Source organism: Hyla sarda, chromosome 1 (genome assembly GCF_029499605.1).
Source record: "Hyla sarda isolate aHylSar1 chromosome 1, aHylSar1.hap1, whole genome shotgun sequence".
NCBI classification, from domain to species: Eukaryota; Metazoa; Chordata; class Amphibia; order Anura; family Hylidae; genus Hyla; species Hyla sarda.
The window spans coordinates 384340350-384484528 of record NC_079189.1 but is presented as its reverse complement, the minus strand read 5'-3'; the positions used below and the strand labels follow the sequence as shown (position 1 = coordinate 384484528).

At 43.5% G+C, this 144179-nt stretch overlaps 1 protein-coding gene across 12 annotated transcripts; it reads left to right on the top strand.

The window, feature by feature from the left end:
- The first annotated feature begins 36372 nt into the window (after window positions 1–36372).
- Window positions 36373–123418, top strand: CDC14B (cell division cycle 14B). Of its 12 annotated transcripts, none has more exons than XR_008845031.1 (16): window positions 36374–36768; window positions 90029–90119; window positions 93127–93202; window positions 94092–94184; window positions 94349–94425; window positions 94701–94767; window positions 96989–97051; window positions 101972–102059; window positions 103167–103397; window positions 103519–103657; window positions 105673–105835; window positions 108197–108300; window positions 108689–108722; window positions 118371–118478; window positions 119675–119734; window positions 120080–123418. XR_008845031.1 is itself a non-coding variant. In XM_056525119.1 (16 exons), the coding sequence occupies exons 4-16, from the start codon at window positions 93161–93163 to the stop codon at window positions 120114–120116; spliced, it is 1272 nt and encodes a 423-aa protein (XP_056381094.1). In that variant the 5' UTR covers window positions 36696–36768; window positions 73335–73366; window positions 90029–90119; window positions 93127–93160; the 3' UTR covers window positions 120117–123418. The 12 variants fall into 12 exon arrangements, 10 of the variants coding, with proteins under 10 accessions (XP_056381035.1, XP_056381052.1, XP_056381026.1 ...); XM_056525119.1 differs by lacking the exon at window positions 108689–108722 and adding an exon at window positions 73335–73366 and having other exon boundaries at window positions 36696–36768; XM_056525060.1 differs by lacking the exons at window positions 119675–119734; window positions 120080–123418 and adding an exon at window positions 113068–113209 and having other exon boundaries at window positions 36373–36768.
- Window positions 123419–144179: the final 20761 nt, after the last annotated feature.

Genomic DNA, 144179 nt, shown 5'->3' with positions numbered 1-144179 from the left:
TTGGGGATGCGATTCGCACAGCGGGACGCGCCCGCTCGCGAGTCGCATCCCAGGTCACTTACCCGTCCCGGTCCCCTGCTGTCATGTGCTGGCGCGCGCGGCTCCGCTCTCTAGGACGCGCGCGCGCCAGCTCTCTGAGACTTAAAGGGCCAGTGCACCAATGATTGGTGCCTGGCCCAATTAGCTTAATTGGCTCCCACCTGCTCCCTGGCTATATCTAGTCTCCTCCCTTGCACTCCCTTGCCGGATCTTGTTGCCTTGTGCCAGTGAAAGCGTTTAGTGTTGTCCAAAGCCTGTGTACCTGAACTTCTGCTACCCTTCCTGACTACGAACCTTGCCGCCTGCCCCCGACCTTCTGCTACGTCTGACCTTGCCTCTGCCTAGTCCTTCTGTCCCACGCCTTCTCAGCAGTCAGCGAGGTAGAGCCGTTGCTAGTGGATACGACCTGGTTGCTACTGCCGCAGCAAGACCATCCCGCTTTGCGGCGGGCTCTGGTGAAAACCAGTAGCCTCTTAGAACCGGTCCACTAGCACGGTCCACGCCAATCCCTCGCTGACACAGAGGATCCACTACCTGGAAGCCGAATCGTGACAGTAGATCCGGCCATGGATCCCGCTGAGGTGCCGCTGCCAAGTCTCGCTGACCTTACCACGGTGGTCGCTCAGCAATCGCAGCAGATTGCCCAACAAGGACAGCAGCTGTCGCAGTTGACCGCCACGTTACAGCAACTTCTGCCTCTGCTACAGCAGCAACCATCTCCTCCGCCAGCTCCTGCACCTCCTCCGCAGCGAGTGGCCGCTCCTAGCCTCCGCTTGTCCCTGCCGGACAAATTTGATGGGGACTCCAGACTCTGCCGTGGATTTTTGTCTCAGTGTTCCCTGCATATGGAGATGATGTCGGACTTGTTTCCTTCAGAACGGTCTAAGGTGGCGTTCGTAGTAAGCCTTCTCTCAGGAAAGGCCTTGTCTTGGGCCACACCGCTCTGGGACCGCAATGATCCTGCCACAGCCACAGTCCAGGCCTTCTTCACTGAACTCCGGAGTGTCTTCGAGGAGCCAGCCCGAGCTTCTTCTGCCGAGACTGCCCTGTTGAACCTGGTCCAGGGTAATTCTTCCGTTGGCGAGTATGCCGTACAATTTCGTACTCTTGCTTCAGAATTATCCTGGAATAACGAGGCTCTCTGCGCGACCTTTAAAAAAGGCCTATCCAGTCGCATCAAGGATGTGCTGGCCGCACGAGAGATTCCTGCCAATCTGCAAGAACTCATCCATCTAGCTACCCGCATTGACATGCGTTTTTCTGAGCGACACCAAGAGCTCCGCCAGGAAAAAGACTTAGATCTCTGGGCACCTCTCCCACAGTATCCGTTGCAATCTACGCCTGGGCCTCCCGCCGAGGAGGCCATGCAAGTGGATAAGTCTCGCCTGACCCAGGAAGAGAGGAATCGCCGTAGGGAAGAAAATCTCTGTCTTTACTGTGCCAGTACCGAGCATTTCTTGGTGGATTGCCCTATCCGTCCTCCACGCCTGGGAAACGCACGCACGCACCCAGCTCACGTGGGTGTGGCGTCTCTTGGTTCCAAGTCTGCTCATCCACGTCTCACGGTACCCGTGCGGATTTCTTCTTCAGCCAACTCCTCCCTCTCAGCCGTGGCCTGCCTGGACTCTGGAGCTTCTGGGAATTTTATTCGGGAATCCTTAGTGAATAAATTCCGCATTCCGGTGACCCGTCTTGTCAAGCCACTCCACGTTTCCGCGGTCAACGGAGCCAGGTTGGATTGTACCATACGCTTCCGCACGGAGCCCCTTCTAATGAGCATCGGATCTCATCACGAGAGGATTGAACTTTTGGTCCTCCCCGACTGCACCTCGGAAATTCTCCTTGGACTTCCCTGGCTTCAACTTCATTCCCCAACCCTGGATTGGTCCACTGGGGAGATCAAGAGTTGGGGGCCCTCTTGTTCCAAGGACTGTCTAAGACCGGTTCCCAGTAACCCTTGCCGTGACTCTGTGGTTCCCTCAGTATCCGGTCCCCCTAAGGTCATTAAGGACTCTGCCTGCCACAGGAAATGCCCCTCCCCCCCTCCCAGTTCCATCAGGCAAGCTTCTGTGTCCCCTCATGGCCCTCGTCCTGGTGTCACACTGCCCCGTGCCAGGTCTCGCCCTCTGCCCTCTCTCCCCATTCCCACTCCTGCGGTTCTGCCTGCCGTTGAGGAATCCCTCCATCCTTTCCCGGTGTCCTCATCCCAGGGGAGGCAGTTACCCGATAAAGAGAAGGGGAGACCTAAGGGGGGGGGTACTGTTACGCCTAGCGCTCCGGGTCCCCGCTCCTCCCCGGAGCGCTCACGGCGTCTTTCTTCCTGCAGCGCCCCGGTCAGTCCCGCTGACCGGGAGCGCTGCACTGTCTTGGCCGTTGGGGATGCGATTCGCACAGCGGGACGCGCCCGCTCGCGAGTCGCATCCCAGGTCACTTACCCGTCCCGGTCCCCTGCTGTCATGTGCTGGCGCGCGCGGCTCCGCTCTCTAGGACGCGCGCGCGCCAGCTCTCTGAGACTTAAAGGGCCAGTGCACCAATGATTGGTGCCTGGCCCAATTAGCTTAATTGGCTCCCACCTGCTCCCTGGCTATATCTAGTCTCCTCCCTTGCACTCCCTTGCCGGATCTTGTTGCCTTGTGCCAGTGAAAGCGTTTAGTGTTGTCCAAAGCCTGTGTACCTGAACTTCTGCTACCCTTCCTGACTACGAACCTTGCCGCCTGCCCCCGACCTTCTGCTACGTCTGACCTTGCCTCTGCCTAGTCCTTCTGTCCCACGCCTTCTCAGCAGTCAGCGAGGTAGAGCCGTTGCTAGTGGATACGACCTGGTTGCTACTGCCGCAGCAAGACCATCCCGCTTTGCGGCGGGCTCTGGTGAAAACCAGTAGCCTCTTAGAACCGGTCCACTAGCACGGTCCACGCCAATCCCTCGCTGACACAGAGGATCCACTACCTGGAAGCCGAATCGTGACAGAAGTGAAACCAAATGGATATTTAACCTCAATTCTTTAGTACCTCACGGTTTAAATGCTGAACTGGAACTGTTCGCATATCTGTAACTACGAGCAACAACACACTGCTAATCCGGTCAGTAGGGGGTTAACATCGGAGACACGCCGCTATAAGAACTGGACCAGCAAGCCACTAGCTCTATCCAGACGAAGGAAGCCGACAGCCTTCCGAAACGCGTCGATAGGTTTGTGGACCATAGAGGATACCGTAGTGACGTCACTCAGATCCAAATCACCTCCACCTGATTCACCTAATAGCGAGCGTGCAGGTAGGTTGAGACGCCACCGGCCGGGGCGCACTCCCACTGCCGTCAAACGCTCCCTTGAACTAACCGGATTACAACTAACTATTTCCCGGACTGAACTTCAACTCCACACTTGCTTACCAATTCAGGAAAACCTTTACTGAGGGCCCGCAACAGTGCTGACCGCGCAACAGGTACCCGCGGGAGATTTACCAGGTACGCTACTAAGTGTCATAATAGTAATCATCTACTCGTATATATATTCCTATACCCTGTGGACATTCCATTAGCTTACCATACTCTGCGGTGACTATATTATTATTATCAATTATACAGAGCGGAACGGTGTAAAGGGGCTTCATTTGCATTTCTTTTAAACCTCTGGAGCACCCTTAGGGAGAGCCCACAGCATCAAGCATCCGCCTCTACAATACCCATATAGAATCAGAAATACAACTAATGAACAGGTATTAATTAGAACGACACTGCTGAAAGTATTCATTATACTTTTCACCACAACTAGATTGTTTCATTCGTAGGAATATCACTCCTTCAGCCTACCACATCTGCCATTCCAACCACCATCGCTCGCACCAGCATGACCGATCTTTTAAAGGTAGACCATGTTTTACAGATAGAAGTTCATTTAAACTAATATGCATATCCTTATGTAATTCAGTCATTGCATTCCCAATTTTTTCGATCACCAGGTGAGCACTTCCTCACACCATCAACAGTATTATCCATATCATCAGGATCCTTCCCTCCTCTTACAGCAGCATCAGGTTAGTCCCCACCACCTAGCCATAATAGCCATAATAGATTTGTGTCTGATACAGCGCTTGCCAATTCAATAATTTGTTTTAATATACAAATCTGTTTAACTTTCTGGCACCAGTTGATTAAAAAAAAAAGTTTTCCACCGGAGTACCCCTTTAAGGTGAAAATGGGCTTGGTACTGAAGTGGTTAAAGGGGTACTCTGCCCCTAGACATCTTATCCCCTATCCAAAGCATAGGGGATAAGATGTCAGATCGCCGCGGTCCCGCTGCTGGGGAGCCCTGGGATCCCCACTGTGGCACCGCGCTCTCATTACAGTACAGAGCGAGCTCGCTCTGCACGTAATGACTGGCAGTACAGGGGCCGGAGCATCGTTACGTCATGGCTCCACCCCTCGTGACATCACGGCCTTTGGATAGGGGATAAGATGTCTAGGGCGGAGTACCCCTTTAAGGATGGTAACTTTTGAGGACACCTGGTACTGACTGGAACAATCTAAAGTACATGTAGCTTTGGTGAAGGTAAAGCCCTGACTACTGTATATGGTGGGGCAAAAAAGTATTTAGTCAGCCACCAATTGTGCAAGTTCTCCCACTTAAAAAGATAAGAGAGGCCTGTAATTTTCATCATAGGTATACCTCAACTATGAGAGACATAATGAGAAAAAAAATCTATAAAACCCCACTGTCTAATTTTTAAAGAATGTATTTGCAAATTATGGTGGAAAATAAGTATTTGGTCAATTAAAGTTAATCTCAATACTTTGTTATATACCCTTTGTTGGCAATGACAGAGGTCTTCACAGGTTTTCTGTAAGTCTTCACAAGGTTTTCACACACTGTTGTTGGTATTTTGGCCCATTCCTCTATGCAGATCTCCTCTAGAGCAGTGATGTTTTGGGGCTGTCGCTGGGAAACACTGACTTTCAACTTCCTCCAAAGGTTTTCTATGGGGTTGAGATCTGGAGACTGGCTAGGCCATTACAGGACCTTCAAATGCTTTTTAAGAAGCCACTCCTTCTTTGCCCGGGCGGTGTGTTTGAGATCATTGTCATGCTGAAACACCCAGCCACGTTTAATCTTCAATGCTCTTGCTGATGGAAGGAGGTTTTCATTCAAAATCTCACAATGCATGGCCCCATTCATACATTCCTTTACACAGATCAGTCATCCTGGTTCTTAGCAGAAAAACTGCCGCAAAGCATGATGTTTCCACCCCCATGCTTCACAGTAGGTATGGTGTTCTTTGGATGCAACTCGGCATTCTTTCTCCTCTAACACGACGAGTTGAGTTTTTACCAAAAAGTTCTACTTTGGTTTCATCTGATCAGGGCCCGGACATGTACTGGCTTAAGCAGGAGGACACGTCTGGCACTGCATGATTTGAGTCCCTGGCAGCGTAGTGTGTTACTGATGGTGGCCTTTGTTATATTGGTCCCAGCTCTCTGCAGGTCATTCACTAGATTCCCCCATGTGGTTCTTGGATTTTTGCTCATGGTAGGTATACCTATGATGAAAATTACAGGCCTCTCTCATCTTTTTAAGTGGGAGAACTTGCACAATTGGGGGCTAACTAAATACTTTTTTGCCCCACTGTAACTAATTTAGGAGAGGTAAAGTGTAATGCAAAGATATACATTTTGTAATCTTCCCATGTGCCTGAAAAACAAAAAATTTACAGAAAACCTGTAGCAACTCAGCCACCCAACAACTCTAATGGGCAGCAGCTGGAATGGCTTTACTGGGATACTACATTTTCATGCTTTCCTTTTTTTCTGATGCAAACTGTATGGCCTTTTTTTTACGTTGCCTCACTTCTTGTGTAGTGTATATACTGTAACAGACTACTTGTTCCTGCTGTACACTCCAGCTGGGAATTCAGCCAGCTCTATTGCCCACCCATTATACCTTCTTGACTATAACCCTGCCCAGTACGTCCACAGAAGCTTCCCACATAATTGGAGGGAGATAGAGTTGGCTAAATTTCCAGCTAGAGCATATAGCGGTAACAGGAAGTCTGTCATAGGATGGACACTAGACAGGAAGTGGGACAATGAAACAAAAGAGCAGACAGTTTGCATGAGAAACAGAAGGAAAGAACTCAAATGTACATTTATGAAATAAACATTTTTAGCTCTACATTTGTTGGTTTGTTGTGTTTCTACTCTACGGGCACCTGCACCTCTTCGATAAGAAAAGAAGTTTGTGTGTATGTAAATTTATATACATTTAGATTTTTCATAGACTAGTGCTTTTCTATTACTTGCATCTATAATAGAACCTCTATGCATCTACCTCAAAAATTCACCCACAAAAGTTCTTATATAGGATGTCTCAAGAAAGCAAACCATTTGCTGGAAAAGAAAGCCAGAGCCATAATTATTTAATTGTCCTGGGTCTGGATTCCCCAAAGAAGCTGTGCTTGCAGAGGAATGGTCATCCATTCAATGTATGTATGCATTGTATATGCCAAAATGGCTTATTCTAAACAACCTGATATTACCAGATTTTACACTGAGATCAATGGGACTTTAAAAAAATTAAAAATAAATCTGTTTTACAATTGGCTCTGTTCATGTTTTTTTTTTTTTTCAGTTAAAAAGAAAAATATATATTACTACTGACAAATCCAAGATTAGCCTATGGGGTTTAGCTAAAGTCCCACAGACTAATATTAATAACATACAGCTCTCATGTCCTGATGATGTGAGATCTATGACTGCTAAGAGAAGTCACGAGAGGGCTGTATGTAAACTGTAAACATGTGCTCTATTGACAGAGCCCAGCGCTCACGTGACATGAAACTCACGTCACTAGGACATGGAGTCACAGAATATAAATATGCTAATTAAAGGGATGGCTGACTAAGGAGATGGAAAGAAGCATGCGCGCAATTAAGGAGATGGAAAGAAGCCTGCGCGCAATTACCTGAATTCAGAAGATTATAGTAAGTGACCCCTCTTTGGACTCCTGGTCACCCACACTATAACCCAGTGTATTGGGTTGAGTGTGGGGGATTAGGGTGACAGTTTTCCTTTAAAAGTGCCCATCAATATACAAAACCGTTGACATGTCACAGTGTACACAAGCAAAATAGAGGCAATCAGCAAAACTTTTCTACAGCATTGTGTTAGTAAATAAGTAGATTGGTCAAAGACAAAGATGGTTCATTTAGATTTTTTTCACTAACATTTAGAAATGTTTGACTTTCAGGAAACTGTTTGTATATTACAATTAGTTTATTATACAGCTGTCTCTGTGATCATAATATATCATATAAACCAGATTTTATTTTTTTTTTATCTCAAGCCAGGTACCCAATAGTGACAATAAGTTCAAGCTGCTGACTACCAAGGAAGCGATCAATTATATACATTAATAAAATAATAAATTCCCATGATAGTCAACTAGTTTTTTATTTATCCTGTGGATGGGGGATAACGTTTTATATACAATATGTAAATAAATAAATAAATAAATAAATTGCAAGCTACAGAAATCAATAGGGATGGTGGTATTATGCTGCCATCTTGTGGAGAAAAAGGGTTTGTACAAATAGAAAGGGAGTGTATGAAGGAAAGGAGAGATGCCAAACTAAGTCAGTTACAAGTAAAGTTGAGGTAATCTACAATAAGGCTGTGTGTTGATTAACTTAGCCTTGTAAACGTTGTTTTCAAGTGTTCTGATTCCCCAGTGAAGCCTGGCATGATAAAGTCTCAATTCAGACTTCTCAAGGGAATAGAAAGACTTCAAAACAACTTTTACAAGACTAAGTGAATCGACAATAGCTTATCAGATTTGGGTATGGCAAATTTTACTGTAGATACATTTAAAGAAACACACCGTGTTCTTCTCCCTATCATGCACACTTTATCACTAGTTGTACCTAGTTGTACAGTGCCATCTGTTTTATTCCTGCACAGCTACATCTATATGTTTCATTGTACTAACATGGTAATGTAATCACCAGTATGACTCTCTTAACCTTCCATTGCTTAAAAGGCTTGTACCACCAATTGTAATATAGTATATATAACTATATAGTGCATGCTTGGACAACAATATTACCCAATACTTTACATTGGTAGCCCATGTGCCTTCTTTGTTATGAATGTAGTTGTCCATGGTTACATTCTAGAGCATTCCTGAGAAGCATGGGTCCTGCATGCTCAGCTGTTTTTTCTGTATCCCATTCCAGTGCATCACCTCTCTCCTGTACATGTCTAGGCTCCCTTCCTTAGTCTATGCATAAGCACAGATTTGCAACCTTTCTCCCTGCTCTTCCACGCTGTTACTTTACTCTCCTGCATTTGCCTAACCCTCTGTCCAACAGCCTGTTAGTGTATACTGTGCTACACTTAGACAAGTTATTGCAGTTAAAGAATGGAAGGGGAGGGGTGGGAGGGTTATGGAAGCAGAATGTCATCACTCCTTTACTGCCGAGATTGGTATAAGATATTTTGCTGTCGGACAGAGGGTCAGGCAAACTGACAGAGCAGGAGAGTAAAGTGACAGTGTAGGAGAGAAGGGAGAAAGGTTGCTTTTCAGTGCTTGTGCAGAGACTAGGGATGGAAGCCTTGTCTCTCTAAAGGTGACGCACAGGGACTGTGAACAGGAAAACCGACTGAGTATGCGTGACTCAGGCATCTCAGGAATACTGTGGGATGTAACCAAGGACATTGAATTGATAACAAGACAGGCAAATGGGCTACAGGAAGGGAAACTACTTTTGAATTAAGCAATTTAAAGAAATGAAAGTGTTTGGTATTATTGTTGTCTCAGCAAGCATTTAATAATTACATATATTACAATTGGTGGGGCAACCCTTTAATGTGTCAAAGCAGGATTTCTGCTTTGAGTTCTGACTTTCTGTGAACTACAGGATGATATAATCGCCTAACAGATTCTACTCTAATTGTGCAAATGTGTAATTTTCACTGTGATTCTGAAAAATGTTAGCAAAAACACCCTAAGGCCTCTTTCACACTATGAAATAGTTCCGTTTAGGAACTTCCGTCACAAGTTCCGTCACTATATCGGGGAAAACCTGCCATTGCACCCGTATATGCCCTTAATTCATTACGGACGTGATACAGTGACGGGACATCGTGGCGGAAAAATTACTGCATGCAGATTTTCCACTGTGGAAAATGTGCCAAAGCTAAATCCCTGTCCTTGGCCCTGCAAATCAATGCAAATGTCATTTCAGTTTTTCTTTTGGTTTCAGCTACTGAAGATGTCATTTATATGGGTTATAATGGAGACAGTTTTGTAAAATATGCCATACTGTGTTTTTTTTTTTGCACATGTAGTTCACCACCAGTCAGTCTGGTTTTGCTTTGATTTTCAGTCTATTACATTGGTCAGTAATTAACCAATGATGTTACTTTAACACCTTAAGGACACAGGAATTTTTCATTTCTGCATGTTTTTTCCTACTCACCTTCTAATAATCATAATAGTTTCAATTTACCATCTACAGACCCATATGAGGTTTGTTGTTTGCCGCCAATTGTACTTTGTAATGACATCAATCATTTAACCACAAAATCTAAGGCAAAACCAAAAGAAAAAGAAAAAATGTCACACTGTCTTTATTCTGTAGGTCCATTTGATAACAATAATACCCAATTTGTATAAGTTTTATTTTATTTTACTGTTTAAAAAAAAATGATAACTTTTAGTACAAAAATTTGAATGCTTAAAGGGTACCTGTCGCCAAAAAAACTTTTAATATTTTGTTAATCAATGTATTAGTGTAACGGGTCACAGCAGGTGGTGGATCCTCAGGGCCTGTGTGGATGATGACATGAGCCGTGCCAAGGATCGGAGTCTAGGGTACCGCTGGTTTTCACCAGAGCCCCCCGCAAAGAGGGATGGTCTTGCTGCGGCAGGCGGCACCCAGGTCGCTACTCCCAGCACGACTCGTCCACACAGGTAGCTGGGAGGTGGCGTGGCACAGAAGGAGACTGGCAGGATGTGGCAAGATGGCAGTAGGTCAGGGCAGGTAACAAAGGTGCAGGGGAGGTAAGGTAGCAAGGAACAGGTACACGGTAACAGGGACACAGAGGTCTTTTACTATGGCACTAGGCAACTGAAGATCTGTCAGGGAACCAAGGGAGGAGCTGATATTTAAAGACAGGGTGCAGTTGTAGACACTTGATTAAATGAGCACTGGCAGTTTAAGAGTAACAGCTCCGGTGCGCAAGCACCATAGGAGTCGGGGGCACGCACGCCGGGGCTGCGAGGTCACTGAGAGGCGGAAGATGAGAGAGGTGAGTGACGGGCTGGGATTCGCATGCGGGCGCGTCCCACGATGCGAATCCCAACCCCACCAGCAGCGGGGACATGAGCAAAAAGCTCTCACGGCCGGCGTGTCTGGCCGGAGCGCAGGCGTTACAATTAGAAACAACTTTCTAATTACATGTGATTAACAAAAATGTATCCTGGCAGCATGAGTCAATCAAATCTCAGCGAAGCCGGACACTGAAGAGCACAGCGCAGCTCCCCGCCTGTCAATCAGACAGCCGGTAGCTAACGCTGTGCCTGCAGCATGGGTACTCCTGACATGGCCAGCAGCTTCATCTGGCTGGCCAAATGTCAGTGTAGCACAGGGCTGCACAGAAGAGCATGGGGTCTGCCTCTCCTGAGTCTGATCGAGGTCTTACAACAGACTCCAGCTGACTACTACTATTGGACACAGAGCACATCAGTCCCGACTTATGTTATTTCTTACACGTACGCCCTTGACTGTGCATTTTAATTAACCTTATATTTTACTAGTTTGGACATTTACACATGCAGTGATGCGACATATATTTGTGTTTATGTTTGTTTACATAATTTTATTTAAAAAATGGAAAAGGGGGGTGGTGATTCAAACTTTTATTAGGGAAGGGGTTAAAGGGGTATTCCAGAAAAAAAAACTTTTTTTTAATATATCAGCTAGCTCCAGAAAGTTAAACAGATTTGTAAATGACTTCTATTAAAAAATCTTAATCCTTTCAGTCCTTATGAGCTTCTGAAGTTAAGGTTGTTCTTTTCTGTCTAAATCCTCTCTGATGACACCTGTCTCGGGAAACGCCCAGTTTAGAAGCAAATCCCCATAGCAAACCTCTTCTAAACTGGGTGTTTCCCGAGACAGGTGTCATCAGAGAGCACTTAGACAGAAAAGAACAACCTTAACTTCAGAAGCTCATAAGTACTGAAAGGATTAAGATTTTTTAATAGAAGTAATTTACAAATCTGTTTAAAACTTTCTGGAGCCAGTTGAACTTTTTTTTTTTTTTTACACTATTTTTTTGTCCCCTTACTAATCCATGCAATTGTCATGTCTGTATTGGCCTGTGTTTACACACAGCTATTGGTTTGGTTGTGTGTGGACAGTTTTATGTTCCCTGGTCAGGGAATAGTTAATAGCCTTTTGCTGGCTAGCCAATTGCTCCTAGGGTGTGTCTAGATAAGGATCAGCTCAGCCTAGCCTCTATGCTGGTGATACTTCATTTGGACTTCTTTATGTCTAGCTGCTATCTGCTATCATGCTGGACATGCTGCTAATGAAGGCTTTGGTGAAACACTCCTTATTTAAGCTTTTAAATCTACTTCCTCTGTTTTTAGCATGCGCCTTGTATCTTTTGGTTTTAGCCATGGTTAGGTGGCATGCCCTTAGTGGATTTTAAGCTGTGTTTGTTTAGTCGGTTTTAGGATTTTTATATCCTTTCTGCTATGTGTCTGTTCACATTGTGTTTTCTCTTGTATCCGTTTATATGAAGTTCTGTGTTTTATATTTCTGTTTTCCTACTGGGCTGGCATTCCTGACCACACGGTGGAGTGTGCCGCTGGTCAGTAGTCTATCTGGATTTATTATTAATGTCTACTCCTATAGTGGGGAGTGTGTCCAGTGTGAACAGTGTCCTATGTCAGATTCCTGTTATCGCTCCATGGGGACATTCCATTGTCTACTGGAGGTTTTGATCAGGCATCCCTGTTACCTGTCCATGGGGACTCCTTGTCTACTGGAGTTGTTCAGAGGGATTGCTATTTCTGTCTTGTGTTCTGTGTGAACAGGGTTCTATATTTATATCCTGTTGTATCCGTTTTCTGTGTTTCTGTATCTAGATATCCCTGTTGTCGTTCTATGGGGAATTTGGGGAATTGTGTATTAGTTCAAGGGATCTCTGTGCTCCATGGTGGACTCTGGGTGAGTGCGTCCTAGTATCAAGACATTCCTGTTTCTACTGGAGGTTATCTGGGGGATTGTGATAATTCCTGTTTAGCATTAGATCTCGTTACCTGTCCGTGGGGACTCAGATTGTATTGTTATTCCTGTGTCTACCGGAGGGTTTTTTGGGGGATTAAGCTTATTCATGTTTTGTTCTGGAGTATGTTCAGACTAATTCGTTTTCCTGTCTGGTGTGTTGAACTCTATATGTTTATTGGTTCTTTATTCAGATCTTTGGAGTTCTGTTCATGACCGCTTATCTATAGTGTCCTCTGTTCACGACCACTGAGTCCTCTGTTCATGTCCACTCATATAGTGTCCTCTGTACTTAATCTCTGATCTGTGTCCTCTGAACTTTATACTATGGAGTTCTATGTTCCTGTATGTTGCTGGTTTGTGACCAACTATTTATTAGCATGTGTTTTCATTAGGCCCCTGCACTTTAGTTCAGGGAGGGACCGGCACCCAGTTGTTCATCCACCGTTTAGGGTGGATGGGCAAGTAGGCAGGGAGAGCGGTTTTAGGGTCAGTTTAGGGCTCACTCTCCCTGTCACCCTGGAGAGTCCCTGACAGCAATCCTTATTTTGCATACACTTTTCAATGCTGTGCCATTGCACAGCACTGATCAGTGTTATCGGAATTTGATTGCTCCAGGCTGCTGAGACTTCCTGGAGTATTGGAGTGCCGATCAGATGTCGGGGAGGCAGATAAGGGACCTCCCACTGTCCTTTCAGCTAATCAGGACCCCATGATTTCGCTGAGGGTGTCCTGATCAGCTCGACCATCTTGCTAATTAGAGATATGCTTTACAGCAGAATGTTAAATAAAATGGTCACAGCTCTCAGAATGCGATGATGGAAAAAAGAAAATAGTTTGTACACTAAGAACCAAAAAGCAGTGGCGTTGCTAGGGTTGGTGTCACCCGATGCGGTAGGAAATGGTGTCACCCCACCACCAACAACCACCCCAACCCTTCCACCCCTCTACATAATTATTTTTGCCATATAAACACTAAAGAAGATATGTATTGAAATAAATGACTACAGCTCTGATTAAACATATGGGCCAATAATAGAAGGGACTCACAGGTCTTGACACCTTCTCTATAGTCTTTACTAATATAATTCAGCTGGTACATACTGCCATGACTTTTTCCAGCTAAGTCTTCTTTCTACAGAACTTGATGCCCAGGTGGAATTGTGGATTCAGTTGGTACATATACAGGACTTAGTTAAAAAAGGATGGTCACTTTTTCTGTCAAGGAGGATACATGCATATGGCTGTATTATGGCTCTGTTTGTATAGAGCCATAATAGGGCTCCTATAGGGTTTAAGTGACTTCCACTGTACATGCCCTCTCACCTGGGGGACTCCCACGCTGAGACTTCTCATCAACCCCCCCATACTGTGTGATGTGTCTCCTCATCAAGCTTCACCATCCCACCCACTGCTGTGCCTCACCATTCATCACCCCCACCCCCAATGCTGTGCTTCCTCCCCTCATAATACATCCAACCACCTCTATACCCCAACCCCCCCCATCCCCTCTGCCAGCAGCAGTAGTAGTTAATCAAATTAGGATGCACCTCTCACTGCTGCTGGCTGATCAAGTGCTCCTTCTTCTGACCTGTCCTGACGTAGGGGACATCTGTGCAGCTCCGTCACAATCCGCCCTCGCCAAGCAGCCGACGTCATGTCGCGTTGATGAAGAGCAGGTTGCAGCCAGCGCCAGTAATTAACCCTGTCCCCTCCGGAGTCTGGGAATTAGATCCACAGCTAGGGGTACGGCATACGGACAGGTGAATGATTTTAACATTTCATCATTTACATTTATTTAACCCCTTAAGGACCAAGCCCATTTTGACCTTAAGTGCCAGGCCAATTTTATTATTGCGTTTTTTCCTATTCGCCTTCTAAAATCCATAACTCTACATACCCATATAGGGGCTTGTTTTTTGCGTGACCAATTGTAGTTTGTAATGATTTACCATAAAATGTACGCCGAACACAAAAAATTATTTTTTAGGGAGGAAATTTAAATGAAAACCACAATTTTGTCAATTTTGAAGGGTTTCGTTTTCACACTGAAAACTTTACGGTAGAAATGTCATGTTTTCTTTATTCTGTGGGTCAATACAATTAAAATGATACCCATGGCTACATACTTTTATTGTGCCACTTAAAAAAAATCTTAAATGTTTTGTACAAAATCACTATGTTTAAAATCGCCCTATTTTCACCACCTACAACTTTTTCATTTTTCCATATATGGGGTGGTATGAGGGCTCATCTGTACTTTTTATTGATACCACATTTGCATATATGAAACTTTTAAAGGGGCTATCCAGGAAAAAAATATTTTTTATATATATATCAACTGGTTCAGGAAAGTTAAACAGATTTGTAAATTACTTCTATTAAAAAATCTTAATCCTTTCAGTACTTCTGAGCTTCTGAAGATAAGGTTGTTGTTTTCTGTCTAAGTCCTCTCTGATGACACCTGTCTCGGGAAACGCCCAGTTTAGAAACAAATCCCCATAGCAAACCTCTTCTAAACTGGGCGTTTCCTGAGACAGGTGTCATCAGAGAGCACTTAGAAGCTCATAAGTACTGAAAGAATTAAGATTTTTTAATAGAAGTAATTTACAAATCTCTTAAACTTTCTGGAGCCAGTTGATATATATAAAAAAAAGTTTTTTTCCTGGAATACCCCTATAAATCACTTTTAATTAATATTTTTTAATGAAATGTGACAAAAAAGTTGCAATTTTTGCCTTCTTTTATTTTTTAGATTTACGCCGTTCCCCGTACGGGATCATTAACATTATATTTTGATAGTTCAGACATTTACGTGATTGCTGATGTCCGCCATAACGGGTGGGTTCCCGGCTGCTCATAGCAGCTGGGACCTGCATTGAATGACACGAGCATCGGAGAGGTCATGTAGAGGACGTAAAATGTACGTCCTGGTGCGCAAATTACCTCGGCATCAGGACGTACATTTACATCCATGGTCATTAAGGGGTTAATATAAGTCTCCGCCCCACCAGAGGGTGTCACCCGGTGTGGTCTGCACCCCCGCAACCCCTTAGCATTGCCACTGCCAAAAAGCATCCAGTAGGAAGGGCCATTTAATAGAAGAATGTGTTTCCTGGACAATTGCAGAAGAATTGGGACATATTCCAACTTGAGATGAGAGGAACGCTACTGAAAAGCTCATGGTATAACTGTGAATGCAGTAGTCCCTCAACATACAATATTAATTGGTTTCAGGAGAACCATTGTTAGCTGTGTCCATAACTCTGTGAAAAACTGGTAATTGGTTTTGGAGCCCCGAAACCAGGGCTCCAGTCCTGCAGAAACGTGTGGGAACTGAGTTCCTGCACTTTTTTTCACAGCAGGAACGAGATTTGCATTAGCTGGAGTTCTGCAGGACCAGCCCTTGAGTGGATATCTTGGGTGAGTTCCTGCACTTTTTTCCCCAGGACTTGATCCCTGACCGAAACCATTGTATGTTGAGTCCATAACTCTATGGAAAACTGGTAATTGGTTCCTGAGTCCCCCGAAATTTCAACCCAAAGTAAGAAAATATGAAGAATAAAGGTTAAAATAACCACAAAAAGAGTACAGATAAACCATGTACTTACTTTTATTAGTCAGAAGGAGCAACTTAACCTCACCCTCTTCCCCTATATACAGTACTGTACAGTACTATATTGAATAAAGGGAAATACTGAATAGGGGCAATGTTGTGAATGTGTGTGTGTGTACTGTTTTGTGCACATTACTGTACTGTACTTACTGCCTTGCTGATATCCCTGCAACTGCTCACACATTAGAGGTACATTTTGACCCCTAGTTTGTTGAGGGATGAGCAAGGCAGCTATGATTGGATGCTGCAGCAGACGCTGCAGGCTTTTTGGATGCAGGGGTGACGTGGTGACAGGGCGTAGTGAAGAGGGCAGCGGGGATTGGACACAAGGGCGGCGTGAGTGGTATAGTGACGAGGGTGTCACAGTTGATTGGATGCAGGGTCGGCACACTGACGGCCTGAGCAGCGGGGACAGGTGAGTGCCAGTGCAGCATAACAGAGCAGATAAAATGGCCCAGCACAGCTGCAGCAGTCAGCACTGCCAGAGAACCATTTTCCAGGATGACCCTGACATTCAGATGCATCGTAAGTAGATGCGGTGTTCAACATACAATGTGCTCTCAGAGTCAATTGTATGGTGAATCCATTGTATTTATGTATGTATGGGCCATCGTTTTTATCGAGGGACTACTGTACAGATTTTAACAGCAGTAACAGCAACAGTTAAACAGTACCTGTCACCAAATACAACTTTTCTTATAGTGTTCCTTGTGTAATTAGCAGACACTTTCCCATTCACTTGCTTTTAAAATTATCAACATAAATATGTTTAAAATGTAATAGAAAAAAAAGCGTCATTAGGTGGCTCTGTTCTGTTCCCTGACACAATTAATACAGTGAGTTCGGTCTCCTCTCAGCCTGGCAGGAGTCCGAACTCAGGAAGTGTTTCTCTGCATGGAGCTTGATTGTCAGCTGCACAGAAAGTGAAAGCTCCACAGATTCTCACAGAAAGCTGCACAGACTGAAACATGCACAGAGCTTGAGGTCTTCTATTCATCACAGCACTGCAAATATGTGAGGGCGGAAGTGATATCATGCCTGCTGAGAAACACCCACTTTCTCCTGCTGGGAAATTGCACTATGCGAGCAAGAAGAAAGGTAAGATACAGAGCTTTTTAACCCCTTCAGGACCAAGCCCATTTTGGCCTTAAGGACCAGAGCGTTTTTTGCACATCTGACCACTGTCACTTTAAACATTAATAACTCTGGAATGCTTTTAGTTATCATTCTGATTCCGAGATTGTTTTTTCGTGACATATTCTACTTTAACATGGTGGTAAATTTTTGTGGTAACTTGCATCCTTTCCTTGTGAAAAATCCTAAAATTTGATGAAAAATTTGAAAATTCAGCATTTTTCTAACTTTGAAGCTCTCTGCTTGTAAGGAAAATGTATATTACAAATAAAAAAAAATGTTATTCACATATACAATATGTCTACTTTATGTCTGCATCATAAAAGTAACACGTTTTTACTTTTGAAAGACACCAGAGGGCTTCAAAGTTCAGCAGCAATTTTCCAATTTTTCACAAAATTTTCAAACTCACTATTTTTCAGGGACCAGTTCAGGTTTGAAGTGGATTTGAAGGGTCTTCATATTAGAAATACCCCACAAAAGACCCCATTATAAAAACTGCACCCCCCAAAGTATTCAAAATGACATTCAGTCATCATTTTAACCCTTTAGGTGTTTCACAGGAATAGAAGCAAAGGGAAGGAGAAAATTCACAATCATTTTTTACACTCGCATGTTCTTGTAGACCCAATTTTTGAATTTTTACAAGGGGTAAAAGGATAAAATTTATACTTATATTTGTAGCCCGATTTCTCTCAAGTAAGCACATACTCTATGTCTATGTAACGTGTTCGGCGGGCACAGTAGATGGCTCAGAAGCGAAAGAGCGACAAGGGGATTTTGGAGAGTACGTTTTTCTGAAATGGTTTTTGGGGGGCATGTTGCATTTAGGAAGCCCCTATGGTGCCAGAAAACCAAAAAAAAAACACATGGCATACCATTTTGGAAACTTGACCCCTTGAGGAACATAACAAGGAATAAAGTGAGCCTTAATACCCCACAGGTGTTTCACGACTTTTGCATATGTAAAAAAAAATATTTTTTTTTTCACTAAAATGTGTGTTTCCCCCCAAATTTCACATTTTTCCAAGGGTTAATAGCAGGAAATACCCCCCAATATTTGTAACCCCTTCTCTTCTGAGTATGGAGGTACCCCATAAGTTGACCTGAAGTGCACTATGGGCGAACTACAATGCTCAGAAGAGAAGGAGTCATATTTGGCTTTTTGAGAGCAAATTTTGCTCGGGGGCATATCGCATTTAGGAAGCCCCTCTGGTGCCAGAACAGCAAAAAAAAAACACATGGCATACCATTTTGGAAACGAGACCCCTTGAGGAACGTAACAAGGGGTACAGTGAACATTTGCCCCCCACTGGTGTCTGACAGATCTTTGGAACAGTGGGCTGTACAAGTTTTCATTTTCACGGACCACTGTTCCAAAGATCCGTCAGACACCTGTGGGGGGTAAATTCTCACTGCACCCCTCATTACATTCCGTGAGGGGTGTCGTTTCCGAAATGGGGTCACATGTGGGATTTTGCTTTTTTGCGTTTGTCAAAACCGCTGTAACAATCAGCCACCCCTGTGCAAATCACCTCAAATGTACATGGTGCGCTCTCCCTTCTGGGCCTTGTTGTGCGCCCCCAGAGCACTTTGCGCTCACATATGGGGTATCTCTGTAGTCGGGAGAAATTGCGTTACAAATTTTGGGGGGCTTTTTTCCCTTTTACCTCTTGTGAAAATGTAAAGTATAGGGCAACATCAGCATGTTAGTGTAAAAAATTAAATTTTTTTACACTAACATTCTGGTGTAGACCCCAACATTTCCTGTTCATGAAGGGTTAAAGAAGAAAAAGCCCCCCAAACCTTGTAACACAATTTCTCCCGAGTACGGCGATACCCCATATGTGGCCCTAAACTGTTGCCTTGAAATATGACAGGGCTCCAAAGTGAGAGCGCCGTGCGCATTTGAGGCCTAAATTAGGGATTTGCATAGGGGTGGACATAGGGGTATTCTACGCCAGTGATTCCCAAACAGGGTGCCTCCAGCTGTTGCAAAACTCCCAGCATGCGTGGACAGTCAACGGCTGTCCGGCAATACTGGGAGTTGTTGTTTTTCAACAGCTGGAGGCTCTGGTTTGGAAACAGTGGTGTACCGGACGTTCTTATTGGGGGAGGGGGGCTGTGTAGGGGTATGTGTATATGTAGTGTTTTTAACTTTTTATTTTATTTTGTGTTAGTGTAGTGTAGTGTTTTTAGGGTACAGTCACATGGGCGGGGGATTACAGCGAGTTTCCCAGCGCAAAATTTGCTGCATCTCAAGATGCGAGAAACCCACTGTAAAAGCCTCGCCCATGTGAATGTACCCTGTACATTCACGGGGGGGGGGGGGGGGTGCACCAGCTGTTGCAAAACCACAACTCCCAGCATGCATGGTCTGTTAGTGCATGCTGGGAGTTATAGTTTTGCAACAGCTGGAGGCACACAGGTTAGGAAACACTGAGTTAGAAACAGACAATGTTTCCCAACCAGTGTGTCTCCAGTTGTTGCAAAACTACAACTCCCAGCATGCCCAGACAGCTGAAGGGCATGCTGGGAGTTGGAGTTCGGCAACATCTGAAGGGCCAGATGTTGCTGAACTAAAACTCCCAGCATGCCTGGACAGTCAGTGCATACTGGGAGTTGTAGTTTTGCAACAGCTGGAAGAGCACAGATTGGAGACCATTATACAATGGTCTCCAAACTGGGGCCCTCCAGATGTTGCAAAACTACAACTCCCAGCATGCATGGTCTGTTAGTGCATGCTGGGAGTTATAGTTTTGCAACAGCTGGAGGCACACAGGTTAGGAAACACTGAGTTAGAAACAATGTTTCCCAACCAGTGTGTCTCCAGTTGTTGCAAAACTACAACTCCCAGCATGCCCAGACAGCTGAAGGGCATGCTGGGAGTTGTAGTTCGGAAACATCTGAAGGGCCAGATGTTGCTGAACTAAAACTCCCAGCATGCCTGGACAGTCAGTGCATGCTGGGAGTTGTAGTTTTGTAACAGCTGGAAGAGCACAGATTGGAGACCATTATACAATGGTCTCCAAACTGGGGCCCTCCAGATGTTGCAAAACTACAACTCCCAGCATGCCCAGACAGCCAAAGGCTGTCTAGGCATGCTGGGAGTTGTAGTTTTCAGACTCCTAGAAGCAGCAGTGAAGATCTTCACTGCTGCTTCTGAGGACCATATACTTACCTGCCGGTCCAGTCGCTGCTCGCCCACGTGGCCGGTCCCGCCAGGTAAGTCCGCCGGTCCCCTGATGTTCCCCCCCCTATGCCGCAGGTCCCCGCAGCCATCGTCCCCCGTTCTGCCCGACTTCCAGGGGCGGGCAGTGCGGGGGATCTCAACTTTCACCCCAGATCACTGTGATTGGTCCACAGGGACCAATCACTGTGATTGTAGACCAGGACCATCAATGGATGGTCCTGGGGGGTGAAGCAGAAGTTGTCCCCTGCTGGAAACAGCGGGACTTCTGCCAGTTAACCCGTGCGATGCTGCGCATCGCCGGGTTAACTGAATGTCATTTATAAACGCCGGGATGCGCGAACGCACTGCACAACCCGGCGTTTATATATGACATTCTGCGGGAAGGGGTTAAAGCTCTGAAATTGTTTTTAAGGGTAGGAGGGGTGTTAGGAGTAGTTAGGAAACAGCCTGAGGTAGTTGAGAACAGTTTATTTGGTGACAGGTACTTTTTAATTGGTGAGTCACCCTTTCTTCAGTGGTATGTCTGTGTATAGGGAGTCTTCCTCCTAGGGTTACAGAATGCACAAAACGTCCAATGTACAGTTGTGTCATGGGGTCATTACGTAGGTATAAAAAGTGCTCGGGAATCGAGTGGCGTAGGGCAATGGTGGGCACTAATTATAGGGCTCCCCTTAAACAAACCCTAAAACCCTATTCTAGCACCAATGGGACTCACCAATGGGATTAATACTGACAGAAAGAAAGCCCTGACTAATACCTGACTCACCTCTGTGGTTTTAATCAGAGGAATTTCCTAATTGGTTCCCAGCTTAGTCTTCTGCTTCTTTTCTGTGAAATTAACCATTCTATTGAAGACTAGTGCTGGGAACACGTTTATCAGACTTTCTTGATTATCAGATGCAAAACTAAAGAAATTGCTCAGCAAACCCTTGAACTGTCATCTATAATCAAGTTGTGTAGTAATATCTTGTCATTTGTGTGTGGCAAAATCTGGGTGATATCTATAATGCAAGTAGGACAGAAAAACTGAGCTATTTTTTTCCAAAAACACCACCACCAACTGTGTTGTTTTTTCTTTTTCAACTTGGCTCCATTCACTTCAATTGAACTAAGCTGCAATACCGCACAAGACCTGAGGACAGGTATGGTGCTGTATTTTTCAAAAATCAGATGTTTCTCTAATCCTGGCTGATCCCTTTAACCCCTAGAGAATGCAAGGCATACAGGTATGCCCTGGGCACCTGGGACTTAGCACACCAGGATGTACCTGTATGCCCTGAGTCCCGACGTGGCTATGAAGAGAGTGCAGGAGCTTGGCTCGCATCATAGACCTTGGGTTTCGGCTGCTACCAGCAACAAGGGACCCACCAGTATTGTCAGACAACAGCGATCGTGCTGATGTCCATCATTAACCCATCAGATGCCATGATCAATAACGATCACGACATCTGCAGCAATCCGGCGGTTCGGGTAGCTGATCTGAATGCCCGCGGAACGGCCCACAGAATAAATAGAACATGTCAGTTTTACCATAAATTGCACTGTGCAAAAACAAGAACGCCCAACAAGTTTCTTATTAATTTCCCACCATAAATAATAATTCATTATGGGTCTTAGAAGGCGAGGAGGAAAAAAACGAAAACACAAAAATAAAAATTTCCTGTGCCATCAAGGCCAAAATCAGCTATGTCCTTAAGGGGTTAAAGAAGTGCTCCCATGTGGGACATTTATGGCATATCTACAGGACATGCCACATGCAATGTACTTCATTTACCAACCCTCCATTTTTTTCATTAAAACATTACCATATCATGGCCGCCATTAGAGGTCTTTCTTTTGCGCTGATTTTGCAGCAAAGGGTGTGCAGGTACCCAGTATAGGAAGGCTGTGCTGTGCTCGCTTGGCTCTAGTCGCGCTCATGACATGTAAATTATGTGTGTAGCCGCAAACAGGCCAGAGGAGGGCAGGAGCCAAGTTGGAAACACCCCTTTAATGCCTGACAAACACATATAAATGGGATGGGAATGGTTGAAAGAGTGTCCAACAATATTTAGTCAAGTATTTGTATTATTGTGTAAATAAATTGCATTGTGCAGGTCTATTTTTTATAACTGCTTTGGCAAAAGGATTTAGAAGAAAGGGTGAGGATTCACAGTGATGAACATGGACATACACACTGGCAGAGTACATTCATACATACAGTTTATTCATAATGAACTTTGACAACACACATATTTATCATTATATATACACAGTTTTCACTGTCTATATTGCACAATCTTTTTTGCGCAATTCCGTTTTTTGTGTGGTTTTTTGTGCAACTTTACAAGTGGAATTCTAAATCACGGTGAACGGTAGAGCTGATTATGTGGTGGACATCGATTTCTCAACTGCCTCTTTTCTCCTAATTATAATACGCAAATATACACCATCAAGGAGGAAACTTAAAATGTTATGAGAATAAGTCCAGTAAGTCCAGCAATATGTAATACACATTTAGATTAGACTCCAGTCTGTACAGACTGTAAAATTCAAACTCCTGCTGTTCTTGATGAGGGCAGGAGATTGCACCTGTGTAATGTAACCATGGTGACGGTACAGCTATACCACTGTATGTGCAGGGAGGGAGAAGGAGGTATGGATGTTAGGTCTATGTATATGTGTGATCATTAGTATGCAGCAGAGCTGACTGTGTGATTGTGTGTATGCAACAGAGCTGGGTGTGTGATTGTGTGTATGCAGCAGAGCTGAGTGTGACTGTGTATGCAGCAGAGCTGAGAGCATGATTGGGTGTATGCAGCAGAGCTGAGTGCGTGATCATGTGTATGCAGCAGAGCTGAGTGTGTGCGTTGTCATGCATGCACATAATCACACATTCAGCTCTGCTCCATACACATGCCGCACACTAATTTCTGCTACATGTACATGATCACACACTCAGCTCTGGTACATGTGCACAGTGTTTACCAACCAGGTTGCCTCCAGCTGTTGCAAAACTGAAACTCCCAGCATGCCAAGTTTTGCAACACTTGGAGGCATTCTGGTTGGTAAAACTGATATAGAGGTAAGGGGACAGATTGTTTAGCAAAATTACATATTTTTTTAAACCCAGACATTCTGTGCACTTTATAAAGATTTATGATTTTACTATTGTGAAGAGTTTTGTTCGGCACACACTCAGGGCCGGCGTTAGGGCGGGGCAAACCAGGCAATCACCTAGGGCCCCCATCCCCCAGGGGCCCCACTGCCGGCTGCTCAGTAGGGGGTCAACAGCCCACTGCAGCCCGGCCGTGGCCACTTTAAAACAGTGACCAGCGGCGGGCCCGGACACTTCTCCTGCTTTTTCTATTTTTTCATATTTCCTTACCTGGCCGCGCAGGCTCAGGTAATGCGGCGGGTCTTGTGGGCTGTGTGGATAATATGACGAGTGAAGTCTCCTCTGCGCGGCGTCAGGGACGTCACTCCTCATTCCCTGCAGCGTGGCTGCTTAAGTTTAGCAGTCCGTTCGCAGCTGCAGGAAATGATGAGTGACAACCCTGACTCCGCACAGAGGAGACTTCACTCGTCATATTATCCACACAGCCCACAAGACCCGCCGCATTACCTGAGCCTGCCGAGCTCGGCCAGGTAAGGAAATATGAAAAATAGAAAAAGCAGGGGGAGAGGGGGGACCTAATGTGGGGGAACATACTGCCTACCTAATGTGGGGGAACTACAACCTAATGTGGGGGGAACTATACTGCCAACCTAATGTGGGGGAACTACAACCTAATGTGGGGGGAACTATACTGCCAACCTAATGTGGGGGAACTATACTGCCAACCTAATCTTGGGAAGCTATACAGGCAACCTAATGTGGGGGGACCATACAGCCAGCCTAATGTGGGGGAACTATACTGCCTACCTAATGTGGGGGAACTACAACCTAATGTAGGGGAACTATACTGCCTACCTAATGTGGGGGAACACACTGCCTACCTAATGTGGGGGAACTATATTGCCTACCTAATGTGGGGAAACTATACTGCCAACCTAATGTGGGGGACCTATACTGTCAACCTAATGTGGGGGAACTACAACCTAATGTGGGGGAACTATACTGCAAACCTAATCTTTGGGAAGCTATACTGGCAACCTAATGTGGGGGAACTATACTGCCAACCTAATGTGGGGGAACTATACAAAAATATAAAATTATACTATTCTGATCCCTATAACTCTTTGATTTTTTGCGCTTTGATTTGTAGTTTTTATCTGTACCATTTTTGTTTTGATGGGACTTTTCTATTGCTTTTTAGATATTTTTTATGGTATTTGAAGTGACCAAAAATTTGCAAATCTGGTTAGTGCACTATTACGACTTTTGGGGCCCCTCTTTGATTTTGCCTAGGGTCACGCTAAGCCTAAAACCGGCCCTACACACACTGCTGCTCAGGCACTTTTAGCTATGTGAGCAGTGTACTGTGGGAAAATGCCACAGCTCTGTGAAATGTTGTCACGATGCCGGCTGGCAGGTAGTGGATCCTCTGTGCCAGAGAGGGATTGGCGTGGACCGTGCTAGTGGATCGGTTCTAAGTCACTACTGGTTTTCACCAGAGCCCGCCGCAAAGCGGGATGGTCTTGCTGCGGCGGTAGTGACCAGGTCGTATCCACTAGCAACGGCTCAACCTCTCTGACTGCTGAAGATAGGCGCGGTACAAGGGAGTAGACAGAAGCAAGGTCGGACGTAGCAGAAGGTCGGGGCAGGCAGCAAGAATCGTAGTCAGGGGCAACGGCAGGAGGTCTGGAACACAGGCTAGGAACACACTAGGAAACGCTTTCACTGGCACAATGGCAACAAGATCCGGCGAGGGAGTGAAGGGGAAGTGAGGTATAAATAGGGAGTGCACAGGTGAACACACTAATTGGAACCACTGCGCCAATCAGCGGCGCAGTGGCCCTTTAAATCGCAGAGACCCGGCGCGCGCGCGCCCTAGGGAGCGGGGCCGCGCGCGCCGGGACAGGACAGACGGAGAGCGAGTCAGGTACGGGAGCCGGGATGCGCATCGCGAGCGGGCGCTACCCGCATCGCGAATCGCATCCCGGCTGGAGACGGTATCGCAGCGCACCGGGTCAGTGGAGCTGCCCGGAGCGCTGCGGTAGCGAGAGAGAAGCGAGCGCTCCGGGGACCCGGAGCGCTCGGCGTAACAGTACCCCCCCCCTTGGGTCTCCCCCTCTTCTTAGAGCCTGAGAACCTGAGGAGCAGACTTTTGTCTAGGATGTTGTCCTCAGGTTCCCAGGATCTCTCTTCAGGTCCACAGCCCTCCCAATCCACCAAAAAGAACTTTTTTCCTCTGACTGTCTTGGAGGCCAGTATCTCTTTCACTGAGAAGACGTCAGAAGAACCGGAGACAGGAGTGGGAGAAACTAATTTGGGAGAGAAACGGTTGATGATGAGTGGTTTAAGAAGAGAGACATGAAAGGCATTAGGAATACGGAGAGAAGGAGGAAGAAGAAGTTTGTAAGAGACAGGATTAAATTGGCACAAGACTTTGAAGGGACCAAGATAGCGTGGACCCAGTTTGTAACTGGGGACACGAAAGCGGACATATTTAGCGGAGAGCCATACCTTGTCTCCGGGAGCAAAAATGGGGGGAGCTCTTCTTTTCTTATCGGCAAACTTTTTCATGCGAGATGAAGCCTGTAAAAGAGAATTTTGGGTGTCTTTCCATATGGTGGAAAGATCACGAGTCACTTCATCTACCGCGGGCAAACCAGAGGGCAAGGGAGTAGGGAGGGGGGGAAGAGGGTGACGGCCGTACACCACGAAAAATGGGGATTTGGAGGAAGATTCAGAGACTCTAAAGTTATACGAGAATTCGGCCCATGGTAGAAGATCTGCCCAATCATCCTGGCGGGAGGAAACAAAATGTCGTAAATAATCACCCAAGACCTGGTTAATTCTTTCTACTTGTCCATTGGATTGAGGATGATATGCAGAAGAAAAGTTTAATTTAATCTTGAGTTGTTTACAGAGAGCCCTCCAGAATTTTGACACGAATTGGACGCCTCTATCCGAGACTATTTGTGTGGGCAACCCGTGAAGACGAAAAATGTGTACAAAAAATTGTTTAGCCAACTGAGGCGCTGAAGGAAGACCAGGAAGAGGGATGAAATGTGCCATCTTGGAGAATCGATCAACGACCACCCAAACAACAGTGTTGCCACGGGATGGGGGTAGGTCTGTAATGAAATCCATACCAATCAGAGACCAAGGCTGTTCGGGGACAGGCAGAGGATGAAGAAAACCAGCGGGCTTCTGGCGAGGAGTCTTATCCCGAGCACAGACAGTGCAGGCTCGCACAAAGTCCACGACATCCGTCTCCAGAGTCGGCCACCAATAGAAGCGAGAGATGAGTTGCACAGATTTCTTGATGCCTGTATGACCTGCAAGATGGGAGGAGTGACCCCATTTGAGGATTCCGAGGCGTTGGCGTGGAGAGACGAAGGTCTTTCCTGGAGGAGTTTGCCTGATGGAGGCTGGAGAAGTGGAGATCAGGCAGTCAGGAGGAATGATGTGTTGCGGAGAGAGTTCGACTTCCGAGGCATCCGAGGAACGAGAGAGAGCATCGGCCCTAATGTTCTTATCGGCAGGCCGAAAGTGAATTTCAAAATTAAATCGGGCAAAGAACAGAGACCACCTGGCCTGGCGAGGATTCAGCCGTTGGGCAGACTGGAGATAGGAGAGGTTCTTGTGATCGGTGTAAATAATAACAGGAAATCTTGATCCCTCCAGCAGATGCCTCCATTCCTCAAGTGCTAATTTAATGGCTAGAAGCTCTCGATCCCCGATGGAGTAGTTCCTCTCCGCCGGAGAGAAGGTCCTAGAAAAAAAACCACAAGTAACAGCATGCCCGGAAGAATTTTTTTGTAGAAGGACCGCTCCAGCTCCTACAGAGGAGGCATCAACCTCCAATAGGAAGGGTTTAGATGGGTCAGGTCTGGAGAGCACGGGAGCCGAAGAAAAGGCAGACTTGAGCCGTTTAAAGGCGTCTTCCGCTTGAGGAGGCCAAGACTTGGGATTGGCATTTTTTTTGGTTAAAGCCACGATAGGGGCCACAACGGTAGAAAAATGTGGAATAAATTGCCTGTAATAATTGGCGAACCCCAAAAAACGTTGGATAGCACGGAGTCCGGAGGGGCGTGGCCAATCTAAGACGGCAGAGAGTTTGTCTGGATCCATTTGTAGTCCCTGGCCAGAGACCAAGTATCCTAGGAAAGGAAGAGATTGGCATTCAAACAGACATTTCTCTATCTTGGCATAAAGTTGATTGTCACGAAGTCTCTGAAGAACCATACGGACATGCTGGCGGTGTTCTTCTAGATTGGCAGAAAAAATCAGGATATCGTCCAGATATACAACAACACAGGAGTATAAGAGATCACGAAAAATTTCATTAACAAAGTCTTGGAAGACGGCAGGGGCGTTGCACAGGCCAAAGGGCATGACCAGATACTCAAAGTGTCCATCTCTAGTGTTAAATGCCGTTTTCCATTCATCCCCCTCTCTGATGCGGATGAGATTATAAGCACCTCTTAAGTCCAGTTTGGTAAAGATGTGGGCACCTTGGAGGCGATCAAAGAGTTCAGAGATGAGGGGTAGAGGGTAGCGGTTCTTTATCGTGATTTTATTAAGACCGCGGTAGTCAATGCAAGGGCGTAGAGAGCCATCTTTTTTGGACACAAAGAAAAATCCGGCTCCGGCAGGAGAGGAGGATTTACGGATAAAGCCTTTTTTTAAATTTTCCTGGATGTACTCCGACATAGCAAGAGTCTCTGGGGCGGACAGAGGATAGATTCTGCCCCGGGGTGGAGTAGTGCCCGGGAGGAGGTCAATAGGACAATCATAAGGCCTGTGAGGAGGTAGAGTCTCAGCTTGTTTTTTGCAAAAAACATCCGCAAAGTCCATATAGGCCTTAGGGAGACCGGTTACAGGGGGAACCACAGAGTCACGGCAAGGGATACTGGGAACCGGTTTTAGGCAGTCCTTGAAACAAGAGGGCCCCCAACTCTTGATCTCCCCAGTGGACCAATCCAGGGTTGGGGAATGGAGTTGAAGCCAGGGTAGTCCAAGGAGGATTTCGGAAGTGCAATTGGGGAGGACCAAAAATTCAATCTTCTCGTGATGAGGTCCGATGCACATTAGAAGGGGCTCCGTGCGGAAACGTATGGTACAATCCAATCTTTCATTGTTTACACAATTGATGTAGAGGGGTCTGGCGAGACTGGTCACTGGGATGTTGAACCTGTTGACGAGAGAGGCCAAAATAAAATTTCCTGCAGATCCGGAATCCAAGAAGGCCATAGTAGAGAAGGAGAAGGCAGAGGCAGATATCCGCACCGGCACAGTAAGACGTGGAGAAGCGGAGTAGACATCAAGGACTGTCTCACCCTTGTGCGGAGTCAGCGTACGTCTTTCCAGGCAGGGAGGACGGATAGGACAATCCTTCAGGAAGTGTTCGGTACTGGCACAGTACAGACAGAGATTCTCCATGCGGCGTCGTGTCCTCTCTTGAGGTGTCAGGCGAGACCGGTCGACCTGCATAGCCTCCACGGCGGGAGGCACAGAAACGGATTGCAGGGGACCAGAGGAGAGAGGAGCCGGGGAGAAAAAACGTCTTGTGCGAACAAAGTCCATATCCTGGCGGAGCTCCTGACGCCTTTCGGAAAAACGCATGTCAATGCGAGTGGCAAGATGGATGAGTTCATGTAGGTTAGCAGGGATTTCTCGTGCGGCCAGAACATCTTTAATGTTGCTGGATAGGCCTTTTTTAAAGGTCGCGCAGAGGGCCTCATTATTCCAGGATAATTCTGAAGCAAGAGTACGGAATTGTACGGCGTACTCGCCAACGGAAGAATTACCCTGGACCAGGTTCAACAGGGCAGTCTCAGCAGAAGAGGCTCGGGCAGGTTCCTCAAAGACACTTCGAATTTCTGAGAAGAAGGAGTGTACAGAGGCAGTGACGGGGTCATTGCGGTCCCAGAGCGGTGTGGCCCATGACAGAGCTTTTCCAGACAGAAGGCTGACTACGAAAGCCACCTTAGACCTTTCAGTAGGGAACTGGTCCGACATCATCTCCAAGTGCAGGGAACATTGGGAAAGAAAGCCACGGCAGAATTTAGAGTCCCCATCAAATTTATCCGGCAAGGATAGTCGTAGACCAGAAGCGGCCACTCGCTGCGGAGGAGGTGCAGGAGCTGGCGGAGGAGATGATTGCTGAAGCTGTGGTAGTAGCTGCTGTAGCATCACGGTCAGTTGAGACAGCTGTTGGCCTTGTTGCGCTATCTGTTGTGACTGCTGGGCGACCACCGTGGTGAGGTCGGCGACAACTGGCAGAGGAACTTCAGCGGGATCCATGGCCGGATCTACTGTCACGATGCCGGCTGGCAGGTAGTGGATCCTCTGTGCCAGAGAGGGATTGGCGTGGACCGTGCTAGTGGATCGGTTCTAAGTCACTACTGGTTTTCACCAGAGCCCGCCGCAAAGCGGGATGGTCTTGCTGCGGCGGTAGTGACCAGGTCGTATCCACTAGCAACGGCTCAACCTCTCTGACTGCTGAAGATAGGCGCGGTACAAGGGAGTAGACAGAAGCAAGGTCGGACGTAGCAGAAGGTCGGGGCAGGCAGCAAGAATCGTAGTCAGGGGCAACGGCAGGAGGTCTGGAACACAGGCTAGGAACACACTAGGAAACGCTTTCACTGGCACAATGGCAACAAGATCCGGCGAGGGAGTGAAGGGGAAGTGAGGTATAAATAGGGAGTGCACAGGTGAACACACTAATTGGAACCACTGCGCCAATCAGCGGCGCAGTGGCCCTTTAAATCGCAGAGACCCGGCGCGCGCGCGCCCTAGGGAGCGGGGCCGCGCGCGCCGGGACAGGACAGATGGAGAGCGAGTCAGGTACGGGAGCCGGGATGCGCATCGCGAGCGGGCGCTACCCGCATCGCGAATCGCATCCCGGCTGGAGACGGTATCGCAGCGCACCGGGTCAGTGGAGCTGCCCGGAGCGCTGCGGTAGCGAGAGAGAAGCGAGCGCTCCGGGGAGGAGCGGGGACCCGGAGCGCTCGGCGTAACAAATGTGAGGTAGAGAAGGAGTGCACGGTAGAGCAAGGGGGGGGGGGGGGGCGTTTCTATATTTGCGCAAAATTTATCAAAGGACGTGCCCAACTTTTGAAAATTTTGAGCAAGAGTGTAAATTAGACAAGCAGTGTAAACGGGTAGATCTGTGTCTAAAATAGTAACCTAACCTAATGATAAATGTCCCCCATTGAACACATACAGGCACACCTTCCCAGCTGAATTTCTTTTGGGTGGGGATGGGGCACAGCAGGACAGGATTGCTCCAGCCAGCAGTGATATGAAGAAACTGACGGAGAAAAGTTCTCCCTCTCCCCTTCAACTGGACTATTGTCTGTATATAATGCTGTAAGCCATTTGCTGGTGTAAGGGGACAATATATCATTTACCTGTCCCCATCAGAAGGCAGACAGCATTATGTAATCAGGAGAAGCAGGACAGCACTTTTGAGCCAGGAGTGAAGGCACAAGAAGGAGGTTTTGTTCCCATAACTCCGATTTGTGTAGGCACCTGGTGACTGATTTGACCACAGGAAGATTAAAGGGGTAATCCAGGAATAGAAAAACAGAGCTAATTTCTTTCAAAAACAGCTCCAGGTTGTGTGTGATATTACAACTTGGCTCCATTCACTTCAATGGAACTGAGCTGAAGAACCACACCCAACCTGCAGGTGAACGGTTGTTGAAAGAAATTAGCTCTGTTTTTTTAATTCCTGGATAACCCCTTTAAGAGTCTGGTGGATCCTCAGGCATTACAGGTCAATGACCCTTATATTGCTGCTCTGCAAAAATTATTTCAGAAATTGCTTTATAACAGCCATATGGACATTAAAAGACTCAATCAGGAAATGGCTTCATTTACTACTATAGGAGCATGTTCTTGGCATGAACTGTGACCTGTGCAGAAGGCAGAACAAGGAGGGGAAGTAGAGTTGTCTCAAGCACCTACAGTCTTTGGTACATTATCTGTATCTGACTAAAAAAAAAAGTGATCTCTTCAGGACAGAAGCAGAAAGTGTGAAAGATCAATGGCCAGTTAGAAAGCTACAATAATTCAATAATTATCTCGCTCTCTCTCTCTCTCTCTCTCTTTGTGTATATATATATATATATATGACATGAAAATATGTGCTAGTTGTATATATAATGTGGAAAAAAATTATACGTTACATGGTTTAACCCCTTAACCCCTTAAGGACTCAGCCCATTTTGGCCTTAAGGACTCAGACAATTAAATTTTTATGTTTTCATTTTTTCCTCCTCGCCTTCTAAAAATCATAACTCTTTTATATTTTCATCCACAGACTAGTATGAGGGCTTGTTTTTTGCGCGACCAGTTGTCCTTTGTAATGACATAACTCATTAAATCATAAAATGTATGGCGCAACCAAAAAACACTATTTTTGTGGGGAAATTAAAACGAAAAACGCAATTTTGCTAATTTTGGAAGGTTTCGTTTTCACGCCGTACAATTTATGGTAAAAATGAGGTGTGTTCTTTATTCTGAGGGTCAATACGATTAAAATGATACCCATTATTATATACTTTTATATCATTGTTGTGCTTAAACTTTTTAACCAAATTAGTACGTTTATAATCCCTTTATTTTGATGACCTCTAACTTTTTATTTTTCTGTATAAGCGGCGGTATGGGGGCTCATTTTTTGTGCCATGATCTGTACTTTTTTTTGATACCACATTTGCATATAAAAAACTTTTAATACATTTTTTATAATTTTTTTTTAATAAAATGTATTTAAAAAGTAGGAATTTTGGACTTTTTTTTTTTTTTCATTCACGCCGTTCACCGTACGGGATCATTAACATTTTATTTTAATAGTTCGGACGTTTACGCATGCGGCGATACCAAATATGTCTATAAAAACATTTTTACGCTTTTTGGGGGTAAAATAGGAAAAAACGGACGTTTTACTTTTTTATTGAGGGGATTTTTCACTTTCTTTTTACTTTTACATTTTTTTACATTTTTTTTTTACACTTGAATAGTCCCCATAGGGGACTATTCATAGCAATAACATGATTGCTTATACTGATCTGTTCTATGTATAGGACATAGAACAGATCAGTGTTTTTCGGTGATCTTCTGCTCTGGTCTGCTCGATCTCAGACCAGAGCAGGAGACGCCGGGAGCCGGACGGAGGAAGGAGAGGGGACCTCCGTGCGGCGTTCTGAATGATCGGATCCCCGCAGCAACGCTGCGGGCGATCCGATCATTCATTCAAATCGCGCACTGCCGCAGATGCCGGGATCTGTATTGATCCTGGCACCTGAGGGGTTAATGGCGGACGCCCGCGAGATCGTGGGCGTCGACCATTGCTGGCGGGTCCCTGGCTGTGATCAGCAGCCGGGATCAGCCGCGCATGACACGGGCATCGCTCCGATGCCCGCGGTTATGCACAGGACGTAAATGTACGTCCTGGTGCGTTAAGTACCACCGCACCAGGACGTACATTTACGTCCTGCGTCCTTAAGGGGTTAAAGGGGTACTCCGGTGGAGAACTTTTTTTTTTTTAAATGAACTGGTGCCAGAAAGTTAAACAGATTTGTAAATTACTTCTATTAAAAACATCTTAGTCCTTTTAGTACTTTTTCGCAGCAGGATTTTCTCCTTCTCTGGACAGTTCCTGATACGGGCATCAGGTGTCAGCAGAGAGCACTGTGGACAACACAAAAAAGAAATCCAAAAAGTTAAGATTTTCCTCTGTAGCATACAGCTTCTAAAAAGTACTGAAATTATTAAGATTTTTTAATAGAAGTAATTTACAAATCTGTTTAACTTTTTGGCACAGTTCATTTTAAAAATAAAGTTTTCCACCGGAGTACCCCTTTAAGGACGGACCCATTTTTTTACCTTAATGATCAGGCTCTTTTTCTTTTATTTTTTTTGACTGGGTCTCTTTAAATGGTAATAACTTTAGAACACTTTTTCTGAGCGGAGCGATTCTGAGATAGTTTTTTCGTGACATATTGTACTTTATATAAGTGGTGCATTTTTGTTGACACATGCAGCATTTTTTGTGAAAAACTCCAAAATATTGTGAAAAACTGGAAAATGTCTGGCCTTTTTTTTATGGTCTTTTTCCTTTTCTGAGCAAAATTATTTTTCTGCCATTAATTTTACAACAGCTGTAACTTTTTTATTCTTCGTCCGACACCATTGAGTGAGGGATCAATTTTTGCAGGATGAGCTGTCCTTTTTATTGGTATCATTTTTGCGATACGTTCTACCTTTCAATCTTTTTTTATGTCGCTATTTGTACCAAAATTGGCAGATTTTGTGCATTTTGTTATTTTTTTTTTTCTTACAGCGTTCACTGTACGGAATAATTTACATTATAGTTTTATAGTACACATCATTACGGACATGGCAATACCTATTATTATGTATGATTTTTTTTGTTTTTGTTTTTTTATGACAATACTGGGTTTTGTTGGGAAAGGGGATTTTTTTTTTTTACACTTCATACATGTATCAAACAACCTTTTATTATTTTATTTTTCACATTTTACAGGTTATACTATGCTGCAATACATTTGTACTGCAGCACAGTATGACCTGATTTGCTGCAGATACTACAGACTGTGCACTCCAGTCTGTGGCTGGATCTCACAGGCTTCTGTAGCAAGCAGACAGGAGGTCATCATCTGACCTCCTGCTGCCATTGCAACCAAGGGTGACCCAGGATGGTATCACAGAGCCGCCATTGGTGAACACCATAGATGCCGTGATCAGGATTGATCACGGCATCTATGGAGTTAATGCTGCCGGGACTGGCGCAATCGTGGCCCTGGCAGCTGCGGCGGGTCCCCAACTATGATTGACAGCCAGGTCCCGCTGCTGATGTCCTGCGCTGCCTGCAGCAGTGCAGGAGATCGCTAGGACATATGCATACGTCCCAGCATGCGAATATGTCGGGTGCTGGGACGTATGCATACGTCCTATAGCGGGAAGGGGTTAATAAAAAGTTCCCTATCCTTTTTTATCTGTCCTTGTTCAGATGTGACAGCCTCTTCCCTCTCTAGGCTATCTACAGGTGTACTGTATATTGCATAAGGAATGGGGGTGCTGTCACATCAGGTCTGCCGCAGTACACACAACATAAGTCAGTGCCTGAATGTCATCCCTGGGTAAGTCCGTCCCCCTTGTGATGTCACCAACAAGGCTCCATCTCTCCCTTTCTATATTCAGAGGCGGATCCTGGTCAGCGATGTCATATAGGGACGGGGTTTACCATGGAAAGACATCTGGCCACTGAGGAGAGTTGGAGCCAGGCTAGTGATATCAAGGGTGGGGTTTAACCAGAAGAAGGTGTTCTAAAATTTCCTTTGAGATGTGAAATTTCTTGAGATACGTCACTTACGGTTGATTTGTCACTTTGGGCCAGCTGTTTTATCGCATACAGTGCATGGGCCACAGGCTGGGCTTTACAGTAAACTGACATCATGTATCAGATGACTATACAAGCACTCAGACGATCAAAACCTCAAGGTCTCTAGGGACAAAAAAAAAATGAACATATATAAATAAAGTAAAAAGTTACACATCACGCCTTTCCATATAAAGCCATTTATTAATAAATTAAAAATAAAAACATACATAATTACTATAACCACATTAGCAACCCAAACCATAAAATGGATGCTATTCATCCCATGGAAATGTTGGCCTGCAAAAAAGTGGAAGAAAAATGATCAAAAGATGACAGGTACCACCAAAATGGTATCAATAAAAACTGCAACTTGTCCCGCAAGAAACAAGCCCTTGCACAACTCTGTGTTGTGTGGTGTTCAGAATATGGTGACACAAAAAATTTTTTGTTTATAAGATTTGATAAAATAGTAAAATAGTGGGGGGCTACTGTGAATTAGCCCCTATGTACTCCCAGGGTATAAGTAATGGGCCTAATACATACTGCTAATACAGCAAATAAACTACGCATACCAAAATAGAAAAAGGCTGTAGCAGAACATGTAATCAAAATATCACTTTTTTTTTTTAACAAATACACTAAAAAAATTACACACACGATAAAAGAGGAATGGCGACTGATAAATAGGACATCTCCTGGATAAAATAGCAAGCATGTGCTGCAAATACCTATTTAAGAAGTTTATATATATAAAGTGGCTAGTGCCATACGCTGTTATATTAATCATTGGAGCAATGTATAGATACAGATAGCACAAGGTAACACAAAAGGTGAAAAAAGCAACAAGGCTACACCAGCAATACAGGTAATAGAAGTATTCACATAAGGTGCATGAAATACAAGCTAGAATCACACCAAAACAAAAGTAAATAAGCAGGGGGTCCAGGAGACGTCCACCCCTACGACCCTTTTGGACCAAATGTCCTTCTTCTGGGAGTGCCATAAGAGAGCAGTACAATAATTGGCATATGGGGCCCTGTTGCAGATTTACCATTGGGGCCCCGGATCTACAAGCTCCACCTCTGGTTATAGGCTATGGCTTTAAAGCTAATCTATGGACTGTTAGTCCCGTAAACTAAGTAAATGCGAGATTTATCAAAAACTGTCCAGAGGAAAAGTTGCTGAGTTGCCCATAACAACCAATCAGATCGCTTCTTTCATTTTGCAGGGGCCTTTTCAAAAATGAAAGCAGCGATCTGATTGGTTGCTATGGGCAACTGGGCAACTTTTCCTCTGGACAGGTTTTGATAAATCTCCCCCCATGGTGCTCAGTGTTTTTGGGTTGTGCTCATATAAACAAGGTCTATTGTCTTTGGCTGTCTGGGCATGCTGGGAGTTGTAGTTTTACAACAGCAGGATGAACACTGTAAGCACATAAAGTGAGACAGATCGGAAAATAACCCTTTGTCCTGAAGGCCAATATTAGCCTGGTCCTTACGGGGTTAATAAAAACACCGGGCCGCTCACTCACAGACATGTCTGCAGATGACATGCACAACAAAGTGACCACGCTGCCTGTGACGTCACCGCGGAGCGTCCAATCCGCGCGCAGCGTGTCTACCGTCCGCCCTCCCGCCCCGGGTCCTTCCGCCCTCCCCTCACCGGCAGGGGCGTGTATGTGTACGGTGCACCCACGGCGGCTTCCATGTACAGCAACCTCAGCAGAATAACAGGCCGGCGGGAGGAGGGAGCGCGGCGGCTGCAGAGCACCAGGTAACCGGAGGAGGGGAGTAGTCCTCAAGTTCACTGCATATTCATAGCCATTGCTGGCTGCCCATTATGTGCCAGCTCTGCAGCCCGGTGCCATGAAGAGGAGAACTGACAAGAGCCCAGGGGGAGCCAGGAGGAGGAACTTGGGCTGGAGGAAGAAAGCCCGAGATGAGATGTGGGGAGAAGACCAAGCCATGGAGGATGACATGTACTCCGGGGTGACAGGTGAGTGTGGCCTGCAGGGGGCAGCACTGATGGAAGGACACAAGCGACCAATCAAGAGGCAACTTCTATCTGCCGCAGCTACTGGGGGTACTAAGAGCCTCAACCTGATTGGCTCATTTATTTTCCCCTGCACTGGTGATAACTCTCTATGGAGATGTGTTAAGAACCTATGTAAACAGGAGTAGACTCTGGTATGTGACAATGCCTGGTATAGAATACACCACTTCTGAAATATGTGTGTGTGTGTATATATATATATATATATATATATATATATATATAAATGTGTGTAATATATATGGCTTTACGGTGCAAGATTTACTATGTCCATTATCTTAAAGCAGTGTTTCCCAACCAGGGTGCCTCCAGATGTTGCAAAACTACAACTCCCAGCATGCCCGGACAGCCTTCGGCTGTCCAGGCATGCTGGGATTTGTAGTTTTGCAACATCTGCAGGCACCCTGGTTGGGAAACACTGTCTTAAAGGTTCCTACGTAATTCACTGACCTGTCCCTGCATAAACCTCTATAGGGGCATGGTCAAAAATAAACACCTGGCTTTTAATGCTGAAACCACGCCAATTTCTCCATCAAAACCGCACTCTTTTGCGAGAAAAAAGACAATCTATTGATTTGATTTGAGAGATGTGGTGCTACACGAAAAGAGACGTAACATGTCCCTCTTTTCTCACGTGGTTTATGCTTTCCAGACCATATTAAGGGTGTATTCATGTGCACAGGATCATATTCGATTCACAGATTTGTAGCTGGGATCCATCATTTAGATTACATTGAACTCTACATTAGAGATGAGTGAAGTTACAGTGATTCGATTCGTCACAAACTTCTCGGCTCGGCAGTTGCTGACTTTAGCCTGCATAAATTACTTCAGCTTTCAGGTGCTCCGGTGGGCTGGAAAAGGTGGATACAGACCTAGGAAAGTCTCCAGCCCACCGGAGCACCTGAAAGCTGAACTACTTTATGCAGGATAAAGTCAGCAACTGCCGAGTCGAGAAGTTCATGACGAATCAAATCACTGTAAGGCAGGGTTCACACCACTTTTGCAATACAGTTCCCGTCACAGGGTTTTGATGATAATAAAAAAAAAAAAAAAAAAAAAAACTGATTCCTCAAAACCTGACTAAACTGTATCAAAACTTGTGTACAAATGTTTATCTGTATACGGTTTGAGAAATGATGGCCGGTTGCATCTGTTTTTTATGAAAGAGAAAACTTATACGTTTTGAACTTTTTACTCCATTATGAATAAAGTCAAAGACCGTATGGTGAAAACTGGATGGAACCGTACGCACATACGGTTCTGTATGGTTCCCATTGACTCCCATGTTAAAAAAAAAATAATGTATACGTTTTTAATACGGTTTTTCACCCGGACCAAAAACCGTGGTAGGCCACGGTTTTCTGCCCAGAAAAAAAAAAGTGAAAAACGGAGACAACCGTATATACAGTTTTGAATGGGAAGTCTATGGGCACAGTTTTCTGTACGGTTGCATACTTAATTTTTTTATTTTTTATGAAACCGTATAGCAAAATCGTGGTGTGAACCCACCCTAACTTCGCTCCTCTACTCTACATCATAAAATCTGCAGCTTCAAATTCTGTTTATCAAAATGCATGATAGTGTACATGTGAATCCACCCTAAGATAGGTTCTTTATGTCGCATCCTGCCGCACAGTTGAGAGAATCGCTGCTTCTTTATCTCACTAACTCCCAGCTAACAGAACCCTACGTTTATTTAAGTGATTGTTATTTATTTATTTATCTTTGTTTGTAAAAATGCCTTTTGTCAACCCACCCTTAGAGTACGTACACTTTGGCAAAAAAAAACACATCCTTGTAAAATGCGGCAGGTCTCTTTGAGCCAGGGGCAGCGCAGAGAGGCCAGCACTAAAGCTCCTGTTGACTTCAGTGTTATAAATAATTAACATGCCATTTGTTTTTAGCGCGTTTTCCTCACTTCTATTGTGGGGGTTGGGTGGTAACACTCTCTTTAGTGTCAGCATCAATATACCTAATTTTTTTTTTTAAAGGGGGTTTTAGATGGTCTTACCTACAAAAGAAAGCTTAGCAATAGACACTTCTATGATGACCTTCAAGGGGGTTTCCTAATCCACAAACTTTTACCGATCCTAAGAACAGTACAGTGGTTGGTTGTTCATCAAAAGAATGGAGCAGCAGTTCACACACTTGGCCAGCGCTCTGTTCACTGTCTATGATACCTCTGAACAGAGCAGACGCTGAGGAAACGGGGACCAATGACCCTCAGGATTGGTGGATTGACCTCCACCAATCAGCTGGATATCCCCTATCCTGTGCCCTGTTTTGATTGCACTTCTTAAAGGGAACCAATCACTAGTTTTACCCTATATAATCAGTGGCAACACATAATAGAGGTTAATATCACGTGTTCTGCCATGTCTGGATGTCCGCTGGTACATCTATAAATGGTCACATGCTGTATGTAAATGAGGCTCAGTCGGGCGTGCGGCTGCTAAAGTAGTCATGGCTACCAGAGCAGTAATCGCGCCTATTCAGGCTCAAATAACACCTATCTAGGTATGATTCAGCAGCTTACTCAGGGTCTGATGTCATTTCTCAGAGGTAGGCTGTCAATCATGTCTAAATAGGAGTGATTAGAGCCTGAATGAGGGTGAGTACAGCGTGGGGAGCCGTGATTCCTTCAGCAGGCCGCATGCCTGGTGACTACTTAAGCATGCCTGGTGACTACTTAAGCCTCATTTACATACTGCATGTGACAATTATTAAAGTTGTCTTTGCCACATTTACAGACATGCCAGCAGACATCCAAACATGGTAGGACACGATATTAACCTCTATTACGTGTTGCCACTTGTTATATATGGTAAAACTTAATGACGGGTTCCCTTTAAGGTCCAGGGGGTTCCCATGTTTAAAGCATACCTGTCAAATCTCACAAAAAAAAAAAAAAGCTTATGTGACTCTGTACCTAATCCTGACCATTATGCCTCTATCACCTATATTTATTTAACAATTACCTGTTTTCATTAGCTCACAGTGTTAGAAATCCTCCTAGGGGAAGGGGGGGTGTCTCTCCTTGTGATGGTGGGAGGAGATTCATGTGTCTGCTCATGCTGCCTGGTCTATGAGTCATTTCTTGTCCATGACTCGTGGACAAGCCTGATGCCGCTGCAGGACTGGTTCATGTCCCAGTAGGTATGGGGACCCCTAGTGGTGGGATTTTCAGGAGTCATTATTTTAATTTTTTTAAATTAAATATTCAAAACCTTTTAAACAACCATATTACAAAAGGTCTTTAATTTTCATCAGTAACAACATATAAAAAGTTTTGGATCTGACAGTGCCTGTTTAATTTTTTTAGACGTAGTTGCAGAGAAGTCTCAATCATTCCTATAGTCATGTCCTCCTATTATAATCTGCTTCTTGCTTTGGCCTCAAAAACTGTATAAAAAAATCTGAAGGTGAGCACACCCTTACAACTCATAAACGACACAAAAAAGAATAGTGGCACCGGTACTTGTGTATACAGCTTCACGAGATGGACAAGTACGAACACTCGGGCAACTACCCAGATCCACTCAGCTGGCGGAGGTGCTAGGACAATGGGAAACCCAGTAAATACAAGTATGCAACAAAGAAAAAACAGGCGTCCTGCACTCACCGTCCAGATACTGAAATACCGGCTCCCATCTCGGGCTGCTCAATCTGGCAAGGAAGACATGAGTGGCGTGGGGCGCTCAGAGGCGACTGCCAGCGGTTTCACGCATACAGGTGCGCTTCTTCCGGCCTCTAGAGGGAGGACCCTCGTGATCAGACATCTTATCCCCTATCCTTTGGATAGGGGAAAAGATGTCTAGGGGCGGAGTGCGCCTTTAAGTGGATTTGTTACAGAAATGTCTGTTACGGAAAATCTGTTTCAGAGAACATTTACCGTATTTTTCGCCGTATAAGACGCACTTTTTCTTCAGCAAAACTGGGGGGAAAAAGTTGGTGCGTCTTATACGGCGAATACACACCTATCGCGGCGGTCCCTGCGGCCGGGACCCGCGGCTAATACAGGACATCACCGATCGTGGTGATGCCCTGTATTAACCCTTCAGACGCGGCGATCAAAGCTGACCACTGCGTTTGAAGGGAAAGTGACACTAACCCGGCTGTTCAGTCGGGCTGTTCGAGACCGCCGCGATTTCACCGCGGCGGTCCCGAACAGCCCGACTGAATAGCCGGGTTAGTGCTTACAGGACACCGGGAGGGACCTTACCTGTCTTCTCCATTCAGGGATCCCCTGTATGGCCGGCGCTCGCCTTCCTCGTCATCGCGACGGAGAGCGAGGATACCCATCCGGCAGCAGAGACGTTCCGGAGCGATGGGGACGCGGCGACAGCGATGGAGCGACATCCAGGGCAGCGGTGACGGGTCCGGAGCGGCGGGGACACGTGAGTATTACCTCCTATGCAGTGGGCTTCAATTTGCGGACCTCCAGATGTTGCAAAACTACAACTCCCAGCATGCCCGGACAGCCAACGGCTGTCCGGGCATGCTGGGAGTTGTAGTTTAGCAACATCTGGAGGTCCGCAGGTTGAAGATTACTATTGGGTTCAAAATCTAAATTGTTTTAGATTTTGCACCTATAAATTGGGTGCGTCTTATACGCCGGTGCGTCCTATAGGACGAAAAATACGGTACATGAAATTTGGTTCCTGCAGATTTCACGCATGAAAATCCTCACCTATTGTCATAGGATGTAATTGTCTAGATTTGTGTGTAACCTGCACTTTAGCTGGTGTGTCACACATGAAAACGCGCCAATGCTTTAGTGGTGAGGACCTGGATCATTTAGATGAAATTTTGTTACAAACATTCCACATGTAAACTTATAAATGTATTGTACCCAGAGTCCCCATATTGTGTGCTCCTACCGCAGAGATTTAGAAGGGCACATACTTGTAGCTGGCTGCATTACTCATGTGCTCCTCAGCTGAGATGTGGAAGGAATTTGCTATTTAGCTAAAATAAGATTACTGCAAGCAAGTCCCAGCTGCAAGCTGCCCTGGTACTGCTAAGTATGCGTGTGCCCGATATGCCACTCAGGTGCCAGAATATACAAAGAGATCATAAGTGTATAATTATTCATGATATGTGCCCATTATCTCCTGCCTGTACACAGCATGCTGGCACTACTGATACATGCCCATACCACAATGCAGTGTGTAGATTGTTAGCGGGCAGCTTTCCATCACTGCTCTCACAAGGATTCTCCTGGATATTCAGCATGCAGATTTCCATAGGTCTCTTTATTAGGCTATGTTTCCACGGGCGGAATGTTCGCGTGGAATATTCTGCTCAAACATTCTGCTGCAGCAGAGTCCCATTGATTTCAATGGGATTCTACTGCACTGTTCATACGGCAGAATTTCCATGCCAGATGTTTCTGATTCCGGCATCCGCAGAAGAATAGACAAGTCCTCAAGGAAATGCATTGTCGTCGTTGGTGCATTTTAGAGCGGTCCGAGCACCCACAGAGTTTTTTTTTTTTAAATGTGCACATTTTATGCCCGTGTGAGCATGGCCTTATAGTAATAATGAGATCAGTCAGTTGTACTTTTCTCCTTTTTGACTGTATAATATATTGTAGGGGGAAAAAATTGGGGTGTGTCTTTTGTCTTTTTTCCATTTTTGATCACCGCGTGCTTAAATGAGCACTGTCAGATACAAAACCTTTTGATATGCTGTAAAGCATGTATAACCAATAGGTTTTGCAATTGCTTTCAGTAGAAAACTTTCAGTATTTCATACTGAAAAAGCCAGTCAAACAACTTCCCCCCCCCCCCCCGCCTGCTTGGACACATACTAGTCATGCTGTGTCCATGCGTCATCACCTATGTCATGGACAAACTTCCTTGATTGACAGCTGTGAGTGCAGGGCTCACAACTGGAGGAAAAATCCTCCCACTGTCAGCTTGTGTCCGGCTACTGTCAGTGAGACAAGCTGGGAGTTGTAGTTTTGCTAATGCTAGGGGAGATATGAGCAGACAGCATACTGAGGAAGGGGGCGGAGACCTGCACAATGACCACGCCCCCTCCCTTTGAGAGGAATTCGGACTAGTGAGCTAAATTAAAAGGGTAATAAAAAAAAATGAAAGGTGCTAGACACATAAAAATGTACATGGTCAGGATTAGGTACTGAGTGATGTATAAAAAAATGTTTTGTTGGATCTGACAGGTACGCTTTATAATTAATGTAGAGCAGGGGTACTCAACTATCCTTAGTGAGGGTCCGCTTATCCAGGTCTGCCACTGGTAAAGGACCTGATTCACACCTAGTGGCCGCAGTGCCATGAAGGAAATAGGTAAAACGACTGAAGTCTGAAGGATGTAAATGTACTTTTGTATGTTCTGAATACTGCCACATGCTGTGTGCCCCTGAATATAATACTGTCACACGCTGTGTGCCCCTGAATATAATACTGCCACACGCTGTGTGCCCCTGAATATAATACTGTCACACGCTGTGTGCCCCTGAATATAATACTGTCACACGCTGTGTGCCCCTGAATATAATACTGCCACACGCTGTGTGCCCCTGAATATAATACTGTCACACGCTGTGTGCCCCTGAATATAATACTGCCACACGCTGTGTGCCCCTGAATATAATACTGTCACACGCTGTGTGCCCCTGAATATAATACTGCCACACGCTGTGTGCCCCTGAATATAATACTGCCACATGCTGTGTGCCCCTGAATATAATACTGCCACACTCTGTGTGCCCCTGAATATAATACTGCCACACGCTGTTTGCCCCTGAATATAATACTGCCACACGCTGTTTGCCCCTGAATATAATACTGCCACACGCTGTGTGCCCCTGAATATAATACTGCCACACGCTGTGTGCCCCTGAATATAATACTGCCACACGCTGTGTGCCCCTGAATATAATACTGCCACACGCTGTGTGCCCCTGAATATAATACTGCCACACGCTGTGTGCCCCTGAATATAATACTGCCACACGCTGTGTGCCCCCGAATATAATACTGCCACACGCTGTGTGCCCCCGAATATAATACTGCCACACGCTGTGCCCCCGTATATAAAACTGCCACACGCTATATCCCTGGTATAGTACTGCCACGCAATCTGCCCTCAAATATAATTTTAACAAACATTGTGCCATGTACCGACTAATTGTACCATAAAACAATGAATGATGCCACCGTGCCCCCAGAATAAATAATGCCACTGTGCCCCCCAGAATGATGTCACTGTGACTCTTCAGCTGCTGAAAACTAAAACTCCCATCATGCACACACAGACTGTCATGATGGAAGTTGTAGTTCTGTAACAACTGGAGAGTCACAGGTGGGAGAATGACTGCTCACCTGACAGCGTAGGCTCCCTGTCCCAGGTCGGCGCCACCTGCATCACAGGAAAAGCGCCGGGCAAAGAGCACAACGCTCCCTCGCTCCAGCCGTGGCTATTCATTTGTATCGGTGTCTTAAGACACCGATTCAAATGAATGAGGGGAGAGCTGCGGGTGGTCCGTATGACTGGCGGCCGCGGTCCACCAGTTTAGTGTCCTTGATGTAGAGCAATAACATGTTTCTTTATTTGTTTGTCTTTTTTGTTTGTTTGTGTTTTACTACTTTTTAAATATAATTTGTGTACAGTGCCATGGGGCTTTGTTTCCTGTTTTTTCTTTTTTTTCTAAGGTGAAATGACCGGAAAAAACAAATATGGTATTCAGAATTTTTTTTTTTTTTTTTTTTTTTTTTTTTTACTTCAGCAAAATGTCTTCAACCAATTGTTCAGATTCACACATGATGCCTGAATCGAAGTAAAATGGCATTAACATAAGTTCTAATACATTTAAAGGAGTTCTTTAATTTCAAGCTGGCACAACAAAAGATGCCAAAGAAGACAGCAAACCATCAAACATTAACCCTTTCCCCGTCAGCGATTATAACTCCTCATCTTCTAAGAGCCATATTTCTCTTATTTTTCCACATACAGAGCCACACAAGGGCTTGTTTTTTGCAGGACAAACTGTTCTTTGGTGAATGGGCACTGTTGTTAAAATTATTTTTTGGCATATGATACAGCAGGTAAAATAAATTTTAATTTGTAATTTATTCCCTAAATAAAAAAGTGTTTTCATGTCACTTTCATAGCCTTATAAATCTGCCCACTAGGAGTCTCCCTTCTGGTCCAGACTGCATTCTGTCTGGAAGTGCGCTCTGGCCATAGGCAGTGACTAGCACTCACTATTCAGCGGTCATTAAACCCTTAAGGACATAGCACATTTGGGCCTTAAAGGGAATCTGTCATCAGTGTCATCTGCGCTAACCTGTCGGTACAGGCTTGTAGTGCAGTTGACACTGATGATAGTGATTTTAATACAGATCCCTGATTCGTGGCCCCATTGACCTGTTATCCTCCTTATTCGGGTGGCAGGCTTGGTGCCCGGGTGGCGCTCCTGGAGCATGTTAATGTCACTGCTGCTGCTTCCTTTACTGTGCCCGTCTGGGAGCAGGCTTGCAGAAGCAGCAGCCATGATGCCATCAGGGGGGGCTGGAAGACTCCTCTAAATGGTATGCTGTATTTGACTTTGCTATTTTGTGCCTTACGCAAACGCAACATCTCACCTGTACATAGAGCTTGGCCTCTCACACCACTCCACTCCTCTTATGCTTAGTTCATAAGTCTCTTTGTTTTATGCCCTTTCGATCCTCCGTTGACCCAGGTGGTCACTTTGTATGTTTAGACTGTGAAGTGTCCCACTGATCTTTTATTCTAATAGGTATCTGTGTCCCACCTCCGTAGAATGTTGTGGTCCTGCAGCATGTCTTTACTGCTATTTCTACTTTTCCTGCCACCCAGTGCTGGTGTGTGGGGATTTTAATAATTTTCTTGACCCCTTGTTAGACTAGGGTACCAGGGCTCCGCTTGCTTCACGGCCTACAGGGCTTCCTAAATTTCTGCATGGGGTGGGGTATACTAATCTGTGGAGACATTGAAATCCAGCAAGGCAACAGTTCTCTTGTTACTCTAGCTCGCATAGGTCCCTCTCTCGTATTGACTTGGCAGTTGGCAATACCACTATGTTGGGGTGCGTGACAAGGGTTGAATATGTGGCAATGAGCATCTCTGATCATTCTCCTGTATAGTTTCAGCTTAAATCCGTGGTGGATGTACGGGCGATCTTCATGGCATCTTAATCCATTTTGGCTGCTGATATTAAAGGGGTACTCTGCCCCTAGACATGTTATCCTCTATCCAAAGGATAGGAGATAACATGTCCGATTGTAGGGGGTCCAGCTGCCCGGGACCCCCGCTATCTCCAGGCTGGTGCTGCAGCGTTTCGTACACTGAAGACTGGGGCCCCCTTCATTCATGTCTAAGGGAGGGGGCATGACGGCTGTGTACAATAGTCTTTGCTGAGCTCACGAAGTTCCTGACTGTCAATGTTAGTACAACCCCTCTATCTGGGGTTTGGGACCAGGGGTCAAGTCCTGAAGAAGGGAGGAAAAAAAAAGTGAGAGAAATCATCCAAGATTTCCACTCAAGGGCTGGTCCTGCAGGGCTCCTGCTAATGGGAACTGTGTTCCTGCTGTGAAAAAAGTGCAGGAACCCAGTTTCCATGCGTTCCTGCAGGACTTGAGCCCTGTTTGGGACACTAGAAAAGCCTTTCTATGGGACTAGTTAGGACACTAGCATCAAAAAGTTCTCTATGAGGGAAATTGGGCTAGGTTGTAACAGAAAGTGCTGGATACGGAATCTCATGAATGACTTCTAGGGAGGCATGGGAGGAAGTTCTGCAGGATTTGTTTCAATGTCAAACTATTAGCAAGGGTTCTTTCAAATAAATTGGAAAGGGTAATCCTCTTGTTGATCCATGGGGATCAAACTAGATTTATCCGGGCAAGTCCAAGGTGGATAACATCTATTCTACGGATTCTAAATATCCAAATGTCACAGAAAGGTGAAGGGGTACGGTAAATTTTTTTTCCACTCAACGCTGCCAAAGCCTTTTACGGTGTTGAGTGGAATTACTTGTTGAAAACTATGGACCGTATGAATTTTGGCCCATTTTATGTTGACAAAGTAAGAAAAGTGATTCCAGCTTCAATATTGGGGAAAATTAAGAAGCTAAATGTTATCATATTAAAACAAGATAAAAAGTTTATGTACTGGTACCCTCAGTGGATCCCACAATTTCCACTCATTTACAAAGCAGGGTTACATAGATGTGCATGAGGCTTCCAAAAAAGGAGTTTATCAGATGCCGTGTGTGACCCTCATAATGTGGTCTGATGGTTACTTCATGGTACCGAGAGAGGTGTCAGGCATTTACGTGGCTCACAACTCTGCTCTGCCATTGATAAAGGTCGGATAATTGAAACGTTCAGCTGTGTCCTGCTTTAATGTCTACTAGGGGTGTGAATTGCCAAGAATTTGGCCAGACGATTCGAAACGCGATACCAGTGTGGCGATTCGATATATCGCGATACCATCTAAGTGACGATACATTGCGATATATCCTGATTCTGTCTCAAAAACAATGTCTTTTACACTTTTATTAAAACTTTATTTTTTTTTATACACTTTATTAGACTTTTAGGAGGAATCATTAGATTCCTCAGACAGATGAATAGAGTTCTATTGAACTCCATTGATCTGCGATCCATTGATAGAGCCTGGCTTGACCAGCCTCTATCAATGACAGAGCCACGAGACAGCAGGAAGCAGAGGTAAGCCCTCCGGCTACCTGCACAGTGGATCGCCCGCCCGTGATCGTGCTGCGGGGGGGCAATCTAGCCCACCAGGGAGCGATCTAGCCCACCAGGGAGCATTCACAGATCCCTTTAGACTCCGCTGTCAGCTTTGCTCAGGTTAATAGCCAGCCGTGGCGATCGCCGCATGCTGGCTATTAGCGGCAGCCCCGGCTACTGAGACCATCCGGGGCTGCAGAGTATGGAGCGGGCACGAGTCCGGAGCCTGCTCCATACACCCCTCTGAGCGCCGCATGCTGGATATTAGGGGCGGTGTTCCATCAGCAGCTCCCGGCTACTGAAATCAGCCGGGGGGCGCAGAGTACGGAGCGAGCACGAGTCGGAGCCCGCTCTATACATGCCGCGTCAGATCCGGCCTGCCCGGCTCCACAAATGGGGAATTTGTATCTCCTGACGCCCGGGACATGCTGTTCCGAGCGTCAGGAGATACAAATTCCACATCCCTAAAAGGATCAATTCAAAATTATTTTGAATCGATTCAGTATCGCCAAATGAAAATTTGCGCAAATCGATTTTTTTTTTTTTTTTTCTTTTCTTACATCCCTAATGTCTACATGGTACAAATGTACATTTTGGGAGAGATTTATCAAAACCTGTGGAGAGTTAAAGTTGACCAGTTGTCCAGAGCAACCAATCGGATGGCTTCTTTCATTTTTAACAAGGCCTGTGAAAAATAAAAGAAGCAATATGGTTTGTTATGGGCAACCGGTCAACTTTTCCTCTCCACAGGTTTTGATAAATCTCCCCCTTTGTGACTGAAATCCTGAGTTTATGCCTCTATTATATAATTCATATCAATAAAACTCAAACCAGATCCCTTGCCTGTGCTGTAAAATCTCTGCTTGTCCAATCTGGATACTTCATGGAACATTTATAGTTACACCCTATGCTGCCACTAGCTGGAGCCATTCCCCTGAAGAGATTACAACATTGTGAACCCACAGTTGTGTATTTCCCATTCTTAGAGCTGTGACACAGGAAAATGAAGCTATACAACTTATCTGTAATTCTATTTTTACATCAATTTCCGAACTGAGAAGAAAAACAATACCACCTGATAAGAGAGCTAAATCCTGTAAACACACACATGACAAGCCCTCACGTACATGACTGTAGGAGAATTTGGATGCAACACAGTACTCTGCACTTGGGTGGGTTCACACAGTTTTTTTTGGCCCTGTTAGGCTGCATTCACACTACGTTTCATCCATACAGGGACCAGATCTGGCTGGGAGATTGGAAAACCAGGCACTCTCGTACCCAGCCGGCCCCGGTCCCCATCTCCTTCATTTCAATCAGTCTGACCAGAAAACCAGATATGGGGCAAAAATGAGCTGCCTGGAGTCATTATCTGACTCTGGTCGGCTCATTCAAATGAATGAGATAGGGGCCAGGTCCGTCTGGGATATGGGAGCACCAGGTCTGGTCCCCACATGGAAGAAACGTAGTGTAAATGCAGCCTTAGGCTGGATTTCCACTTGGCAGTTTTTAAAAAAAAATTATTTTAAATTTTTTGGGCCAAAACTAAAAATGGGAAATATTAAGAAAAAAAAAAAGCCAAGTGAAAAAAAAGCCTTAGGGTGCGTTCAGACGAGCGGATCCACAGCATATTTTACGCTGCGGATCTGCTGACCCTACACTTACTACAGTAAGTACTACAGTACATTTAATTTAGCTGTATGCAAAGGTATAGTCAACTATGCTATAGTGCAGGGGTGTGGAAATTTACTACTTGTCCACGGGACTACTTGTCCACGGGACTAAAATGGAGCAAAATCTACTTGTCCCTCATGACGATCCACTTGTCCGGGCCAATTTTCGCTTTTACACTCTCGTTTTTTCCTCCTCGCCCTATAATAGCCATAACTACCTACTATAATGATACTTTTTTCAATAACATATTCTCTGATCCAAAAATATATATTAGGTGAAGTGAAATTGAAATAGTAAAAGATAATTTTACAGATTTGGTGGTTTTCTTTTCTACGCCATTTACCTTGTGGTTGAGATAACAACATGTTTTGATATTTTAGGTCGCCTGATTACAGCAATACCAGATTTCTATAGTTTACTAGTTTACATCATGTTTTACAAATGTAAAAAAAACTCTGAACTTTTTTGAATTTTTTTAATCGCCATTTTTTTACCCCTGAAGTAGGGCTGGGCGGTATGACCAAATATGTGTATCACAGTATTTTTTTTAACTTACGGCGGTCTCACGGTATTTTCTTACACAAACCCCCCCCCCCCCCCCCCAATCATGTGACCCGCGCGCGGTGTTCGGCTTCCCCCCCCCCCCCAAAATCATGTTACCCGCCAGCATTGTTCTGCTCCCCCAATTAATGATCAGCCCAGTGGGGTACTACTCACAGATGTCAAGCACTGCCCTCCTCCTCTTTGTTGGGGGCCGCCGGCGATAGAACTCACTGTACGCCAGTAGTCTCCAACCTGCGGACCTCCAGGTGGCTGTCCGGGCATGCTGGGAGTTGTAGTTTTGCAACAGCTGGAGGTCTGCAGGTTTGAGACCAGTGCTGTATGCTGTATACCTATGCCCGGGCTGCAAAAGATACAGAAAATAAACTTTTAACTCACCCACCTCGGCCGCACGCAGGGGACTGGAACGTGGACAGCCGTCAGCCTATCCCCGGCCGGAGCAATGCCCCGCCCCGGCCAGTGATAGGCTGAGCCCACTGTCATATAAGAAGCCGGCTTCTTGCATACATGCCTATCACTGGCCGGGGCGGGGCATCGCTCCGGCCGGGGATAGGCTGACGGCTGTCCACGTTCCAGTCCTCTGCGTGCGGCCGAGGTGGGTGAGTTAAAAGTTTATTTTCTGTATCTTTTGCTGCCCGGGCACAGGTATACAGTAGTGGTCTCAAACCTGCGGACCTCTAGCTGTTGCAAAACTAAAACTCCCAGCATGCCCGGACAGCTGTTGGCTGTCCAGGCATGCTGGGAGTTGTAGTTTTGCAACATCTGGAGGTCCGCAGGTTGGACCACTGGCGTACATTATAGAGTTCCAGCGCCTGGCGGCCCCCAACAAAGAGGAGGGCAGTGCTTGACATCTGTCAGTAGTACCCCGCTGGGCTGATCCTTAATTGGGGGGAGCAGTGCTGGATTAGGATTAGTTCCCTGATGTGGGGACAGCGCTGTGCTGATAATACATTCCCGAGGGGGAGGGGCCCAACCGATATTGCGGTATGGGGGAAAATTCATACCGTGCAGCCCAAAAACTTAGGTATTCGGTATGAATCGGTATACCACCCAGCCCTACCCTGTAGCTTTATTTTTTTCCACATACCAGGCTGTATGAGGGCTCATTTTTTGCATCGGGACCATTTTGGTATTGATCTTTTTTTTAAATAGCTTTTTACCTTTTTTTTTCTGGGATATTATAAAAATTGCAATTCTGTGTTTTTTTTTTTTTTTTTACCGTACAGGATACATAATGTTATATTTTAATAGGTCGTACAATTACGCACGCAGCGATACCAAATATGTTTATTTTTATTATGTTTGCATGTTCTTATATAGAAAAAGGGGGTGATTTGAACTTTTAACATGAAAGGGTTAATGTTTTTTTTTATTTATTTATTTTTTACTTTTATTAAAACTTTTTTATTTATTTATTTTTTTACACTTTATTAGACTTATAGGAGGAATCATTAGATTCTCAGACAGATGAATAGATTCTATTGAACTCATTGATCTGTGTGCTCTGTGATCCATTGATAGAGGCTGGTCCAGCCAGGCTCTATCAATGACAGCCACGGGACGGCAGGGAACAGAGGTAAGCCCTCCGGCTACCTCTATAGTGGATCGCCCCCCTGCGATCACTCTGCGGGGGGGTGATCCACCCCACTAGCCCACCAGGGAGCATTCACATGTACCTTTTAAACGCTGCTGTCAGCTTTGACAGCGGCGATCTAAAGGGTTAATAGCCAGCCGCAGCGATAGCCGCATGCTGGCTATTAGCAGGGCCGCCCGCTACTGAGAACAGCCGGGGGCAGCAGAGTATGGAGTGGACAGGAGTCCGGAGCCCGCTCCATACATACTGCTGAGCGCCGCATGTTAGTTATTAGCGGCGGTGTGAAACTTGTGCCTCGTGCAGACGTGCGACCGCTCCTCCCCTCAGCTCTCCGAAGCTAGAGCTGGGTGGAGCCAAGGCAGAGGATGCAGGTCTGCACGGGGAGCAAGAAGGCAGAGCAGGGGAGAGACAGCTTCTCATCTCCCGGAGGACGCAAGTTTCCACAGCCGCAGCGCTTGTCAGGTCCGGTGTGTTATCTCCTGCAGACATGCGGTGAAAAAATCAAACCCATGGCTCTGCCCTCTGTCCGATTTTTTATTTATTTATTTTTTTCACAGGTTTCAATTTTTCACCTCACACCGGCCCTGCTTGCCCGAAGCTGGGCTAAGGGCCGGAAAAATTCACCTGCCTGGCGCCGAAAACTGCATGTCCCGGACGTCGGGCGATAGGAATTCCACATCCCTGTAGTGTATGCCGATAAAGTAGGTATTGCAATTCGCAGGTTTATTTACGGATTTGTTTATTTTCTTAAAGTACCTGTCACCAAATAAAACTTTTAATATATTATTCCTTGTGTAATTGGCAGACACTTTCCCATTCACTTGCTTTCAAAATTATCAACATAAATATGTTTAAAATGTTATAGAATAAACGACCACTATGTGGCTCTGTTCTATTCCCTGCCACAACTAATACAGTGAGTTTGGTCTCCTCCCGGCCTGGCAGGAGTCCAAACTCAAAATGCTTCTGGCTGCACTGAGCTTGATTGACAGCTGCACATAAAGTGAAAACTCCACAGATCTCACAGAAAGCTGCACAGACTGAAACCTGCAGGAGAGCCTCACTGATAGCAACACAGACTGAAACATGCACAGAGCCGGAGTTCTTCTATTCATCACAGCACTACAACCATGTGAGGGCGGAAGTGGTCCCCCAGCAGGCTTAAGTGATGTTATGCCTGCTGGGAAATGCCCACTTTCTCCTGCTGAGAGATTGCACTATGTGAGCAAAAAGAATGGGAAGATACACAGCTTTTTAAAGCTCTGAATTTTTTTTAAGGGTAGGAAGGGTGTTTGGAGTAGTTAGGGAACATAGCCTGAATTAGTTTAGAACAGTTTATTTGGTGACAGGTACTTTTATCCCCTTAGCGTCCAATGACGTTTATACACGTCATTGTGCCATTAAGGGTTTAGGGTGCGGGCTCCTGACTTGAGCCGCCTGTCTATTTATCCTTTAGATCGACACTGTCAAAGCTGACAGCGGCATCTAAAGGTACATGTAAATGGGCCCTAGTGGTGTAGTGGGGTGAATGGATCCGAATTCGAAAGGACCATTTTAAGCATACTTATTTTTGTACAAAAAGTTATACTTTTTTAAAGTAGTGCAATAATACAAATTGTGTATCGTTGTAATAGTATGCAAATACAGAATAAAGATAAAGGCCCTCATTTACTAAGAAAATCGGGTTGTAAGTCTATGTTGCTTTCTTACCCGACTGCTTTTTTCCCCTGGTATTTATTATTATGTCGCATCCTGTTTGTCGCACTGGGTTTTGTAGGTTTTGGTTTCCAACTCCTCTGAGCTGTCGGGAAAAAATCCACAACAATTCAACAAATTCGGGTTGGAAACCTTAATAAATACGTGGGAAAGCTCAGAAATGTCAGGTAATGCCCCTTTTTCGGGTTTGGGAGAATCCACATCGGGTCCGTCGGGAAAAAATTTCGCATAGTGTCGCAGACTGGCGCACGATGTCTGCGACATGGGGCAGACAAAGATGCGACAAAAAAAACGACAAAAGAGGTCGGGTTTAGAATAGTAAATGAGGGCCAATGTGTCGCTTTTACTGAAAAGTGCACTGCGTAGGAATGGAAGCCCCTAAGTTACAAGATGGTTAATAATAGACCTTATTTACATATCATTTTGGTTGAAATTATTTTGTGCATCAGGACAAGTGCATTGTCATGAGGGAAAAGTAGATTGTGCTCCTGTTTTACTGCTTTGGACAAGTAGTTATTTTTTTATTATTTGCCCCTGACAATGGAAAATTGCTAAAGTTGAAATTTGACTTTAGGTGACACACAGACTTGTACCCGGGCATAATGCCCACCCCTACAATGTTGTTTTTTTTTATCAGGCCAGTTATCACCCTTTCTTTAAGACACTCCGGTAGAATCTGCAGAGATTATCAGGATTCGGGCTGTGCTTTTTATAACTTCAAAACCATACAGGTTTTTAAAAATCTTTGGAAATGACAGATACATTTTAAAGAGTAAGAAGCAGAAGCGAGTGGACCCTGCTTCGAAAACTGGGCAAATACCGTATGTCCCACCCATGATTAGTAAGTCAGTAAAGGATTATATGATGCCAGTGTGTGACCTTTTATCCCTCAGGAAATGTATGACAGGTTTAAAGTGACGTTGGCTGGATGACGTTCAGGATGAATAACATGTTCAACATGCTGTACAAGTGAGGCTGTCAGGGAAGGATGATGTGTACAGTATGTTAAACATGTGTGGCTCCACTGTACAGGATTGACTCAAACTATAGTAGAAATAGTTCCTCTTTACTTTTCTATTAGGATCTGCTCCTGGCTTCGGCAGCTAAAAAAGAAAAATGCATTTAATTGTTCTTGTGAATAATGCCCTACAGGCTAAAGCAATCCTATCTTTTTACTAATGAGACTCAGGATAGCAATAAGAACATTCACATGATGTGTCCTTTCAGTATGTCACTATATGTCCTCCATCATACATGTTTTATTTGTGGTGTATTTTTGGTTTGTGTAAAAAATTAAAAATATAAAACCACCATGACTTTTTTTTCTAAGTGCTTTTTTGTGTTTTTTTTTCTTTTTTTTGCATTGCAGTACTTAAAACAAGCAGGGTTTTTGCTGTTTTTAACTCCTATTGAGAAGCTTATGAGGAAACACCATATTAAAAAAAAAATATTCATAAAATTAAAAACTACTGAGGACTAAGTTTTGGGGAGAATTGTAATAGTTTAAATTCAAAAATCTGGCTTCAAAAATATACGGTATATAAAAATCCACCATGAAAAATGCCAAAAATTTTCCATAACACTAACCAGATTGTAGAGCTGGGTTTCTGTTGCCAGTGATATACTTCTAGGGATATGAGGTGAAGATATAGATTATGGGGGGGGGAGGGATTAGTCATGGGTTTTACCCTGTTTTTGTGGTGGTCATTTGTTGCACAATTTGTCTCATTTGCTCTTTAGAGACTTTTCATTGCACCTCTTGCTTTAGATTATTTTTCTAAAATGATGTGGCTATGCCATAGTCTGCTTAAAGGGCTACTCCTCTGCTCAGCGTTTGGTACAAACTGTTCCGAACACTTGAGCCGGCGCTGGGAGCTTGTTATGTCATAGCCCCGCCCATACCCCCCCATGACATCACACCCTGCCCCCTCAATACAAGTCTATGGGAGGGGGCGTGACACGCCCCCTCCCATAGACTTACATTGAGGGGGCAGGGTGTGACATCATGAGGGGGTGGGGTTATGACATCACAAGCTCCCCGCTCCAACGTTCGGAACAGTTTGTTCCAAATTCCGAGCAGTGGAGTACCCCTTTTAAACTTTTTGCAGTGGTCATGAATGTATCATAGCATATTGTCGCACAATTTGTAGCAAAAGCCTCAATTTGTAGCAAGTCTACACCAGCCCGGACCTGGATTACAAATCTTCCTGTGAATAGCATTTGTAAAAAGTTTCACATTTTGACGCCCGGTTAAAGAGTCGCAGAAAAAGTCACCATACAAGTGATGCACTGAAGAGAGATTTCAGGAGAAAGTGTACCAGCACCATATGTATCACCGCCATATGACCATTTGTAAACATTACCACAACACAAATTAAAGGTGTACAAAAACCAATCACCTACATCACCCATGATAAATTCCCCTTGTGTATTCTCCGCTATGTTCATGTGCTGTTCTCAGTACAGGAGCGCAATCCCCCATCCTCCCTTCTTATATTATACATTTATATACATATATAATACAACGTGCAGGACATTCCAGTCTGCCTATGTTCAGCTTGTGTTTTTGTATTGGCCTAAAATATATGTTGTGCTGTTTTTGTTTTCTTTGTTGTGCTTTTGTTTTTTATGCGTATTTCAAATATGGAATAAGTGACATGTCACATATTCCAGCATAAGTATCGCTCGGGAATGCTGCTGGCACATCAGTCAAATTGAGGCTACCCTCTACAGTGTATTTGTGAAGATACCCCATATGGAGCCCTACAGCTTCCACTTACTGCCTTAGGCCTCTTCCACACAGTGGAATTTCTGAGCAGAATCCAGTGGAAAAATTATTTTTCAAATTCTGTTGCAGCAGAGGCCCATTGTTTTCAATTGGATTTTGCTGCACTGTGCACATTTCGGAATTTCCGATTTCAGCCTCGGCAGAAAGACTTGACATGTCAATTCTTTTTGCGGAATCTGCTTTGAAATGCATTGCAGTCTATGGAGCCAGCGCATATCTGAGCGCTCCTAACACCAGCATGTTCTGTTGGGTCCACTATCTGCAGAATGTTCGCCTGGATATTCCACCATGTGAACATAGGGGTACTCAAGTGGAAAACTTTTTGGCACAAAAATAAAAGTTAAACAGATGTGTAAATAACTTCTATTTAAAAATCTTAATCCTTCCAGTACTTATCAGCTGCTTTATCCTACAGAGGAAGTTCTTTTCTTTTTGAATTTATTTTCTGTCTGACCACAGTGTTCTTCGCTGACACCGATGTCTGTGTCAGGAACTGTCCAGAGTAGCAAAGGTTTGCTATGGGGATTTGGATTTGGGGAGTTCCTGACACAGAGGGTTCAGCAGTGAGCACTGTGGAACATACAGCAGCTGATAAGTACTGGAAGAATTGTGATAGGGAAAAATGTAATTTACAAATCTGTTTAACTTTGTGGCACCAGTTGATTTTGAAAAATTTGTTTTCCACTGGAGGATCCCTATAATGGCTTCATAAAGGAGAAAACACATAAAGCATAGAATGAACTATGCCATGATTTTGAATCTAAGAGGTACGAAGGTACAGTAACACCGTCGTGGACCTTTATGGCAGCTCTATTACTGCTCTTATAACTAGCTGATAGTCTTGTGTACAGTAGGTGATGGCAGGGAAGGGAGAATAAGTTTCAGCCTTTCTCACGTGAATACTGGAATACGGTCACTTTCCTATATTCTTATGCTGCAAACAGAACCACAATATGAAGGGATATTTCACACTTATAAGAACAGAGAAAGCTACTTCCCCCATTTTTCTGGCATCAAAAGTTGCACAAAAAAAAATATATATATCGGCAATATAGGGGAAAAAACACAACAGTGTTTATTTAAACCATGTTCAGATGCAATGTTTCGGTGGTATCCCACCACCTCTTTCATGCATGCTTGAAAAAGGTGGTGGGATACCACCGAAACGTTGCATCTGAACATGGTTTAAATAAACACTGTTGTGTTTTTTCATCTTGAATCCGTGAGTGCTGTTGGACTTATTGCTGGAATTTATGGATGCGGCCTGCAACTGGGACCGCAGTTTTTTTTCCTATTGCACCCGGACTACTATCTAGACATCTACAGTGGTTGTGCTGCCCTCCACCTATTGGCATATATATATATATATATATATATTATAGCAATACCTCCATGTTGGCTCTTGGATGTTTCAGACCTTGCAATGCCTGCTGTACTGTTCACACAGAGGCATATATTCGTAGTGTAGGGTCCGTCCCAGAATGAGGTCACCTTACCGTGGTGGGACGGTCCACGCTATTTGGCGCCAAATTTGCAAGCTAAGTACCTCATAATTTCATAGGTTCATATTTTCATTTATTGCACTACAGCTGTATAGCTTTTCATGTTTTATCTATATACTCATGTTTCATCTATATCTTTGTGCTAGCAGTGTGCTGCTGTATTCTCCTGTTGCTGTATATTTAGCCCAGCAGCTGTAGGCCAGGTCTTTACAATAGTTTGGAATTAATAGTGCTGGCCAACTTATTCTTTGGTTGTGTATATATGTGTATGTATGTAAAATATATATATATATTCACAAGGAAAGGTAGAGCAGCACGTCCCACAATAGTATGATAGCGGTGCAAGCAGCGAGTGGAGCCCCGGTCAATGCAATTCAGACATCTAGGAAGGATGCCGCAGCACACGGAAAGTTCAAAAGTATAAACAGTGGTTTATTCCATGATAACACAAGTTAGTAACGTTTCTGCTGCCAATGCAGCCTTTGTCAAGGCTTGACAAAGGCTGCATTGGCGGCAGAAACGTTGCTAACTTGTGTTATCATGGAATAAACCACTGTTTATACTTTTAAACTTTCAGTGTGCTGCGGCATCCTTTATATATAATATATATTAATATGTGTGTGTGTGTATATATGTATGTATATGTATGTATGTGTATATATATATATATATATATATATATATACACATATATGTACACACACACACATATTAATATATATATATATATATATATATATATATATATATATATATATATACATTTTAAATGTAACTAAATTCTACACCAGCTCCTAGCTAGTTTTCTCCTGAGAAGCACGGCCAGCCCCAGATGTGACTAATTTATCGATAGGCCAGTAATATCTCAGGAGTCCTGCACCCCCAGATTAGAGACCAGCGTGTAAAATCTTATTATGTAGTTAACTCTGCCCATGTTTCCTAGAAATGAGGTGTGTATATTTTTAATCCATTGTCACTAATCAGCTCCCATAGGTACTGGATAGAATAAACAGAATCACATGCCTTATTGTATTAGTGACTACGATCAACTATGCATGTTTTAGAACCAGTTCATCAAGTGTCATTTGTTTTACTTAATGGGATGGTTATTATCATTGTGTAATGATAAGATAATGCTATAGGAACATGTGTCCTAATAGATCAACAAACTTCACGTGTCTGGGAAGAAATCTGGTTATGTAACACTACAAATATCAGGATGTCATTATCTTAATGTATGTAAAGGAAGCTCCTCGGATTAGAAACTGTCATGACCTCTGTTGTAATTGGCTGATAAGTCTGTTACCATTACATCAGTGCAAAAGACATTGCCATCTCTGTAGATGGCCTTTTAAAGGGGTACTCCGCTGCCCCAGCTTTCTGAACATTTTGTTGGGTTACGTGCAACGGGGGTTGTGACATCACAGCCACGCCCCCTTGTTGCATCATGCCACGCCCCGTCAATGAAAGTCTATGGGAAGGGGTGTGGCATCTGCCATGCCCCCTCCCATAGACTTGCATTAAGGGGCTTGGCATGACATCACAAGGGGCGTGGTGGTGACATCATGACCGCCCGCTCCCAGCGTTCTAAACGAACGCCGGGTGCTGCACAGAGATCCCAAGGGTCCCAGCTGCAGGACCCTTGCGATCAGACATCTTACCCGCTATCCTTTGGATAGGGGGATAAGATGTCTAGGGGTGGAGTACCCCTTTAAGCATTCTTTTTAGCATGTAGTACTGAAATGCGCCAAAGGGTATGAGGGGGTTCTAAGTTGCAGATAAAGGATGGCAACTTGACAAAAAGGTCTGCCAGCATACACCACATTGTGTTCATACATGCCCACTGACCTGAAAGCGTCACTCCAGCGACACATCTCAGTTTGGTGTGGAGAGGCACAGCTGAGGCAACCATAAGATGCCCAGTGAGTCCCATGCACAAGCCCTATTCTGATTAGTAGTAATTGTACTGTCCTGATGTTGTCTCTGCAGCCCAACCTCCCGGCATTAGCTGCATCTCTCCGCACAAACTGTGAAAAGCATGTGACACTGTGTCGCTGGAGTTGCGCTTTAATGGAGCCAACTTGGACTAATGACTGTGTTTGGTGCATTTTCCCAACATATACTTTAAAGTACAGCAGACCACACTTATGAGGCATGCACTGACAAAGTATGAAAGGACCTTCAGCACTTGGACACACACTGCGGTATACATTGGTGAAGCTTTTGGCCGGTTGGTGACATATACCAGCAACATGTGCACAGAACGTGATGTGAATTGTCCCTAACTATTATAAAAAAAGGAATTGTTGTCAACTCACCTCACCTTACAGTAAGTACTCTCACTTAGTGCAGCCCCGAAGCTAAAGGGGTTTTTCTGAAAACCCCCATTGTGTATCTGCAGGCTGCATGCATTGTAAGCTCCTGATGCATTCACTGAACAAAGTCCAGGCCCTAGTCACCTAATGGAACCCAATACAATATCCTGCTCAGCCCCCATCAGGGTGGTATGTATCGGCTGCTCAGGCCTTATAGGTAATGGAGACTTCCATTCCACTTCCAATCAGGGAGATGTATCAAAACCTGAGCAGAGGGAAAATTGACCAGTTGCCCATAGCAACCAATCAGATTGCTTCTTTCATTTTTATAAAGTCCTCTGAAAAATAAAAAAATGGAATCTGGTTGCTATGGGCAACTGGCCACATTTATTTTTTCACAGGTTATGAAGAATTTCCCCAAATATCCCTTTCATTGCTAAACTGAATACAGAGATGATATGTTCATATCAATACAGCTGTAGGGTACGTTCACACATGCCTTTTTTTGGCTGCAGATTTTCTCATGCTGATTTTCCTACTCATTGACTTCAATAATTTGCAACTGCAGCAAAATAAGCACATGTGAAAGTACCATTAGGGGTCTTTCACACGAGCGGATTTCCTTTCAAACTCGCAGTATATATCCCGCAGCGAGTTTCAAAGGGGGCAGGGTCTCTGCAGCAGATGCAGATTTTCAGCAGCGGATTTATGCTTGAAAATTCACCACAGACCCTATTGACTTTAATGGGATGTGCCCTATCAAACTCGCAGCAGGAAACAACTGTAAGTTTGAAAAGAAATCCACTCAAGGGAACAAGCCCTTAGGGTAGGGTCACATTGCACGCTGAGCAAAATCTGCTGCATATTGTCTTATAAGCAGACACATGGGGCTACCCGGCGGAAGCCCTGTGTGTGTGCAGTGAGGTTTGGAGGCGGGCTAGTGCGCAAACATGACTGTGACGTGCAGGCAGTCTCCAAACCTCACTGCACCAGGGCTGCTGCGGGGGAGTCCTGTGTGTCTTCTCATAAGAGAATATGCAGTGCATTTCCCGCTGTGCAGTGTGAAATACTCTGCGTGTACACTACTATGTATGTATGTGTGTATATATATTATAGATATAAGGGTGGGCCATTTATATAGATACACCTTAATAAAAGGGGAATGGTTGGTGATATTAACTTCCTGTTTGTGGCACATTAGTATATGTGAGGGGGTAAACTTTTCAAGATGGGTGGTGACCATGGCGGCCATTTTGAAGTCGGCCATTTTGAATCCAACTTTTGTCTTTTCAATAGGAAGAGGGTCATGTGACACATCAAACTTATTGGGAATTTCACAAGAAAAACAATGATGTGCTTGGTTTTAACATAACTTTATTCTTTCATGAGTTATTTACAAGTTTCTGACCACTTATAAAATGTGTTCAATGTGCTGCCCATTGTGTTGGATTGTCAATGCAACCCTCTTCTCCCACTCTTCACACACTGATAGCAACACCGCAGGAGAAATGCTAGCACAGGCTTCCAGTATTCGTAGTTTCAGGTGCTGCACATCTCGTATCTTCACAGCATAGACAATTGCCTTCAGATGACCCCAAAGATAAAAGTCGAAGGGGGTCAGATCGGGAGACCTTGGGGGCCATTCAACTGGCCCACGATGACCAATCCACTTTCCAGGAAACTGTTCATCTAAGAATGCTGGGACCTGACACCCATAATGTGGTGGTGCACCATCTTGCTGGAAAAACTCAGGGAACGTGCCAGCTTCAGTGCATAAAGAGGGAAACACATCATCATGTAGCAATTTCGCATATCCAGTGGCCTTGAGGTTTCCATTGATGAAGAATGGCCCCACTATCTTTGTACCCCATATACCACACCATACCATCAATTTTTGTGTTCCAACAGTCTTGGAGGGATCTATCCAATGTGTGTTAGTGTCAGACCAATAGCGGTGGTTTTGTTTGTTAACTTCACCATTCACATAAAACTTTGCCTCATCACTGAACAAAATCTTCTGCGTAAACTGAGGGTCCTGTTCCAATTTTTGTTTTGCCCATTCTGCAGCACCTGAAACTATGGATACTGGAAGCCTGTGCTAGCATCTCTCCTGCGGTGTTGCTATCAGTGTGTGAGGAGTGGGAGAAGAGGGTTGTATTGACAATCCAACACAATGGGCAGCAGATTGAACACATTTTATTGTCAGAAACTTGTAAATAACTCATGAAAGAATAAAGTTATGTTAAAACCAAGCACATCATCGTTTTTCTTGTGAAATTCCCAATAAGTTTGATGTGTCACATGACCCTCTTCCTATTGAAAAAACTAAAGTTGAATTCAAAATGGCCAACTTCAAAATGGCCACCATGATCACCACCCATCTTGAAAAGTTTCCCCCCCCCCCTAATGTGCCACAAACAGGAAGTTAATATCACCAACCATTCCCATGTTATTAAGGTGTTTCCATAGAAATGGCCCACCCTGTAGATAGATAGATTGTATTGTAGCAAAGAACCATAGAAATATCCGCACTCACCGCAAGGTAAACAACTCGAAGCTCCAACATAGAGACGCCGGTGGACAGAGGCTGCAGAGATGTCTGTGTCAGCGCTCAGAGGCAATTACTGGCAACTTCGTGCAGTATGCGCTTCTTCCGGCCTCAAATCACATTATAGCGCTGTGCTTTTTAAATAAAGGTGAGCGTGAGTTTCTGTACTGTGACCGCAACAGGTGAGAAATAAAAAAAAAAAGGTTTGTAAAACTATCAATATATAAATACCCTGCACATCAAGGGGTAGAATCGGCAGCACTTCAGCTCGTAGTAATCTAGTGTTACCATCTAGAGTGGAAGAGATTTGTTTAATTAAATGAAGTCCACAAAATGTGACCTCTTCTGTTTTGCTATTATGCTCTTCTCTCATATGTTGAATAAAACGGGGAGCACCCACACCAGTTTTATTGGCATAGAGGTGCTCACGTACCCTGATTCTTAATGGTCTGACGGGTTTTCCAATATAGAAGCGCATACAGCTACACATCCTGAAATAAACTACATGAGTAGTATGACATGTAATGAAATCGTGTATAGAACTAAAGGTATGACCTTTTATAATCTGGTCAGTATTGATGGGATGTTTGCACTGCGGACAGTTACCACATTTTTTGGTCCCTTTAGGAGCAGCACTGGTCAGCCGCTTCTCTTTACTCTCATCTGTAGTTCTGGCATTCTCGTTTCTCCAAGTGTCTTACTTCGATATGTGATGATAGCGTTTTTGAATAGCAATATTCGATACATCATTATCACCTTCTAAAATGTGCCAGTTTTTATTAACCCCTTCCCGCAGAATGTCATATATAAACGCCGGGTTGTGCAGTGCGTTCGCGCATCCCGGCGTTTATAAATGACATGCAGTTAACCCGGTGATGCGCAGCATCGCACGGGTTAACTGGCAGAAGTCCCGCTGTTTCCAGCAGGGGACAACTTCTGCTTCACCCCCAGGACCATCAATTGATGGTCCTGGTCAGCGATCACTGTGATTGGTCCCTGTGGACCAATCACAGTGATCTGGAGTGAAAGTTCAGATCCCCCGCACTGCCCGCCCCTGGAAGTCGGGCAGAACGGGGGACGAAGGCTGCAGGGGCTCGCGGGGACCTGCGGCATTCGGGGGGAACACGTGGGGACCGGCGGACTTACCTGATCCAGCGGCGGGACCGAGGAGCAGCGCGGGACCGGCCACGTGGACGAGCAGCGACGGGTAAGTATGTGGTCCTCAGAGGCAGCAGTGAAGATCTTCACTGCTGCTTCTAGGAGTCTGAAAACTACAACTCCCAGCATGCCTAGACAGCCTTTGGCTGTCTGGGCATGCTGGAAGTTGTAGTTTTGCAACATCTGGAGGGCCTCAGTTTGGAGACCATTGTATAATGGTCTCCAATCTGTCCTCTTCCAGCTGTTGCAAAACTACAACTCCCAGCATGCACTGACTGTCCAGGCATGCTGGGAGTTTTAGTTAAGCAACATCTGGCCCTTCAGATGTTGCCGAACTACAACTCCCAGCATGCCCTTCAGCTGTCTGGGCATGCTGGGAGTTGTAGTTTTGCAACAGCTGGAGACACACTGGTTGGGAAACATTGTTTCTAACTCAGTGTTTCCTAACCTGTGTGCCTCCAGCTGTTGCAAAACTATAACTCCCAGCATGCACTAAAAGACCATGCATGCTGGGAGTTGTAGTTTTGCAACATCTGGAGGGCCCCAGTTTGGAGACCATTGTATAATGGTCTCCAATCTGTGCTCTTCCAGCTGTTGCAAAACTACAACTCCCAGTATGCACTGACTGTCCAGGCATGGTGGGAGTTTTAGTTCAGCAACATCTGGCCCTTCAGATGTTGCCGTACTACAAATCCCAGCATGCCCTTCAGCTGTCTGAGACACACTGGTTGGGAAACATTGTCTGTTTCTAACTCAGTGTTTCCTAACCTGTGTGCCTCCAGCTGTTGCAAAACTATGACTCCCAGCATGCACTAACAGACCATGCATGCTGGGAGTTGTGGTTTTGCAACAGCTGATGCAAGCCCCCCCCCCCCCCGCCCCGCCACCCCCGTGAATGTACAGGGTACATTCACATGGGCGAGGCTTTTACAGTGGGTTTCTCGCATCTTGAGATGCAGCAAATTTTGCGCTGGGAAACTCGCTGTAATCCCCCGCCCATGTGACTGTACCCTAAAAACACTACACTACACTAACACAAAATAAAATAGAAAGTTAAAAACACTACATATACACATACCCTTACACAGCCCCCCTCCCCCAATAAGAACGTCCGGTACACCACTGTTTCCAAAGCAGAGCCTCCAGCTGTTGAAAAACAACAACTCCCAGTATTGTCGGACAGCCGTTGACTGTCCAGGCATGCTGGGAGTTTTGCAACAGCTGGAGGCACCCTGTTTGGGAATCACTGGCGTAGAATACCCCTATGTCCACCCCTATGCAAATCCCTAATTTAGGCCTCAAATGCACATGGCGCTCTCACTTTGGAGCCCTGTCGTATTTCAGGGCAACAGTTTAGGGCGACATATGGGGTATCGCTGTACTCGGGAGAAATTGCGTTACAAGGTTTGGGGGGCTTTTTCTTCTTTAACCCTTCATGAAAAGGAAATGTTGGGGTCTACACCAGAATGTTAGTGTAAAAATTTTTTATTTTTTACACTAACATGCTGATGTTGCCCTATACTTTACATTTTCACAAGAGGTAAAAGGGAAAAAAGCCCCCCAAAATTTGTAACGTAATTTCTCCCAACTACAGAGATACCCCATATGTGAGCGCAAAGTGCTCTGGGGGCGCACAACAAGGCCCAGAAGGGAGAGGGCACCATGTACATTTGAGGTGATTTGCACAGGGGTGGCTGATTGTTACAGCGGTTTTGACAAACGCAAAAAAAACAAAACCCCACATGTGACCCCATTTCGGAAACGACACCCCTCACGGAATGTAATGAGGGGTGCAGTGAGAATTTACCCCCCACAGGTGTCTGACGGATCTTTGGAACAGTGGTCCATGAAAATGAAAACTTGTACAGCCCACTGTTCCAAAGATCTGTCAGACACCAGTGGGGGGCAAATGCTCACTGTACCCCTTGTTACGTTCCTTAAGGGGTCTAGTTTCCAAAATAGTATGCCATGTGTGTTTTTTTTTGCTGTTCTGGCACCTTAGGGGCTTCCTAAATGCGACATGCTCCCCGAGCAAAATTTGCTCTCAAAAAGCCAAATATGACTCCTTCTCTTCTGAGCATTGTAGTTCGCCCATAGTGCACTTCAGGTCAACTTATGGGGTACCTCCATACTCAGAAGAGATGGGGTTACAAATTTTGGGGAGTATTTTCTGCTATTAACCCTTGCAAAAAGGTGAAATTAGGGGGGAAACACACATTTTAGTGGAAATTTTTTATTTTTTTTTTACATATGCAAAAGTCATGAAACACCTGTGGGGTAATAAGGCTCACTTTATTCCTTATTACATTCCTCAAGGGGTCTAGTTTCCAAAATGGTATGCCATGTGGGTATTTTTTGCTGTTCTGGCACCATAGGGGCTTTCTAAATGCGACATGCCCCCCGAGCAAAATTTGCTCTCAAAAAGCCAAATATGACTCCTTCTCTTCTGAGCATTGTAGTTCACCCATAGTGCACTTCAGGTCAACTTATGGGGTACCTCCATACTCAGAAGAGAAGGGGTTACAAATATTGGGGGGTATTTCCTGCTATTAACCCTTGGAAAAATGTGAAATTTGGGGGGAAACACACATTTTAGTGAAAAAAAAAAATTTTTTTTACATATGCAAAAGTCGTGAAACACCTGTGGGGTATTAAGGCTCACTTTATTCCTTGTTACGTACCTCAAGGGGTCTAGTTTCCAAAATGGTATGCCATGTGAGGGTTTTTTGCTGTTCTGGCACCATAGGGGCTTCCTAAATGCAACATGCCCCCAAAAACCATTTCAGAAAAACGTACTCTCCAAAATCCCCTTATCGCTCTTTCCCTTCTGAGCCCTCTACTGCGCCCGCCGAATACTTTACATAGACATATGAGGTATGTGCTTACTCGAGAGAAATTGGGCTACAAATATAAGTATACATTTTCTCCTTTTACCCCTTGTAAAAATTTAAAAATTGGGTATACAAGAACATGCGAGTGTAAAAAATGAAGATTGTGAATTTTCTCCTTCACTTTGCTTCTATTCCTGTGAAACACCTAAAGGGTTAAAATGATGACTGAATGTCATTTTGAATACTTTGGGGGGTGCAGTTTTTATAATGGGGTCTTTTGTGGGGTATTTCTAATAAGAAGACCCTTCAAATCCACTTCAAACCTGAACTGGTCCCTTAAACATAGTGAGTTTGAAAATTTTGTGAAAAATTGGAAAATTGCTGCTGAACTTTGAAGCCCTCTGGTGTCTTCCAAAAGTAAAAACTCGTCACTTTTATGATGCAGACATAAAGTAGACATATTGTATATGTGAATAAAATTTTTTTTTATTTGTAATATACATTTTCCTTACAAGCAGAGAGCTTCAAAGTTAGAAAAATGCAAAATTTTCAAATTTTTCATCAAATTTTAGGATTTTTCACAAGGAAAGGATGCAAGTTACCACAAAAATTTACCACCATGTTAAAGTAGAATATGTCACGAAAAAACAATCTCGGAATCAGAATGATAACTAAAAGCATTCCAGAGTTATTAATGTTTAAAGTGACAGTGGTCAGATGTGCAAAAAACGCTCTGGTCCTTAAGGCCAAAATGGGCTTGGTCCTGAAGGGGTTAATAGCTGTTTTGATAAGAGTTAATTGCACTATTTTTAAATGCAAAATCACAGTTTCTCCTGTTCTTTATTCATCCTTTTTGATCTGGAATTGTATATGAGACTTTCTCTAGGAATCCCGCTGACTTTAGCATATGCAATATTACTGCCTCAAGCTTTATATATTGATATTTTTGCTAATTATATAACTTTGATTTCTCACCTTTTGCGGTCACATGACTAGAACTCGCGCTCACCTTTATTTAAAAAGCACAGCGCTATGAAGTGACTTGAGGCCGGAAGAAGCGCATACTGCGCGAAATTGCCAGTAATTGCCTCTGAGTGCCCACACATCTCTGCAGCCTCGGTCCACCGGTGTCTCTATGTTGGAGCTTCGAGTCGTTTACCTTGTGGTGAGTGCGGATATTTCTATGGTTCTTTGCTACAATTTGACAAGCCTGGCCTCCTACACGCGTGGTGCCGTCCTACACGTGTGTATATATGAGAAAATGTGTGTGTGTGTGTGTGTGTGTATGTGTGTGTGTGTGTGTGTATGTGTGTATATATATATATATATATATATATATATATATATATATATATATATATATATATATATATATATATATAATTTATTTGACCGCCGGCGGAGACAAATTTGCGAGCTAAGTGCCTCACTATTTCATAGTTTCACATTTGCATCTATTACACCATAGCTGTATAGCTCTCCATGTTTTAACTGCATATTCATGTTTCATCTATATCCTTGTGCTGGCAGTGTGCTGCTGCATTCTTTTGTTGCTGTATATCTAGCCTAGTAGCGTGCACCTGTAGGCCAGGTCCATATAATAGTTTGGTATCAACTAAAGTGCTGGCTGACTTATTCTTTGTCTGTATTGCACATACGGTGGAGTTGCTACCTCCATGTTGGCCTTGCACCCCACCCACCTCTATCAGGTGTGTATATAAGGTGTCTTGGATGTTCCAGACCCTGCCATGCTTACTGAACTGTTCACACAGAGGCATATTCACAGTGTAGGGTCCGTCCCAAGGAGGCCACCTTATCGCGGTGGGACGGTCCAAGCTATTTGACCGCCGGCGGAGACAAATTTGCGAGCTAAGTGCCTCACTATTTCATAGTTTCACATTTGCATCTATTACACCATAGCTGTATAGCTCTCCATGTTTTAACTGCATATTCATGTTGCACCTATATCCTTGTGCTGGCAGTGTGCTTCTGCATTCTTCTGTTGCTGTATATCTAGCCTAGTAGCGTGCACCTGTAGGCCAGGTCCATATAATAGTTTGGTATCAACTAAAGTGCTGGCTGACTTATTCTTTGTCTGTATTACACATACGGGGGAGTGGCTACCTCCATGTTGGCCTTGCACCCCACCCACCTCTATCAGGTGTGTATATAAGGTGTCTTGGATGTTCCAGACCCTGCCATGCTTACTGAACTGTTCACACAGAGGCATATTCACAGTGTAGGGTCCGTCCCAAGGAGGCCACCTTATCGCGGTGGGACGGTTCAAGCTATTTGACCGCCGGCGGAGACAAATTTGCGAGCTAAGTGCCTCACTATTTCATAGTTTCACATTTGCATCTATTACACCATAGCTGTATAGCTCTCCATGTTTTAACTGCATATTCATGTTGCACCTATATCCTTGTGCTGGCAGTGTGCTGCTGCATTCTTCTGTTGCTGTATATCTAGCCTAGTAGCGTGCACCTGTAGGCCAGGTCCATATAATAGTTTGGTATCAACTAAAGTGCTGGCTGACTTATTCTTTGTCTGTATTACACATACGGGGGAGTGGCTACCTCCATGTTGGCCTTGCACCCCACCCACCTCTATCAGGTGTGTATATAAGGTGTCTTGGATGTTCCAGACCCTGCCATGCTTACTGAACTGTTCACACAGAGGCATATTCACAGTGTAGGGTCCGTCCCAAGGAGGCCACCTTATCGCGGTGGGACGGTCCAAGCTATTTGACCGCCGGCGGAGACAAATTTGCGAGCTAAGTGCCTCACTATTTCATAGTTTCACATTTGCATCTATTACACCATAGCTGTATAGCTCTCCATGTTTTAACTGCATATTCATGTTTCATCTATATCTTTGTGCTGGCAGTGTGCTGCTGCATTCTTCTGTTGCGCTATATATATATATATATATATATATATATATATATATATATATATATATCATACACACATACACACATACACACATTTCTCCACTTGGAAACAGCACCCAACACAAGGTCCAGCTTTAAGTGCAAGCTATATGGTCTTTATTGCATCATGATATACAATGCGACGTTTCGGCTACCAGCCTTTTTCAAACATAACATACATATACAAAAATCCTTCTTAAAAACATAATAGTGACATGATTGGTGGAAACACAAGTGTGGCGCATATAGTGATTAATGTTAAGCCAACCTCCTGCACGTCATTGGTCGGGAAAGTGACATGTGTCTGACAGATGTCATATAATAATATAAATTAATTAATAGAGATCCTTCATCTGAAAAGTTATATATAATATTAGCATACAATTGGGGGGCTCCGTGACACCAATATCGTAATCTGATCACTTTACCTTAATCCCTTTGCTGTGATCTGCTCGGCGCCCACGTTCCTTGACAATGTTTGTAAACATTGCCAATGTGGCTGCGCGGCTTCTACCTATCAGATCACATACATCCGGCTCTCAAAAGACGTGAATGCGCACGCGCAATCAGGGTTTGTGCTGCGCATCCCGTTCACTATCTCGGCACCCAGTATAGAGGTCCACTGCGCATGCGGATCAATCCCGCAAAGTGTCTATTCAGGTGTCTGCTATAAGCCGGGACCAGAAGAGACATAGCGTCAGATCCTCCAGCTGCCATAGTGTGAACAGTGATCAAAAGGAAATGACAAAAAAATACAAAAAGATGCAATTTTAAAATGCATATATATATATATATATATATATATGTATATATATAATATATGTATATATATATGGGAGAAAATGTGTGTGTGTGTGTGTATATAATATAAGACACATTTTCTCTCATATATGTGCAAATCAAAAAATGTTGCAGTATCTTGTAATACCTTTTTTTATTGGACTAACAGAACACTTTTTGATTAATTCTGTTAGTCCAATAAATTGGGTATTACAAGATACTGCAACATTTTTTGATTTGTATCTGCATCACTGGACTAAAATGGCTACTCAAATTTACTATATATTACACATACACACAAAGTATGCTGCAATGTGTGTGTATATAAGGGAATGGGGCTGTAAGAGAATGAGGCTGCAGCATTTCTGCTTGCCTAGCTCTTCTGTTTGAGAAGTTTCTCCAACTGGTAGCACACAGGGTCTCCAAAAGCCATGGATAGCTCCGCATACACAATATACCTTCCTTATGTACTAAGGTGTTTAGGGAAAATACTACATGTAGCTAAACTCTTTTTTTCACTATTGAATTGTTAGATAGATGGAACAATTGACAGGGTTTTATTTACAGAAACAGGTGACCCTATGTACTCCTTACAGTCTGCAAATAAATGTGGAAACAAGCAGAGCTGGTCTTTCAGGTTTTTTCTCTAATTCTCATACAGTCAACTGATAGGAGTTCCCTGGGCTTTGGGATTGTGGAAACATCCATGTCTATTGACTAGTAACAAGATCAGCTTTCTGGAAAGTACCTACAAGCCCTCCTTGGGAAATATTGAAATGAATAATGCCAATTTTAATGGCGTTCAAAAAGGTGTTCCACTTTTTCTGACACCTCCTATGAAGCTTTTCTCCCTCCATTCGGACTAGAACACAATGTCCAATATGGCATCCTGTACGTCCCGGCTCCATATTGGTGTGTGTCCAGTTGACAAATACAATACTCTAATACAGTTTTTCCCAAACAGTGTGCCTCCAGCTGTTGCAAAACTACAACTCCCAGTATGTCTGATAAGCTTTTGGCTGTCCGGGCATGTTAAAGGGGTACTCCGGTGAAAACCTTTTTTTTTTTTTTAAATCAACTGGTGGCAGAAAGTTATTAAACATATTTGTAAATTACTTCTATTAAAAAATCTTAATCCTTCCAGTACTTATTAGCTGCTGAATGCTACAGAGGAAATTCCTTTCTTTTTGGAACACTGACACCACGAACACTGTGCTCTCTGCTGACATCTCTGTCCATTTTAGCAACCATGCATAGCAGATGAATGCTAAGGGCAGCATGGTGGCTCAGTGGTTAGCACTGCTGCCTTGCAGTGATGGGGACTTGGGTTCAAATCCCACCAAGGACAACAATAAATAAAGTGTTATTATTATTATAATAACGTTAGCAGAGAGAACTGTGCTCGTGATGTCATCAGAGAGCATTCCAAAAAGAAAAGAATTTCCTCTGTAGTATTCAGCAGCTAATAAGTACAGGAAGGAATAAGATTTTTTAATAGAAGTAATTTACAAATATGTTTAACTTTCTACCACCAGTTGATTTAAAAGAAAAAAGCTTTTCACCGGAGTACCCCTTTAAGAGTTGTAGTTTTGCAACAGTTAGAGGCACACTGGTTTGGTAACAGTACACTAGAAGGAAGACTGACACAATGGACTCATTTACTAAGTGTTGGGTTTTTACTAAATGTTGTTTCCAACTTCCAGGATTCATCTCTATTTACATTGGGGATTTTATTTACGGGAATATTTTCTGACCAGCTATTTCTAGGTGGAAATTTCCAGCCATTTATTCACGGGGTTTTCTGTGAATTCAATAGTAAATAGGTTGGGTTGTGACCACGCTCCTTATTCGGCTTTTTACAATGCAATGTCTGATTTGTCGGATTTTCCGAGTACAGACCTGTCAGACACTATGCGCCAAAATAACTTGGTATACCCCGACAAAAAATATGCCTCACGCATGCTTCAGCCCATTAGAGGGGGTCACAGCACTGACCCCAGCTGATCTTAAAGGGGTATTCCAGGAAAAAACTGTTTAACTTCCTCCAGAAAGTTAAACAGATTTGTAAATTACTTTCATTAAAAAAATATTAAGCCTTCCAGTAGTTATCAGCTGCTGAAGTTGGGTTGTTCTTTTCTGTCTGACAACAGTGCTGCATGCTGGCACCTCTGTCAGCAGAGATTTCGCTGTGTGAATGAGGCCTAACTGTGATTTTGAGGCCATATGCACTTGTGTTGGGCCGAGCCTGGAATAGAGAGTAGGAACTTTTATGTGCCGCTGTATTGGGTCCATTTACAGGTTAGATCAGTGTTTCCCAAACATGGTGCCTCCAGCTGTTGCAAAACTACAACTCCCAGCATGCCCGGACAGCCAACGGCTGTCCGGGCATGCTGGGAGTTGTAGTTTTGCAACAGCTGGTGGCACCCTGGTTGGGAAACACTGGGTTAGATAAATATAGAGGTGATTTAATTAGTCTTTTCAGATTACTTAAAGGGGTACTCCGGTTGAAAACTTTTTTTTTTATTTTTTTTTTTATTTTTTTAACTGATGCCAGAAAGTTAAACAGATTAGTAAATGACTTCTATTAAAAAATATTTACCCTTCCAGTACTTTTTAACAGCTGTATGCTACAGAGGAAATTCTTTTTTCTTTTTGAATTTTTCTGCCTTGACCACATTGCTCTCTGCTGACACCTCTGTCCGTGTCAGGAATAGGTCTGCAATGGGGATTTTCTCCTGCTCTGGACAGAGAGCACTGTGGACAAGACAAATAAGAATTTCCTCTGTAGCATACAGCTGCTAAAATGTACTGGAAGGGTAAAGATTTTTTTAATAGAAGTCATTTACAAATCTGTTTAACTTTCTGGCACCAGTTGATTTAAAAAAAAAATGTTTTGTCTTCCACCGGAGTACCCCTTTAAAGAAATGTATTGTAGGTTATTGCAGAGTTATGAGGTTCATTGAAGCTGTCACCTGGTTGGAAATAGAGACTGTGTAGAATGGAGCCGCCCCATCATATCACCTCTAATGAACACAATCTATCTCCCAATTACCTCCATGTAATGTCATCACCGCCTGAAACGGGACAGATTAGTATGCGGCAGAGCACAGCCAGCAACACGGTCCCTTCATGTCCTGTCTCTTCATGGTCCTAGCACAATGCATCTTCCAAATGACAGCAACCATATTTAAAAGGAACAGGACGTACAAACCCACAAATTGTGTCTCTTAACAATGGATCAAATGATGGCATACAGACCAAGATTAAAGCCCATAAAGAAGAGACAGACACAACTCCAGGATCTTTGTAATATATTCTCTTGAACTTTTTATTATTTGCTAGTTTCACTTTTTATTTTTATTTTTTAGAAAAAGCTGATGCATCCAGAAGCTGTCAAGAAGTATGCTGTTGCTGCTATGAATGAAAAGATTGTATTGTTATATCTGTACTTAGTTTAACCCCTTTAAGGACCAGGGTTTTTTCCATTTTTGCATTTTCGTTTTTTGCTCCTTGCCTTTAAAAAAACCATACAATAAACCACAGGGGTCCCCAAACAATGTGAAAAATCCCACGCATAAGACAAATGTAAAAAACCACAGAGAAGCAGCGTGTAAAGATAAACAATTAATAAAGTTTTATTAAGAAAACAATTCATAAAACATACATATTGCAAATGAACACCATGGTTCACCAAATATGAAAGACATAAAAGGAGACACAGACAGGACACTGAAGATATGGCGGTGGGCGCTCACTCAACTGTATTGTATTGGTATAACAATACATAAATAATAAAGTGCATAGCAAAAATATGAATGATTAAGGTGCTGCTATGTTGCAAATAATACAACAAATAAACAACATGAAATCAGAACAAAGTGCATTTCATAATTACCAAGTGGTACAGAGGAGCAAAACCACACCGCCAAAACCTGACGTTTCGCCACGGAGGCTTCTTGACCCCGGAAGAAGCCTCCGTGGCGAAACGTCGGGTTTTGGCGGTGTGGTTTTGCTCCTCTGTACCACTTGGTAATTATAAAATGCACTTTGTTCTGATTTCATGTTGTTTATTTGTTGTATTATTTGCAACATAGCAGCACCTTAATCATTCATATTTTTGCTATGCACTTTATTATTTATGTATTGTTATACCAATACAATACAGTTGAGTGAGCGCCCACCGCCATATCTTCAGTGTCCTGTCTGTGTCTCCTTTTATGTCGTTCATATTTGGTGAACCATGGTGTTCATTTGCAATATGTATGTTTTATGATTTTTTTTTTCTTAATAAAACTTTATTAATTGTTTATCTTTACACGCTGCTTCTCTGTGGTTTTTTACTTTAAAAAACCATGACTCTTTCAATTTTGCACCTAAAAATCCATATGATAATGACAAAACGCAGTTTTGTAACTTTTGGGGGCTTCCGTTTCTACGTAGTAAATTTTTCGGTAAAAATGACACCTTATCTTTATTCTGTAGGTCCATACGATTAAAATGATACCCTACTTATATAGGTTTGATTTTGTCGTACTTCTGGAAAAATCATAACTACATGCAGGAAAATTAATACGTTTAAAATTGTCATCTTCTGACCCCTATAACTTTTATTTTTCCGTATATGGGGTGGTATGAGGGCTCATTTTTTGCGCTGTGATCTGAAGTTTTTAGCGGTACCATTTTTGCATTGATAGGACTTATTGAATTTTTTTGCGCGCACGCCATTGACCGAGTGGTTTAATTAATGATATATTTTTATAATTCGGACATTTCCGCACGCGGTGATACCATATATGTTTGTTTTTATTTTTATTTACACTGTTTTTTTTTTTTTTATGGGAAAAGGGGGGTGATTCAAACTTTTAATAGGGGAGGGGTTAAATAATATTCATTCACTTTTTTTTAATTTTTTTTTTTGCAGTGTTATAGCTCCCATAGGGACCTATAACACTGCACACACTGATCTTTTACATTGATCACTGGTTTCTCATAGGAAACCAGTGATCGATGATTCTGCCGCTTGACTGCTCATGCCTGGATCTCAGGCACTGAGCAGTCATTCGGCGATCGGACAGCGAGGAGGCAGGTAGGGACCCTCCCGCTGTCCTGTAAGCTGTTCGGGATGCCGCGATTTCGCCGCAGCTATCCCGAACAGCCCACTGAGTTAACCGGCACTTTTTACTTTCGCTTTTAGCCGCGCGGCTCAGCTCTGAGCACGCGGCTAAAGGGTTAATAGCGCGCGGTGCCGCGATCAGCGCTGCGCGCTATTAGCGGCGGGTCCCGGCTTCACTATGACGCCAGGACCGCCGTGATATGATGCGGGGTTACCGTGTAACCCCGCGTTATATCAGGAGAGCAGGACCAAGGACGTACCAGTACGTCCTTGGTCCTTAAGGGGTTAAAGGGGTATTCCAGGAAAAAAAAATGTTTTTTGTATATCAACAGGCTCCAGAAAGTTAAACAGATTTGTAAATTCTATTCAAAAATCTTAATCCTTTCGATAATTATCAGCTGCTGAAGTTGAGTTGTTCTTTTCTGTCTGACAACAGTGCTCTCTGCTGACATGTCTGCTTGTCTCGGGATCTGCGCAGAGTAGAAGAGGTTTGCTATGGGGATTTGCTTCTTAACTGGACGTTTCCCGAGACAGGTGTCATCAGAGAGGACTTAGACAGAAAAGAACTACTCAACTTCAGCAGCTCATAAGTACTGAAAGGATTAAAGAATTTTAATAGAAGTAATTTACAATTCTGTTTAACTTTCTGGAGCCAGTTGATATATATAAAAAAAAAGTTTTTTCCTGGAATACCCCTTTAACCCCTTCAGGACCAAGCCCATTTTGGCCTGAAGGACCAGAGCGTTTTTTGCACATCTGACCACTGTCACTTTAAACATTAATAACTCTGGAATGCTTTTAGTTATCATTCTGATTCCGAGATAGTTTTTTCGTGACATATTCTACTTTAACATGGTGGTAAATTTTTGTGGTAACTTGCATCCTTTCCTTGTGAAAAATCCTAAAATTTGATGAAAAATTTGAAAATTTAGCATTTTTCTAACTTTGAAGCTCTCTGCTTGTAAGGAAAATGTGTATTACAAATAAAAAAAAAATTTATTCACATATACAATATGTCTACTTTATGTTTGCATCATAAAAGTGACGAGTTTTTACTTTTGGAAGACACCAGAGGGCTTCAAAGTTCAGCATCAATTTTCCAATTTTTCACAAAATTTTCAAACTCACTATTTTTCAGGGACCAGTTCAGGTTTGAAGTGGATTTGAAGGGTCTTCATATTAGAAATACCCCACAAAAGACCCCATTATAAAAACTGCACCCCCCCAAAGTATTCAAAATGACATTCAGTCATCATTTTAACCCTTTAGGTGTTTCACAGGAATAGAAGCAAAGTGAAGGAGAAAATTCACAATCTTCATTTTTTACACTCTCATGTTCTTGTAGACCCAATTTTTGAATTTTTACAAGGGGTAAAAGGAGAAAATGTATACTTATGTTTGTAGCCCAATTTCTCTCGAGTAAGCACATACCTCATATGTCTATGTAAATTGTTCGGCGGGCGCAGTAGAGGGCTCAGAAGGGAAAGAGCGACAAGGAGATTTTGGAGAGTACGTTTTTCTGAAATGGTTTTTGGGGGGCATGTTGCATTTAGGAAGCCCCGATGGTGCCAGAACAGCAAAAAACCCTCACATGGCATACCATTTTGGAAACTAGACCCCTTGAGGAACATAACAAGGAATAAAGTGAGCCTTAATACCCCACAGGTGTTTCACGACTTTTGCATATGTAAAAAAAAAATTATTTTTTTTCACTAAAATGTGTGTTTCCCTCCAAATTTCACATTTTTCCAAGGGTTAATAGCAGGAAATACCCCACAATATTTGTAACCCCTTTTCTTCTGAGTATGGAGGTACCCCATAAGTTGACCTGAAGTGCACTATGGGCGAACTACAATGCTCAGAAGAGAAGGAGTCATATTTGGCTTTTTGAGAGCAAATTTTGCTCGGGGGGCATGTCGCATTTAGGAAGCCCCTATGGTGCCAGAACAGCAAAAAAAAAACACATGGCATACCATTTTGGAAACTAGACCCCTTGAGGAATGTAATAAGGAATAAAGTGAGCCTTATTACCCCACAGGTGTTTCACGACTTTTGCATATGTAAAAAAAAAAAAAAAAAAAAAAAATTCCACTAAAATGTGTGTTTCCCCCCAAATTTCACATTTTTGCAAGGGTTAATAGCAGGAAATACCCCCCAATATTTGTAACCCCTTCTCTTCTGAGTATGGAGGTACCCCATAAGTTGACCTGAAGTGCACTATGGGCGAACTACAATGCTCAGAAGAGAAGGAGTCATATTTGGCTTTTTGAGAGCAAATTTTGCTCGGGGGGCATATCGCATTTAGGAAGCCCCTATGGTGCCAGAACAGCAAAAAAAAACACACATGGCATACCATTTTGGAAACGAGACCCCTTGAGGAACGTAACAAGGGATACAGTGAGCATTTGCCCCCCACTGGTGTCTGACAGATCTTTGGAACAGTGGGCTGTACAAGTTTTCATTTTCACGGACCACTGTTCCAAAGATCCGTCAGACACCTGTGGGGGGTAAATTCTCACTGCACCCCTCATTACATTCCGTGAGGGGTGTCGTTTCCGAAATGGGGTCACATGTGGGGTTTTGTTTTTTTTGCGTTTGTCAAAACCGCTGTAACAATCAGCCACCCCTGTGCAAATCCCCTCAAATGTACATGGCGCACTCTCCCTTCTGGGCCTTGTTGTGCGCCCCCAGAGCACTTTGCGCTCACATATGGGGTATCTCTGTAGTCGGGAGAAATTGTGTTACAAATTTTGGGGGGCTTTTTTCCCTTTTACCTCTTGTGAAAATGTAAAGTATAGGGCAACATCAGCATGTTAGTGTAAAAAATTTAATTTTTTTACACTAACATTCTGGTGTAGACCCCAACATTTCCTTTTCATGAAGGGTTAAAGAAGAAAAAGCCCCCCAAACCTTGTAACGCAATTTCTCCCGAGTACGGCGATACCCCATATGTCGCCCTAAACTGTTGCCTTGAAATAAGACAGGGCTCCAAAGTGAGAGCGCCATGCGCATTTGAGGCCTAAATTAGGGATTTGCATAGGGGTGGACATAGGGGTATTCTACGCCAGTGATTCCCAAACAGGGTGCCTCCAGCTGTTGCAAAACTCCCAGCATGCATGGGCTGTCCGGCAATACTGGGAGTTGTTGTTTTTCAACAGCTGGAGGCTCTGCTTTGGAAACAGTGGCGTACCGGACGTTCTTATTGGGGGAGGGGGGCTGTGTAGGGGTATGTGTATATGTAGTGTTTTTAACTTTCTATTTTATTTTGTGTTAGTGTAGTGTAGTGTTTTTAGGGTACAGTCACATGGGCGGGGGATTACAGCGAGTTTCCCAGCGCAAAATTTGCTGCATCTCAAGATGCGAGAAACCCACTGTAAAAGCCTCGCCCATGTGAATGTACCCTGTACATTCACAGGGGGGGGGGGGGGGGGGTGCACCAGCTGTTGCAAAACCACAACTCCCAGCATGCATGGTCTGTTAGTGCATGCTTGGAGTTATAGTTTTGCAACAGCTGGAGGCACACAGGTTAGGAAACACTGAGTTAGAAACAATGTTTCCCAACCAGTGTGTCTCCAGTTGTTGCAAAACTACAACTCCCAGCATGCCCAGACAGCTGAAGGGCTTGCTGGAAGTTGTAGTTCGGCAACATCTGAAGGGCCAGATGTTGCTGAACTAAAACTCCCAGCATGCCTGGACAGTCAGTGCATGCTGGGAGTTGTAGTTTTGCAACAGCTGGAAGAGCACAGATTGGAGACAATTATACAATGGTCTCCAAACGGGGGCCCTCCAGATGTTGCAAAACTACAACTCCCAGCATGCCCAGACAGCCAAAGGCTGTCTAGGCATGCTGGGAGTTGTAGTTTTCAGACTCTTCACTACTGCCTCTGAGGACCACATACTTGCCCGTCGCTGCTCGTCCACGTGGCCGGTCCCGCGCTGCTCCTCGGTCCCGCCGCTGGATCTGGTAAGGCCGCTGGTCCCCTGATGTCCCCCCCCCCCCCCCCCCCCTATGCCGCAGGTCCCCGCAGCCATCGTCCCCCATTCTGCCTGACTTCCAGGGGCGGGCAGTGCGGGGGATCTGAACTTTCACCCCAGATCACTGTGATTGGTCCACAGGGACCAATCACAGTGATCGCTGACCAGGACCATCAATGGATGGTCCTGGGGGTGAAGCAGAAGTTGTCCCCTGCTGGAAACAGCGGGACTTCTGCCAGTTAACCCGTGCGATGCTGCGCATCGCCGGGTTAACTGAATGTCATTTATAAACGCCGGGATGCGCGAACGCACTGCACAACCCGGCGTTTATATATGACATTCTGCGGGAAGGGGTTAAAGGGGTACTCTGGTGGAAAACAATTTATTTTAAATCAACTGGTGTCAGAATGTTAAACAGATTTGTAAATTACTTCTATTAAGAAAAAATCTTCCAGTACTTATCAGCTGCTGTTTACTACAGAGAAAGTTCTTTTCTTTTTTAATTTCTTTTGTGTCTGACCACAGTGCTCTCTGCTGACACCTCTGTCCATGTCAGGAACTGTCCAAGGTAGAAGCAAATCCCCACAACAAACCTCTCCTGCTCTGGACAGTTCCTGACATGGACAGAGGTGTCAGCAGAGAGCACTGTGTTATGGAAAAATTTAAAAGGTATCCTTATAGTAGACAAGTGGATCATCATGAGGGACAAGTAGATTTTGCTCTGTTTTAGTCCTGCGAACAAGTAGATTTTTATTAAATTTCCACACCCCTGGATAATATGTGATTGGTGGGGGTTGGGACACATAGGCCCAGATTTATCAAACTGTATGAGAGAAAAAGTGGAGAGATTTTCCCACAGTGACCAATCACAGCTCAGCTAACGAGCTCTGGTAAAGTGAAAGCTGAGCTGTGATTGGTTGCTAAAGGAAAATCACTCCACTTTATCTCTCACACAGTTTGATAAATCTGGGCCATCGTTTCCCCTACTAATCAGCTGTTTACCAGAACTGTGAATTATTATGTTTTGTTTTTATAAAGTTTCCATTGACTTTAAAGAGAATCTGTCCCCTAGAACTGCTCTAAATAACTGCTAGCATTGGTAAAAATGAGGGTACCTGTACCCAGCTTGTCCCTCGCCCCAATGCCAAAAACAAATGCTTTTATTTGCCTGTCTTAAAGGGGTATTCCAGGCAAAACCTTTTTTTATATATATCAACTGGCTCCAGAAAGTTCAACAGATTTGTAAATTACTTCTATTAAAAAATATTAATCCTTCCAATAGTTATTAGCTTCTGAAGTTTTCTGTCTAACTGCTTAATGATGATGTCATGTCCCGGGAGCTGTGCATGATGGGAGAATATCCCCATAGGAACTGCACAGCTCCCGGGACGTGAGTCATCAGAAAGCAGTTAGACAGAAAACAGCAACTCAACTTCAGAAGGTAATAACTATTGGAAGGATTAAGATTTTTTAATAGAAGTAATTTACAAATCTGTTTAACTTTCCGGAGACAGTTGATATATATATATATATAAAAAAAAAAAGTTTTGGACTGGAATACCCCTTTAAGAGTCAGAGGCATGTTCTGGGCATGTGCAATGCCTTTCCTTTTCCCACCCTCTCCTTCTATTATTCTCAGAGCGCCCTGTCTTGGTGGGGGACCTTTCCCATACACTTTGGGGGGCTGTTTCATGCAAAAAAAGGAAATAGCTTTTCTAAAATGGATACTACAAAGTTGAAATCCCATTATTTTATGGATTATTATTGGCTGCATTGACCATGGTTTCCCAATTCTTGAAGCTGCCTAAGAACAATACTTGATTCCTTGCTGTCTCAGGGTTTAGAGGTTGGCAGGGAGTGTGCCAACTGAGAACAGATGGTTTTTAGTTCTTATACACTTGAGAAATCCTATGATATGAACTTGTGATGTCTGCACATGTGAACTGCTGATGGTCCTGAACATTTCTGCTTTTGAATAACAGCGCATACAGCTATAAGGTTATGTTTACACAGCGGTATTTTTGCAGAATATCCGCCCGGAAAGTTTCCGGTGGGCATTTCACAGACTGCCAGCACTAGGACTGCTCGGAGATGTACCATCTCCTTAGACAGCATTGTATTAGGTGGTTTAAGGGTTTATTCACACGGTTTAGGTGGTTTAAGGGTTTATTCACACGGTTTATCCACAAGCGGAATTCCTCCTCAAATGAAACCTCCAATACACTTCTAATGGAGTCCAAACTCCCAGTCACACTTCTGCAGAATTTCCGCTTGGATTCCCCACCAATTCAGCAAAAAATCTGCGGAAGCGGAACTGGGGCGGATGAGTGGAAACTCTGCTGTGTGAATAGACCCTTAGGCTTATCCCACTGGATCCATGCCATAGAGTTATAAGAAAAGACTATCTGGAATTGTTATTTCATGTGAAATAGAAGGCATGTAGAGACAGGCCACAGGTCCTATATAAAGGCGGTGCTCCTCTGGTGCTGTTCCCTCCTGTTTTGACCCAACATTTAAAAAATGTCACTGTTGCGGCCAGTTAATGGCTGAGCAGTTGTCTCCTATGTTTCAGGATGGAGACTAGGAATCACTGGCAGTAGGGAACAGCACCAGCAGGTGAGTACATGTTTCTTTGTTTCCCCACACCCTTAGTACATTTAAATATATCAGATTACCCCTTTAAATTCATTGCATGTAAATGTCTTCATTAGATAAACAGGATTAAGACATAAGGACCACACTCCTTGATATAACTATACACTTACTACATGCATGTATTAACCTCTTAAGGACGCAGGGCGTATGGATACGCCCTGCATTCCGAGTCCTTAAGGACGCAGGGCGTATCCATACGCCCGTGGGAAATCCGGTCCCCACCGCTAGCCGGTTGGGGACCGGAGCCGGATGCCTGCTGAAATCATTCAGCAGGCATCCCGGCACATCGCCCAGGGGGGTCCTGAGACCCCCCCATGTCGGCGATCGGAGAAAATCGCATGTCAATTCAGACATGCGATTTTCTCCAATTCCGGGCTGATCGGGTCTCTGGTGACCCGATCACCCGGAAAATAGGGCTGATCGGAGTTGTCAGCAACAACCCCGATCAACCCAAAGGATTGGAGTGAGATCGCAAAGCTGCGATCTACTCCTATCCCCTGCCATTACTCAGAACGGAGTTCTGACCAATGGCAGCGCAGGACAGGGGGTTGCCATGGCAACCCCCCGTTCTGCCCGCCCCTGGATGTCAAGGGGCTCTGGAAAGAAGATGGAGGCCGTACCTGCAGGAGAAGATGCCTGGGGACCTGGGATCTGCGCTGGAGCCTGCAGGATCCTGATCAGGTAGGGAATCCACAGTGGGGGGGGGGGGGGGGGGATTGAAAGTGAAAGTAAATCGATCTTTACTGTGGCAACCACTAGGGGGGCCAAACTGCAACTCCCAGCATGCCCAGAGAGCCAAAGGCTGTCTGGGCATGCTGGGAGTTGTAGTTTTGCAACATCTGGAGGGTCACAGTTTGGAGACCACTGTTACAGGGGTGCCCAAACAGTAGCCCTCCAGATGTTGCCAAACTACAACTCTCAGCATGCCTAGACTGCCCAGGCATGCTGGGAGTTGTAGTTCTGTAACATCTGTCCCTTCAGATTTAGCAATTTTCATGACATTTTTGAAAATTGCTGCTCTACTTTGAAGCTCTCTAATTTTTTCAAAAAGCAAAAATATGTCCATTTTATGATGCCAACATAAAGTGGACATATTGTATTTGTGAATAAAAATAACATTTATTTGGAATATCCATTTTCCTTACAATTAGAGAGCTTCAAAGTTAGAAAAATGCAACATTTTCAAAATTTTCATGAAATTTTGGGATTTTTCACCAAAAAAGGATGCAAGTAACGCCGAAAATTTACCACCAAAATAAAGTAGAATATGTCACGAAAAAACAGTCTCAGAATCAGAATATTCGGTAAAAGCGTTTTCGCGTTATTAATTTGTAAAGTGACGGTGGTCAGAATTGCGAAAAAGGGCTCAGTCCTTAAGGGGTTAAAGGGGTACTCCGGTGGAAAATGTTTTTATTTTTTTTTAATCAACTGGTGCCAGAAAGTTAAACAGATAACTTAATTACTTCTATTAAAAAAAGCTTTACCCTTCCAGTACTTCTTAGCAGCTGTATGCTATAGAGGAAATTCTTTTCTTTTGGAATTTCTTTTTTGTCTTGTTCACAGTACTCTGGACAATTCCTGACACCAACAGAGGTGTCAGTAGAGAGCACTGTGGACAAGACAAGACCTGTCCATAAAAGGGACACTGCGGAGTTGGAAAGGGTGCAGAGACGCGCGACTAAACTAATATGGGGCATGGAACATCTTAGCTATGAGGAGCGATTAAAGGAGTTACAATTGTTTAGTCTTGAGAAGAGACGTTTAAGGGGGGATATGATAAACGTATATAAGTATATTAATGGCCCATACAAAAAATATGGAGAAAAACTGTTCCAGGTTAAACCCCCCCAAAGGACAAGGGGGCACTCCCTCTGTCTGGAGAAGAAAAAGTTTAGTCTCAAGGGGCGACACGCCTTCTTTACCGTGAGGACTGTGAATTTATGGAACGGTCTACCTCAGGAACTGGTCACAGCAGGAACAATTAACAGCTTTAAAACAGGATTAGATACATTCCTGGAACAAAATAACATTAATGCTTATGAAGAAATATAAAATCTCATCCCTTCCCCAATATCGCGCCACACCCCTACCCCTTAATTCCCTGGTTGAACTTGATGGACATATGTCTTTTTTCGACCGTACTAACTATGTAACTATGTAAAAAAGAAATTCAAAAAGAAAAGAATTTCCTCTGTAGCATACAGCATTTACAAATCTGTTTAACTTTCTGGCACCAGTTGATGTAAAAAAAAAAAAAAAAAAAAAAGTTTTCCACCAGAGTACCCCTTTAATACATACAAGCAGGTGCATCCATTTACACACCATTCACACTTACACACTCATCTTCCAGGCACATATTCACATAATGCCACCTTTCATACAACATGCACACATTCATAGGTGACCTCTTGCATTCTGTTGTAACACATTTAAAGAGTAGCTCCCACCATCCTATTTTTTTCTCTCCATGCCTATTGCCAATCTATCCCTAATCCCCTCCCTGCTTTTAATTTTTATTTTTACTATATTAAAAATGCTTTTTGTCTGCCTGGCAGTGTGCTCACTACCAGGCAGACTTCCCCAGCAGGCACCACGTCACTGATGCCTGCTGGGGGGGGACTTCCGCCCTTAGTTAATCTACACAGGGTGCCTCCAGCTGTTTCATCACTACAACTCCCAGCTTGCCCTGACATCTATTGGCTGTCAGGGCATGCTGGGAGTTGTAGTATTGAAACAGCTGGAGGCACCCTGTGTAGATAAACTATTAGTTACATGCGCCGCTAGCATGTCCCCCCTCCCACCCGTGCCATACCTCGTTCCCTCCATCACAACACCCCCCAAATACACTTACTGCAGCGGGCGTGCAAAGACAGTGGCGGCGATGTGCGGGAGGAGTGGCCTCCCAGCCAGTGGCCGGGGAGCCAATGGGCTCGCTCCCTGCCTGTCTGATTGACAGGCAGGGAGCGAGCGCAGGCTGAATGAAAAAGGACCGATGCCCGGCCGCATCGGTCCTTTTTCAGGCGTGACGTCACGCCAGGCTGCAGCCGGCCACTAGGAGAGAGACCCCTAGTGGTTGGTTTTCAAATGAAAATTAAACAATTTGAATTAAAAAAAAAAAGTATATTAGAGATATGTTGTAGTACATAAGTACTACAACATTTCAAAAAATAAAGTTGGTGACAGTGTCCATTTAAAGGGGTACTCCGGTGGAAAACTTTATTTATTTATTTTTTAGTTAAATCCACTGGTGCCAAAAAGATATAAAACAGATTTGTAAATTACTTCTATTAAAAAATCTTAATCCTTCCAGTACTTATTAGCTGCTGAATACTACAGAGGAAATTCTTTTCTTTTTGGATTTCTTTTCTGTCTTAACACAGTGCTCTCTGCTGACACCTCTGTCCATTTTAGTAACTGTCCAGCGCAGCATATGTTTGCTATGGGGATTTTCTCCTGCTCTGGACAGTTCCTGATATGGACAGAGGTGTCAGCAGAGAGACAGAAAGGAAATCATAAAAGAAAATAATTTTCTCTGTAGTATACAGCAGCTAATAAGTACTAGAAGGATGAAGATTTTTTAATAGAAGGAATTTACAAATCTGTTTACCTTTCTGGCACCAGTTCATTTAAAAATAAAAGTTTTCCACCGGAGTACCCCTTTAAGGAAATAACCTGCAAGACAACTGCAATGGTGACGTGGGTGTTTATGGAGTAAGCTCTGAAATGTTATGTTTCATGGGGCGGCCCTTGTAGCTTTGTAACGTCTGGAGGGCCACAGTTTGGAGACCACTGGGTTATCACTACAGGGCATAAAGGTATAGTGGCAGAGAGCGGCACTGCGGCCAGCCATTGGCATATAGGGGGAGATTTATCAAGACCTGTCCAGAGGAAATGTTGCTGAATTGCCCATAGCAACCAATCAGATCGCTCCTTTTATCTTTGAAAAGGCCTTTGAAAAATGAAAGGAGCGATCTGATTGGTTGCTATGGGCAACTCTTCCTCTGGACAGGTTTTGATAAATCTCCCCATAGTCCCTAGTGCTCTGTTGTCTAGGAGGCCACCATCCATGTCCTATATTAAAGTGTAGGTTCAGTGCTTGTGTGAATACTGGCTACAGAAGGGTTATGGATTATGCAGAGTACCTACGTCGCCGTCATTATGATCCGCCCTGTACACACTAGTACACGAACCAGGAGCGTTTTTAAACGTGGGTGGAATCGGGCGCCTCCGATCAGGGCATTTAAACTTTTTGGCGCTCTCTATTGGCTGTGAGCCGCATTCCTTTTAACAACGGCTGGAGCGGCGGCCAATCAGCGTGCAGAGATGGCAAGGGGGTGTGGTTGGCAGGCAGCCCGTCTCCCTTCCACCTTCTTGTTTGCCAGGTTCGGGTCCATAACAATCTGGACAGTGGTGAGCGGAGTGTGCGGGCACTGCTGTCCTCTGGAGCTCCTCCTGGCACCCTGATCGGCACTGTACGCTGCCTGGCACTGCGCAATCTCCCTGGCGAGCCGCCAAGTGCGCGATTGAAGTTACACTGAAGTTTACTGGGTGGCACTTACTGCTGGCACGACGGGCCCCAGCGCTGATCATCTGGCGGCTCACCTGTGATCTCTAGGAGGAGTGCATGGCAGAATCTGTGCCAGCCTTTACCACCTCTTAACCCTTCACCTGCAGCCTCTACCTAACCTCTCAGCATGGGTGACGAGCACGACCTTCCCCCTGGTGCGGTGGACATATACGATGGTGAGCAGTGTTGTGAGATGTAGCTATTTCTAGATAGATCAGAGTAGACCACTTTGGTGTCAGAAAGATGAGAGGGGGAGGGGTGTTTAACTTTGTCACACCCCTTAAAAGCAAATATTGTCTCATAGTGAAGCTATGGCAGGGTTTCCCAACCAGTGTGCCTCCAGCTGTTGCAAAACTACAACTCCTAGCATGCCCGGACAGCCGTTGGCTGTCCGGGCATGCTGGGAGTTGTAGCTTTGCAACAGCTGGAGGCACACTGGATGGGAAACGCTGATCTATGCTGTGAAAGAGCTAGTACTGGCTGGAATCCACTCCAGTTACTCCGTAAGGGGTAAGCCCCCCTTTCTTGCCCGCATTCTCCACCTCTCAGCACTGGCTTGTTGTGGTGTTGGTTAATATTTCCTGGATGATCAGACATAACTCCCTCCCTGGTAGTAAAGGTCACATGGCATGCTGTACTGTGTGGTGACGGAGCTCAGGAGTTATGTGTACTACTCCTCACAGCCTCTTGTCACTCCCTGTCATGTCCTATTAGATCATGAGTACTGTTACTATGTTGTGTTTTTGTCTTCAGTTTGACTTATGAATCCCACAGATTCCATCACACTTGGCCTGTATCCAGTAATTGCCATTTAAAGGGGACCTGTCACAGTGAAAATACAGTCTGGTTTGCAGGGTATATCTCCTGCTGTAGAGCAGAAGGAGCTCAGCAGATTAATATATAGTTTATTGGGAAAGTTCTAATATAACGTGTCGTTTTGTTCATGTAAAGGTCTGCTCGTTCTTAGCTATGTAGTCACGTGGGCAATCCTAATCTTTGATTCACAGCTCTCTATATGAACAGTTTTATATCTAGATAAGTCAATCACGGAGTAGGACAGCTCATATTACTACTTAGCTGATAAGTATTGGAAGTATTAAGATTTTTAAATTAGAAATGATTTACAAATCTGTGTAACTTTTTGGCATCAGTTGATTTTAATGCATTTGTTTTCTACCAGAGTACCTCTCTGAAAACGCATTCCTCTATCCACAGGATAGGGAATAAGTGCCCGATTGTGGGGGGGGGGGAGCTGGTTTGGTTGGGGTCTGACTGCTGATATCTCCTGCCCGTTGTCTGGGCTCTCCCCATGCACAGAGCAGTCACCGCTCTCTGCACTAAGCTGTGTCAACCACCGCATGGAGCGGAGACCAACACACCCCCTCCATGCATCTGTACGGGAGAGCCAGACATACAGCACTCATGTATCTCCTGCCCTCTCATAGAGTTGCATAGAGGAGGAGCGTCAACCACTGCTTCATGTGGTGGTCGACAAAGGTCTGTGCTCAAAACGGTGACGACTATGGGCATTGCTGAGGTCCCAGGAGGGAGATCACAGGGGTGCCGGAGTACCCCTTTTAAGACACTCCTTTAGACCTAGCAGTTCTTTCAATAATAAATGACTAATAGTCAACCTAACAATACACCATAGGATTTCATTGGGTCAGTCAGTCCTTTTGCGTTGGATGGGTCAGTCAGTCCTTTTGCGTTGGATGGGTCAGTCAGTCCTTTTGCGTTGGATGGGTCAGTCAGTCCTTTTGCGTTGGATGGGTCAGTCAGTCCTTTTGCGTTGGGTGGGTCAGTCAGTCCTTTTGCGTTGGGTGGGTCAGTCAGTCCTTTTGCGTTGGGTGGGTCAGTCAGTCCTTTTGCGTTGGGTGGGTCAGTCAGTCCTTTTGCGTTGGGTGGGTCAGTCAGTCCTTTTGCGTTGGATGGGTCAGTCAGTCCTTTTGCGTTGGGTGGGTCAGTCAGTCCTTTTGCGTTGGGTGGGTCAGTCAGTCCTTTTGCGTTGGGTGGGTCAGTCAGTCCTTTTGCGTTGGGTGGGTCAGTCAGTCCTTTTGCATTGGGTGGGTCAGTCAGTCCTTTTGCGTTGGGTGGGTCAGTCCTTTTAACCCTGTAGAGTAAGGTTATAAGACATGACATGGATTGTGCAGCAATATTTTACTATGTGGCAAAGAAAATTGGGGGTGCTGTTTTTTTTTTTTTATTTTTTTTTTTTTTATAGAGACATAGATAGATAGATATAAGGGGAAAGGAAGTGGAGGTGCTCTGTATAGTCATCTGTTATGTATAAGGTGAACCTACTGATGTGTGGGATAGGCCACCAAACAGGCAAATGAGCTATTGTTACAGATCACTTTCAGCCCTCTAACCCTAGCCCCAGTGTTTTGTAGAGGGCATTCAGATAAAGCACCCTTCTTTGTCTTCAGTATATATAGTCTTTTGCATTGCATCAATGTTCCCTTTTGTAGCAGTGTTTTGTAAACTTTTTGTCCCATGGTTTTCCTTCTGGTGAGAGTTGTGTACACATTGGAAGTCAATCGTAACATTGTATTTTCTGCCCCCAGGGGATGATTCAGTTCTGTTTACTTTGTGTGTTGGGTCATGTTTTTTTATGCTTACCTCTTTAGATTAATATATGGCCCACAAATGACTTTGAAAGGATTTAAAGCCTTGTTCCAATGCTGTTATTGGTTTTTTGTTTGTTTTTTGTGACAACTTGGATTGAACCCCGTATAATGTTAGGGCATGTTCACGTGTCTAATATCTGCACTGATTTAGGCATGGAATCCATGTCAGTTTCGGCATCCATTTCAGTACATTTGAACAAAATCCATCTGAAGCATTGGCTTTAGTTATGATGTTACCCTCCTGTTTATCGCTCTTTTGGAGATCTACTCTTGTTTTGACTTAAAGGGATACTCCACCCCTAGAAATCTTATCCCCTACCTAAAGGATAAGGGATAAGATGTCTGATCACGGGGGGCGCACGATCTCTGGGCAGCACCCAGAGGGTGCGGGGTCCTGACGTCACACCACACCCCCTCTATGCAAGTCTATGGGAGGGAGCGTGGCATCCGCCACGCCCCCTCCCATAGACTAGCATTGAGGGGGTGTGGTGTGATGTCAGGAACTATGGGGTAGCAGAGTACCCCTTTAAAAACAAATACAGTACTGTGTGAATACAGACTAAGGCCTTGCCCCGGTGGGCATATTGTACCCATGATTACCTATCACATCAGCAACCCCTGTTCTATTATTCCAAGGAATCTCTGATGCTGTAGATTGGGTCCTGCACTTGTTTCTTTTACCCGATGTCTCTAATGTGATTGTCTGCTGTAGGATCAGCTCCAATCTTTACTGTCTCTAGGGACGTATATAATAGCAGAGCAGTCTGCCCAGACCTCCTGAAACTGAATATGTTAATAATCCAGAATGCTTTGCCTGTTTACCTGTGCATTGTTGTTTTACACCTGAGTCCATCTTGTAGTGTTTGTGGAATCTGGGAGTGTGGTTAGGTGTGTCATGTGCACGCCATATTTAGATAACCTGTCCTATGTTCTATTCTTTGCCATTGTACAGAGACTCATGTTCACTAAGTAAAAAATGTTACACGTTTTGCTGCAATGCATATTTAAAATGGTATGTATGGTTCTTTTGTTCTCCACATGAACAACTAGAACATTGTGTGTTGACAGCTACTTGTCGAGCGGTAACACGCTTTGTAACCTGTAATTCTTTCTGCTACTTTTTAGAACGTCTTTACTTCGCCATCCTCTGTGGCAAACCAAAGACCACTCCAAGTACACATTATTTCTCCATCGACGACGAACTTCTATACGAAAAGTAAGTAAACAGAATGAAGATTGTTAGACTTTAAACTGTTCAACAAGAACATCCGACACGTAGTGAGGTTACGAAGTGTGCATTGTGGCCCGCTCCACCTTTTGCTATAATGTTCTGTACATACCACACAGAGGTTCTGTGATTCCCAGCCATGCAAAAAATGTGTTGTGATTCAGTGTTGGTCACCAAGACATTGGGAAAGGAGCTTTACATTTTTCTATGCATTTCTTTCTGTTGCTGTTATAATGCTGAGGTGTACAGATATTGTCACCATTTTCATCAGCCTTGGCCCTCCCATGGGCTTACCTTGTAATTTACCTCAATCTCTCACACCACACACACAAATATTAAAGGAGATGTCCGGCGCAGACTTTTCCTATTCCGTCCTCCCCGGGCTGCAAAAAAAGACAAAACAAACTTTTACTTACCTCCATATGTTCCCCAGGAACTCCGCAAAGGCTGATCGTTCGGCCGGGCTGTCTGCTTCCTACTTCCTTTAGCCCGATACGGTGCTTCAGCCTATCACCGGTCGCAGCGATGTCCCAACTCGGACGGTGATAGGCTGAAGCGCCATGTGACATACCAGGCTAAAGGAAGTAAACAGCCCAGCCGACCGATCAGCTGTTGCGGAGCTCCGGGAGAACATATGGAGGTAAGTGAAAGTTTTTGTCTTTTTTTGCAGGACGGAATATAGTCTGAGCCGGATATCTTCTTTAAATAGCGTTCATAGAAAACCCATCATCTTCTTATTCATTGTCTCTGTGCCCACTTACATACACCTTTGATTTTTTTTTACTGCTCTATAACTGCTGACAGGTCCACTATGCAGTGATAGGGAGAGATCTGTCAATCATTGGTGAGTGCATCTTTTCTGGCCATGTGCTTCCGGTGTTGTGCCATATTATGTGTTTTGCCGTAGAATGTGTTAGCTGACTCGGCACTTTCCAGTGCTGGACTAACACAGCCCCGTTGGCTGACACATAATATGGCACATCACCAGCATAAGGGACAGACCACCTTTCTGTCCTTCTGTTACAATGTTCTTGCTTAGGACAGGATAACCTAGGTGATAACCATGTTCACTTTAAGTGGTTTGTCTTAAACTCCACGGTTTACAGAGAGATGGTCTAATCTTCTGTGTACTGTAGTAGGATTACTCCTTCCACTTGTCATGTTCATTTTATAAAAGCCGTAATCTGGTAAGACAGATCAGGGCCGGGATGATGGAGTAATTCCTCTTTTGTCACACTGCTGTTTCTTGTCTGAAGATGCTAGTTTACAGTAGTTTGTACAAAGAATACCATTGACATGTTAGTTTTACCCAGACGACTTCAAGGTATATACAGACAGTTTATATGAAAGGAATCTTAAAGGAGTACTCCGCTGCCCTGCTTCCAGAGCTCCGCTCCCCAGCATCCGGAAGTTTATTGTACCAAACGCTGTGTGCAGGCTTCCGTGTTCGGGGCCCACCCTCGTGACATCACGCCCGCCCCCCTCGTGACTTCTCGCCCGCCCCCTCAACGAAAGTCTATGGGAAGGGGGCGTGACGGCCATCGCGCCCCCTTCCCATAGACGTTCGTTGAGGGGGCGGGCGTGAAGTCACAAGGGGCGGCCCTGAACACGGAAGCCCCCACACAGCATTCGGTACAATAAACTTCCGGACGTTGGGGAGCGGAGCTCCGGAAGTAGGGCAGCGGAGTACCCCTTTTAAATGTGTGTCTTTGATTTCATGGTTATCTATGAAGAATATTAGAGAATTGCATAAATTGATACCTTCCAGGTTCCAGCTTGTTTTTTTTATCTTGATATAAAGTAGTCTGATATCTTCCTATCTTTTATTAATGTTCTTTTTTCTCACAATCCAGAAAGTGAAACCTCAAAAGCAACATTTTCCATTACTTCTAAGGCCCCTTTAATGTCCGTTTTCATTTTGCCACCAATATATGTCCAGATGGCAGCAAATTGGTATTCCAACAATATACCATGGCATCCATTCACAGGAAATGGACCGAACGTAGTCAGTGGTAGACTAGTCTATATAGATCATTTGTTGCACCATAGTATATGTTGGCATGCCTTTTTGTCAGCGTCTTGATATATACCAGCCATGTACACAGAAAACATGTTGTGAATGGGGTGTAGTACAGTGATCCCTCAACATACGATGGTAATCCGTTTCAAATGGACCCTCGTTTGTTGAAACTATCGTATGTTGAGGGATCCGTGCAATGTAAAGTATAGGACAGTGGTCTACAACCGCAGGTTGAAGACCACTGGTATTGGAGGTTATACTCACGTGTCCCCGCCGCTCCAGACCGTTACCGCTGCCCTGGATGTCGCCTTCCATCGCTGTCCCCGGGGTGTCCCCGACGCTCAGACAAGGCCTCTGCTTCCCTGGCATCCTCACTCTCTGTCGCCGCCATCACATCGCTACACACTCCGCTCCTATTGGATGACGGGACAGCGTGCGCAGCGACGTGATGACGACGATGGAGAGCGCCGACGATGCAGAGGGTCCCGAAGAGGACGCGCCAGAGCCCCGAGGACAGGTAAGTGATCGTCAGCGGAGCACACGGGGCACCGTAAACGGCTATCCGGCGGCAGCTGAAGCAGTCTGCGCTGCCGGATAGCTGTTTATGCGATGGACCCGACATACAAAAGCATCGTATGTTGATGCTGCCCTCAACATGTGATGGCCTCTGAGAGGCCATCGCATGTTGAAATTATTGTATGTCGGGGCCATCGTAGGTCGGGGGGACGCTGTATATGTAAGACAGATCAGGAGAGGTTTAAACTGATGTTTGAGGCAGGTTACTGCACCCTTGAGCTGTTAGGGCTGGCAGGAGATCTCAGTGGCAAGATGTATAAAATGTTAGGAAATGTAGTGTGTTATCTTATGTTTTCCTTCTGTGTTTTCTTTATTCATTCATTCTTGATCTAGTTACTCTTTAACTGTTTTTGTTTCTATAATTAGTTCACTTATCAGTAATTGTGTTCTATGCTTTAGCTTCTATGCTGACTTTGGACCTCTTAACCTGGCCATGCTGTACAAATATTGCTGCAAGCTAAATAAAAAAATGAAGGTGAGTGAAGAAAGTGAGAGGATGGCAGTAGTGTGCCTGTGGTGTGCCTGTGGTGTGCCTGTGGTGTGCCTGTGGTGTGCCTGTGGTGTGCCTGTGGTGTGCCTGGGTGTGGTTCACTCTGGGCATTGTAGCAGGCTTCTCATGAGGCTTTTATGTGTTCTCCTTTGAAACCACCTGTACTTTCTTGTGATCTCACTGTGGGGGTTGGTTGACAACACAGAGATGTAATGGATTACATTTTCTGATTCTATTGCAGTGGTTTCTGTGGTAGAGCATGGGTGTCATTGAACGGCTTGTTTAAAGACAACCTGTCGGTGTTCCTGGCATGTTTTAAAATAATTAAAACATGCCATGTTTTACAATTTTTTTAATGTCATGATAAATCCTTTTTTTTTATAGCTCAGTGCAGACATTTATAAATAAATTGACAACTGGATGACCTTACATACAGTAACATCAATCAGTGGCACAATAAATAGGAACACGCTGCTTTGACAGGGAGGCTGGTTACCCCCAGTTGTCAAATTATTTATAAGTATTACGTGTATAGAACTTAAAGGGGTACTCCGCTGCTCTAGCGCTTGAAACAAACTGTTCCGAACGCTGGAGTCGGGAGTGTGTGACGTCCTAGCCATGCCCCCTCGTGACATCACGCCCCACCCCCTCAATGCAAGTCTATGGGAGGGGGCGTGACGGTCATCACGCCCCCTCCCATAGACTTGCATTGAGGAGGCAGGTCTATGGCGTAACTAGCTCCTGGCTCCTGCATTCGGAACAGTTTGTTCCAAACGCCAAGCAGCAGAGTACCCCTTTTAAAGGGGTACACTGCTGCTCCGCACAAAATGTTTTTTGTGTTTGAAGACTTTTGAAATGGTTTTGTTTGTTTTAGTCCTTCTCTCTGACAAAGAAGAAAATCGTCCACTACACCAACTGTGACCCGAAAAAACAAGCCAACGCTGCCTTTTTAATAGGAAGTTATGCTGTAAGTAGTAACTTTACATTAGATGCCCAGTATTGCTTAGACATTCAGTGACTGAAGTCCATTATAATGAGAGAATACTGTAAATTACTGATCACATTGTACATATTCCATGAAAAGTGTTTTCTTTAGTTGGTGTAATATGTTTCTACAATTTTATGTCTTAGATAATATACTTGAAGAAACTCCCAGAAGAAATGCACAGACTTTTGCAGATGGGAAATGTCACCTACCTTCCATTTAGGTAACCATAATGCTATGTTTATTGAACCCGGCAGATCTAAGGATCTGTTCATGTGTGTGCACTGATATTGTTTTTTTACATGAAAAATCGTACTGTGTGTGTGTGTGTGTGTGTGTGTGTGTGTGTGTGTGTTTTTTTTTTTTTTTTTTTTACGGATGCAGTATTCTACATCAGTATACTGGAGGTTCTTTGCTGGTTCGTACATTTTTTTACTGTCTGCTTCAGACATTGGAGTAAAACAGGATACAGTAACGACTGTTTGCTTTGTGTTCTAGGGACGCCTCATTTGGTACCTGTAGTTTTCATTTAACGCTTCTTGACTGTTTCCATGCTGTGCACAAGGTGAGTTGCCCAAGATTTTTTATTTTTTTTACTGTAAAGTGAAAGGTAACCTGGCAGCACTTATGTTGCCCATTTTGAGTGCATCACACAGTAATACAGGGATATGGCACTCAGCCTTGTTCTATATATATATATATATATATATATATATATATATATATATATATATACATACCGTATTTATCGGCGTATAACACGCACTTTTTAGGCAAAAATGTTTTAGCCTAAAGTCTATGTGCGTGTTATATGCCGATACCGCCCCAGGAAAGGCAGGGGAGAGAGGCCGTCGCTGCCCGCTTCTCTCCCCCTGCCTTCCCTGGGGTCTAGAGCCCTGCTGCCGGCCCTTCTCACCCCCTGGCTATCGGCGCCGCTGCCCGTTCTGTCCCCCTGACTATCGGTACCGGCGCCGATAGCCAGGGGGAGAGAAGGGGCAGCGGCACCCATTGCCGGCGCCGCTGCCCCGTTGCCTCCCCCCATCCCCGGTGGCATAATTACCTGGGTCGGGTCCGCGCTGCTGCAGGCCTCCGGCGTGCGTCCCCTTCGTCGTTGCTATGCGCTGCGCGGCGCATGACGTCAGTGCATACATTCTAAGCTACATAATCTGCTGACAGTACCAAAAAGTTAAGGGTGAGGTGATTCGGACATGCTGCCTGCATGATCAAGATAAATGTTCTTTGCCACAGCTTCTGCAGATGTCAGAGGCAAGCTTTTCTTCATTGGTATTAACAGCTTTCCTGGTCCTGCCTCTCATGTATGATTGTCAGCACTTCGGGTCCTCTGATTGGATATTAGTGCGGTCAATCATACATGAAGCTCTTAAAGGGGTACTTCGGTGTAAAACAAGTGTTTTTCTTAACAACTGGTGCCAGAAAGTTAAACAGATTTGTAAATTACTTTTTTTAAATCTTAATCTTCCAGTACTACTTATATGTTGTATGCTCCAGAGGAAGTTGTATAGTTCTTTTCTGTCTGACCACAGTGCTCACTGCTGACACCTTTGTCCACGTCAGGAACTGTCCAGAGCAGGAGAGGTTTGCTATGGGGATATGCTCCTACTCTGGACAGTTCCTGACATGGACAGAGGTGGCAGCAGAGAGCACCGTGGTCAGACAGAAAAGAACACAATACCAGTTGATTTAAAAAAAAATATATATATGTTTTTCACTGGAGTGCCCCTTTAATACAGAGAGCTTCGGGCATTGAAGAAGAAACTTTTAACTTATGTGCCCCTGATGCTAAGTTATAGTGTTATTGAATTACCTGTATGGGGTGAATTGGGCAATTTTATTTTAGATTTTCATGCCCCGAAGGTTCAGCATTCTTGTGCACTATGGATTACTGTTGTCTTAAGCCTTTCCCATCTTTCTGTGGAGATCATCTCATTTGATCTCCGCACAGTCTGCAGATAGCGGGGGACATATTGAATGCAGGTATGGCAGCATACATCACCAGGGGGCTGGTTTGTCAGGGAAGACGAGAAGAAACTGTGATCAGCTGTTGTCTCGAGCTTCACAGGAAGATTGGAAAGGCTTGAGACAACAGTAATCCATAGAGCACAAGAATGCTGAACCTCCAGGGGTATAAAAATCCATAATAATGCACAATTCCCTCCTCCTCAGGGGCACATAGTATTAAGTTCCAAAATCCTGAAATACCCCTTTTAAAGGAAATCTGTCAACCAGTGTCACCTGCACTAACCTTCAGGTAGTGCAGGTGACACTGATGACAATGTACTTACCTTGTCCCGTTCCGTGCAGGGGATCTCCGGTAATCTCAGTTAACTTCGGAACCAGGCGCGGCTTGTCGCACGGGCGGAGCTTAGTGACGTTACCGCTGCTGTTCTCTAGCAGCAGGACCCAGCAGAGAGCGGTGACATCACTAAGCTCCGCCCATGCCCCAAGCCGGGCCTGGTTCCGAAGTTAACTGAGATTACCGGAGATCCCCTGCACGGAACGGGACAAGGTAAGTACCGTTGTCATCAGTGTCACATGCACTACCTGTCCCAGTGCCCAGATTTATCAAACTGTGTGAGATAATAACTAGAGTGATTTCCCACAAGAACCAATCACAGCTGTGGAAAAATCTCTCCAATTTTTCTCTTACACTGTTTGATAAATCTGGGCTAAAATTTTGTAAGAATGATGATTGCAAAACAGCAGTCTTTCTTATTACGTAACCTGTATATTACTATGTCTCATACAATGTGTATATCTTATTGTAGGCTTTGCAGTATGAATTCTTTGATTTTGGAACATTTGATCTGGAGGAATACCAACACTATGAAGTGAGTTATACTAAAAAATATTTCACCAAATTTGGATTTCAGTAAACTGTAATTTCTCAGTCGGCTCCATTGGGGGGACACAGAGACCGTGGGTATATCTTGCTGACACTAGGCATAGAAAAGAAAGCCGGACCCTCCTGACAGGATATACCTCGTCTACTGACCCTGAGCTAATCAGTTTTAGCTTGGTGTCAGTAGGAGGCAGACACAGGTCTGGAGTTCTCCAGACCTGGTCTTCTTTTATTTTATAGTTAGGGCCTGTTTTAGGTTCTTTTTTCTCCTTTTTATTTTCTTTTTTTTTTTTAGGTGGGGTTCAGGAGCATGGCACTACCTGTTCCCCCCCCCCCATATGCAGCTAAGGGGCACGGGGCATAGAGTATGCACTGTTAACCCCTTCCCGTCAACAGCCAGCGCCTGGTGTTGCACCTTTGGGTTCGGGTGCCCCTTATCTTCCCTGCTCGTCCCGCTGTCACAGACTGACGTGATGCAGGTGACCATAGCTGGCTGAAGACCTCTTATGTGAGCACTGTAGTGCTTTCAGCATTGCCAAGGATGGCGGGGCACCTTTCCTCCCCCTCCCCTTCTCCCTCCCCAGCATTGCTTACTATTTCTTGCTTCAGCAGCTTGTCTTTTTCTCTCCGGTGCGCCGACCACAGCTCCTGTCTGCTGGGCTGCGGTCGCATGGCCGGCGCTCTTTTACTTTCACATTGCCTGCTCGCTCAGGCAGGCGCGCGGCGGGCAGATAATTACTTGAGGCTGCAGCCGGGTCCGGGACTTTACTCCACCCCGCATTCGGGCGGGCAGGCGGAGCTCCCGCCCTCCTCCTGCTACCAGCCAATAGTTGTTCTGCGCGTGCACCAGGGGTCACTGATGGTCCTGTCAGCTCGGTGCGTGCACTTTGGGGGCCATTTTCTCTCCTCCAATGGGGTTCGTCCTGGTGTGGAGGCATTTTTCCTGGACAGTGCAGTCCTCTTCTCTTCTTCTGCTCTGCAGACCATATCTCTTCAGCTGCTCCTTGCCTCTTCACCTCCGGCTTCAGGACACCTACAGCCTGCTTCAAATCCGCTTGGGTGGCCAAGGCAGTTTTGGTTTGAGCTTGCTATGACAGGGCATCCCATCTGGCACACCTCGGGAGGACTTGGTGGATATCGCTCACCAACTCTCTCAGGCCAGAGACTTCCTCTGTTCAACGGCCTTGGAGTCCGATGCATGGCTTTTGCCTCTGGTAATTTGGTTGCAATTCGTCATTCCATGTTGCTGAATGCGTGGGATGCGAATGCTGCTTCGAAGAAATCTCTAACAGAGTTGCCTTTCTCTGGTTCTCGACTCTTTTGAAAACGCCTAGATAAAATTATTTCCGAAGCTACTGGGGGTAACAGTTCTCTGCTGCTGCAGTACAAACCTCGCCGCTCCAATCCCCGTCGGAAGGCGGCTTCCTTTTGGTCCTTTGCATCGGGTCGCCCTCCCAAGCAGGTACACTACCAATCTCGGAAAGCCCCTTCTTTCAAGGCACGTCCTTCCTGGAAGTCAGACAACCGTTCCGGTAACCGTAAGCCTTCCTCCTCCTGAAGGGACGCCCCCACCCGTGTCCTCTTTTCGCGTGGGAGGGCTTCTCTCTCTTTTTCGGGACGTTTGGCTAGCACATGTTCACGACTCTTGGGTCCAGGAAATCATCGCCGATGGCTACCGGATAGAGTTCGCTTCTCTTCCCAGGGATAGTTTCTTCCGACCCCTTCATCCTCGTTCCCCTTCTTTGGCTGCAGCCTTTCAGGTCGCTTTTAAGTACCCTCCTTTCTCAGGGAGGTACTTCCAGTTCCTCCTGGGGAGCGTTTTACTCGAAATCTCTTTATCATCCCCAAGAAAGAGGGCTTTGTCCATCCCATTCTGGACCTCAAGTTACTCAACTGCCAATTGCGGCTAAATCATTTTCGCATGGAGTCCCTCCACTCCGTGATGGCTTCCATGGACCGGGGGTAGTTCCGTGGACATCCGTGATGCCTATCTGCACATCCTTATTTTCCCCGCCCACCAGCGTTTCCTCCGCTTCGCTGTCCCTGCGGGTCACTTTCAATTTGTGGCTCTTCCTTTTGGCCTAGTTACGGCTCCCAGGATTTTCACCAAAGTCATGGCGGCAGTGATTGCCATCCTTCAGGCCCAGGGGATCTTGGTCATCCCTTACCTGGACGATCTTTTAATCAATGCCCAGTCCTGGTCCCAAAACTTGGAGAGCCTTCATCTCACGGTACAGACTCTGTCCGCCTTCTGTTGGGTGATCAACCGGGAAAAGTCCAACCTGTCTCCCTCCCAGTCTCTTGTCTTTCTGGGTCTCCTTTTCGACACTGCAGCCAACCGAGTCGTCTTCCGTTGGACAAGTGGCGCTTCCTCCAGAAGGGTGTCCGTCGCCTATGGCGCCCCTCTCTAGTTCCAATTTGTTTCTGCATGGAGGTACTGCGCCGGATGGTGGTGGCCATGGAGGCGGTCCCTTTCACCCAGTTTCGCTATCGCCCTCTCTCCAGCTGGCCATCATTGGTATGGTGGGACAAGTCACCGTCTACTCTGGATCGCCAGATTCTTCTGCTCCCCTCCGTTCGTCGGTCCCTTCTGTGGTTGCTCCACTCTCCCCTCCTACTCCAGGGGCGGTCGTTTCTTCCCCTCCACTGGCAGGTCGTCACGACTGATGCGAGTCTCCAGGGTTGGGGAGGTGGGTTTCAGTACCTGACGGTCCAGGGTCGCTGGCTCCCTCGGGAAGCTCACCTTCCCATCAATCTTCTGGAGCTCCATGCGATCTTTCTTTGCCTCCTCCACTGGGAAATCCTTCCAAAAGGGTCGTCCGGTTTGTGTCCAATCGGACAACGCCATGGCTGTGGCACATATCAATCGCCAGGTTGGCACTCTCAGTCGCTCGGAGATGGTGGAGGTCTCGAGACTCGAGTTTCCGCGATCCACATTCTGGGTGTGCAGAATTGGGAAGCGGACTTTCTCAGCCGCTCCTCCGCGGATCTGGGGGAGTGGTCTCTCGATCAGGAGGTGTTTTGCGCAGATCTGCGATATCTGGGGGACCCCGGACGCCACAACAGACAAGTTCCTTGCTTTGCCGCAATGTCAACGGACCCTCGGGCTCTGGCGGTGGACGCACTTGTCATTCCGTGGTCGTCCTTCCGTCTCCCTTACCTCTTTCTGCCTCTCCTGCCCAGGGTTCTGAGGAAACTTGAGGCGGAGGGCGTTTCCGCCATTCTGGTGGCTCCAGGCTGGCCCAGGCGCACTTGGTACGCCGACGTTCTTCCAGTTCGCCCCGATCCGTTCTCCCAGGGTCCTCTCTGCCCGCCCAGTTTACTGTCGCTGCATTTGAAGGCGTGGTGTTTGAAACCGTGGTTTTGAGAGCTCAGGGGTTGTTTCTTGGGTGATATGCACCATGCTTCGGGCTCGGAAGCTTTCCTCCGCTAGGATTTACCACCGCACTTACCGGGCTGATTTCTGGTGGTGTGAAGCTGTCAGTCTCCCCGGTCGTTTTTTCCTTTCCGCGCCTTTTTTCTTTTTTGCAATCCGGTCTGGATCAGCGCTTGGCGTTCTGCTCTCTTTAAAAGTCAAGTGTCAGCTCTTTCTATTCTGTTTCAGCAGCCGTTGGCTTCCAGTTATCACGTCCACATCTTCATGCAGGTTGTGGCTCATGTAGCGCCACCTTTCAGGTCTCCCGCTCCTCCTTGGGATCTCAACCTGGGACTTGGTGCTTTGAGGGAGGCTCCGTTTGAACCTCTCTGGGATGCCTCTATTCGCTTTCTTTTGTGGAAGGTCGCCTTTCTCATCGCGATTACCTCCATTAGGTGGTTTTCCGAGCTGGCAGCTCTCTTGTCGCTCTCTCTTCTTGGTACTTCATCAGGGCAAGGTGGTTTTTTGGCTGCCTCCCTCCTTCTTACCCAAGGTGGTTTCCCCCTTTCACATGAACGAGGAGATCATTCTTCCTTCATTTTGTCCGGCTCCATCCAACGCTAAGGAGCGTTCCCTACATAGTCTGGACGTTGTTCGAGCTGTTTGGATATATTTTTCAGTCACCTCCTCCTTTCAGCAGGGTGACTCCTTCTTTGTGATTCTGTGGGGTGGTTGCAAGGGTCTTCTGGCTTCCAAGGTGACCATTTTGTGGTGGATCCTTTCTGCCATCTCGGAATCGTACTGTCGTAAAGGAGAGGTCCCACCTTTTCGGGTGACTGCACATTCCATGCGTTCAGTTGGCGCTTCTTGGGCGCTTTGCAATAGGGCTTCGGCTTTACAAGTCTGTAAGGCGGCCACTTGGTCGTCCTTGCACACTTTCACCAAATTTTACAAAGTGCACACGTTTGCATCAGCTGATGCTGGTTCTGGTCACAAAGTGTTGCAGGCCGCAGTGTCTCAGTCTTCTGCCTAATTCTGAGTTGGGTATTTTCCCCACCCCGGGGACTGCTTTGGTACATCCCATGGTCTCTGTGTCCCCCAATGGAGCCGACCAAGAAAAGTAGATTTTTTTATGCTTGCCGTAAAATCTTTCTCTGAGGATCCATTGGGGGACACAGCACCTACCTATTGTGTTTGTTGCTATGGTTAGGTTTTTTTTGTCCGAGGGATTGCTTTCGGTTCCTTTTTTGTCTGGTTCCCTCGGACACCTGCTGGTTTCTTTCTCTGTCAGTCCTCTTCTACTACTTTGGGACTAAACTGATTAGCTCAGGGTCAGTAGGCGGGGTATATCCTGCCAGGTGGGGCTGGCTTTCTTTTGTATGCCTAGTGTCAGCCTCCTAGTGTCAGCAAGATATACCCACGGTCTCTGTGTCCCCCAATGGATCCTCAGAGAAAGAGATTTTACGGTAAGCATAAAAAAATCTACTTTTGGTCTCGTGAAGAAAGCACTGTTTGTTCATGGTTTTCATTTCTGTTTTTTTTTTTCATTGTTAGAGAGCTGAAAATGGAGATTTCAACTGGATAATTCCAAAAAAATTTCTAGCCTTCAGCGGACCCCATCAAAAAAGCAAAATGGAAAACGGTATGTAGTTGTTTCCTTCTTATTTCTATATTGAAAATTTTTTATCCAAAGTAGGGTTTATTCTGCATTAATTTATAAACTATCCAGTACATGCTCCTGGCAGGTTTTCTTCTCAGAGAACGCTATCAGCATAGCCCTCTATGCCAGCAGGATACAGGGGAGACTAGCTGGATCTTAAATCCAGGGAAAATGATATCTCCCAACCCTCCTTTACTGTAAATCTGTTGTGTCATAGGTTACGACCAAAATAATAGCTTGTTTTACTTTTATTTTATTTTTTATTTTTTTAAATCTGTGGAAACTACAGTCTAGCTGGTTAATGAATAGAGTAAGGGCTATTGATCACTTGTGAGTCAATAAATTCACATAAGAGAACAAATATAATTTCATGTAATTTTAGGAAATGTTTTTAATAAGATTGCATTTTTGTTGTATTTTCTGTGGCGAGTTAAAGGTGTACTCTCCTGGAAAAAAAAAAAATTCAAATCAACTGGTGCCAGAAAGTTAAAGATTTGTTAATTACTTCTATTTAAAAAATCTTAATCCTTTCAGTACTTATCAGCTGCTATATTCTCCAAAGGAAGTTCTTTTCTTTAAAAATTTCCTTTCTGTCTGACCACAGTGCTCTCTGCTGACACCTCTGTCCATTTTAGATACTGTCAAGAGCAGGGGAGGTTTGCTATGGGGATTTTCTCCTACCCTGGACAGTTCCTAAAGTGGACAGAGGTGTCAGCAGAGAGCACTGTGGTCAGGCAGAAAAGAACTCCAGAAGGAAATACAACTTCCTCTGTAGTATACAGCAGCTGATAAGTACTGGAAGGATAAAAATTTTTTAATAGAAGTAGTTTACAAATTTTTAACTTTCTGGCACCAGTTGATTAAAAAAAAAAAAATTATTTCCAGGGGAGTACCCTTTTAATGCTGGCACTGTGGAAACTGTCTAGTCTTTGGCATGCCTAGAAAAGGAACAGCCAGCATTTTGTCATGCTGATAGAATACCAAACAATCTTGTTCCTCCCCCACATGTCAATGTTCCTGCTGAGGGCTTTTCACTAGCGTTCCATACACTCCTCCTGTTAATGCTATGTGCTCTCTTCTTTCTTCTAGGATATCCTCATCATGCCCCAGAAGCTTATTTCCCATACTTTAGAGAACACAACCTTACTACAATCGTTCGCCTGAATAAGAAGATGTACGAATCAAAGCGGTTTACGGATGCTGGCTTTGAACATCACGACCTGTTCTTTGTTGATGGAAGTACGCCAAGTGACCCCATATTAAAGAAGTTCCTGAATATCTGTGAAAATTCAGAAGGTGCTATAGCTGTACATTGTAAAGGTGGGTAATTGTTTTTGTTGTGTTACTGCCATTGATGAAAAATAAATTGTGTGTGTGTGTATATATATATATATATATATACATTTCTGAAAGTCTTGTATTTGTCTTTGCTGTTTTTCAGCTGGTCTGGGGAGGACGGGTACGCTGATAGCTTGTTACATGATGAAGCATTATAGAATGACTGCTGCAGAAACCATTGCTTGGATCCGAATATGTAGACCCGGCTCTGTAATTGGCCCTCAGCAACAGTTCCTGGTAGAGTAAGTACCGCCAATGGAATCAGTGCCTTTTAGTTGTTGTCCGGTGTAGACTGTCACAGGGGGAGGGTACTGGGTTTTGTAAAGACCCAGTACCCGCAGTGATTGTCTGGGCAAGAACCTCTTTGAGGACATAGACAAGGAAGTGCTAAGCAGTGGAGACAGTAGAAACCGTAGGGGATTGGTGAAAGAGAAGTGCAGGGTGTTTTTTATTTTTATTTTTTTTTGGCTGCTGTTAGAAATTTAAAAGCAAAAAAAAAAAGTTTTCTGGACAACTTCTTTTGTGGGCGTAATTTGTCATTGTTGTTCACTAGTATTCTGAAATACAGAAATGTGTAATATTTGTCACAACTTATTCAACGATGCTGCAAAACGGCATCATTTTAACACTGTTTCAGAAAACACTTGACATGTCTGCAATGTATAAATAAGCCCTTAGAGCAGGACTAAAGCTGCTACAATTGTCAAGTGTATTGGCATCCTGTGCCCGCCCAACACCATAACATTAGTAAGTGGCTATTTTGTGAGAAGGGACTTTCAGTGTCTTTTTAACCCACTTGTAAGTTGATACTTACTGTACTTTTTTTTTCCTAGTAGAACTTAATTTTTACTTTTTTAAATTCAAAACTTCCCATCCTAATCACATGGCTTTAGTCTAGCTCCACGCCGCATTCTAATACAGTAATCTCATTCATTTATTTATTTTTTAAATGGATAGATCAGGATTATCTCCTAAGTCTCCTGTTCTGGGCATCTTGGGTACCTTCACTTCCATAATGCTGTTTATCTCATCAAACTTCAGACCAATATTTTATCATTTTTTTTAAATGTCCACATCATATGCAAATCATTCGCACCATCCTGCATACATCTAGAGCAGGCTGAATTTTCATTTTCTTAAAGGAGTACTGTGGTGCAGTACAACTTATCCAACCACTGGGACACCCCATGATCTCCACCACACGGCACCCCGGCTCTCCCCAGGAATGGATCCTGTCCACCCCACCTATCTCTATGGAAGAGCTGGAGATACTCGAATACTGTATCTCCTGCGCTCCCACAGAGATACATGGAGGGGTCATGTTGACCAGCACTTCATGTGGGGGTCAACACAATCCGTTCCAGGGGAGAACCGTGGTGCCGTGCAAGAGATCGTGGGGGGTCCCAGTGGTTGCCCCACCTCATGATCAGACACTTATCCCCCCCTTTGGATAGGGGATAAATTGTACGGTACCACAGTACTCCTTTTTAATTTTGAACAACAATATAGATTACATTAAACTGAAAACCTTGGTAATCAAGCGTGCGAGACATCATTTAAAATATGTAAATGTTTAATGCAAGGTTTGCAAAAAAAAATCTGATCTTTGTAGTATTGTCATTATGTGTGTTAATCTCTGCCCCTACAATTTCTCTGTCACTGAATACTTAAAGGGGTACTCCGGTGGAGATATATATATATATATTATTATTATATAATATAAAATATTTAAAAAAAAATTTTTATTTTTTATATCCACTGGTGCCAGAAAGTTAAACAGATTTGTATATTACTTCTATTAAAAAAAATCTTAATCCTTCCAGTACTTATTAGCTGCTCTATAATACAGAGGAAATTCTTATCTTTTTGAATTTCTTTTTTTGTCTTGTCCACAGTGCTCTCTGCTGACACCTGATGCCCGTATCAGGAACTGTCCAGAGCAGGAGAAAATCCCCATAGCAAACCTATGCTGCTCTGGACAGTTCCTGACATGGACAGAGGTGTCAGAAGAGAGCACTATGGACAAGACAAAAAAGAAATAAAAAAAAAATTGAATTGCCTCTGTAACATACAGCTGCTAATAAGTACTAAAAGGATTAAGATTTTTAAATAGAAGTAATTTACAAATCTGTTTTTACTTTCTGGCACCAGTTAAAAATAAATAAATAAAAAAGTTTCCTACCGTAATACCCCTTTGAAGCGCAGTCACTATAGATAAAAGTGAGATAATCCAACGTATGCTATGTCTATTTTACAGCAAGCAAACAAGTCTTTGGAACGAGGGTGACATTTATCGCAAAAAGAGAAGAGAGCAAGAAAATGGCAACAAATTAGCAGTAACCTTTATTCTCTCCGGGGTGGACGATATCTCACTTTGTGATGATCTAGGCAAAGCTTCTGGCAAAGAAGATATTGAGCTGGTAAGCATGTCAATGTCAAATTTCATGACGCCTCCAGCTTTGTATGCACTGAGTTTTTTGTTCACTGTCCTTTTCCTTTTAAAAATGTGTACCTTAAAGGGGTACTCCGTCCCTAGACATCTTATCCCCTATCCAAAGGATAGGGGATAAGATGTTAGATCGCCGCGGTCCCGCTGCTGGGGACCCCGGGGATTGCTGCTTCAGCACCCCGCTATCATTACTGCGCAGAGCGAGATCGCTCTGCACGTAATGACCGGCAATACAGGGGCCGGAGCCTCGTCACATCATGGCTCCGCCCCTCGTGACTTCACGGCCCGCCCTCGTCAATACAAGTCTATGGGAAGGGGGCGTGGCGGTCGTCATGCCCCCTGCCATAGACTTGCATTGAGGGGACGGGCCGTGATGTCATGAGAGGCGGATCCATGACGTCACGCTGCTCCGGCCTCTGTATCGCCCGTCATTACGCACAGAGCGAACTCTCTCCGTGCAGTAATGATGGCGGGGTGCCGCAGCAGCGATCCCCGGGGTCCCCAGCAGAGGGACTGCGGCGATCTGACATCTTATCCTTTTGGATAGGGGATAAGATGCCAGGGGCGGAGTACCCCTTTAAACATAGACATTGATTTCTATGGTGCAGCATAGACAAATAAAATGGAATTCTGTATGTCGATGTTTGACTGGTTTCCATTCAATGATTTCCATTCAATCTTTTTTTGCTATATAGTGTAACATAGTAGGTTGTCTTGCAAAGTGAAATGGAATCTGATGTATGCCATACAGTGGCACCGGTTTATAGCGTCTGTTAAACTTGCACATTTTTATACCTTCATTGCTCATAAAAAAACATAGTAGTAATAATAATAATTATTATTATTATTTTAAACTAACAAAAGAAACTGCATGTTGAACCTAGCCTTAGCAATCCGGGATTGTGTTCAATATTCTCTCCCAAATGCATTTTCATGAATCTAAATGCTTAGCAAAGGTGGTGAGTGCATTGTTTTTGGGGTAAGAGGAACTCCCTTTGCTTTGTGTGGACAGATGTGCAACCACTTCTTTGAGCACTTTTTAGTTGTAAGATATTAGGGGGACTTACAATTTCCGGAAAATCTGGAATTTTGTGCTGCTGTATAAAGAACAAACAGACCAAAACGTTGTACATTGGTCCCTCAAGTTACAATATTAATTGGTTCCAGGACGGCCATTGTATGTTGAAACCATCATATGTTGAGACCAGAACTCTATGGAAACCTGGTAATTGGTTCTGAAGCCCCAAAATGTCATCCAAAAATAGGAAAAAGTCAGGATTAAAGAAAAATAAGAAGATAACTAATATAGATAAAGCAAATCCTTACATATAAAAGTAAGAAAGAGCTGCAGGGAGCTGTAATCACTGTCTGTCAGTGTTTCCCAACCAGGGTGCCTCCAGCTGTTTCAAAACTACAACTCCCAGCATGCCCGGACAGCCTTCAGCTGTCCGGGCATGCTGGGAGTTGTAGTTTTGCAACAGCTGGAGGCATCCTCTTTGGGAAACACTGGTCTATATAAGGGGCAGAAGCTTCTTCAGGGTCCTGTGCAGAACACGCAATGTCCTATAAAAAAAAAAGTAAAATGGAGCCGCCCTCATTTGGTGTCCAAAAGAGTAGCTAATCCTGGTACAGGTAAAGAGTACAGAACTTGTAATACCTCCCTGTACTGTAGAGGGCGCTACCAGACATAAGTCAGTGCATGTACTTCAGTAATACAGGTAAAGAGTAGTACAGAACATGTAGTACCTCCCTGTACTGTAGGGGGCGCTACCAGACACCACTCAGTGCATGCACTTCAGTAATACAGGGGTTTTACCAGTGAAATATCCATTCTGATTCGTCGGTTCTTCCAGCCATTGACACATTTCGCAGATTCCATAGCATTGTATGTTGAGTCTGGTTTCAAGTTACACTGGTCCAGAAAAGACCATTGTATGTTGAGGCCATTGTAAGTTGAGGGCTCACTGTATGTAGTTCTCATGTTATCCCTGGCTTGGATTGCTCTGTGGGAGCCATGTATTTGTGCCAAGAACAGGATCCCATCAGAATAAAACCCTTGGGGACATTACCTTGCTTTGTACTGACCGAATTCTTGGCACAAAGTAGAAATCCACCACCCAGCCCTAGGCCCTAGTACAACTGCCGTACTGTGTGTAAAATCTAGAGGAGAACTAGCTTCCCGTCTTTTGGAAGGATCCGGTTCCTGTATAATCATGTAGAGAAGGATTGTGCTTTGCAGTATACAGATACATCCAGGATACAGCCGGAAGCTTTTCTGTGTTTTGGTTTCACCACCATTTATTTATACCCACCTTTCTCTCTTCCTAAACAGTACAGCGATGATGACGATGAGACCATCAGCATGACACAGGGGGATAAACTCCGTGTCTTAAAAAGTAAGAGACAGACAAGGACGTCCTCTGCGGCCCCACTCTCGTAAGTAACCCTATTCAGGAACATATATTTTATTCTGCTGACATTTAGGTTGTATGCTCCCTGAGCCATAGGCAGAGGATTTCCCCCCCAATTGTTGGTTAACCAGTTGTTAGAGCAACAGCCAAAGTTTGGTGTATATGTTTTATTTACTTACAGAGATGTCCACATTTTTATGTCTTTGTGGTTTATTTTTGACCATTCTTTTTTTGCAAAAGGGACAACAATGATGGAAATTTATTATTGATTTAGAAGAAAAAAAATACCAATTTTGACTTTATACTCTATTTAACACCTAGTCAATAGCTAGAATTACCCTTATGTTCTCAGGTTTATTGTATGTGTACAGTATGATGTTTGATTGTAGTAATAAACCTTTCTTTCTAAGCAGAAAGCAGGTAGACTGGGGCTCATTTGATTTGGAGGTAACCTTCCAGTTTGCTGAATTTACCTGTACATTTCACGTTTGGGTTTGTTCTTGTATGTTTGTAATGTAATATCTGGGGGTATTAGATATGTAGAGGTTATGATTTTTATACAGTGCTATGCAATGAAAACATAAAGCTGCTACATATGAGATTTCTCTAAATGACATAGTAACATTTGCCGTGTACACGTCAGATCTCCTCACTGAATTGCTGTTTGTATATTGATCATATGTGTTCTTTAGGGTCTTTTTATTAAAGTGCTTATAGACTGCAGGCTGTGCCAAAAAAAATCCCCATGGATGCCAGGTGCTCATTCTGACAAACACACAGAACATATCTGACAGCATTGTTGCTGCATGTGAAATCATCTCTAAATTTAATCTTCTAAATTTGTTAGCATTAAAGGTGTTTTTCCTGTGACCACTTTCATCATCTAGTCACAGGAAAGGCGATAACTTTGTGGTCACTGTTAGTCCAATCATTCCGTCAGTGGTCGTGGTCGCCAATTGTCGTGAGGTCACAGCCACGATCCCCCCCCCCCAGGACACCTTCTCCCTTCATGTCTATTGGAGGGGGTGTGATGGCTGTCACGCCCCCTCTCATAGACATAAATAGAGGGCATGTGGCATGACTTCACAATCACTGCTGCCCGCTCCAGGCGTTCTGAACAAAATGTTAAGAATTCTTCAGAACCCCTTTAAGCTCAGGATTTGGATCCTAATTCTTTTTTTTAAAGGCATTGGACCAAAAATACCTTATCGCCCATCACCAGGATAGGTGATAAACAAACATATGACTGCTACTGCTTCATTACTATCTGTGGGACTGGGATATCAAAGTGCATTTCTGTTTCTGTCAGTCCCATAGGCAAAGAATGGAGCAGAAGTCCTGTGTTACCCCTGCCAGCCATGGCCCAACCTCTTTAACCTTCAGTCTTGCATCACTCATTGTGTCTTCTTGCTCTTACATTATTTTTGCATTTGAATGTTGTACAGGGCAAAAAATCACTTTGCTTGAAAAACACCAACAAGGCTCTGTTCATTTGTGGGGGTTTTTATTTTTTGTATTCGATTCCAGTTGTAGTACTAAAAGAGTGGATTTAATAGTTGTGTTTTATACCTGTCTTAATCTATATATATATATATATATATATATAATATATATTATGCTATTTTACTCATTTTTGTATAAATGATGGATACATAGCAGCCCATCTAGATGTATTAGTAGCTTTTCTTGATGTATGAAAGAGGTATTTCACAATAAAAAAAAAAATCATAAACTGCTAGGCCCATTGAAAAATAAGCTATACTTACCTACCCCTGCTCCTCTGCAGTTCCCATTTGGCTCCTTCCAGTCCCCTGATCTTCTGTATTATTTCTACTTCCAAGACAAGAGCTTGGTGTAGGACCTACCTGTTCAGCCAAACTGTGCTCCATATATGTTCTGAGGCGTTTGTGTCATCCATAGTGCGGTGCTAAGCACACTGTTAAAAGATGCCTTACCGTATGTGTGTACTGCATGACCCAGAAGTGTGGCTATTCTTATTTTGGCATTAAGTCTTGTCACAGAGTGTCTGAAATTATCTTTATCCCTACTACTAAAGTTATTAATTTAGATGTTAAAGGGGATATCTAGGAAGAGAAAAACATAAACATTTTTTTTCTAAAAACAGCACCAGAAGTGTCCTCAGGTTGTGTGTTAATACAACTTGGCTCCATAAATTTTTAAAGAGTACCTATCATCAAAAATTGTTTTTATATTTTATAGCTTGTTCTATATAGATCAACTTTGTAATAACATGTTATAAAAAAAAAAATTATTCCTTCTATGTCTATTTTGATTTTGAATCGATGGCCACTAGGGGTCTCCCTAGGAGTCCCTGGTTCAGTGATTTCTGACTCACGCCGGCCTGGCGTTGAGTCTGAAATTGCAGACTCGGCGCAGCTCCCCGCCTGGTCAATCAGAGCGAGGCGGGAGCGAGTGCTGTGTGCGTATCACTCCTCCTCTCTGTATGGCACGTGTAAAGCCAAATAGAGTGGAGGAGACACAGAAGCTGCCGTCCCTCCACTATACTCAGCCTGTATGCGCTCTCCCGAGAGGAAGCGCCACATACAGGAAGAAGGGTGGAAGCAAGCCCCAGACAGGCATCAGATGACGTTGCATCTGCCAGGCTCCGCCCACTTCCTCTGCTTGTATTCAGCACCATACTGCGCTACCAAAGATGGAATAAAAAAGGTATTTATAAGGGGTTTTGAATTAAAAAAAGGTCAGGGTTAGAGTTAGTGACAAATGGGGAGGGGGATTAGGGAAAGTGTAGTTGATGATAGGTACTCTTTAGTGGAACTGAGCTGCGTTACTGCACACAACCAAGTGTGATGCTGTTTTTAGAAGAAATTAGCTCTGTTTTTCTAATCCTGGTTCACCCCTGTAAAGAGGACCTTTTACTGTTGGTCCCCCTGACATGTCTAAAACTACCCGAGGAATCTTTGTCTAGAACGTCTGCATAGTGCTATTCCAGTAGGATTCCTCCTGAAAATGTGTAACCAAATATACATCCGGATGTGGTGAATCCCACGTGTCCCCAGATTGTGACAGTGTTAATACTTAAGTAGTTGTTCAGGAAAAATACCAGCATGGCCTAGAGTTGTAGGACAAAGTCTCCAAGTATTAGTCCACAAATGAAATGGTGTTTTATTTTTTATTTTTACAAAAAAAAAAAATGGAAAAAATAAACACTTCGGTTGCAAAATCTACACTATCGTGAGCATGACCTGGTTATTTTCTGGCAGATTTCCCTTCTAATTATGGGACAAATTTGATGCAGAATTATCCAGCTCATGTGGACTCCCCTTCATTATGTCTTGAGAATTGCAAGCATTTACCAAACGCTGTCAGGAGAGCCGACACATCCTCTATAAATTCTCTGTATAGGGTTAGCTGGCACATGGCTCATGGCACGTGTATGCTATGCACTTCAAACCCTTTGACATGTCCTTAATGTTTTGATCGGTCAGGTCTGAGCGTTCAGACTTCGACCAATTGTTAGAACGAGCGGGGACAAAAGCTAATGGATAATCCCATAGACTTTGTAAGTTTGTCTCCCTTAGCGTACTCATCTTTCAGCTAGTTGTAGCTATCGGGCACTGTCTGAACTCTCCGATATCGACCCATCAACACCTTTGCCATGTCTCTACAACATGTAAAAAGGAGTTTTTCAACAAATCAAAAATATGGTCGCCCACCTATTTTCAGCATGTTTGCAGCCCGGCAGAGCTAGTCAGGTGTCGAAAACAGCCAAGTCAGCTGTGGTAAGCTATTTGCACAACTCCCATTGGTATTAATTGAAGCTGTGCAAACAGCATAGCCCTGTGAGTTACACTATTTGCCTAACTTCCAGAGTTATGTTAACAGGTGCTACCCCATTTGTGTCGATGAGAGTTGACAGCTGCCCTTACTGTTTTTGGGATTAGTGGGAAAACCCCGTTAAAGGAGTACTCCACTACTTTAAAACATATATCCCCTACCTGCAGGATAGGGAATAAATGTCTGATCGTGGGGGTCCAACAGCTGGCCCCCTCAAACGATATCCAGAACTGGGCCCAGTCTCTCCCTATGCATGGGGCCATGCATACTCCATGCACTGTCTATAGGATAGGGGATAAGATTTAAAGGAGTAGTCCAGTGCTGAAAAACGTATCCACTATCCTAAGGATAGGGGATAAGTTTCAGATCGCGTGGGTCCGACCGCTGGGGCGATCTCCTGTAGGGGGCCCCGGCTCGCTGGCCAGATAGTGGGTGTTGACCACTTCATGAAGCAGCGGCCGACACGCCCCCTCAATACATCGCTATGGCAGAACCAGAAATTGCCAAGGCAGTGCTCCGGCTCTGCCATATAGTTGTATTGATGGGGCGTGTCAGCCGTCTCTTCGTGCGGGCTGCCAGGGCCCAGTACAGGATATCACGGGGGGGCCCCAGCGGTCGGACCCCCTACGATCTGAAACTTATCCCCTATCCTTAGGATAGGGGATACGTTTTTCAGCGCTGGAAATCTCCTTTAAAGTTGTGGAGTACGCCTTTTGGAGTAACGTTGAATGGGAATTTCTTGTGTTGTCATTGGGGGAACTGGTTTGCATTGTGCACAGAGAATATCATTCTTCGCCTTGTTCACACGATTGTGCTGTTTCACTTCTGTATTCCCTTGAGCATGGTCCAGTGAAAGCGGATGCTGCATGAGCTCTGTGATCCGTCATATGACACTGCAGTTGTGTATGTGTGTGCTGTAGCCTGCACTCCGGCTTTTCCATTTGCTTTTTTTGTTCATCTTCTCCCCTTCTTTTAGATGGGTCCTAGCTATGCTGTTCTCTGCATTGTGTGCCGTTGTCACCTGGTGGATTGTGTGTGGCTCCCCTCTACCCTTCGTGCTAATCTGTCTTGATGGTTTAAGAGCGTAATAGCCTTCAGGACCGTGGCCCTTGGCCAGTGTAAGTGTCTCGTCGTGTTCTGTGTTTTGGATGAAAGTGCATGGGCTATGTCTGCTGCTTTCCCCTGATTTTGCTGTGTTCTGGAGCCAAATGTATAGTTCTTGTAAAAATAGGTTTTTCATTTCTAGTGATTTATTACTCAACAACGTCTTTACGTCTTTTATGCATGAACTGCAAAGTACATTTTGAAAATACTCTAATGCTTATTGGCCTAGCTTCCTCCTTCAGCTGTATTGCTATACACTATTCGTGCTAGTAAATCTTGAAATATATTATAACGTTTTCTTGTTTGTTCAGATAACTCTTTACTTTTATCATTTGTGGCAATCTGAGCTCTAGGACCCCCACTAAAACTGGAGGGGCTGCAATGCTAGTTTAGCATGGTGGTCCCTTTGCAATACTAATCTTAAGGTTTGACAGGGAGGTTAAAATTACAGTTACACTTAAGGTGTATATGTCAGTGTTTCCCAACCAGGGTGCCTCCAGCTGTTGCAAAACTACAATTCCCAGCATGTCTGGACAGCCAAAGGCTGTCCTGGCATGCTGGGAGTTGTAGTTTTACAACAGCTGGCGGCACCCTGGTTGGGAAACACTGGTATATGTCACTAGCCAAAAGGTCTGTGTGCAGTGAGGCTCTATGACACGCTCCTGGCTCAGGCTGGGTTCACACCACGTTTTTGCAATACAGTTCCCGTATAAGTTTCCAATGTGAAAAAAACTTATGGAACCGCATTGAAAACTGTATGCATTGACTCTCCATTGAAAACTGTATGCCAAACGATGCATCCGATTGTGTCCGTTTTGCATCTTGTACGGTTTTGTCCGTTTTTTTCCCTGTACCAAAAACAGTAGCCTACTATGGTTTTTGGTTAGGGTGAAAAACCGTATGGTATATGTGTAGAAGTTGTTTTTTTTTTTTTTTTTTTTAAACATGGGAGTCAATGTGAACCATACAGAACGTGCATACGGTACCATACGGTTTTTGACAGCGAAAGTTTTTTTTTTTTTTTTCTTCTTGGAATTTCGATCAAACAAGTGAAACTTTATTCATAATGGAGTGAAAAGTTAAAAATGTACAAATTTTTTTTTTCTTAAAAACTGATGCAACCGGACATAATTTTTTAAAACCATATACGATTTTCAACCGTATATGGGTTAAAATTTGTATACACATTTTGATACAGTTTAGTCCGGTTTTGAGGAATCAGTTTTTTCATAAAGAAAAAAAACTAATACGGGAACTGTATTGCAAAAAATGTGGTGTGAACCCCGTCTCACACAGCAGGCTGATTGACAAGCCAGGAGCCCGCACAGAGTCCTGCTTGTCTATCCACACTTGGAATATTTGGTCTCCTCATAGAGACACACAGGCAATAGCTGCAGGGACAGTATTTTTCACCCAATAATATACAATTACAAATAAATATATAATAGTATTATCTACATTATGTAAAAAGTTTTTCTCAACAACAGGTACACTTTAGGAGATTATGCCCATATTATTGCGGTCAAAACTGAGCCGACCAAAGTCACCGTTTGACTCCGGTCGGCTCATTAAAGTAAATAGATTTCAGCGCCGGTCCGGCTGGGGTACGGGAGCGCCCGGTTTTCCCCTCCCCCAGCTGGATCCGGCAACCGTAGGCTGAAAACGAGGTGTTAATGCAGCTTTAGCTGTATTAAAAATAAATGCGCCATTTTCTGTAATTCCACATGCAGGTAATGTATTGACTACTTTGTGAAACCTATAGCTGAAGAATATTGTAGAATGGGCATTTTGGGTAGATGTCACGTGGTGTTGAAGTTGACCCACGTTTATCAAGATGTCGTCATCATGTGATAGGGACGTTCTAGATTATGTGTATAGATAAACTGTGACATGGTGTTAATACGGATGTTGAAATGGTCATGTCACGAGACATAAACTGCAGATTCTCATCCTGTCATTGAAAGCAAAGAGGCTAGCGCACTGTTTCTCAACCAGGGTGCCTCCAGATGTTGCAAAACTACAACTCCCAGCATGCCTGGACAGCCAAAGGCTGTCCAGGCATGCTGGGAGTTGTAGTTTTGCAACATCTGGAGACACCCTGGTTGGGAAACACTGCACTAGACAGACAAGGTCTGAGAGAAGAGGGAAAGCAAGACAGATATAAAAGATCACTCACATTCGGCAACACGTGTTTGTTAGAAAATGTGACACAAGGACTAACCGGAAGGGCCAGGACAAGGGATAGACAGGTTATGCACCTGCCTAGGTAGCCATTATTGCTACTTAAAGGGGTTTTCTCAACAAGAAAAGTTGGTAAATTCATGTATAGTTTTGACACACAGAAAATGCCTGCTTAGCCAATCAGTGGCTGAGAGGTCACCATTATGCCCATTGAGTGCACGTTTCCACTCAAGTTGTCACTAGGAAGCTGTAAGCGGTATGACCCAGCCCTGTTGGCAAGACATGAAGTCCGACTGGTCAGTTACCCCTTAGTTTTAAACCACCCTTTATCCTTTATAAAACATTTTTCTTTCTCCAGATAATGAGAGATTAACTTTACTCATTCAGAATTGTGGCCATCTGAAGTCACTGGATCAATGATTTATCTCCAGTTATCTAGTAAATATAACCGGTGATAATATTACACTGGAGTAAGACCTTAAAGGGGCACTCCAGTGAAAAACTTTTTATAATTATTATTATTTTTTTTTTTTTTATAAATCAACTGGTGCCAGAAAGTTAAACAAAATTTAAAATGACTTCTATTTGAAAATATTAATCCTTCCAGTACTTATCAGCTGCTGTATAATACAGAGGAATTTCTTTTCTGTCTGACCACGGTGCTCTTTGCCGACACCTCTGTCCATGTTAGGAACTGTCCAGAGCAGGAGAGGTTTGCTATGGGGATTTGTTCCTGCTCTGGACAGTTCCTGACATGGACAGAGGTGTCAGCAGAGAGCACTGTGGTCAGACACGAAAGAAATTCAAAAAGAAAAGAACTTCCTCTGTATTATACAGCAGCTGATAAGTACTGATAAGTACTGGAAGGATTAAGATTTTCAAATAGAAGTCATTTTAAATTCTGTTTAATAATTTTTTTTTTTAAATCAACTGGTGCCAGAAATTTAAATTGTTTCCACCGGAGTACCCCTTTTCATTTAATGTAGCAGACTTCCGAGCTGAATTTTTCCTCTGCATTCTTCTTCTGCCATGAGAAAATAGCCTTTCAATGAATTCACCATAACCACTTCCTCTGGCAGATATTTCCATAGTTTCAATGCTCTTACAGTAAAGAATCCCTTTCTGTGTTGGTATAGAAATTAACTTTCTATATTAAAGCATGGGTAAGCACAGAGACCTTTTCTTATGATCTGTTCACACAAATATTTATTTTTTCCTAAACTATAGAATCCTAATTGTGGTCATCTTTCTGTGTACTGTAGTCCATCCATTCCATTTATTACTTTGGTTGCCCACCTATAAACCTGCTGAAACCTGCCATCTTTCATGTACAGTGGTGCCCAAATCTGTGTTGACTGACTAGTGAGTTGCATAGTGGTAGAAGTAGTGGTAGTTCTTTCGATGTACCTATTACAGCGGATGTCTGACACTGTTTGAAACCATTCACTGTCTACTAATATCCTTTTTCCTTTAGTCCTTTTACATGTCAGTTATATCCTGTGCTTTTTCATTTAGTGTGTTTTTGTTAGTATGTATTTCCCCTTCCTAAGTACTTAATCTTTCATTTCTCAGTATCACAATTTAATGACTGCTGAAACGCCTTTTTACAGCGGTTCGCAGTAATTGAATATAGAGCAGGCTCAGTAGCTAAGCCCGCAATATATACAGATGGTTGCTGGCTGTATCTTAACTCCAATACCTGACCACACTGAACAGAAGTCAATAGCGATTGCACCATGTAGAGGGTTATCTGACCGGTTCCCCCAGGGGAATTTCAAAGGCAGTGTTAAGTTAAAAAAATATATATATATTTTCAAATGAGCTCACCACACCCCCTATACAGCTAGTGTGTCCTGCAACCAGCTCTGACTCCAGTTAAGAAGTCTCTGATTGGGATTTTATGCCAAGCCTGAACTCTCTCCAGAAGGAAAGAGAACCCATATGCAGACAGCTGTTTAGGGGTACTTGCCCCTCGTCAGTACAGAGCAGAGTTATCTGGCTTGGCTGGGTGAGAGGCCTCTGACTAGCTAAACGGGATCAGTATTTTCCTCGGGGAGAGGACGCCACTCCTGACGTGAGACGGAGATTTAAGTAGGCCATTTGCACTCCGCGGGCACCTGGGTAAAAAATAGTCAAATGAGCTCACCACACCCCCTATACAGGTAGTGTGTCCTGCAACCAGCTCCGACTCCAGTTAAGAAGTCTCAGAACTGATTGGGATTTTATGCCAAGCCAGAACTCTCTCCAGAAGGAAAGAGAACCCATCTGCAGACAGCTGTTTCATTTGAATATTCTTTACCCAGGTGCCCGCGGAGTGCAAATGGCCTACTTAAATCTCCGTCTCACGTCAGGAGTGGTGTCCTCTCCCCGAGAAAAATACTGATCCCGTGTGTATGTATGTGTGTGTGTGTGTATATATATATATATATATATATATATATATATATATATATATATTAAAATAAATAAAAAAAATGACCCCTCTTTTTCCATTTTTTTTCTTAAAAAGTAGTAAGACATAACATAATTTTAACTTTGCAGTAGATTTAATGGTATAATCAATTTATGTTTTAAAAAGTGCAAATGATCTTGCGTTAAAAAAGCCACTGTGCAACTTTGTAGATGGAAAAATACAAAAAAAAAGCTCTTTTGCCACTTCTCAGCCCAGATTGTTTGGTTGTCTTCTTTATAAATCTCTTTACACCTTAGTATTTTTGCGGTCCATGTTTATTATTGTTATTCCTCATTTATTATGCAAAGGCCCTATTAGGATAGAATACAGATTATACACTGAATGCATACATATATTTAGCAATGTGTGTCACTCTTTGTAAAGTTTCCTAAACATAGAAAAAAAGGTAAATAGCATCATGACTGTGAAATCTATGAGGTATGAATTTTCATGAGGACACCAGAGCTCCTCCGTTAGTTAGGATGGGATGTGTGTATTTACTGCAGACCACATCAATCTATTCTATTTTGAACTCTTTTCAGAGTAATTCTACAGTCCAGTGTGCAGAATCCCAGGTCAGATTTATCTGAGAGTTCATGCATTACAAAAAGGACAACCAGGTCTTCTACAGGAGGCAGCACATTGAGAGGGTAAGCCTGTACCTCTATACCCAGTATACACCGTTTGTTACAATAAAGTCTTTATCTAGACCTGGTTAATGTTCTGGTTTTTTAACTATAATCTTTATAGCACTGCTAAAGTGTAGTCACATATGTTCTGCTTTGTCAAAGAAAATAGTATGTCCCCTACGATATATACTCTTAGTAATTACCCATAAATCTAGTCGTACATGGTGGTAATTCTTGGCAAGGAGTCTCCTCAGTCAGGCATTATATAGCAAAGGACTTCCATATGTACAGCATTGTCTTGTACAGCGTGTTAGTCAGTATATATTGATATAGTGGATCTGTCAGGTCTCATATGTCATCCTATTTGAGGAGGACAGCATAGCATAGAAGACAGATGCAGATTTTAGGGAAATAGTTTTCTCTGAAAGAAACACTCATACACAGAAATGGCAGCTGTCTCTGTCACATTCACAGAAGCAGCAGAGTTGAGGACATTATAAAGCAATAATAATTAGTGCTAAAAACAGAAGCAGCATCTCTTCATAGAAGTCTATGGCCAACTGTAACTTGATCTTGCGGTGAATTTGAATATCTGTTTCCCCTCTGCCTCATGTATGGATTTTCTGTGTGAATTCAAAAGTGAGTGGCACAGGGAAGAGGAGAGAATTGTGTTAAGTGAAGTAAGGCATTTCTTCTGTCGTAAGATGTATTATACGTATAGTCCATTGATGAGCTCCTGAGAGGAATTGGGGACCTTTCTATAACCTGGATTGAATATTGGTAGCTATGTGTGAATATAGATGTTATTTTGAATCCATGCCAAGACTTCATGACAACCCATAGCTACCAGGAACTCTAACAAGAATGGTCATTGGAATCTCAGTAGCACAACCTCTGGTGTTAAGTTCGACCTCTACATAGACCTAAGTAATTCTAAAACAGAACATTCGTAAAGCTAAAGAGCATTGCCAGTAGGAGTCTAGTTGCTAGAAATATGCAGCAGTATATAAACTTCATTATTTTGGTTATAGATCTTGATCTCTCTAGTCAACCTCCTAGTGACAGCCAGAGATAACATGGCGGTAATAACAACCAATCAAGATTGTGCTTCTTTGCCTCATGCCTTTATCTCTTATCGTTCCTCTTCTAATTCCTCTTAACATTGAGCTTCTTGCTTATTTCATTACTTGTTACCATTCTTTCTACTTTCCCCACAGCGTGATTCCTGAGCGGAAGAAAAGGATTGCTTTGCACCAAATACGCTTAATGAAATTATGGTACTTTCTGGCCTCTGCTGCTCTTTGCCTGCAAAATGTGCTTGTCCATCTCTTTCAGTCTTATTAAAGCAAACTGTCTGCATCGCTTCCCACTAATCCAACATGCCTCCAACAAATCTGTGTCTTGGCAGCTTTCTAGATCTTTTGTTTGCTTCACCAGTGTGTCGGTTTGGTGTGTGTGGTTTTACTTATGTTTTTGTGTATGTGAAGTCACAGATACTTTTTGATACATTTTTATTATTTCATTTTCTTTTTTTGCGTGTTTTTATATAAACACTGGAGACTGGTTTCTTTCACTCTCATATATTCTGACTTTTTTTTTTTTTTTCCTTCTTCTTTTGACAGCCACACAGTTCCACGGACTCGGACAGTGTTGCGATAAATAAATCTGCTAGGACACAAGATTGCTTTCCTGGAAGGCCATAAAGGAGACGATGAAAGAAAAGAAAATGCAACCTCCTTCGGGCTTTTATCCCACCTTACAAAAAAAAAAATGGATCCATCTTCTGCTGTTTTTTGTTTTTTTTGTTTTGCCTTTACCAGCAGGAAGAGGAAAACCCATATTAGTGGCTTCACACGCTGTAGATTTACATTTGGTACCCAGATGGGGAGGCAGTCTTTGTGCATGCAGCAGGCTGCGAGGCATGTCCATTGTGATGGCAATCATTTCATACGAGCACTGCACTTCTATCTGTACAGCAACCTATGTGCTGAAGAACTTCCCAAAAAGAAATCATGCAGCACGTTACATTGTCTTGACGGTCAACCAATCTTGATTTTTCCTTGTTTTAAAAGGAGACTTTCCATGTACGTTTATGTATACATATATATATATATTTACCAGATGTCTAACCTAAATACGTTCTAACTCGCAATACCAAATGGTTTCTCACAACTACTGTGGAAGACAGAAGATGGCTGGGCCAGGTCTCCCTACAGGAATTCCAATTAACTGGAAACTCTTTCGTTCACGTGTAGTTTGGTAGGCCGAGCTATTCATGAAAGAATGTGCTTTTAAGAAGGGACTTCAATATGGAAGTTTTTCATTGACTTTCCTGTAGAAGTAGACATGAAAGATGTCCAAAATGAAGACAATTTTTGAGGGCTTCAAATTATGTGAAATATGTAAATATTGGAAAAAATTTATTGGATTTAATTTTACGTTGTTTCTTTTACTTTTGTGGCAAGAACCTGGCTGTGATTCAGATAAATGAGTATTAAGAATGAAATCCATCTAATGGAGTCCAATGCTTGTGTTGTCCCTTAGTATCTAATCATATGGAAATTTACAAAAGGGTCTAAATTATGTGACATGTATAGTCTTAAATAACTTTTAGAACTCACCGTCAGGCTGGAGTCACATGATGCAGATTGTTAGGGCAAAGCCAAGGGTGGATTTCGAGGAAGCAAGAAATATAAAGTAAGGGTTTGTACTTCTGCTCTATGCTTGATCCACTTCTGTTTTCTGGCTACCTAATATAGTCCCTGAGTACTCTGAAGTGATATGGGCTGTATGGACTGTATTACAGCTACATCTGAGCATCCATATTAAAGGGACAACACCAGGACAATATGAAAGCAATATTAACACTATGGAAAAATAATTGTCTTAAAGCGTACCTGTCAGATCCCACAAAAAAACTTATGTTACATGTAAATGATCCGGATGAGGTACGGAGTAATTTTTATGTCTCTCACCCATATTTCACTAAAAAAATAACATATTACAGCTGGTCAATGTCTTTTCCATCTTGTTAAAGGGAGGGGCGTGTCCTCTCTTCCATGCACTGATGACCCCCCCCCCCCCCCCCCCCCCCCCTACATAGTAACATAGTTCATAAGGTTGAAAAAAGACCAGAGTCCACCAAGTTCAACCTATAATCCTAATGAGTCCCTACTGAGTTGATCCAGAGGAAGGCAAAAACCCTCATACTAGAGGTAAAAATTTCTTCCCGACTCCAAATATGGCAGTCAGAATAAATCCCTGGATCAGCGTTCTGTCCCTATAAATCTAGTATACATAACCAGCGATGTTATTACTCTCCAAAAATGCATCCAGACCCCTTTTGAATTCTTTTACAGAGTTCCCTATGACCACCTCCTCTGGCAGAGAGTTCCATAGTCTCACTGCTCTTACAGTAAAGAACCCCCATCTGTGCTGGTGTAGAAACCTTCTTTCCTCTAGACGTAGAGGATGCCCCCTTGTTATAGATACAGTCCTGGGTATAAATAGATCTCTGTACGGTCCCCTGATATATTTATACATAGTTATTAGGTCTCCTAATAACTCTTTTTACAGGAGTGTTCTTAGCCTTCCCCTATGTGCCTACAGCTTTAGAAAAACTACTTCCAGCATGCCCAGACTTCTTTTGTCAAGGCATGCTTAAAGTTGTAGCTTTGCAACAGCTGGAGGCACATGATTGGTAAACTCTGTGTTACAGCAGTGTTGCTGCAGGCTGTGTTCCTCCTGCAGCCATGTCAATCAGCCATCTTGTATCCATGACCCTTGTGGGACTCATCAGTGTCCCAGGAGGTATGGGGACCCCTAGTGGTGGGATTTTCAAAGGCAGTTTTCTTTAATACAATGTGATTTTTTTTTAAAGTATATTAGAAAATGTATTATTGTTTTGTCAAAATCTACAACATATAAAGTTTTTATATCTGACAGTCCCCTTTAAAAGACCCTTGTATATTGATCCATTTGTTCCGTGCTTGTACTTAGAAATTGAGCTATGCGGTATGTGCAAATGTTTTTTCTGCAGTAAAATACGCTGCCCATATATCAGTCCATAAGATCTCTGGTTCAGGGACCACATTTTTACACTTTGGAAACAAAACAGGTTTACAATAAAGACTAAAGAAGAGCTAATATGAAGTTCTTTAAAGTGACTCTGACAGCGGAGGTCACCCATACTAACTTGCCGTACAGGGTAATAGTGTAAGTGATGCTGATCACAGCATTGGTTTTCTTTTTTGCATATGTCGCGCTGCTTAGGAGATATGGTAAAAATAGGAATATGCAGATGAGTATGTTTGTTGCACTGGGGCGATTCCCAAGCCCCTAAGATCTCACAGCACATAGGATGCTACTACTAAGGGGGTTTATGGATGTTTATTAAGGGGTGTTCTTACTGAACCTGCTGGCGAGCATAGTGCTTCAGACATACTCATTCCTATAGAACTCCATTCACCATAACACCTAACACTGATGTAGGGGAAAAACCTGCACTATTACCCAATACCAGCAGGTTAGTATGGGTGACCCCTTAAGTAAAGGATATTATGTACAATAATTGGATAGTTTGGGATATTATCTATTATTAATTTAGAATGCATACATTGCCTAATTCTAACAACTATTCTCCCACTGGTTTACAATACGGTTACTTTGGAACATCTGAAATTCAGATAAAATCTGGAAGATGTTCCATTTCAGTCATTTTTTATATGGCATAAGACAACTGGAATGGAACTTCTTCCCAATTTTATCAGAATTTCTAATGTCTAATTTGAACAGATTATTGCTGCTCATTTAAAGTGTTGTACAGGATTGGAAAAGATGGCTGTTTACTAAGGTTATGTTCACAATAGCGTTTGGAGCGATGTTCTCTGATTCTGTAATAATGATTGGACCTTGGAGGAGAAGAAAAATCCTGCCAGTCGTTTTTTTTTTCTCCGCTAAAATCCTGACAAATAACAGACCTATAATGGAGTCCTGACTAACCCTATTCAAAGTGAACGGGACCTTTCAGGATTTGCTGGTGTCCAATGTCTCTCCCTCTGTCTAGCCCCGTTTTAGGCATGTGTATCGGAGCTCCACAGCACTGATGTGAACATAGCCTTACAAGAACAGCGCCACACCTGTCTATTGGTTGTGTCCAGTATTGCAGGTCCACTTTATTCAAGGGAATAATAAAGAGCTGCACTGCAACACACAGCTTATTTTTCCACAGGTTATGTTCTCCTAATCTGATGTCTTCAGCCTCCCTGACATTTATGTTTTAGTGAAATATGTTAGATGAAAAACAAAAAAATGATGACTGGGAATTATGTACTTTGTCAATAGAATGTACAGCGTTAGACCTACAGAATTCATTGACGAGTGTAAGTTTTACTCCCAGCTGTCACTTAATGTACACATTTTCAAGGGGAATAACAGAGGAACAGCACAATCCAGAGATTTAAAAAAAATTGCTCCAAAATTATTTTAATTTTGACATATCAGAGATGTAACAAACAGTATGTCTAATAAATCTATATTATATATAATATTTCATGATTTCATTTGTGTAAGCTGTTTTGGATCAGTTCTACCTGACATCATAGTTATATAGGAGTCAGCTTGGTTTCGGCATTTTAGCCTTGGGGAATATAAAAAAACTCGATCTGGCTGGAGGTGTACAAATGTGTTTTGGTTATTTTAGTTTTTTACCTTTTGTGTGTGAGATGAAATACATTTCCAGCATATGCTTTGACCTGTGTAAGATATGTTTTATCTGAAATCCGCCAAAAATAGTTTGTGTTGTGATGCCACCATATTAAAGGGGTATTCCAGGCAAAAACTTTTTTTTATATATCAACTGGCTCCGGAAAGTTAAACAGATTTGTAAATTCGGGTAGAAAAACAGACATGGTGCACATCTACAATCTTGTATAATGATCTGATTGCTTCTCAGCATAATATCAAAAACTAACAGGTTGTTAGTATACATTTTTGATCAAAAAGTACAAGCCCACTCGCCACGTCAAGGCCACCTATTCAGAGTGGGTCCCTAACGTCCCTAGCATAAAATGGCGTAGCACCCGGCGGCGACCACCACCGCCGCGACACCAATGCCCACAGGGGGGAACGACCCACTGGCAGAGCGGCCCCAATGCCACTCAAACCAGTCTATGGGCCGCACCTCCCCGCAGACACGGCGCCACTGCAGCAACGGACACCGCACAGCACCACACCAGTGTGAACAAGGTGTAATGGCTCACTTACCATGCTCTCCCAGTCAGACTGTGAGGCTGCCAGGAAAGAGGGCCGCTCTGGGGCCGCTATGCCGGTGGGTCGTTCCCCGCTGTGGGCATTGGTGTCGTGGCGGTGGTGGTCGCCGCCCGGTGCTGCGCCATTTTATGCTAGGGACGTTAGGGACCCACTCTAAATAGGTGGCCTTGACGTGGCGAGTGGGCTTGTACTTTTTGATCAAAAATGTATACTAACAACCTGTTAGTTTTTGATATTATGCTGAGAAGCAATCAGATCATTATACAAGATTGTAGATGTGCGACCATGTCTGTTTCTTCTACCTGAATTCACACTGTGATTTCTATCCCCTCTTTTTTTTGTTTGAACATGTGCTGCACTCTTCCCCACCCCCTCAGCCCAACCCTATATTAGTAGTAGTTAGCTACACAAGGGCCATTTCTTTCCTAGCTGCCTCCCAGTCTGACTGGGAGAGCATGGTAAGTGTGCTGTTACACCTTGTTCACACTGGTGTGGTGCCGTGCGGTGTCCGTTACTGCCGTGGCTCCGTGTCTGCGGGGGGGTGCGGCCCATAGACTGGTTTGGGTGGCATTGGGGCCGCTCTGCCGGTGGGTCGTTCCCCCCTGTGGGCATTGGTGTCGCGGCGGTGGTGGTCGCCGCCCGGTGCTGCGCCATTTTATGCTAGGGACATTAGGGACCCACTCTAAATAGGTGGCCTTGACGTGGCGAGTGGGCTTGTACTTTTTGATCAAAAATGTATACTAACAACCTGTTAGTTTTTGATATTATGCTGAGAAGCAATCAGATCATTATACAAGATTGTAGATGTGCACCGTGTCTGTTTTTCTACCTGAATTCACAGATTTGTAAATTACTTCTATTAAAAAATCTTAATCCTTCCAATAGTTATTAGCTTCTGAAGTTTTCTGTCTAACTGCTCAATGATGATGTCACGTCCCGGGAGCTGTGCATGATGGGAGAATATCCCCATAGGAGCTGCACAGCTCCTGGGACGTGAATCATCAGAGAGCAGTTAGACAGAAAGCAGCAACTCAACTTCAGAAACTAATAACTATTGGAAGGATTAAGATTTTTTAATAGAAGTAATTTACAAATCTGTTTAACTTTCCGGAGCCAGTTGATATATAAAAACAAGTTTTTGCCTGGAATACCCCTTTAAGATGAGATGACTGCTTGTAGTTTTCATCAGAGTTTATGACCCCAGATTATCTAGGGCTGTATTACTATGACCACATAACATGCTTTTAATAAGTGTTACTAGAAATGTGCCACATAGCTCTACAGCACAATGAAACTGCCCTATGTAACTTTATGATGTATAAATCATGTCAGCACAAGCCCTCAGATGCCTTTTACTTGCCACAAGCATCAATAATAAATTCATTACATCAGTTTTAGAACCAAACTCTCTAAACCAGCATTCTTCAACCTGTGGCTGTCCAGCCATTGCACAGCTACAACTCCCAGCATGCCTGGCATACACAATTCCTCAGTATAGGCCTTCCGTGTTGGATCTGCAAGGGTCAGACTTCCAGCACCCCACAACTCAGCAATTTAAAAGGGCAACAACCAGTAGTTGGATGTCTGTAGAGGCTATATTGTAAGGATGGAGAACACCTTGCTTTCCACACTGTTTTTTTTTTTTCTGGTGTTTTTAAGCCAAAGTCAGAAGTGGATCCATAAGGGAGGAGAAGTATAAGTCCTTCCTTTATATGTCCTATTCCTTTTGAATACACTTCTGGCTTTGGCTCATAAATTGCAGTGAGTTTAAAAAAAAAAACAACCTGTGTGGAAATCCCTATAGGGGATAAGATGTGTGATCGCTGCGGAGCCTGCTGATGGGACCCCAGCGATCTCCGTGCAGCACCCGCATTCTATCCGGGACTGCGTATCCTGTCTCGGAAAGCTTTTTCTTTCTGGGACTGGAGACCTAACACCACAACCCCTCTATTCATGTCTATGGGAGGGTGCGTCACAGCCATCACGGCCCTTCCCATAGGACCATGGCGTGGCTTCACAAGGGGGCTTGGTCTCTAGTCTCGGAAAGAAGGCTTTCTGAGACTGGAGACGCAGCCTGGATAGAATGTGGGTGCTATCGCAGTGGCGGGCCCCCTGCTATCAGACATCTTATCCCCTATCTTTTGGATAGGGGATAAGATGTCTTTGGCCGGAGTACCCCTTTAATAGAATATGCCAGTGGTCTCCAAATTGGACCCCAACATCTGGAGGTCCATGGTTTGGAGACCACTGGTATATATCTCTGAAATGTCATCAATGCTGGTGGAGAATTAGCCAAATTGGTCTTCTCAGGCAGCTTTTTTTTTTTTTATTTTTTTTTTATATTAGGGCTAAAGCATTCTATACAAGCGAGGTAGGTAAAGAGGTTGAGTCTTGGCCTGAGCATTCATGGAATAAACTGCTGCTTTTGCTTAGTCTCCCTCTACACCCCTGACCCTTTGCTAACTACAGCATGAGGCACCATATTATAAGTATCTACCTGGTGCCCTATAACAACATCTACCTGGTGCCCTATAACAAGTATCTACCTGGTGAAAAAGTGGAGGGGGTCCAGCTCCTGGGTGGAGGTATCCAGTAAAACTTAACCTTTAATGGCAACTAATTAAAACATGGAAAATCGCCACAAGGTGGCAAGTGACATGTCACTTAAAAACAAAGGGGGGGTGAAACGCCGACGCGTTTCGAGCAGTTGCTCTTAGTCATGCCATGACTAAGAGCAACTGCTCGAAACGCGTCGGCGTTTCACCCCCCCTTTGTTTTTAAGTGACATGTCACTTGCCACCTTGTGGCGATTTTCCATGTTTTAATTAGTTGCCATTAAAGGTTAAGTTTTACTGGATACCTCCACCCAGGAGCTGGACCCCCTCCACTTCTTTTTCTCAGTTCCAGTTCCAGTTTATTTTCATCTTGATTGTTGCCTTAATTGTATATGTGCGCACAGCTGTCTGGAACCTTCATTCTAAAGAGATTCTGCAGCAGACAATAAATGTCATTGTCCATCATCGCCCCCTTCCACATCATTGCTGAATATCTGGTTGCTGGTGGGTACAAAGGGTCTGGAGAAGAGGCATTTGATTTATTGCGGACTAGAAAAGGCTATTGCATAAGGTATATTATCAACTTAATTTAATGCTAAAAAAAAAAAAAAAAAAAAAAAAGGGCTTCATTAATATACATAAAGTGGATGGGCACTATAACCTGGCAATACATAAGGCCATCTAGTGCAGTCTGTTGTCTTGCAACATTGATCCAGAGGAAGGCAAAACAAACCCCATGAGGTGGAAGTCAATTTCTCTAAAAATCCTTCTAGACTTACATTGTTTAAATGTAGATTTGCAAATAAAGCTATAAATAGATCACTCACCGGCATGCCTGGAAAATGGGGGTGAACGTTCCTAGATGCTGGAATGTAGTTAGCCTTGTGTCCTAGCGCCTGAAATGTCATGGCTATATTTTCCCAGTGTTTTATTTTTATGTTAAGACAACTGGACAATTTTGTCAAGAGACATTTCTGATAGAAGCGTAGACTTTACAGCAGAAGAATTGTCGAGTACATACCCCCACAATACCAAAAATTTATACTTTACTAAACGGTTCTATTTTTTCATGTAAACTATATAAGATAGAGATAGGTATAAGGCTATCCTTCATATAAGATAGGGATAAGCATAAGGCTATCCTTCATATAAGATAAGGATAGGTATAAGGCTATCCTTCATATAAGATAGGGATAGGTATAAGGCTATCCTTCATATAAGATAGAGATAGGTATAAGGCTATCCTTCATATAAGATAGGGATAAGCATAAGGCTATCCTTCATATAAGATAGGGATAGGTATAAGGCTATCCTTCATATAAGATATATAAAGGATAGCCTTATACCTATCCCTATCTTATATGAAGGATAGCCTTATGCTTATCCCTATCTTATATGAAGGATAGCCTTATACCTATCTCTATCTTATATGAAGGATAGCCTTATACCTATCTCTATCTTATATGAAGGATAGCCTTATACCTATCTCTATCTTATATGAAGGATCGCCTTATACCTATCTCTATCTTATATGAAGGATAGCCTTATACCTATCTCTATCTTATATGAAGGATAGCCTTATGCTTATCCCTATCTTATATGAAGGATAGCCTTATGCTTATCCCTATCTTATATGAAGGATAGCCTTATGCTTATCCCTATCTTATATGAAGGATAGCCTTATGCTTATCCCTATCTTATATGAAGGATAGCCTTATACCTATCTCTATCTTATATGAAGGATAGCCTTATACCTATCTCTATCTTATATGAAGGATAGCCTTATACCTATCTCTATCTTATATGAAGGATCGCCTTATACCTATCTCTATCTTATATGAAGGATAGCCTTATACCTATCTCTATCTTATATGAAGGATAGCCTTATGCTTATCCCTATCTTATATGAAGGATAGCCTTATGCTTATCCCTATCTTATATGAAGGATAGCCTTATACCTATCTCTATCTTATATGAAGGATAGCCTTATGCCTATCCCTATCTTATATGAAGGATAGCCTTATGCTTATCCCTATCTTATATGAAGGATAGCCTTATGCTTATCCCTATCTTATATGAAGGATAGCCTTATACCTATCTCTATCTTATATGAAGGATAGCCTTATGCTTATCCCTATCTTATATGAAGGATAGCCTTATGCTTATCCCTATCTTATATGAAGGATAGCCTTATGCTTATCCCTATCTTATATGAAGGATAGCCTTATGCTTATCCCTATCTTATATGAAGGATAGCCTTATGCTTATCCCTATCTTATATGAAGGATAGCCTTATGCTTATCCCTATCTTATATGAAGGATAGCCTTATGCTTATCCCTATCTTATATGAAGGATAGCCTTATGCTTATCCCTATCTTATATGAAGGATAGCCTTATACCTATCTCTATCTTATATGAAGGATAGCCTTATGCTTATCCCTATCTTATATGAAGGATAGCCTTATGCTTATCCCTATCTTATATGAAGGATAGCCTTATGCTTATCCCTATCTTATATGAAGGATAGCCTTATACCTATCTCTATCTTATATGAAGGATAGCCTTATGCTTATCCCATGCATGTTTAAACTCCACTGTATTTGCAGCGACCACTTCTGCAGGAAGGCTATTCCATGCATCCACTACTCTCTCAGTAAAGTAATACTTCCTGATGCCACCTTTGCCAATTTAATATAAAACTGTCGCCTTGTCAGTTATTCTTCTGTTAAATAACATTATAGCTAGAGAATCACTCAGATTATGTAAAAGCTGCCCATGTTAGGCTATGTTCATATATACATTTTCTTCTACTTTGCACTTGATCCAAATTGAGGGAAAAACTGAGAAATTTCAGATCAATTTACATTTGTCCTCATGATGAGAACAGAGACTCGAGTATGCCGCCATATGCTGTATGTACAAATATATTCTCCCTTAGAAACATTGCTCCTACCTTACAATATATAGCATCTGATAGAGCATGGCACCACTTTTATTTGTGGATTTATATGTATGCAACACAAACCTGCCCATTGTCAATGGTTTGATGTCAACAGAAATTAAGTTTTATGTATTTTATTGCAAAACACATAAGAAGCAGCAGTGAACTTAAACTTGTGTGAGCACTAGAGATGAGCGAACTTACAGTAAATTCGATTCGTCACGAACTTCTCGGCTCGGCAGTTGATGACTTTTCCTGCATAAATTAGTTCAGCCTTCAGGTGCTCCGGTGGGCTGGAAAAGGTGGATACAGTCCTAGGAAAGAGTCTCTATGTATCCTCCTTTTCCAGCCCACGGGAGCACCTGAAAGCTGAACTAATTTATGCAGGATAAGTCATCAACTGCCGAGCCGAGAAGTTTGTGACGAATCGAATTTACTGTAAGTTCGCTCATCTCTAGTGAGCACTCCAAAATAGAGAAGACTGTCTTGAAATAAATGAGAATTGACCATGGCATCTTTTCCTGTATTCCTTCCTTATCGCTGAGATCCTGTCAGTGTCTGCGCCTTTTTTATGTTAATTCAGAATGTTGAACCCACTGTGTAAGCATCTTGATTTTTAGTAAATAGTAGATTTGTAATTAATATATATATATTTATAATTTTTTTTTTTTTTATGAAACTAAGTTACTGAGAGGATGATATTTTGCTGAGGGTATTTTTATTGTAGAAATAATGATCTGTTGCAATGTTCACGGTTTCTTATGCTATGTGTTGTATATAAACCCTGCTTCACTTTAGTGTTTTTATACAATCCCTCAAGAATTTGTAAATATATAATTCAGTTAAATAAACTAATCCATCATTTCTACCCAGAATTGATATTGCATATCATTTACAGTGGTCCCTCAAGTTACAATATTAATTGGTTCTGGGACGATCATTGTATGTTGAAACCAGAACTCTATGGAAACCTGGTAATTGGTTCTGAAGATCCCAAAATGTCATCCAAAAATAGGAAAAAGTGAGGAATAAAGAGAAATAAGTAGATAACTAATACAGATAAAGCAATTCCTTACATATAAAAGTAAGAAAGATCTGCTGGGAGCTGTAATCACTGTCTGTGTAAGTGTTTCCCAAGCATGGAGCCCCCATCTGTTGCAAAACTACAACTCCCAGCATGCCCGGACAGCCTTCGGCTGTCCGGGCATGCTGGGAGTTGTAGTTTTGCAACAGCTGGGGGCACCCTGCTTGGTAAACACTGGTCTATGTAGAGGACAGGAGCTTCTTCAGGGTCCTGTACAGTACACAGTGTCCTAAAAAATTAACATGGAGCTGGGCACACCTGGTGTCCAGAGGAGCAGGTAACCCTGGTACAGGTAAAGTGTACAGAACATGTAATACCTTCCTGTACTGTAGGGGGCGCTACTAGACATCAGTCAGTGCATACGCTTCAGTAATACAGGGGTTTTACCAGTGAATGCCTATTCTGATTGGTCGTTTCTTCCGGCCATTGACACATTTCACAGATCTGGACTGTCCGTAGCATTGTATGTTGAGTCTGGTTTCAACTTACACTGGTCCAGAAAAGACCATTGTATGTTGAAACTATTGTATGTTGAGGCCATTGTAAGTTGAGGGATCACTGTATATTGGTTGGTCCTATTCACTATACCGTTTTTTTGCTGTTAAATATTAGCTAATCTAGCCAGGAGTCACAGAATTCCGAATTATATTACTAAAACAAAAGACTCACAGGGCAATCTGGTAGATGACCTAATAAAGGGGTGAAAATAAAAATCTGCCATAAGCTACTTCATCAGAAATGTACATGGGCTACACTCTTTACTGAAAAAAAATATATATATAGGGGATAGATTTAACCAAAACCTGTGTAGGGGGAGAGTGCTGCAGTTAGGCGCTCAGTGCAGATTGTCTTGTTAGAGGAGATCCCAGCAGGCCGCATGTTGAACACCCTTGACCGAATACATGTTAATCTTTAATATGTTTGCCAGCTGATCACGGAGGTTTTGACAAGTTTTGACGGCCACACTGCCCTGGTTAAAAGGGCATGTGAAAAAGAGACACCTGAGTGATCATGTGTGGTGCTGCTAACCTAATACTGAGACACGTAATAAACAAGCTCCGATTGGTGCTTGTCGACCTGTACAATACAGCTCAAAGAGCAGCACCTATGTAACAAGGTAACCAGTACATTACACAGCTGGAGGGAAGCAGATTCAGGATTTTAGTAGGGCCCAGAAACCCAGGACATTTAGACGTCGAATTCTTCAAAGAATGTATTTAACCTCCTAAGGACCCATGACGTATGCGTACGTCATGAGTCCCGGTCCTGCGATATAACGCGGGGTCACACGGTGACCCCGCATCATATCGCGGCGGGCCCAGCGTCATAGTGAAGCCGGGACCCGCCTCTAATAGCGTGCGGCACTGATCGCTGTGCCGCGCGCTATTAACCCTTTAGCCGCGCGCTCAAAGCTGAGCCACGCGGCTAAAAACTAAAGTAAAACTGCCCGGCTAGCTCAGGGAGCTGTTCGGGATCGCCGCGGTATAATCACGGCATCCCGAACAGCTGTAGCACAGGAGGAGGTCTTCTTACCTTCCTTCTTGCAGTCCGATCGCCGAATGAATGCTTCAAGCCTGAGATCCAGGCTTGAGCATTCAATCGCCGAAAACACTGATTGATCCATTCCTATGGAGATGGATCAATCAGTGTAAAAGATCAGTTAATGCAATGTTATAGCCCCCTATAGGAGCTATAATATTGCATAAGAAAAGTGTAAAAAAATCATTAACCCTTTCAATTATCCCTTCCCCTAATAAAAGTTTTGAATCACCCGGCATTTCCAAAAATAAAAAAAACATTATGTAAATAATAATAAAAATAAACATATATGGTATCGCCGCGTGCGGAAATGTCCGAATTATAAAAATATACCGCTTTTTAAACCACTCTTTCAATGGCGTACGCGCAAAAAAAATTCCAAAGTCCAAAATAGCGCATTTTTTATCACTTTTTTTACCACAAAAAAGTGAATAAAAAGTGATCAAAAAGTCTGATCAGAACAAAAATGGTACCGCTAAAAACTTCAGATGACGGCGCAAAAAATTAGTCTTCAAAGCGCCCTGAACACAGAAAAATAAAAAAGTTATAGGGGTCAAAAGATTACCATTTTAAACGTATAAATTTTCCTGCATGTATTCATGATTTTTTTCGGAAGTGATACAAATTCCAACCTATACAAGTAGAGTATCATTTTAACCGTATGGACCTACAGAATAAAGATAAGGTATCATTTTTGACAAAAAATGTACTGCGTAAAAACAGAAGCCCCCAAAACTTACAAAATAGTGTTTTTTCATAAATTTTGTCGCACATTGATTTTTTTTTCCCATTTCACCGTAGATTTTTGGATAAAATGACTAATGTCATTAAAAAGTAGAATTAGTGACGCAAAAATTAAGCCATTATATATAATTTTAGGTGAAAATTTTTAAGAGTTATGATTTTTTAAAGTTAAGGAGGAAAAATTGAAAATGAAAAAACGGAAAAAGCCCGGGTCCTTAAGGGGTTAAAGGAAAGCCATGCTTAATCACCAGGAGAGAAATGTGGTGGTTTCTTGCACCTCTTCTCTGCATATTGCTTCATATGTGAGAAATACTATTGGAGGGAGGATTTTGTCCATTGCCAGATCCTCATGAAGTTCCTGTAGAAGGATATACAGTGGGGCAAAAAAGTATTTAGTCAGCCACCAATTGTGTTTATGGCAGTACATGTTCGGGCCCGTCTGAAGTTTGCTAGAGAGCATTTGGATGATCCAGAAGAGTATTGGGAGAATGTCATATGGTCAGATGAAACCAAAGTAGAACTTTTTGGTAAAAACTCAACTCATTGGCCCTCATTTACTTAGAAAATCGGGTTGTAAGTCTATCTTGCTTTCTTACCCGACTGCTTTTTTCCCCTGGTATTTATTATTATGTCGCATCCTGTTTGTCGCACGTGGGTTTTGTTGGTTTTGGTTTCCAACTCCTCTGAGTTGTCGGGAAAAAATCCACAACAATTCAACAAATTCGGGTTGGAAACCTTTATAAATACGTGGGAAAGCTCAGACATGTCGGGTTACGCCCCTTTTTAGGGTTTGGGAGAATCCACATCGGGTCCGTCGGGAAAAAAATGTTACATCGTGTCGCAGACTGGCGCACGATGTCTGCGACATGGCGCAGACAAAGATGCGCCAAAAAAATCCGACAAAAGAAGTCTGGTTTAGAATAGTAAATGAGGGCCATTGTGTTTGGAGGAGAAAGTTTGCTGAGTTGACTCCAAAGAACACCATACCTACTGTTAAGCATGGGGTTGGAAATAGAGATGAGCAAAGTTACAGGGATTTGATTGGTCACTAACCTCGCAGCTCAGCGTTTGCTGACTTTAGCCTGCATAAATGAGTTCAGCTTTCAGGTGCTCCTGTGGGCTGGAGACTCTCTCCTACGACTGTATCCACCTTTTCTAGCCCACCGGAGCACCTGAAAGCTGAACTAATTTATGCAGTCTAAAGTCAGCAACTGCCGAGCCGAAAAGTTTGTGACGAATCGAATTACTGTAACTTTGCTCATCTCTAGTTGAAAACATCATGGTTTGGGACAGTTTTTCTGCTAAGGGACCAGGACGACTGTTCTGTGTAAAGGAAAGAATGAAAGGGGCCATGTATCGTGAGATTTTTAGTGAAAACCTTCCATCAGCAAGGGCATTGAAGATGAAACGTGGCTGGGTCTTTCAGCATGACAATGATCTCAAACTCACTGCCCAGGCAACTAAGTAGTGGCTTTGTAAGAAGCATTTGAAGGTCCTGGAGTGGCCTAGCCAGTCTTCAGATCTCAACCCCATAGAAAACCTTTGGAAGGAGTTGAAAGTCCATGTTGCCCAGCGACAGCCCCAAAACATCACTGCTCTAGAGGAGATCTGTAGGGAGGAATGGGCCAAAATACCAACAACAGTGTGTGAAAACCTTGTGTAGACTTACAGAAAACATTTGACCTCTGTCATTGCCAACAAAGGGTATATAACAAAGTATTGAGAAGAACTTTTCTATTGACCAAATACTTCTTTTCTACCACAATTTGCAAATAAATTCTTTTAAAATCAGACAATGGGATGTTATGTATTTTTTTTCTCACTTTTTTGTTTCTCATATGGTTTTGGCCATAGCCTGGGTGTTCCAAGTTTTTCAGTGTATTTGTCAGCATGGTTATTACACAAAAAGTATCCCAGGGAAGTTGTACCCAATTGTCAGGTTGTGGGGAAAGAGAGTGGTGTAAGTTGTTTTCCAGATTTGCCCAATGGACTGGGGGTGATGGCAGGAATTTATCAAAGGATTCACCTGCGTTTTTGGATTGAAAAAGTGGGTTAATTTGTTGCAGGATTTGTCTATGTTTAAAATTTGCAACATTTCCTGTGACTTTTGGTTTACACAAGAAATCAAGTTGTGTTGTTATACACAGATTTCTAGACTTGTCCTACCAAACTGCATGTAGTCAGCATTGTACAGCAGCACTGTGTGAGACTACAGAAACTGGGGGACCCTACAGTGCCTATTGTCAAGGGAGAAAGATGGGGAAACAGTCTGTGCCTGATTACATCATGTGTAGTGCCAGGAAAAAACTAGGGCTATCTATCTATTTCCTATCTATCAATCTAGCCCATATCTATCTCCATTTATCTATTTTAGGTTGACATGTGAGTGGGGAGCAGGGTCCCACTCTAAAAAATTACATAGCTGCAGTGTGGGCATCATACTAATAACCATTTATCCTTTACCCTGTGCCAGTGTTAAAAAATATATATATATATTACATTTGTAAAAAAAAAGTTGCACAGTAAAAGCGCAAACGGGTTAAAATGTTGCAGAGAAGACACCATACAAACTTGTGTAATGAAGTAAAAACCATATTGATCACATGCCTGCACCATTTAATACATTTGGTGTATGTTCATATTTTCCGACACAAATTAATAGTATTAAAAAAAAAAGTTCACCTCCACAAACCTTGATCAATTCAGATCACGGCGCAAAAAATGAGCCCTCATACCGCCCCATACAAGGAAAAATAAAAAAGTTATAGGGGTCAGAAGATGACAATTTTAAACGTATAAATTTTCCTGCATGTGGTTATGATTTTTTCCAGAAGTACAATAAAATCAAACCTATATAAGTAGGATATCATTTTAATCGTATGGACCTACAGAATAAAGATAAGGTGTCATTTTTACCAAAAAATTTACTATGTAGAAACGGAAGCCCCCAAAAGTTACAAAATTGCGTTTTTTTTTTCAATTTTGTCTCACAATGATTTTTTTTTCCGTTTCACCGTAGATTTTTGGTCACAATGACTGATGTCATTACAAAGTAGAATTGGTGGTGCAAAAAATAAGCCATAATATGGATTTTTAGGTGCAAAATTAAAAGAGATATGATTTTTAAAAGGCAAGGAGCAAAAAACGAAAAAGCAAAAACGGAAAAACCCCCGGTCCTTAAAGGGGTACTCCAGTGAAAACCTTTTTTCTTTTAAATCAACTGGTGGCAGAAAGTTAAACATATTTGTAAATTACTTCTATTAAAAAATCTTAATCCTTCCTGTACTTATTAGCTGCTGAATACTACAGAGGAATTTATTTTCTTTTTGGAATGCTCTCTGATGACATCACGAGCACAGTTCTCTCTGCTGATGTCATTATAATAATAATAACGCTTAGTGGGATTTGAACCCAAGTCCCTAGCACTGCAAGGCAGCAGTGCTAACCACTGAGCCACCATGCTGCCCTTAGCATACATCTGCTATGCATGGTTGCTAAAATGGACAGAGATGTCAGCGGAGAGCACTGTGCTCGTGATGTCATCAGTGTTCCAAAAAGAAAGGAATTTCCTCTGTAGCATTCAGCAGCTAATAAGTACTGGAAGGATTAAGATTTCTTAATAGAAGTAATTTACAAATATGTTTAACTTTCTGCCACCAGTTGATTTACAAGAAAAAAGGTTTTCACCGGAGTACCCCTTTAAGGGGTTAAGGACTCAAATCTGACCTGTGTCACTATATGCATTAATAACTGAGATGCTTTTACTTATCATTCTGAGATAATTTTTTTCGTGACATTCTACTTTGTTAGTGGTACATTTTCGTCAATACTTGCATCATTTCTTTGTGAAAAATTCTGTAATTTCATGAAAATTTTTAAAACTTAGCATTTTGAAACTCTCTGCTTGTAAGGAAAATGGACATGACAAATAAATGATATATTGATTCACATATATAATGTGTACTTTTATGTTTTTTAACTTTTTGAATCCATTAGAGGGCTTTAAAGGGGTTCTCCGGTGCTTAGACATCTTATCCCCTATCCAAAGGATAGTGTAAAAAAGTTGGGGGCCATGTGTGTTTACAAAGCTCCTATGGTGCCAGAAGGGCAGAACCCCCCACATGTGACACTACACCCCTCAAGGAACGTAACAAGGGTTACAGGTGCCGTAAAAATGAAAAAAAAATAGTTGTTTTCACTAAAATGCTGGTGTTACCCCGAATTTTTCATTTTTTCCAAATAGCTGCTAGCACTGTTCCTCCGCTCTGCCCAGACTACCATGGGTGGGCAGAGCGGGGGAACGGAACTTTAACCCCCCTGCCCCCCAATCTGCGATTGGTTGGTCGCTCCTGACCAGCCAATTTCAGGGATAGGAGGCCACCCCACTCCTATCTTAAAGGGTGATTAGTGCTGTCTTGGACAGCACCAATCACCCTTATTTTTCAGGTCACCAGAAACCCGATTGGCCCAGAAAAAACGTGATGCGCTGGTCAGAATTGACCGGCTAATCACATAGGTCACCATTATGTGGGGGTATCAGGTATGCCCTGTGTTCTTAAGTACCAGAACGCAAGTGCACCCTGCGGTCTGGAGGGGTTATAAACTGGTGTGTCCAGCGGGAGATATAATAACAATTCACTGATCAGCAATCAGCGCAGTCTGCACACAGGGTACAGTATGGCCACACAGCGTAGAACAGTCGCTGGTGGCACAGACTGCATACGCTCCCCAAAAAGTGCAAAAAAAAACCTGCACCACAACAAACAGTAAACGTAAAAAGCACTACACTACACATTGAAATAAAGTGAAAACACTACATTCACACACGTACACCCCCCACCTCATAAAATATAAATACCCCAAAGGTGTTTCGGTGGAGGAGGTATACACCATCAACTTGCCTCCGACATAAAGACTGCCAATGAGGGAGAGGGGAAAGAACCCACATTTCTTTCTCCTCCCCAATCATCATCATCCAGTGATGATGAGCCCCCTAGAAGGCGGTGCCACAGAACAATGCCAGTAGAGGTCCCCCATACTACTGACTGTCCCCTTTACAATTCCCCCTGTCACTCCATATAGGTGACCCCGCCTGGACCCCAGTCCAGACGGTTATAAGACACCGATTCCTTGGTTTGTTGGTCGCCCAGGAATCCAAATTTACCCCACAGTCCTCACTGAAATGGACTGAAAACACTTGGATGTCATCCCGAGGGGTATCTTCTCTTCTATTATTATTTTGACGTTTGGGAAACCAGGGTCTGGACGGCCAGACAAGATACACTAGGTCTATTTATATTTAAAAAAAACACAAAAAAAAAAGGGTTCCTTTTCTATATTTCGTAATGTCTGGGCCATTGTGTGTGACGCAAACAAGTTTAACTCCCTTATCGAGAATTTCTGGGCTGTAAAGTTCACTGTAGCTAGGGTTAATTTTACCTGGATATGAAGTCTCCTATGATGTTAAAGGGGTTATCCAGGAAAAAACTTTTTTTTATATATCAACTGGCTCCAGAAAGAAACAGATTTGTAACTTACTTCTATTAAAAAATCTTAACTTCAGAAGCTCATAAGTACTGAAAGGATTAATATTTTTTAATAGAAGTAATTTACAAATCTGTTTAACTTTCTGGAGCCAGTTGATATATAAAAATAAGTTTTTTCCTGGATATCCCCTTTAATATGCCTGGGTATAAACCGGGTTCTGAGATCCATCTTGTTCTCTAATATCCGTGCCCAAACTTCTAGGGCTTCTAAGCACAGCTTCTTGGAATTTCTCACCAATCCTGTTTACATAAGCTACTGCCATCTTGCTGTCCACCAGAATAAATGTGCGGTGTTGTGAGCCTTGGACTAGAATTTTCTTTCTTCCTCTGACCAGGTACGTCTTAATGCGTATGGTATGGAAAAGGCCCCCCAACCTGTTAGTGATGAATTTGTCGTAATGGTAGGAAGGGGTCTGATTGGACAATGAAGAGGATTCGGTGACAACTCTTCTGTAAAGTCTATAGGAAGAGTTATGATTTTGTTCCACTTTTTCTGGAAAGAGTAGGAGTGGTTTTGAACCTCAGTTGCAATGCTACAATTTTCCAGATAAAGTTTGAAAGTGCCCATTTAAGAGCACTAGCAGATTCAAAAACTTTTGTAAATGTTGTACATCCAGGCAAAATATTAACCTTTCTAATATACTTCATAAAAACATTTTATTTCCTTTTTATAGAAATCATGGCTTATAAGAAGAAGAAAAAAAACACACACACACCTGGGGATCCCTATACTTTCCAGATCATGGGGGGGATTTATCATTGTAGGTGTTAGTGATGCATTTTTTTTGTGTGACGGTAATGTGTAGGATCAACAAATTTATTAAATGGGTGCAGGGCATTTGATTAATTTTGTAGAAATACACATTTTCTGACATTTCACTCTTCACATGCACCAAAAAGCTAAGCTAATTCTGGGCTGGTGTAGTTTAGAGACTTTTTAATGGTTTTGCACCTTTTCACAAAAAGTCTTAGTTGATAAATTAATTACCACTGCATAAGATTAACTTTAACAGCTGGTCTATACACACTTATAAAAAATAAAAAAAAGCGTAAACCAAAAAGGTGCAAAAAAAATAGCCTAAGACGCAGCGCTGTGCCAAATGTTAGACAAATCTACACACAAATACAGCTCTAAAGACAATGATAAATGCCCCCATGATCCTGTCCGGCTGCAGCATCATCTTTGTCCAAGCTGAAGCATATGCTTGGACAAAGTCCAGTTGGTGAGGGCAGGACTAGCACTCCTCTAAATGGAAACCCCAAAACACAAGAATGAGGTTCAAGTGAAGAACAGATTTTGGTTTTTCGATGTGAAACCAGTCTTCTCTAGAAGAGATGTATCTCTTAGCTGTAATAATGTCCTGATAGCATATTTAGGTGACATCTTTGTGTACTATGCACATCAGGCCCTTTGATCTTAAATAAGTGATCACCCATTTTAATATCCTCGTAAAGGCATAAGGTGCTACGGAAAGGCCAAATACCATGATGTTCCAATGGTACAGATGACCTTTCCACCAGAATTGGAGCAGAACTTTTTTTTCTAGTGAGGACTTTGAGCCACCATCAAATCGACAAACTTTTGCAGCCCAGCACCCCGATGCTTTCTTGTGCACATGGCAGAATTTCCGTAGCAGATGTTTTAGGCCTCAAATGTGCATGGCGCTCTCTCACTTCAGAGCCCTGTCGTATTTTAAGACAACAGTTTAGGTCCACATATGGTGTATTGCTGTAGTTGGGAGAAATTGTGTTACAAATTTTTGGGGGCTTTTTCTCCTTTTACCACTTCTGAAAATAAAAATAAAAATGGCTACACCATCATGTTCGTTAAAAAAAATACATTTTTTTTAACGAACATTCTGGGTTTTTCCTTTATTTTTCATTTTTACAAGAGGTAAAAGGAGAAAAAAACTCCCATAATAAATAACACAATTTCTCCCGTTTCTATAATGGGGTCATTTATGGGGGATTTCTCACTCAAAGGCCCCCTCAAATCCACATCAAACTGAACTGGTCCAAGAAAAATTCAGATTTTGCATTTTTTAGGAAAATTTGGAAAATTGCTGCAATACTTGGAAGCCCTCTAAGACGAAGTTTCCACTTGTTTTTTTTAGGGGGGGGGGGGGGGGTGCGTTATGCCCAGACAGGGAGACAGTGGCTTGCTGGGAGCTGTAGTTTTGCAACAATTGGATGCTCCCTGTTTGGGAAGACATTGCATTATGGGTGCTCTCCCCAGTGGAGAGCGCCAAAAATGTAATAACCCTTTTTTTTTTCTTCTTCTCGTTTTAGATCCATGTATGCAGAGGATTAGTTGGACTACGGCAATGAATTTTTTTTTTTTCTTTTAATAAAATGGCTAACAAGGGCTATGGGGAAGCAAACGGTTTCCCATATTTTCATTCTTTGCCAGATACCAAACAAGCAGCAACAGCCTGATGTTACCAGGGTGGGCGAGGACCATTGTTATTGGCCCTCCCCAGCCTAAATAACGCCAGCCTATTACCGCCTAGGCCCAGGAGCGTCATTTTTGATGCTTCGGGCCTGTTGGTACCGGCTCTTCCCAGCATTCCTGTGGCGGTAGGTACCGGGGTTATATTTGAGGGTTAGCGCTAGCTGTTTTTGGGGCTAACGCTAAGCCCCGGCTTAGTAATGAATTCTGTTAGGCATGGATTGGCTGTCCAGGCATGCTGGGAGTTGTAGTTTAGCAACAGCTGGAGTCTCCCTGTCTGGGAAGACACTGGCAGAATGGTCTGTTCATATTACACACATACAATGTGAACAGAGCCTCACACTTACCAGCCTGGCTCCCTTCTGTAGCTCTGCCCCCTAATGATATCAGTAGGGGCAGGGCTACACTGACCCAGGGACAGGAGTGAGGGAGGTAAGTGGATGTCCTCTTCTTTTTACAGCTATCTATAGATAGCTGTATATCCTATATACCACCCAAAGGGGCTCTATATTCATGCGGAAAATAGACAGGGATGATAAATGTCCCCCATTGTATATATGTGAATCCATATAGAAAATGTATTTGTACAACAAAAATAGAGAAACCGCCATACATCCACCATTTGTATTTTGAGCTTGCTTCTCAGCATAATTCCAAAACTAACAGGTTGTTAGTATATATTTTGATCCAAAAGTACAAGCCCACTTGCCACGTCAAATCCACCTAGTCAGAGTGGGTCCCTAACAGACCATTGCCTCCGCGACACCAAGCCATGACCGAGGCCAGACAGCCCCACTGCTGCCCGACCAGCCCCCACTCTGGGCCACATCACCCTCACAGACAAAGAATCACAGAAACAATGGCCGCCACAGAGCACCACACCAGTGTAAACACCTACCATGTGCTCCCTGCCAGAGGGCTGGGAGAATGCTAGGAGGAAATCCATATGCAGTACTAGGTGGCCTTGACGTGGCGAGTGGGCTTGTACTTTTTGATCAAAATGCATATTAACAACCTGTTAGTTTTTGAAATTATGCTGAAATTGTCTGAGGACTTGAGAACCAAAATTGTGGAAAAATATCAACAATCTTCAGAGATCTAGATTTCCCTTTGTCCACAGTGCGCAACATTATCAAGAAGTTTGCAACCCATGGCACCCTGGGCATGGATGGAAGAGAAAAGTTGATGAAAAGGTGTCAACGCTGGATAGTCTGGATGGTGGATAAGCAGCCCCAAACAAGTTCCAAAGATATTCACGCTGTCCTGCAGGCTCAGGGAGCATCAGTGTCAGTGCGAACTATCCGTCAACATTTAAATTAAATGAAACACTATGACAGGAGACCCAGGAGGACCCCACTGCTGACACAGACGTAAAAAAGCAAGACTACATCTTGCCAAAATGAACTTGAGTAAGCCAAAATTCTTCTGGGAAAATGTCTTGTGGACAGATGAGACCAAGAGAGCGCGTTTTGGTAAAGCACATCATTCTACTGTTTACCGAAAATGGAATGAGGTCTATAAAGAAAAGAATACCGTACATACAGTGAAATATGGTGGAGGTTCAATGATGTTTCTGAGTTGTTTTGCTGCCTCTGGCACTGGGTGCTTTAAATGCTTGCAAGGCATCATGAAATCTGAGGATTACCAACAGATTTTGGCTTGCACTGCACAGCCAAGTGTCAGGAAGCTGGGTTTGTGTCTGAGATCTTGGGTCTTCCAGCAGGACAATGACCCCAAACATACGTCAAAAAGCACACAGAAATGGATGGCAACAAAGCGCTGAAGAGTTCTGAAGTGGCCAGCAATGAGTCGAGTTCTAAATCCTATTTAAAACCTGTGGAGAGATCTTAAAATTGCTGTTGGGAAAAGACGCCCTTCCAATAAGAGAGACCTGGAGCAGTTTGCAAAGGAAGAGTGGTCCAACATTCCGGCTGAAAGGTGTAAGAAGATTATTCATGGTTATAGGAAGCAACTGATTTCAGTTATTTTTCCCAAAGGGCGTGCAACCAAATATTAAGTTTAGGGTGGCAATCATTTTGTCCAGACCATTTTTGGAGTTTGATGTGACATTATGTCAAAGTTGCTTTTTTTCCTCCCTTTTTTGTTTAGTTCAAATACACACAAAGGGAATAAACATGTGTATAGCAAAACATGTGTTACTGCAATCCTTTTCTGTGAGAAATACTTCATTTTCTTGAAAAATTTCAGGGGTGCCAACCTTTATGGCCATGACTCTAGATATGGTGCGCTGCACCACTCACCACCCGATGTCCGACTAATGTGATCTGCAGATGGTGTAGAAGGCTCTTGAGGCTGACAATTGGAACACAGCACGGCGATGTGAAGATAATTCACATTTAGCCCTATCTTAAACAATAGGTCACGAAAAAACAAATCTTGGAATCAAATTCATAAGTAAAAGCACTTAAGTGTCCTTAAGGTCAAAATGGTCTTTGTCCTTTAAGGGGTTAATAGCCCTAACTATCTAATTTTCCATCTACAGACCTATGTTTTTTGTAATGATATCCTTAAATTTTTTCATAAAATATGCTGCAAAACTGAGAAAAGTTGTGAGGTGAAATAGATCTCTATT

Excerpts from the sequence above, each read along its gene's own strand:
- CDC14B (XM_056525043.1), top strand. The coding sequence starts at position 36,639 with ATGAAGAGGAGAACTGACAAGAGCCCAGGGGGAGCCAGGAGGAGGAAC. Across the intron at positions 93,203-94,091 it reads AGCTAAATAAAAAAATGAAG|TCCTTCTCTCTGACAAAGAA; the intron begins GTGAGTGAAGAA and ends TGTTTGTTTTAG. Across the intron at positions 97,052-101,971 it reads AGGAATACCAACACTATGAA|AGAGCTGAAAATGGAGATTT; the intron begins GTGAGTTATACT and ends TTTCATTGTTAG.